Here is a 137,032-nt window from a genome sequence, read left to right as displayed (position 1 = left end):
CACGCAGTTAGCACCCTGCTGTGCCAGCAGTCCCAGGGAGGGTCACCTCCCCTTTCCAGGCTGTGATGTGATTCCGACCCGTGCTATCTTTAACCCGAGGCTGGGACGCTCCGCTCCCCTCCCTGTAAACACTGCTCGGATGACACCCCTGGAATCCTGGGGGGTGGGGGGGCGACGAGTGTGGCCCAAGTGTCTGGGGAGGAGCTGTAGTCCCAGAGGCAAGAGACACCCCTGCGTGAACTCACCTGCTCCCTTGACACGTGGGCGCCGAGGCCACGGCAGTGACCCCACACAGCCACGGGGCTCCGGAAGGTCTGATAGGCGAGCACCGAGCACCGAGCACCCAGCAATGAGCAGAACTGAGGTGCTAAATTCGGCTTCGTGGAGGCAGGCAGTGGCTCCCACTGGTGGGGGCGCCGCATGCTTTCTCGACCTTGGGCTTCAGCCTCAATCCTGAGCTCCCGGACACGGGACTGGATAGCTGCCCCCACCCCCTGCCAGTGACTTAACACTTCCCGCCGGCTGAGCGGCTTCAGGCAGCCTGCTCTCTCTCCCACTTTACACAACCCACCTTCACTCGGCCTACTGGGGACGTGGGCTCCCCCTATAACCTTCACGAGCCGACAGGGGAAGCAGCGATGGGCTCACCTCACCCCTAGGCCCCCCGAGACCGGCCGGAGCCAGGGGAGCTGGGACCCTGGCCTGCACTCCCCCTGCCTGCCACCTGGGGACCCCCTCCCCCCAGCCCCCGGAACCGGAACCGGAACCAGATCGTCTGCAACCTTTTGGAGTTGCAGGGGGATCACCTCTCACCTGACACCCGAGCGAGCGGGGCGGGCCGTTTTTAAGATGGCCTCCGTGGCCTGGGGGCGAAAGTCGCGCTTCTCAGGTCTGAGCTCGGAAAGAAAGTGTTTGGCCCCGATCAGCTTTCCTCTCGGGCGAGTCTTCTCGCCCCAGTGGCCGGTTTCCCCCACTTGCAAAACGGCAACAAGAACACCTACTCCCGGAGGCCTGGGTGGCTCGGTCGGTTGAGCTTCCGGCTTCCGCTCAGGTCACGATCTCGCGGTCCATGGGTTCAAGTCCCGTGTCAGGCTCTGTGCTGTCAGCGCAGAGCCTGGAGCTGCTTAGGATTCTGTGTCTCCCTCTCTCTGCCCCTCCCCTGCTTCTTCTCTCTCTCAAAAATAAATGTAAAAAAGACACACACACAAAAACACACCTACTTTACAGGGCTGCTGTGAGCAGCGATTCAGGTGGCCCATGGAAGCACGTGGAATGGTGCCTGGCATCCAGCAAGGGCCCAATAAATGCTTGGGCCGGTGTTGTGTCCCGAGACTACTCTGGAGCACCTGCTGATTCAACACCCACTCCTCCCAGGCCACCATGTGTTCCCATTACAGCAGGGCGGGTGCTGTTAGTGGTCGGACCCCCGTGAAACCAGGAGCCGGAGAAGCAGCCTGGCCTTCCCCACTGTCGTGCGAGGGGACGACACGGAATAATCAGCCTCGATCCGGCCGGTGCAATCCTGACCCGAGGGGGCCTGCACCGTGCCTGGCGCACAGGGGGCAGCGGCACCTACGCAGCGCGCCAGACCAGGGAGCAGTGCTCTCACTGTGCTACCGTACGGAGAACTGCAACTACACGAGGGAACCGGCAGGAGAAAGAAGAGGGACCAGATTTTCCTCCCCGACCGGAACCACAGAGCTACCGAGTTCGAGTTCGGCCTCTTGGGCGCTCCCCCCCGCTGCCCCAGCCCTCCCTCGCCTTCCGGGAGGGCCAAGCCACCTCTTTGGAGCCTTCCCTACCGCAAAGCTGGGGTTTGGGAGAAGCCAGCGGTTTCCTTCCTTTTCCACGGGCAGAAACACGCCACTTCCCAGGGAAACCCCACACAAGGTCCCAGGACACGGGCAGAAACTGCCCCAGTGGGATGGTGGCCCGGGGGCTGGGCTCTGCGAGCCCCCACACCACGACCTCTGCGCTGGGCGGCACCCTCTCCCCGCCTTCTCCCTGCCCACCCCGGGAGGGAGCCGTCCATCCCCCCACCACCCCCGTCCCCCCACGGCTGCCTTTTAAATGACTCGGGCACCGGCGCGGAGACGCACGATTTAAACTGCCTCATTGCTTTATTCCGTGCTTGGAAGGGACAGGGACATTTTCCCGCCTCGACGGAAGGTAAAACCCGGCCTTGCCAATAAATAACGTCCTAACTAACACTGCAAATGCAAACGGGGCCCAGGGGCCCGCTGTGGCTTCTCGAGGCCTCCGTGCAGCTGCAAGAGGAGGCTGGGGGGGGGGGGGGGGGGGAGGGAAGAGACACCCTCTCCAGGCGGGGCCCCGCCTCCTGAGCCCAGGAGGCCGGCCGCTTCGTCCTCTGCCACCTGCCACGGCTCACCGCCACCGGCCCGCCGCTGCCGGGGGCCTGGGCGGCACCGCTGCGCTTGGCGCATGCGCGCCCTGAGTGGTGGGAAACCGAGATTTCTGATCGCCTCACTGGCAACTTGTGGACATTCGCCGCCTCCTCCAGCTCAGTTAACAGCGAGTGGGGACCTGGCTCAGGAACACCTGCGTTCAGGCTTCCAAGCAGCTAAAAAAAAAAAAAAAAAAAAAAAAGCCTAGAGCCGCGGGGCTGCGCACAGTCACACTGCGCATGCGCGCGGGGCCCGGGAGGCTGAGGCGACCGCACTTCCTGGGACTCAGACACTGAGACCCTGATCCACTCCGACCGTGCGGGTCCTTGCCGGGTCGGGGAGTGACGGCCCCGCCAGCTCCTTCGGCGCCTGGCCCGATCCGTGCTTGGAAGACGCCCCTCTTTGTGATTTGAGTGGAAAGTTGGGGGAGGCCCAAGCAGAAGGCAAACAGGGAAGTTCTAGAAAATGGACAGTCGCCTCGCTTTAGGGACCGCCACCAAACCCTCCACACCACCGAGCTCACCCCTGGCAGACAGCCTCGCCACCTCGGCCACGGCAAAAGCCTCCCTGTGTGACATCAGCTCATGCCGTGTGACCAAAAATTCTCAGGAAAAGAAAAAATACGGCAGCACAACTTCTGGCCTCCCGCGCCACGCCTGTAACCTGCCCGCTCACTAAGAAACGCAACACCACACCAACGCAAGCCATGCGAGGGGCAGGCCGCCCGGGCAGGGAGCCCTGCCCAGGGCCCGTGGTGACGGCAGGGGGCAGGGAGCAGGGCGCAAGCGTGCTGGAGAGCTGAGAGTCGGCCCGCTTCTCCGAACTGCCACCTGGGAGCGCCCCCCTCCCCCCGTCCTCACACCGCACTGGGCCGCAGGGGGGCGAAAAAGCAGGGACCGGACCCTCAGCTTCATCCCGGTTCTCGGAAAAGAAGGCAAAAGCTTCGATCCCTCTGCCTCGAGGCAAGAAGGCGAAACTCCTCCGACCCCCCGGGCAGATGGGATGTGTGGACGCGCGTGCAACTTCCCCCGATCAAAGACAGGCTCGCGGGCTCCCGGAGAGGGCCAGTTCCTCGAGCGCCTGATGCGGAAGGCTTCGAGCACCAACGACTTGCTGATTCCTTTCCCCTCTCCGCGGAGCGGAGGGGACAGGGGCTCTGGAGACTGGAGGGCCCTTCTGTTTCCCGCTGCCTAAGGGCTCGGGGGGAGGGGGGAGGCGGGGAGACGAGCGTGGGCCCCACTCTTCCGGGCTTCTCGGCTCTCAGGACCCCGTCAGTGCAGCTCGATGAAAGCCTCCAGCTCCTCGGGGATGAAGCCCTTGTAGGGGATCTTGTTTTTGTCCAGGGCGCGGGCCGCAAGGCACTGCAGGGTCACATAGTTGAACGGCTGAATGGTGCTCTTGGCCAGCAGCTTTTCATCCAGCAGCTCGTAGGCGGTCTTCTTGAAGGCATTGGTGGCATCCATGTGGGCGCCCGCTTCGATCAGGGCGTTCATGATCCCGGGGCAGTTGTTCTGGGCCGCTATGTGCAGCGGGGTGTTGTTGTCAAAGTCCCGGCTGTCTGGGTCCGCCCCGCAGTCAAGCAGCACCTTGACCACCTGGGGAGAGGGGAACCGGCCCACCGGGTAGCGGCCGACGTTTGTGGTGTCCTTGTCCACAGCCATGTGCAGAGGGGTGAAGCCGTTCTTGCCCCGGGGGGCGCACTTCAGCAGCCGGTACACGGTCTGGTGCTTCAGGTGCTCCTGGTCCGGCGTGCACTCCACCTTCTCCAGCAGATAGAGCAGGTGGAGGATGATGGCCAAGGCCTTGGTGAACTGGGCCGAGTCCCCGGGCTCCTTGGGCAGCTGCAGGGCCCGCTCCACCTCCCGCACTCCTTTGCAGAGCACGCCCATGAGGTCGGCAAAGCCGATCTGCGCGCCCGGGCTGCCCTTGGCCGCCCGGTCCTGGAGCACGTACGAGAAGAGTTCGGCGAAGGAGAGGAAGCTGCTGGCGGTCATGGGGCTCAGGGGCTCCAGGTTGTTTTGCTGCATGTCCAGGGCGTACTTCCACAAGCGGATGCAGCGCTCGAAATTGCCCGAGTCGGCGTACACCGCCCCCCGGTAGCGGATGTAGTAGGACGTGTCCGGGTGGGCCGGCCCCAGGATGCGCTCCCGGACCAACAGGGCCTGCGTGCGCATCTCATCCGGGTCGGTTATGAGCGCTTCCAGCTCCTCGGCGGTGGTCACCTCCCTGGAATAGTCATAGGCCAGGACCAGCTGCGGGGGCTCCGGTTTGGGCAGATACGCGCCGCCCTGGTGACGCAGCTCCATGGCCCGTCTCCAGTGTTTCAGGGCCCCGAGCAGGTCCCGCTTCTTATCCACGTAGGTGGCTCCCAGCAACTCGAGGGCTTCCACGGCGGCCTCCCGGCTCGTGGGGCAGCAGCTCTCGTACGCGTCGCCGAGCGCGTCCTCCGGGGAGGAGCTGCGGCCGCGGGGCCCCGCGGGCGGCACACACCCCGGGCCGGCGGAGGGGCCCCCCTCCCCAGCAGGCTGCTCCTGGATGAGGTACTCCACGATGTTGGTGTGGCCCGTGACGCTGGCCGCCAGCAGCGGGGTCATGCCGTAGCCGTCGCGCTCCATGCGGGCGTGGCAGCCGAGCAGCAGCTGCAGGATCTCCAGGCTGCCGGACTCGGCGCAGTCGTGCAGGGCCGTGTTGCCCTTGGCGCTGCGCCGGTTCACTTGGGCGCCCTGCTCCAGCAGGTAGCGGGCGATCTCGCGGTGGCCCTTGTAACAGGAGATCATGAGGCACGTGTGGCCGTGCCGGTTGGCCACCTCCAGGTCGGCCTGGTGCTCGCCCACCAGGTAGCGCACCACCTCCAGGTGCCCGTCGAAGCAGGCGGCGCGCAGCGGCGTCGAGTTGGTGCGCGTCGTGCGGTTCACCGACGCCCCGCGGCGCAGCAGGCTGCGCACCACGTCCAGGTGGCCGGCGGCCGAGGCGGCCCACAGCGGCGGCGCGCCCTCGATGGTCTCGCCGTCGAAGTGCACCGAGCCGCCCGCCTCCACGCTCGCGCCGCACCGGTCCACCAGGTACTCGACCACGTCCAGGTGGCCGTAGCGGGCGGCGATGAGCAGCGGCGTCCCCCCGCCGGCCACCTCACCCGTCAGCTCGTCCAGCTCCTCCCGGCTCCGGCCGCTGAGCAGCTTCTGAAGCAGCTGCAGCTTGCCGTCGCGGGCGGCGTTGTACACGGCGGTGCGGAGGTCCATGGCGCGGGCTTCCGCCAGGCCATGGGCCGGCCGCCGGGGGACGCGGAGGGCGCGGGCTAACGCCCGGAGGGGCGGGCGGCAACCTTCACCGTCCCCCCCGCCGCCATCTTAGGGGCTTCTCCGGCGGAACAAAATGGCTGCCGCGTCCTGGCGCGCCGCGGGCTCCGGGGGGGCGCGCAGGGAAATGTAGTCCTGGGAGCCGGCCTCCCCCTCAAGACAGACGAGGGACGTAGAGGGTCAAGACTACCGCTCCTAGAAGGACGCGGGCCAGCAGAGGGGACCTGGGAGCGCGGTGCATGGTGGGGATTGTGGTTCCGAGCGCAGAGGGTTGAGGCGGAACCTGGCCGGGCGTGGACTACAATTCCCGTCGCGCAACGCTATCACCATGACTTCTGGGAACCCGGGCAAGTTTGACCACGTACTTCCTGTGGCTCTCTCCGCGCTGCGGCCCACAGGAAACGCGGGCGCGGGCCGAGAGACTACATTGCCCGAGAGGCATCGCGAGCGACTCGGAGCCAATCGGGAGCGAGAACGAGGGCTAAGCCGGCCAAACGGCCCGGTGTGATCTGGATGTGGCGTGGCGGAGCCGCTGGCCGGCAGGGGGCGCCCGGGAGAGGCGGGAAGGCTGGCGGCGCCTAGGACGGTAAGGGACGCGGGAGGTGGGAGGTGGGGGGTGGGGTACGCGTGTGGCCCTAAGGGCGGGTGTCCGCGCTCAGCTCGCTTCTCAGTCATTCGTGTGCACGCATACATTTATTTACTCCCTCATTAATACACGATTGAACACTTAACGTTGCTTCCTCCAACACTCGACACCCCGAATACAAAATCTACACTTGACTTAGACCGCCTAAGCCCTTGGTCGTCGGACCTAGGTCTTAAATATCCTTCTGAGTAATACCTCTGGGGTTGGGGGCTTCGAGAATTTCGGCCACTCGCCCAAGGACACGGGGCAAGTAAATGGCAGGGTCGGGATTTGAACCCGGGGAAAGGAAGCTACGTCATTGGCAGGACCCCGTGCGAAATGAAAATGTGGCCTCCCTGGGCTCAAACTGATTAAGAATTTCCCTCCCGGTGGTGACAGCAGAGCCTCAAACCAAACGTGGGGTCCTTCCGAGCCTGGGGGCCCGGGTGACTGCACACATAGGTCCACACTTGCGAAGCGTGAACCGCACCCCCGAAGCCAGACCCTGACCCCCAACACGCTCCCGCCTGCCCTTTGCTGCCGCCTGCCCCCAGGGTTATTGAGAACGTAGGAAAGATGAAGGATGCGGGCGGACTCGGGAGTGTTCCAGAAACGCAGAGGGTTCTCTCACACCTCCTAACTTGTACAGGTACTGTTCCCTCTTCTTGCAACACTGTTCCACACCTTCACTTGGCCACCTCTTGGACCCTCTTCAGGGGAGACTCCCGAGTCCTCCTGTGTGAGCCCTTGATCCGGTGGCGCTCCCTGGATGCCCTCCCTGGCACCACTGACGTTCTCCGGGAATCTTCGGGAAAGACTCTGAGTCAGCTCGGGCTGCTATAACAAATGCCACAGACGGGGTGGCCGTGTTAGTCAGGGCTCCCAGAGGAAGAGAACCCAAGGCTACACACGGAATTGGCTCACGGAATTACGGAGGCCAGGAAGTCCTCTGATGGGCCATCTGCCACCTGCAGACACAGGAAAGCCAGTGCTGCGATTCAGTCCGAGCCCGAAGGCCCGAGGATCAGAGAGAGCTCCGATTCCAAGACCAGGAGACATGGGCATCCCGGCTCCGGCAGGGAGAGCAAATTCTCCGTCCCTCCACCTTTTTTTTTTTTTTTTAAAGTTTATTTATTTTGAGAGAGAAAGAGAGAGCAAGCACACGTGAGCAGGGGAGATGGGAGAGAGGGAAGAGAGAGTCCCAAGCAGGTTCTGTGCTGTCAGCATGGAACCCGATACAGGGCCTCGAACCACGAACCGCGACATCATGACCTGAGCCCAAGCCAAGAAAGAGTCAGACGCTAACCGACCGAGCCCCCCCCAAGGCACCCATCCACCTTTTTGGTCTATCCAGACCCTCAACGGATTAGATGAGGCCCACCCTCATCAGTGAGGCCATCTTCCTTACTCCATCTACTGATACAAATGCTAGTCTCTTCCAGAGACACCTTCACAGACACTCGAAGAGCAGTGAGTGTATTTATTACCTGCTCTCTCGGCATCTCGTAGCCCCGGCAGGTTGGCACATAAAATAAGCCATCGCGGTGGCTACAAGGACAAAACATTTATTTCCCGCAGTTTGGGAGGCTAGCAGTTGGGAGACCAGGATGCCAGGGCGGCTGGGTTCCGGGAGGGCCCTTTTCCTGGTTTGGAGGTGCCGCCTTCTCGCTGGGTGCCCACGTGGAGGAGGGACGGTTCCGGTCTCTTCGTCCCCTGACAAGGGCGCTAATCCCACCGCGGAGGCCCCACCCTCGTGACCTCAGCTGACTCAAGGCGCCACCGCCCAGAGCCATCCCCCCCCAGGGATGGGGCCTCGCCGTGGGGATTCGGGGGACACGGATGTTCGGTGCATGGCGCGCTCCAAAACGGCTTCCTGAGATTTGGGGCCTGTTAGTGGAATTTCTGCATTGCTGCGCTAAAGGAGGGGGAAAAACGAGAGGCCCGAGGAAGGAGAGGTGAGGACAGAACCCCTCACAGAGGCTGGGTGGGGTTTGTTTCGAACGCGGGGACCAGAGGCAAAGGCAGTTACAAAGGCCCCCCCCGGGCTCACGAGTGGTGGGATGGGGGTTCGAACCCAGGCCCGGTGGCTCCAGACAGGGCCTGGACCTTTAGTCACAGCAACGTAGGGTCCAGCAAATTGTGATATCGTTTGTGTCCTCGGCCGTACGTAGTTTCTACAGTCTTTCCTGTTGCACAAATGTTATACATTCTCTACAGGGTAAAAACTAAAAGTCAGGAAAGCTGAAAACTCCGTACCATATCCCCTCGCCAGAAACAAAACTGCGAGTGACCTACAGACATTCCTTTAAAAAAGGGGGGGTGGGGTGGGGTCGCTGCGTGGCTCAGTTGGTTAAGCGTCCCACTATTGGTATTGGCTCAGGTCATGATCTCGTGGCTCGTGAGATCGAGCCCCGCATCGGGCTCTGCGCTGACATGGTGGTGCCTGCTCGGGATTCTCTCTCTCTCTCTGCCCCTCCCCTGCTCATGTTCTCTCTAAATAAATAAATACACCTGAAAAAAAAAAGAAAAATAAAAAATTTAAAAAAAGATTTGAAATAATTTTCACACCCAACGTAGGGTTCGAACCCACAACCCTGAGATCAAGAGTTACACACGCTCCCAAGCTCTCCCGGCTGAGCCAGCTGGGTGCCCTGACCTACAAACGGGTCTCTTGTATATCGTGTTCTGTGCACATGTCTGAATTTCTTTCATCCTTGAGTGCCGTCAGGTGTTGAGAACAACACCTTTTTTTTTTTTTTTTTGTCCTTAAAGTGGGCTTCATGCCCAGCACGGAGTCCAACATGGGGCTTGAACTCAGGACCCTGAGATCAAGACCTGAGCTGAGGTCCAGAGTTGGACGCTTAACCGACTGAGCCACCCAGGCGTCCCTTCCTTCAATGTAATAACGCTCTCCAGGGGGAAAAAGAAAAAGAAAAACAAACACCCCTCCCCCCCAAAAAAAAACCACCAAAAAAACACCCCCCACCATGCCACACATACTCATGGCTTTAAGTTAGATATAGTTCAGCATTTCTTTGTTTCCTGCGTCGATAAAACATGGAAAAGTGGTCATTTGAGGGACCAAGAAATTACAGGTGTTCCATTACCTCCTCTTGTGCCCTTAGCATTACAGCTTGAATATTTTACCATTCATTCAACAGGTACATTTTCCATGCACAGTCTCCCGCTGGTGGGTATGTATTGGGTGCCCACTAGGTGCCAGGTACCTCTCCGGACATCAGGGGTATGAAAGTGAACAGGACGGACAAAACTCTGCCTCTGGAAGAGCTGACACTCCGATGACAGATGTTCCCAGCAGTATTTTTGGGATAGCGTAATCCCCTGCTATTAACCCCCCCACTAGCTACATATTTGTGGCCAAACATTTCTGCGTTTTCTTTAATTATTATTTTTTTGATTGGGGTAAAATATACATAACATAAAATTAGCCTTTTGACCGTCTCCAAGTGCACAGCTCAGAGGCGTCAGGCACGCTCCTGCTGTCGTGCAGCCGCCCCCGCCCCCCGTCTCCAGAACTTTCCATCTCCCCAAACCGAGACTCTGTCCCCATGAAGCACGGACTCCCCACCCCTGGCTCCCACCATCTGCTCTCTGTGGACGGGACTCCTCTGGGGACCCCCCTGTGCCTGGGGTCACGCAGGGATATGTCCTTCTGTGTCTGGCTCTGTCCCTGCCCACAGTGGCCTCCGGGGCCATCCATGTGGTGGCAGGTGGCAGGAGGTCCTAACCCACTTCCTGTCTATGGATTTGCCTGTTCTGGACATTTTGCATAAATGGAATCACACACCGTGTGGCCTTTTGTGTTTGGTTGTGTCGCCCACGCTGCAGATCCTATCTTCTGGAAGCCACTATAATTCTGGATTTTCTGACCCACAGTGGGGGTGCATCATCCTAACTGGCCCACTCTTAGGGGAGAGCCAGGGACCAGGGGAGGAAGGGCTGAAGTTTGCATGAGATTAGGGGTAACAGATAAGTCAAGACAGCAGAGGAATTGGGGGGGAGGGAGGGGGGGGATCCATAAGTGGCTTGAACTGACCCTGGATGCATCTACCCTCCAGAAGGAAGACCGAGAACAGGATGTAGGCGTGGCCGTGGAGAGATTTCGGGAACCAGGTCTCTTGCCCTAGGGCAGAGTAGGGACACGCCCACAGGACTTTTGAGACTTTTGATTTCCATGGTGTGTGAGGACCTCAGTCTTCTCTCCTGGCTGAGCGGGAGGGACCCTGCCCCCCGGGGGTACTGCCTTCCAAGAGTTGATTGTCAAATTTTCAGCATTTTGACAACTAGATGTTAAACCCGGCCAGTATTGAATTAAATTCTAGGTGCCTAAAAGTTAACAAATCACGAAAAACAACAACAACAACAACAAAAACCAAAGGTGATGAATACAGAACACGCAGCACTTCCTCATTACTCTCCTACTTGCTGCTTTTAGCCGGGCCCTCGGGGTGATTCATGCCTACCGCGTGGGCAGGGTGGAAATCCTCCCCGACCCTGACCGTGACCCGGTGACCCTACCCATTTCTTCCCAATTTCCTGCTCTGCGACTCCACTCCCCCAAGCGGGAAACCATCCTGGTGGGAGTTCCTTCACCGCAGAAACGGACTCATGACTAAAATGAGCCACCCCGCGGGGGCGCCTGGGTGGCTCAGTCGGTTAAGCGCCCAACCTCGGCTCAGGTCCTGTCCTCACAGTTCGTGAGTTCGAGCCCTGCGTCCGGCTCTGTGCCGACAGCTCAAAGGAGCCTGCTTCGGATTCTGTGTCCCCCTCTCTCTTTGCCCCTCCCTCCCCTGCTCGCGCTCCGTCGTCCCTCTGTCGGCCACCCCTCCCCCCAAGGCCCCCTGACTCTGCTCCGTCACATGTCACCTTGCATCCAAATCTACTCTAGAATTTATATATTGGAGCCATTATTCTCGGTCTGCGCTCGCAACGCGGGCTGGGACGAGCCGCGATGTTTGCCTGTGGGTGCTCAGGGCTGTGTGTTTGCTCAACAGGGCCCGGCATACAGCAGGCGCTCCATATGTGATGTCGAGTGGACAAAGGAATCGTTCCAGGCAGCACAGCACCACCCTGCCCGAGAATGGTGGCCGAGATCGACCCCGGTGCCGGCGCCGTCCACCTCCTTCTCTTTGGCTCCGAGTTTTTCCCGCCGCCCTCAGGCTTCGGGGAGGCGGCGCGGGAAGACAGGGTGGGGGTGGGACTGTGGCCCGGGGCCAGGCGACCGCCCCCTCCCCACCCCTCCGCCTCCGGGGAGCCCGCTGTCCCGCTTCCGGTCCGTCCCCGCGCGGGACAAACGTCGGGCCGCACCCGGGGGCGGGGGGGGGGGGGTCGGCCAGGGCCGCCGGGCGGGGCTTCCTAGCGCCCCACGTGGTGGCCACCTGCGCGGCCGCGCTCGGGACGCCCCAGGTTGGCCAAGAGGCCAGGCGGCCGCTAGGGGGCGCCAAACCTCGGCTGGGGGCCGGGGGCCGGGGGGAGGGGGGTGAGAATTGATGGAAGTAACTACCCGGCCTTGCCCGTTACTGGGTTACCGGCTGCACGCCTCCCACCCAGACGCTGAAATCCTAACCCGCAAAAGGCGACGGTTTTAGGAGGTGGGGCCTCCGGGAGGCGGTTAGGTCAGAGGGCGGAGCCCCCCTCGAGAGAGAGAGAGAGAGAGAGAGAGAGAGAGAGAGAGAGAGAGAGGCCCCGAGAGCGAGAGCCAGCGCCCAGTCCCCTTCCTCCGCGTCAGGACGCGGCGAGCAGAGGGCCCGTCCCCCAAGCAAGGGGGCACCCGGGGCCATCGGCGCCCCCAGCCTCCTCGCCCGGAGGAAACAGGAATCTGCCGTTTGGAGGCCCCCAGCTCGTGGCATTTCGCTGCCGCGGCCGGGACAGGCCGAGGCGGGCTGCTACAGCGAAGTGTCCCCGACGGGGCGGCTTAAACAGAGCCGGATCCTCCCACACTTCGGAGTCTGGATGTCACAGGTCACAACGTCAGCAGATGCGGCGCCTGGGTGGTGGTGACCCCGCGGTTTGCGGGATCGGGCCCCGCGTCTGGATCTGCGCTGGCAGCGCGGAGCCTGCTTGGGACCCTCTCTCGCCCTCTCTCTGCTCCTCCCCCACTCACGCTCTGACTCCCCCAAAACAAATAAATAAAGTTAAAAAAAAATGCCAGCAGGACTCCTGGGTCCTGTCTCCCTCCCCCTCCTTCCTCCCCTCCTCCTCCCCTTCCTCCTCCCCCTCCTCCCCTTCTTCCTCCTCCCCCTCCCCCCCTCCTTCTTTGCTGATTTAATAGCTGTTTGTGGCACTTTTATAACATGGCCCCCACATTCTCTGACCCTTCTCCCGTTCTCTGACTATGTCCCCTCCCCTTGAATGTGTGTGGTCACATGTCTGCTTGACCTGTAAAGTGGAAGTCGTTCTGGGATTTCTGAGGCTAGGGCATAGAAGGGCGCAAGACCCCCCCCCCCCCCCGCCCCAGTTCTCTTGAGCTGTCCATCACCATGAAGGAAGTCAACAACCCAGAGATCATGGTACTGGGCAGGCCACTAGCTGACACCCCCCCCCCCCCCCCCCCCCCCCCGTCCACCATCCCAGAAGGGCTCAGCCTTCTGGCCGTCTGCTCCCAGCTGTCCCCTGCAGAGTAAAGGCCTCTTGGACCTTCCAGCCCAGCCATCCGGGAGCTGCCACCACCCACGTGGTAACATAAGCCCCCCTCCCCCCCCAGACACGCCCAACTTCCTCACCTACAGAATCAGTGACATCTGAGACAAGATGATTGTTTCAAGCCTGTGTGCTCTGGGGTGGTCGGGGAGGCAGCAGTGATACTGGGACTCTAATTTGCATGTCTATGATTACTAACCAAGTCACACAGTCGCCCAAGAGGTCGTTTACTGTGTCTGTCTCCTCCCCGGGGAGCTGCCTGCCTGCCCGCTGGGGAAACCCCGCCACGGTTCAGTTCCCAAGAAACGGGCTTGACGTGTCCTTGCGGGGAGTAGACAGATCTGTGCCCAGTGCAGTCTTTTGCTCCATTCACCCCTCCAGCCACAGTTCTTGACGTTCTGGGTACCTACAGTGTGCGGGGTCATGTGCTAGAGTCTGGGGGTACAGCACCGAGCGGCCCAACACCATTCTCAAGGGCCCGGAATCTGGCCGAGGGCGATAACTCAAGTCCGGCTGTGTGGTTAGGGACGCAGGGGCCCGGAGGATGGACAGACAGCCCCTGGCTGGGGAGGGAAGGAGAAAGTAGGGGGCTGTTTGTTTCGCAGACACGCATTTTCCGGGATAGCTGTTACAAAAAGTGGAGTCCCACATCGTTCTAGTTGTGTTTTGGCTTAACAAACTCCCCCAAGCTCCGTGACTTCTGTGGACTGCCTTGCGTCGCCCCAAAACCCGTATGTAGAAGACCTAAGCCCCAGCGCGACCCCATCTGGAGATCATCTGTAGGCGGTATCCCGCAACCCTGGGGGTCACACTCTGGTGTCACCCGGGCCCCGTTCTAATCGGCTGGAAGGCACTCACTAAGTCTGGTCCTCTTCAGAGGGAGGAAACCAGACGTCACCCTCTCCAGGGAAGGAGATTCAATGTGAGAGGGATGGCCTAAAGTTTGTGGATGTTTTTAAACCACACGCTGGAGCAGAGACCAAGAGCCTGGACCACAGGGCAGGCACGACCCAGTCGGTGCCTCCTTGAGTCGCCCCACGCCTACAACTCAGCGTTGTAGCGGAGATCTCCAACGCAGGGGTCCTCCACTGGAGACCGCGGTGCACCATTCTACGTACAGCTTCTGCAAGCAGGGATGATTGACGTCAGTGGCGTCTCATGTATTTCTTTTTTTTTTTTTTTTCTCGTTGAGGGTCTTCAGAAGCGACCCTCCAGCCCTCCTCCAACCTCTAGCAGGAATGTTACTGAGTAGCAGGTGTATACGTTTCCTTAGGAAAACAAACAAGAGAGAAGCGTTGTGTTTGTTATTTTCTTTTAATTGAAATAAATTAACCATGTTCAAGTGTATAAATGAAACATTTAAGGGGAGCCTGGGTGGCTCAGTCCGTTAAGTGTCAGACTTCAGCGCAGGTCATGATCTCACGGTTTGAGGGTTCGAGCCCCACGTGGGGCTCTGTGCTGACAGCTGGGAGCCTGGAGCCTGTTTCGGATTCTGTGTCTCCCTCTCTCTCTGCCCTCCCCCGCTCAGGCTCTGTCTCTCTCTCTCTCTCCCAGAAGTAAATAAACATTTAAAAAGTTAATGAAACATTAAAATAACCACCTTGAAATGTACGATTCGGTGGCATTTAGACCATTCTAAGTGCTGGGCAACCTCGACTCCTGTCTAGTTCCGAAATATTTCCATCGGCCCTAAAGGAAACCCCATCCCCAACGGATGGTCCCACGCAACTTCTTTGGACCCGCTTCTTCTGGACAATTCATGTAACTGGAATCCACGCCCAAGTATCTGGCTTCTCTCCTGAGCGTCACGTTTCCAAGATGTATCTACATTGTATCGTGTGTGAGTGCTTTGTGCATTTTTGTGGCTGAATAATATTCCCGCGTAGGGATGGACCACATTTTGTCTCTCCACTCATCTGCTGATGGACATTTGGGTTGTTTCCACCTTTGGCCTGTGAGGACTGGTGCTGCAGTGATAAGAATTTGTTTGAATCTGTTTCCAATTTTTTTTTGTTTTTTTTTGTTTTTTTGTTTTTTTTGTTTTTAAAGTGGACTCACGCCCAGCATGGAGCCCAACGCAGGGCTTGAACTCAAGACGCTGAGATCAAGATCTGAGCTGAGATCAAGAGTCAGATGCTTAACCAACTGAGCCACCCAGACACCCTCAGTTCTCTTGGGTATAAATCTAGGTGTGGAATTGCCAAATTATATGCTAATTCTACGTTTTAACTCTTTGAGGAACCATCAAGCTGTTTTCGTGTATCTGTGATTTAAAAAAAAAAACAGCTTTATGGAGGCATAATTAGTATATAGTAAATTATGCATATTAAAACTGCACAATCACATCATCCGCGAATAGAGACAGGTGGTTTTTTTTTTTTTCACTTCCTTCCAAAATCGATGCTTTTGATTCCTTTTCTCACTGCTGTAGCTACGACAGACCTGATCTGTTCCCAATCTTGGAGGGAAGCAACCAGTCTTGTATCATGGAGTGTGCCGGTCACGGTGGGTTTCATAGGTGTCCTTTGTTGGGTCAAGAAAGTTCCCTTCTATTACCCTTATCCCCAGACTTAAAAAAAAAAAAAAAAAAAAGGACAGATGTCAGATGTTGTCAAGCGCTCTCTCTGCATTTATTGAGATGATCGTGCAGTTTGCTTTTGGTGACGATACCGCGAATGACGCGGACTGATTTTTCAAAAGTTAAACCACCCCTGCCTGGCTTGTAACTTCTTGTTTTGCTCTAATTTCAAGCTTACAGAAAAGTTGCGAGAAGAGGCCACGTAGCTTTGCTTATCCTTTACCCAGATTCCTCAGTCGTTTGCATGTTATCATGTTTGCTTTATCTATGTGGTCTAATTATGTAGATTATTGTTTAGATAACATTTATTATATAGGAGTATATAATATGATACATAATATTTATGTTATGCTCTATATTTTAAAATGATTTTTAACGTTTATTTATTTATTTATTTTAATTTTTTTTTAATGTTTATTTATTTTTGAGACAGAGAGAGACAGAGCATGAACGGGGGAGGGTCAAAGAGAGAGGGAGACACAGAATCGGAAACAGGCTCCAGGCTCTGAGCTGTCAGCACAGAGCCCGATGTGGGGTTCAAACCCACGAACCGTGAGATCATGACCTGAGCCGGAGTCGGACGCTTAACCGACTGAGCCACCCAGGCGCCCCAATGCTCTATATTTTAAAGTGTATTTATTTATTTTGAGAGAGAGAGAGCGGGGGAGGGGCAGAGAGAGAGAGTCCCAGGCAGGCTCCACTCAGAGCCAACGCGGACCTCGAACCCACAAACCGTGAGATCATGACCTGAGCCGAAACCGAGAATCGGACATTTGACCGCATCACCCAGGTGCCCCTACATTATAATTTATAACAAAATATGGTAAGGTGTTATAAGTAATACATTACATAATTATATAAAACATATAAAATAACGCATGATGTATAAAATATAAATTCAGATGACAGAGAATAAAATGTAATGCATTTGTACACATACATATACACATAATGCATATATGTTTTCTGAACCATTTGAGTCAGTAAGTTGGGGTCTTGACCACCTTTACTCTTTTTTTTTTTCTGGAGAAAGAGAGAGACAGAGAGAGAGAGAGAGCTCACGCATGTGCGGGGAAGGGGCAGAGAAAGAGAGACTCCCAAGCAGGCTCCGTTCAGAGCCCAGCCCCGGGCTCGATCTCACAGCCCTGGAATCATGACCTGAGGTGAAACCAAGATTTGGACGCTCAACCGTCTGAGCCCCCCCCCCCTCCCCACCCAGGTGCCCCATTGACTAACTTTACTCTTCAACACGTTGGTGGGCGTTCCCTTGGAACAAGGACTTCTCCTACAGAGCCACAGTTCAATGATCAAAATTGGGATATTTAACACGGATGAGCCTACGGGCTTTGCCATGCGGATTCCAGTGCTTTCTGCTCCCTTCACAGCTGTGCTCCTGGAAGGTCCGGAGCGTTCGCAAGCCGCTGATGCTTTCCTTCTCTCCACGGCTGGTTTTATCCCTGAGTCCGAGCCAGGCGGGCTGAAACAAGAATGGTTTTGTGTGTGTGTGTGTGTGTGTGTGTGTGTGTGTGTGTGTGTTTCTCCAACTGTTTCCTCCCTGCTGTCTGTAAAATCTCTCTTCTCTGCCCTGAGGAGCAAGTTCTGTGACCTGTCTGGTCACTGTCAGCTAAAAAAGTCTTGGGGCCCTTGGGTGGCTCAGTCGGTTGAGCGTCCAACTTCGGCTCAGGGCATGATCTCACAGTTTTGTGAGTTCGAGCCCCGCGTCGGGCTCTGTGCTGACCGCTCGGAGCCTGGAGATTCTGTGCCTCCCTCTCTCTCTCTCTGCCCCTCCCTGGCTCGTGCTCTGTCTCTCTCTATCTCAAAAATAAATAAAAACAACCACAAAAATCTTGCCCTGTCCAACCCTGTGAACAGTTTCCATCTGAAAACTTTTTCCATCTCCTCCTTGGCTGGCTAAACGTCTCTGGGCTTGGCATGGTGCCCCCCCCCCCCCGGGGACAGGACCCAGTGCCCTGTCCCTCCTGCATCTCTTTGCACCTGTGCCTGGCCATGTGCTGCTTCTGTCCCTCCATCCCTCACCAGGCTGGGGCAGGACCAAGGAGGAGGAGCGAGGAGCAAACCAGCAGGTGTGAGCGCTGACCCCCCCACCCACCCACAGATGCCATCTCTGGTCAGCACTGGGCACAGGCTGGGCTCCTGGGATCCAGAAAGGCAGGTATGGAAGGGGACAGATTCCAGAGCCAGATGTGGGTCAGGGGAGGAAGCTCAGCCATCTCCTTGTGATGCTGCCTGCCTGTCGTCATGGAAACCGAAGCCACTCTCTTTTGAAGGACCCATTAAGGTACTGGATGGGACGTAATCAACTCTCCCCCGGGGTGGCCCCCAGCCACCCTTGGGACCAACGGGAAAGGCAAGTCCTGGAGACCATGCAGCGTCTGAGCTCTGCCCTCGCCATCGTGACTGCTGCCGATGCACTGCGCGACCACAAGTCGGCTTCTGTTTGCATCTCGACATGCAAATGTCGTGGAAATGACAGAGGGACACGTCACAATCGCCACACTGTCTCTGAGTACCAGGCTATGGGAGGAGCATCAGGTAATGGCTTGAAATGCGGACGCTGGCTGCACACTGCCCGCGTTCAAATCCTGGCTCTGTCCCCCACTAGCTGTGCGGGCCCCAGGAGCCTGCTCATCTCTGGCCTGGGACTCTTGTCCTACAAAACGGAGTGTGACAGTCGTAACCACTTCATGCGAGGTAGTGTATCTAAAGCTATGAAAACAGTGTCTGGAGAAAGGAAATGTGGTATGGTCATGCAGTGGAATATTATGTGGCCATAAAAAGGAAAGAAGCACTTTCTGACTCTTGATACAATGTAGATGAATATTGGAAACATTATGCAACATGTCCGACATTATGGAAACATTATTATCCCCGAGAGAAGTCAAACATAACAGCCCACACAGCATAGTATAGTATTTATGTGAAACATTCAGAAGAGGCAAATTAATACAGGTTAGTGGAGCTGGAGGGGCGGGGCATAGAAGGAGCATGGGAAGTGACTGCTTAACGGAATGGGGTTCTTTCTGGGGGTGGTGGAATGTTCTGGAAGTCAGTAGTGGTGATGATTGCAGAACACTGGGAATGTACTGAATGTCACTAAATTGCCACTTTAAAATGGTTAAAATGCAAGTTTTATGTTATGTGCATTTGTTTGATGAGATTGTAATGTTTGTTTTACTTTTGAGAGAGACGGGGGCGCCTGGGTGACGCAGTCGGTTAAGCGTCCGACTTCAGCCAGGTCACGATCTCGCGGTCCGGGAGTTCGAGCCCCGCGTCGGGCTCTGGGCTGATGGCTCAGAGCCTGGATCTTGTTTCCGATTCTGTGTCTCCCTCTCTCTCTGCCCCTTGCCTGTTCATGCTCTGTCTCTCTCTGTCCCAAAAATAAATAAACGTTGAAAAAAAAAAAAAGAGAGAGAGAGACAGAGCGTGAGCAGGGGAGGGGCAGAGAGAGAGGGAGACACAGAATCCGAAGCAGGCTCCAGGCTCCGAGCTGTCAGCACAGAGCCGACTCGGGGCTCGAACCCACAGACCGCAAGATCATGACCTGGGCCAAAGCTGGGTGCTCAACCGACTGAGCCACCCAGGCGCCCCATGTTGTATAAGATTTTCTCTGGTGGCATATCACAGCACAGTGACACTTGCAGAGAAGACGTGCAGAACACTTCGTCACTTGGAGTTCCAAATAAGACAAGGTTACGGGGCGTGCCCTGGGGGGGGGGGGCGGGGGACAGCAAGCTGGAGCTGTAAGCAAGCTGAGTAGGGTTCACTAGGTTTCCAGAACTTCTTGGGATTGGCTAATTTGAATAACTTCCCGGGCTCCTGGACAATGAGGCTGTCCCTAGTTGCCTGGCTCCCAGCCCCGGGGCAATCGAAGCAGGTGCACAGTGTCCCTTGAACATGAGAGCTGATAGGGAAGTGGTCCAGGTGTTGGATTTCATCAGCTGCTCGAGAGGAAGGACCTCGTGGGCCTCTGGCCTGTGGCTCAGAAATGGGTCCCTCTCTTACTCCCTTCTTTCTCCTTTTCCATCTGTCAATCCATTATGTATCCACCTTTATACTTTTCTTCTGACTACCCACTTATTTATCTGTCACTATTGCCAATGTCCTCATTGTAATTTCTTGAGCACTTACTATGTACCAGGCGTGGTGCTATGCATTAACACAATCATCTTGATCTCTGCAACAGTCCGAAGAAATTGCCACAATTGTCACTATTTTTGCAGATAGGGAAGCTGAGCTGGGAGGGAACGCCCTTGCCCAATGTCCCTCAGCATTCTTCACCTTTCTGCCACACTGACCCATGGAGAGGTCTCTAATCCCATCACAGAACTAGAATTTTTGCTCGCACCAAGAGCTGGCTGATTTTAATTTTCAGCCCACATAGTGTTCCAAAGGCAGGGTCCCACACACTTCCCATGAATCTCTGAGGCGTTTCATTCCACATTTCAAACTCTACATTTTCCTACGGCTGCTTTTTGCCTTCGGAACTGTGTTGCATCCGCTGTCGACTGGATCGCGTGTTTTATTTGTTCTGTCCTTGTCTATCTCTCCAGGATATGGGCGTGTCTTTTAGGCAGCTCTACCTTGTGAGCCATTCGTATGCCTTCCCTCTCCAGGAGCTTATAACTCTCTTTTGAAATGTGAGCCTGGAGATAGGCTCACAGGAGGTCCCAGTTGGAAACTGGCTTGGAAAATGTGAACAACACTGGGTGGGCTTCCAACTGTTTGAGATACGTGTAGCAGAGATTGTTGGCTGTTCTCAGCAACCGTTCTCTCTTTCTCTCTCGCAGCACTAGAACCCGCGATTTAAAGCTGAGCACATCTGGCCTCAGAAAATATAAACAATATTCCAATACATGGTGCATCATTTTGGACCACGGGGGGTGAGCGCGATGCACGAAGGGTAGCAGAGCAATGATGCAGAAGGAGCCTGGGCCCTGCCATCATGGGCACTAAACCATCCCTGAAGTGCATACACCCAGTTATGTGACATAAAATGAATGCATTACATGGTTTTTTTTAATAAAAAGAATAAGTTGGATTTTTTTTCACATAGTAAAATGCACAGAACTTAATTAAGTGGGTAGATGTTTGGCAATTGTATATACCCCCATATGGTCACTCCCCTAATCAAGAGAGAGAACTTTTTCAGAACCTCGGACAGCTCCACAGACCCATTTCCAACGGATTCCTACCCACCTGGAGGCACCCAATCCTCCAACAAATATCTCCTTCCTCCTCCTCCTCTTCCTCCTCCTCCTCCCTCTTCCTGTTCCTCCTCCTCTCCCCCTCCTCCCTCTCCCTCTCCTCCTCCTCCTTCTTCTTCTGAGTAATCTCTATGCCCAACGTGGGGCTTGAGCTCATGAGCCTGAGATCAAGAGTTGCACCCTCCTCCGACTAAGCCAGCCAGGCACCAAAGCCCAATGTTCCGATTTCTCTCAATATAGATTAGTTTTGCCCATTGTTCTGTGTCCTATAAATGGAATCATGCATATGTGCTCAAACTTATTTTGTTCAGCATGACTTTCTAGTCCTCTATACTTCCGTGTGTATCATAAGTTTGTTTCTTTCTTTTTGAAGTTTATTTATTTATTTATTTTGAGAGAGGGAGCGAGACAGCACAAGCAGGGGAGGGGCAGAGAGAGAGAGAGAGAGAGAGAGAGAGAGAGAATCCCCAGCAGGCTCTGTGCTCCATGCTGAACCCAATGTGAGGCTCAATCTTTTTTTTTTCTTCAACGTTTATTTATTTTTGGAACAGAGAGAGACAGAGCATGAACGGGGGAGGGGCAGAGAGAGAGGGAGACACAGAATCGGAAACAGGCTCCAGGCTCCGAGCCATCAGCCCAGAGCCTGACGCAGGGCTCGAACTCATGGACCGCGAGATCGTGACCTGGCTGAAGTCGGACAATTAACCGACTGCGCCACCCAGGCACCCCAGTGAGGCTCAATCTTATGACCGTGAGACCATGATCATGAGATCATGACCGTGAGATCATGACCTGAGCCAGAATCGAGATTTAGATGCTTAACCAACTGAGCCACTCGGGGGCCTCTCATTAGTTTGTTTCTCCCCCCTCCCACACACACACACTGAGTAGCCCATGGTGGGATAACCATAATTTGTTTATCCACTCACCAGTTAGTTTTTGGCTATTATGACTATAACTGTTGAGGTTGTTTCTGTAAAATTCATTGTGTGGAAACACATGTTTGTTTCTCTTCTATGTAAATCTAGGCATGGGATTGCTGTGCCAAAGGGGGGAAATTTATTTCCATTTCATTTAAGCACTGCTATTTTGAGTCTATCAGCATAACCGGACCACATTCTTGTAGACTGGCCTTGCTTGCTTCTTTGCCTTATTCTCAGGTCCCTTGACTCCTACTTTCTGGGACCACCTTCCCAAGAAACTACACTTGTCTCGTGGATTCCCAAATGAAGATAAGTGGGCACAGATCAAATACAATAGGATAGCTCAGTGGGTTGTATCTTCAGTTCAGACGCCCACAGCAACTCTGTGTGCTGGTTTATGTTTATAGGTGCACATGGCCTCCGTGATTTTGTGTCTGGTGAAGGTAACAGGGGCTCGGACACCAGCATTTATATCTCAACTGAATACGTAGCATGTCGCTGGCATGAGGGCGTATGAAGGTGAATCTGATGAGATTAGCTGAAGTGTCTCCCCAGAGATCTTTGGGAGAAATAAAAGGTTGGTGGTCTTTTTTAACCAAAAGAAGAATTCCCTAAAAATCAGTGGAGAAACGGATCAAAATGCAGATTTCTGGGTCTCCCTCACCTCTGCTTATTGAAGCTGGGAGGGTCCTGGGAATCTGCATTCTCTATGAGCTTCTCAGGAGAATCATCCTCACGTTAAAGTTGGGGAATCCAAGGAAGAGGTGGTCCTGGGTGGACTAATTGTTGGGTGTCGCTGGCAGGAAAATGACGTGCAATTACTCTCAGCAGGTGCCAGACCAGGTGAGCTATGGGAGGATATTTGAATTTTATCCTGCAGGCAATGGGAGTCTTTGAAGGATTGAAGACAAAAGTGGGACTTGATCAGATTTGCGCTTTAGAAGACCCCTAACGTACCTGGAGAATGAGTTGGCCGTGTGCGTGTTGGGGAAGGAGGGAAGAGACCACAGATGACCAGGCAATGGTGGAGGCAGGGGGCTGGAGGGAGGTGGATTTAGCCAGAATGACTTACCTTGGAGGATACAGGCATGGAGGTTGCTGGATGAGGAGGGGAGGGTCTCTGGGTGTCTGTGTCCCCCTGCCACATTGATGGGGACGTGGAGGGAGGGGCATACTGGTGGCTGGGTGGATTGGGCGTTCAGTTCGGAATGATTAACTCGGAGTGAGTGTGAAGCACTCAGGGGAAGGTATTCACAGAACTGCCAGGGCAAAATCTCTCCTTTCAACCGAGTCCCTAATTGGGGGGACAGTATTCAGGTGTCTTTTCCTATCCAAAAGCTCTCCCGCACCCAGAGGGTGATTCTAAATATACCAGATAATCTCACAATTAGCCTTCACCCAGACATTGAACCCCCTCTCCCCACACCATTCATGAAGCGCCTCTGGCATTTAGGTGTCTTAGTAATCGTGTTTCTCTGCTTGTTAATGGACCCACTGAGGCAGTACTCCTGGGAGAGAGAAAGATTTCATTTGTCTGGGACTGAAGAGGGAGACAGGGGTTGCCGGAGCTAATGAGGAATCAATGCTTCGTAATTGCTAATTAAATGAGCCTGGCTCTCTCCTGGGGCTATTAGTTGGCTGGCTGGCCCTTGAGTGTCCACAAATTTAATTACACTCCCCAATAAACACCTGCAGCAACCATCACCCTATGGTATGTCTCTGGGGGAGACCAAGGAGAAGCAGGATCTTTGTGTATGCGTGCTGAAGCCATCAATTAATTTATTGATTGATGTATTGGTTTATTCTCTGGTGCCTTTATTGATCCAACAAATGTTTATTGAGCACCTGCTGTGTGCCAGGCCCTGAACTGGGTGCTGGGGACACAGCTGTAAAGAGACAAACACAATCTCTGCCTTCATGGGGCTCACAGTGTAATGGGAGACAGTCCTGCAAACAGATAACTGAAGTTATTGGAGACAAGTTCTGGAGAGAAGATATCCCAGGTCTATGAGAATGTGTAATATAGACTTGACATGGGGGGGGGTGGTGAGGCAACCAGGAAAACCTCCCTTGGTGACACGAAGCTTGGCGAAGAGGGGAGAGTGAGCCGTGGGGGCGCTGTAGGGGGCGGAGTTTTCCAAGTTGATGGAATCGCAAAGACAAACGTTCTAAGGCTACCACGAGCTCGCTGTGGTGTCTGTGACTTGATTAGGATGCCATAGAGAATTGGGGGTGAGCCTCATGGAGGCCACAAGTCACCTACCAGGCACAAGTTTACCTTGTCCTGTAAGTGGTCCACGGAACTGATGGCAGGATGGGGGAGGACAAAACCATTCCTCGAAATGTTATTGAGAAGGCGCCAAAGAACTATGGTCTAGGGAGGGCTTCACATGCCATTCCTTCATTGATTTCCATAAGGATAGTGTAATAAGATGGTTAAAGACCCTGGGCTCTGAGTCAGATGTTTTGTAATTCCCGGGCTGTGGGGGTGTACAAGTGACAAGGCCAATACCATCTATGGCACGTCGCTGTATGCTCCGGGGGCGCGTGTCCCTGTTTTATTCCCTCCCTTATCCTTGGTCCTCTCCCTGGATGAGAGTGATCCTCTATGATCCCCTGTCCCCCACACTTGCTCGTCCGTCTCAGGCGGAGGCCGACGGGAGTCCACGCTATGAGGAAGCTGTGACTTGTTGTCATAATACATCAGAACAACAAAATCACTAGTCTTCCACACAGCACTAGACCACAACCGCTCCAGTCTTCTTTGCCACCCTCTGCCCCTCCCCTGGGAGCCCCCACCCAGCTTCTACCCCTCACTTGAGCCAAGCCATAACATCTGGGCTTCCTACTTCTCCAGTGCCTCTTCTGGTCCTCCTGGAGAGAGGCAGGATCTGATTCCCAAGGGCCCAACTCCCACCCAGGCACGTCAGGAACATGAAATTTGGAGTTGGACGGAGGTGGGGTTGACTTACAGCTTCATTCACCCTTGGGCTAGTTACATCCCTGCCAATCTCTGGGTCTCAGTTTCCTCATGTGCCACCTGGGCCCAATAACACCCATGTCCTAGGGATGAAAGATGGCGTGATATAATGTACATAAAACGCTTGGCACAATGCTTCTCACAGAAGTCTGGAAAGAGCACAGCAATGTCATCTTGGCAGGCGCGTGTTCCCCCACGGTCCTACTGACTGGCCATCTCACCTGTTAACAGGGAATTACAGATTTGTGTATGTGGTTTCATTTCACCTGCTGATCTAGAAAAGAATTCGTCGAAACGTCCATTAAATGAGGGGCAGGTCTCCAGAAACGTCAGACCATCCTCTGTTCCCCCATCAGGTTGCAAGGGCGAGCTCCCCCGTTACCAGGGAAGCTGCCCGGTTTCCTGGTGCTGAAATTAAGTCGGCCCCGGAAAGCCTCTGGGAGCTGTCCGGAGTCCTGGTGCTGAAGCAGATCGCGGTTCCCTTCCTGGTCCCCGAGAGGCGCTGTCCGGAGTTTCGGTGCTGAAACAAATAGCAATTTCCTTCCGTGGTGGTCGGTGAGCTATCCAAAGCCTCCGTGCTGAAGAAAACTTGACTTGCTTCCCGCTCTTCCCTTGGCTCCCCCCACTCCCCTGTTATCTGTCCTTCTGACTCTTCCCCTCCCCCAGATTTCTTTACCTTCCTATTTTCTTCCCGGGGAGCTTCAGAATGATGGTAGGGGAGACACGGAGAGGTCGCAACCAGGACTCATACCTGCTCCCCACCTCGTGGCCGTTCCCAGACTTACCTCCCAGGTAGTCAGCCCCGTTGGTCTCCGCTTCCCAGACCGCCAAACTTTGCCGTCTTTGTCACTTTCTTGGAGGATATCCATGCGCTGAGCTGCAAACCAGCCCCATCCCCGGGGTCCCTGGTCCCTCAGACCACCCTCCCCACCACCACCAGGCAGCCTCTGTATGCCTCACCTGCTTCCAATCTCGTGGGCAGATGCAGGTGACCAGTGGCTGCCAAGGCGAGGACGTGCACTTTTATGGGCTTTGGAGAAGGCGGGGCACCGGGAACCCGAGGAGGGGCTTCACCGGCCGGCCAATGGGACTCCGTCTAGAATGCAGCTCCAAAGATTACCTCATAGGCTGTGGTCTCGGTTTCAGAATAAAAGTCTGGCATCTGACCAAAAACTGGGTTGGGGTTTTCTGGAGTTGGGAGGGGGCACTCACTATGGTCCTCAAGGTCTCCCCACTACTCAGCCCAACCCCCTCCTAGGTCTCTCACATCCAGTTTGGCCCAAAAGCCCTGGATGGTACCTACATCTCCCCATCTCCAGCTTGTGCTATTGCTGGATCAGAAGAGAGAAAACTGGTAAACTGAGTTGGGGAAAAAACAGGGCAAGCTCAGAATATTTAAGTTCAGTTCCACATAGGGAAACTGAGGTCTGTGGGAGTGGAGGGCTCAGAAGAGCCTGGGGCAGAAGTGGCTCTCAAGACTAGATCTTTTGATTCCTCAGTTCAAAACCCATCTCATAACTTCGTTTATTGTTTTACTTTCCTGATCAGGCTCTGAGTCAAAAACACAAATCCAGACTTTTCTCCTTCTGGCTGGGACTTTGGGCACAGTCGAACCTCTCTGTGCTTCAGTTTCCTTACCGGTGAAATGGGGATAATGGTAGTACCTTCTCAGAGCATTGTGATGAGGAATTAGTGGTATGGTGTGGATGGATGTTAGAAATAACGCATGTGAGCCAAGACTAGGATAAGCAAGACACCTGCCTCAGGTGCAAATTTAAGAAGGCACACGCACAAACCCCCCCACACACACACCTCAGCAATCAAGGTAAATAATGTTTCAATGCAATGTTCTAAGAAATCAAAATTAATGTATGTAAAAAGTCAACAATGAATAATTTATCAAATTTTTAAAAATTTTAAACATTTATTTATTATTGAGAGACAGAGAGACACAGAGCGTGAGCAGGGGAGGGGTAGAGAGAGGGGGAGACATAGAATCGGAAGCAGGCTCCAGGCTCTGAGCTGTCAGCACGGAGCCCGCACGGAGCCCGACCCGGGGCTCAAGCCCACCAACTGCGAGATCATGACCTGAGCCGAAGGCGGTCGCTTAACCAACTGAGCCCCCCAGGCGCCCCTATCAAATTTTTAAATAAAGATAGGATCCGCATTACTGGATTTTTCCTTTTGCCTCAGGGTCTAATGCGTGGCATGGCACCAGAAATAATGTATAGACATGGTAAGCTTTCCGATAATGTAGCTTAATCACCCACCTTTTTTGTAGTAGGCATGGGGTAGGGGTGCATACATGAATTCAGCAACCAAACTTGTCCTTAGGGAGAGTGACAACCTGAAAGTCTAAGCATACTCAGATGCAGTCTGGTGTCAACAGAGGGATCTGTGTCCCAGCTTGTGCTCTCCCCAGTATGAAAGTCCCCTAAAGGGGCTGCTCATTTTGTGGAATCTGAACTCGCAAGTGAGCTGTCTGCACATCACCTACGGAGCCAGGAGCATCAGATGAGGCACCTAGCATTTGTCAACAAAGATGCCCAAACCCAGAGTTAATTCCACTGATGCACCGGGGAAAAGTTCAGTCAAACCCATGGGAAGCGGCTGCAGAAACTATAATTCTGACACATAGTAGATACTCAACAAGTCCACTGTGAAATGTGGACTCCACTGAGTGCATCTGAAACACTCGAAACTGCTACATCTGTTTCCTTCTCAGAGGTCAGTTCTGGCCTCACAGTTCCTAAGGAGCACCAGGGAGCATGCCGCAGAAGGGACAAGAATAGATGGGAAGGCAGCCTGGAGATGGCTGCCTTTTTTATTTGTTTCTCTCTCTTTTATTTTGGAAAAAAATTTTCTCCAACCCACAGGAAAGTTGCAAGAATCGTGCAATGAACTTCCATGTTATCTTTAAAAAAATTTTTTTTAAGTTTATTTATTTTTGAGAAAGACACAGAAACTGAGGCAGGCTCCAGGCTCTGAACCGTCTGGACAGAGTCCGACACAGGGCTCAAACCCGCACACCTAGAGATCATGACCTGAGCTGGTCGGACGCTTAACCAACTGAGCCCCCCAGGCGCCCCTCCATATCATCTTTAACTAGATTCACCCAGGCATTGGTAACATGTTGCCACATTTGCTTTATCTTTGTTTATTTCTCTACATCTATCTTTGTATCTGTCCCAACCCTATAGGTTTCTTTTTTTTTTTAATTTTTTTTATACGTTTTTATTTATTTTTGAGACAGAGAGAGACAGAGCATGAACGGGGGAGGGTCACAGAGAGAGGGAGACACAGAATCTGAAACAGGCTCCAGGCTCTGAGCGGTCAGCACAGAGCCCGACACGGGGCTCGAACTCACGGACTGTGAGATCATGACCTGAGCCGAAGTCGGACACTCAACCGACAGAGCCACCCAGGCGCCCCACCCTGTAGGTTTCAAACACAACTGCGCCTTCATTCCCAAATACTTCAGCATGCACCCCCCCAAGATCAAAGACAGTCTCCTACGTAACCCGAATGTAATGATCACAACCGAGAAGTTAAAACTGTTACAACGCTACTGTCTAACCCCCGACCCACGTTCCTGCCTCACCGATCTCCTGAGACTGCGTTTTAGGGCATTTCTTCCCAAGCTCGGATCCAAGTCAGGATTGGGCACAGCGTTTCGTCGTCCTGTGTGTCCCATCTCTACCGCAGAGAGGTGGGTCACAAGATGATTCTTAGACCCTAGGATTCGCCTCTCAGTCCTGGGATCAGGCTTCCTCACTGTCCTCCCTGCGGGTGTCCACTCTGCACCGTGTCTGGCCCCCCTTATTTACAACGAGAGTCTGTTTAGAGGACTTCTTAAGTCTCTTTCTCTTCCAACATTCTGGAAAGACATAGCCAGATGTACGCACCCCCAAGCCGACTTTATGAATTCATTCACGCTGCAAAAAAATATTGTTTAAAAATGCCTGCTATGTGCTATGTGGGAATCCAGCAGGGAACCAAGCTGATGTGATTTCTGTCTTCCATTTAGTGCAGAAGACAGATGATAAGCAAAAAAAACAAATAAAGGAACAAAGTGACCTCACACAGCAATGACGGCTAGGAAGCTAATAGATCAGGAAGGTTGGAGCAGGAATTTCTGTTGAGGGCCAGAAAGTAAATATTTTTGGCTTTGTAGGACAGCCAGTCTCTTGCGGCTACCCTACTGTGCTTCGTAGCTCAAAGGCAGCCTTGGAGAAGATGGAAATGAATGGGTGTCACTGTGTGCCAATAAAACTTTATTTATAAAAATGGCAGCGGTGTATTTGAGCCCAGGGCTGCAACTTGCTGGCTCCATGTCAAACCCTCTGCATGCCAGGTATTCCTAAGGCCTTGGGGGCAACCCTATAATGTAGCTACAGTTGTCCCCACTTCACAGATGAGGAAACTGAGACTCAGAGAGACAAGCAGCAAAGCTGGGATTTGAACACAGCCCTGTCTCTTGGCTCTAAAACTCATGCTCTTGACCATTCCCCACCCTATCATTTGGGGTCCTCCTTACGCCTCTAGGAGACGCCTTGACACCTAGGATTCTGAGATTCTCTTGCCAATTCTTCTAGGCTGCAGAGAAGATACGGTAAGCACTGGTTTTACAGACATGGCAGGAAGCTCAGACAGGGAAAGAGACCTGCCCAGAGAACGCAGTGAGACGGGGTTGGAGCTGGGATGCGGACCCTGGTCCACCACCTGCAAGGTCAAAGCTCTCGTCAGTCGTCCATTGTCTTCTCTGCCCCTTTCCAGATCCTTCATCCATAAGGAAGCTCATACATCATTCTCCTCCTGCACACACACACCTTTTTAAAATCTTTTTAAGAGTTCTTTTTATGTTTTTTAAGCCAGGCATATTGAAGTATAACTGATGCATGGTAACATTCATGTGTTCAGATGTCCAGTTCTAGACATTTCGGCAAATGCATAATCATGTCTCCCATGCCACAGTCGAGATACAGAACAGCTTCATCACCCCCAAAAGTTCCCTCATGCCCCCTGTGTAGTCTCTCCTCTCCCCACTCCCCTAATCCCTGGGAACCGTGGATCTGATCTCCATCAGTATAGTTTGTCTTTTCCAGAACGGCGTTTAAATGGAATTACACGGTGTGCAGCTCTCTGTCTCTGGTTTCTTTCACTCAGCATAATGCATTGAACGCTCACCCCTGTTGTTTGTGAGTATCAGGAATTAACTCCTGCCTGTTACCGAGTGGCATTCCATTATGTGAATGGACTTCGGTTTGTTTATCCACTCACCAGTGCAGGGACATTGGGTTCAGGAACATCTCTAGCTTTTGGAGATGATGAATAAAGGGGCTATAAACATTCGTGTACAGGAGTCTGTGTGGACAGTATGTTTTCATTTCTCTAGGGTAAATACTTAGGAGTGGGTTGGCTGGGTCGAACAGTAAGGGTATGTTTGACTTTCTAAGAAACCGCCAAATGTATGTTTCAGAGTGGCCATATAACTTTGCATTTCTGTGAACAGCAGACGAGGTGTCCCAATAGCTCCACGTTTTCATAAGCACTTGGCATGGTCAGCTTTTTAGCCACCTAATGAGTGTTGTGTCTTCTCCCGTTTTGATGCATAAACTAGCATTCTATACACACCTTGTAAAACGTGTTTTCTTTTTTTTTTTTTAAGTTTATTTCTTTTGAGAGAGAGAGAGAGAGAGAGAGAGCAGGGGAGGGCCGGAGAGAGAGGAGAGAGCTAGAATCCCAAGCAGGCTCCATGCTGCTAGCTCAGAACCAGGTGCCCCCAAACCTGTTATCTTTCATTTACTAGTATATGTAGGAGAAAAAAGACATAATCCTCAACAAAAGGTCTAATTGGAGAGGCAGACAGTCCCAGTCTATTACAACTCAGAATGAACAAAGCTGTGATGCAGGAACCCAGCGCAATCACCTGCTCCAATCCAGGTTGAGGAAGGAGGGGGCGGGAATCAAGGAGGGCTTCCTGGAGGCAGCTCCGGGGTCTAAATTGAGACTTAAGGCTGAGGAGGAGTGAGCTGGGCAAAGTTGCAGGAAGCAACTTCCTGACACAAAGAACAGCGTGTGCAAAGGCCAGGAGAAGATTCTGGACTTGGCACGCTTGGACCCAGGACCAATTGGTTGCGGAGTCCCTCCTCCTTCTCCTCCCTTCTGCCTGCCTTCGGGTCCGATGGATCCTTTTAAACAGAGGTGGCGACCTTCCCTTGCGAACACACTGGCACCTTAGGAGGCTCCATTCCGCCTTCCAGAATAATCCGAGCTGGCATTTTTAAATCACTTGCTGTGTCCGCACTAATTTGGGCTCTGCCCTTGCCATCTCGCTGGGAAGCTCAGCTTCATAGAGAGTCGCCTTTGTTCCACTTTCTCCCCTCCGGGTCCCCAGGGTCTGCAGCATTTGCCCATGTCCTAGGAGGAAGGCAGGTGTAGGTAAGCAGAAGTGAATGAATCGCTTTAGCAAATGTTCCCCATGAGACTCCAGTTCGGAACAGTAGCTAATTATCTCCTGGGATAATAAAGCAGCAGCGAGTATTAATTAATAGCTCATCACGGTAGGAAAAAAGGTTTGAGAATAAGGTTTGGGGCTGATCCTTCCTCCCTGTCCTCTGCCTTACACACACACACACACACACACACACAGCCCCTTCCTCAGCCGTTACTATAGAGACCTCTTTCCTGCCACCCTCGTGAGCATTTACAAATCGAGACCTGCACAGATGGTGGCCTCAGCAGGCCTGTTGTTCTCTCTTCTAAGGACAATTTCTGGAGCCCCGAGGATTAAGGAAACAGGGCTACTCTGGACAACATCTGCCTGGGGCCCCGAAACCTGACCCGCAAGCCCTGGCAGGGGGAGATTCATGGAGGCATTTACCCAGAAGGACTGGAACACACAAACAGGACCACACACAGGTTGCCCTCCCCACCTGCGGCCGCCGGGGAATCCCTAATGAAGGTCTCGGTCGGTCTCGGGTCCGGTCGGTCCCCAAGCCCCTGAACAAGAGTCACACTTCAACGCTTCAGCCTCTGCGAAAGGAAAGAATCTCGCAGCGTGTGTCTGGAATTGTTACATAATATAAACTAGTGTTTCCTGAGCATCTGCTTTGGGCCAAACGCCGCACACATTTTATGTGTGACGAGTGTATACTGATGCCCTTTGTGTATAACAATCGTGATGATGTGGGGGCTCTTTTCTTTGTCATCAGCTATCGGCTCAGAGCTTTTTGAATGGATATTTTTAAAATTTATTTATTTCTGAGAGAGAGGGAGAGAGAGCGTGTGCACACACATGTGCGTGGGGGAGGGGCAGGCAGCGAGCGAAAGAGAGAGAATCCCGAGCAGGCTCAGCGCGGTCAGCGCCGAGGCGGACGCGGGGCTCGAGCCCACGAACCGAACCGTGAGATCACGACGGGAGCTAAAATTGAAGAGTCAGGGGCTCCTATGCTAAGGGCTTCATATATCAGGGAAGGGTAAGAATTGTTAGTAATTGAATGAAAGAATGAAGGAATGATCTCATTTGCTCGTCGCACCCACCCTGGACCATATTAACTGCACCCCATTTTGCAGACGTGGAAACTGAGGCTCAGGGAGGTGGAGAGATTCTCACCGAGGACACGCGGCAAATAGGCGGTGGAGGAGGGCTCTGAAAGGAGGTCTCCCTGTTATGGCGCCCCTTACCCCTCGTCTTGACGAGGCCCGGAGAGGAAAGCAACTTTGTCCAGCTCCCAAAGCAGGTCAGGGATCCGGCCAGGACTAGAACCCCTCTCTCCTCTGCATTTCTCTTTGGCTCTCTCTTATTCCCTCGCAGCCTTAGCACCAAGCACAGTGGCCCACAAAAAAAACCAGGTAGATATTTTCAGATGATGCTGTAAGTACCAGGTTCGGGCCTTCCAGAATCTTCTGGACTCTTTCTCAGGCGGTCACGTCCCTCCAGGAGGCCGGGACACGGAGTTTTGTCCCTCTTTGAAACATGCCGGGGAGACAAACACGGGTCGATTGCCGGATTATGGTCACACCCAGAGGGGCAGGCTGGCTGGGCTGGATATTTCCCCCTCCGCCATTCTGCTGTTCCCCGGAACGGTTCCCCTTGACATCTGCCAGTTTCCAAAATCAATTTTCTAGCTTTCCTGTTGGTTCTGTGACCTTCACAACGTCCTTCCAATAACCCCCTTTCCTGTCGAAGTAATAGCTCCGGTTACCCTGTACTGAGCGCCAAGTGTGGGCTCTCTCGACCTATCTCATCCTTACGCTGGCCTCCAAGCTCTGTGCAATTCCCCATTTCCAGAGACAGAAGCAGGCCCAGAGAGGTTGAGACACCTGCCCGAGCTCACAGAGCAAAGAAGTGGGGAGAGCCGCCGCTGGAAAACAGAACCCCCGCTTGCAGTCACATCCCGTGACAGGTGTCTGTGTCCTGAGTGGGAGCAGCCCCCAGCCTCTGAAAGGTGGCTCTCGGGCTGCAGAGTCAAGGAGGAAAGCCAAGTCCCCGCAGGCCTGGGTTCCACTCCATCCCTGACTCCTGGAAGAACCTGGAAAGAATAGCAGGAACAAAGCGTCCTCCCTTCTGGGCTTTCTGAGATGCTTCAGGAACTGGTATGGACAAAATTTCCCCTACAACCCTCCCCCGCAACTGTCCTCCCTCTGACTCTCCCTCCTAGTGGCTGGGGAGGGGACAGAACAGAATTCCGGCAACCGCAGTGCAGTGGCGGAGGGGAGCGTATCCCTAGAGGAGGCAGAGAATAAGATGTGCGAGTGTCAGGGAGGCCCCTTCGAGGAGGTGCCATCTGTGCAGAGAAAGGGAAAGGCGAGAAAGAGCCAATCGGCGGGAAGAGACTTCCAGGCCGAGGGAACAGCAGGTGCAACGGCCCGGAGGTGGGAACGGGCACTGCAGAAACGGAGAGCAGGCCAGGTGCACGGTCTTGTCCACTGAGAGCCTGGGCCACTTCCTGTGGCCAGTGATAAAGCTGGTTCTTGGAGCCTGCGTTCTCCACAATGAGAATGAGGGCTCGGACCCACAGCGGGGCTCAGTCCACAGTAGGTGCTCAATTAATGCACGCTAATGAAAGAAAGAACGAACAGAAGGGACCCAGAAGGGACAGAGGGGATCAGCCAGTCCAGGAATCAAAAACTCACATGCCCGCAGGAGCCTTCCACACAAAGACTCCCAAAATAAAAACACCCTGTGATGAACAGACTCGGTGGCAGCCAATTCAGCGTGAGGCCTCCTGCCCAACCCCTTTATATCTACGAAAGCAAAATAAAACAAAACAAAACTGAATTCAGAGCGTTTAAAGGACACGTGGACGTTCTCACAGCTCATAATTAAGCTGGACCATGATGAAAACTTGTCTACCGAGTGCAAACCATATGCTTCACACACATACTCTCCATAAATACCCAAAACTCTCACGAATAAATACCGCGCCCCCCCCCCCCAATTTGTTATTTTAACTGACAAGAAATCAGAGGCTCAGAGAGGTTAAGGGATTCACCTAGAGTCACACAGTGGTAAGTGGCAGAGACTGGCTTGGAACCCCGTCTGCCCGGCGCTGAGTCTTGTATGGACGCTCCCTTCAAAAGTTAAACTTTCCGTATTTTTGTAGCAAAGGAAACTGAGACTCCAAGGAGTGCAGAGGGTGTGTGTGTGTGTGTGTGTGTGTGTGAGTGTGTGATTTAGTACAGTCAAGAGTTCTGAGACCCCAGGGGCGCCTGGGTGGCGCAGTCGGTTAAGCGTCCGACTTCAGCCAGGTCACGATCTCGCGGTCCGTGAGTTCGAGCCCCGCGTCGGGCTCTGGGCTGATGGCTCAGAGCCTGGAGCCTGTTTCCGATTCTGTGTCTCCCTCTCTCTCTGCCCCTCCCCCGTTCATGCTCTGTCTCTCTCTGTCCCAAAAATAAATAAAAAAACGTTGAAAAAAAATTAAAAAAAAAAAGAGTTCTGAGACCCCCAAATCTTAAGAATCATACCCACCGAGCTGATTCACGCCTCCAAACCCAGCCTGGAGGAGGCTCGGGTTCCCCGCCCCCACTGCAAGCGCTCCGTCCTCCCCCCACCCCCGCCCACACCAGATGTACACAGTAGGCGCTTAATAAGCGCTCCGACGGCGGCCACGGCGGCGGCTTCGAGAAGGCGCGACGGAGAGGGTCCCGCAGGTCCGCCCTCCGCGCCCAGCGACTCGGGGCCCGCCCAGCCCCCCGCCCCGGCCCCCGCGCCCCCGCGCCCCCGACCCCGCGGAGCTCTCCCGCCGCAATTACGGTAATTAGCTCGGCGCTGCTCGGCGCTGCGCGCCCGGGAGGGAGGAGGCGGGGAGGCGGACTTTGGCCCGGGCTGACCTGCTTCCGCGCGGGCCCCCGGATTGGTCGGCGCCGGGCACGTGACGCGCGGCGCGGACTTGTTGCTGGGCATCCCGGCGTTGCCGGGGCAACGCCCGCCGCGCGTCCTCTCCGCCGAGGGCCGCGGAGAAGTGGCTGCGCCGAGGGTCTCCAGACTCGGCGGGAGGCGAGGACGCGGGGCGGGGCGGGGCGATCGGCAGAGCGAGGCTGGCTGCCTCCCTCCCCCCCGCTCTCCCCGGGCCCCAGGCCTCCCCCCTCCCCCCTGCCCAGTCGCCCCAGGCCCCCACGGACGTGACATGCACGTGGGTGGTCACATCCCGAGAGCCAGGGGGCGCACGCGCAGCCACCACGCACGGGCCCCACTCCAGGGGCAGACACAACACAGACGCACAGAGCTTGCATTTAACAAGCAGTACTGACCCCCCCCCCCCCAACCGAGGTGTCACAGCATGTCCGACAGGGGGTGACGCTAGACAAGGCGGCAGGGACACAGTCCCTGTTCCCAATCCTTATCCTCACCCCAGGAGCCCCTGCACCTGACCACCCCCGCGTGCGGGGCCCCAGCTAACCGCTTTACCTGCGTTTCATCCTCATTACTCTCCTATACTGACCCCATTTTACAGATGAGGAAACTGAGGTTAAGACTAGGACCAGCACCTAGCTGGGAGAAGGGGCCTCCACCCGCAGGGATGTCTACGACAGCTCACGTCCTCACTGTATAAGAATTACTCTAATAATAATAATAATAATAAATCTAGCTATTGCCGCCCAATAGATTACCCCAAACCCCAAAACATACTGGCTTGAATTATATTATCTCATGGCTTCTGTGATTCAGAAGTTCAGGTTGGGCTTAGCTGGGTGCTGTGCCTCACAGCCTTTCAGGCTGCACCACGTGAGACCTGAAGGTCTGAGCGGAGAAGGATCCACTTCCAAACTCGGGGGGGGGGGGGGGTTGTTAGCAGGACTCAGGTTTTGGAAGGCTGCTGGCGGGAGCCTGCCCTGAGGTCTTTGCCATGTGGGTGTCCCCAACACGGTGGGTTGCTTCGGTAAATTTTTAAAAACGTTTATTTATTTTCGAGAGCGAGAAAGAGAGCGTGAGCCAGGGAGGGGCAGAGAGAGGGGGGGGGGGGGGGGGGGGAGACACGGAATCCGAAGCAGGCTCCAGGCTCCGAGCTGTCAGCACAGAGCATGACCAGGGGCTCGAACTCACAAACTGTGGATCATGACCTGAGCCGAAGTCAGATGCCCAACGGACTGAGCCCCCCCCCCCCGGGCACCCCGATTGCTTCATTAAACCGTCCAAGGCCAGGAGACAAGAGCCCTCGAGCAAGATAGAAGTCAGTTTCTTTTATAACCTAATCATTGAAATGTCAGCTCATTCCTTTGTGTGGGTTCATGTTGGTTACATGCATACGTGGATAAAGTGGCAAATATATAGAGAGCCACTAAGTTACAGTTTAGTGTACCTTGAAGTACATTCACAATGGAGGGCACCTGGGTGGCTCAGTCGGTTGGGCGTCCGACTCTTGATTTCAGCTCAGGTCATGATCCCAGGGTCGTGGGATCGAGCCCTGCGTCGGGCTCTGTGCTGAGCACGGAACCTGCTGAAGATTCTTTCTGTCTTTCCCTCTGCCCCTCCTGCTCCTTCCCTTTCCAAAGTACACACACACGTACATTCACAACGTTGTGCGGCCATCGCCACTCTTCCCGAGCATTTGCGTCACCGCACACAGAACTCGTCAGGTGCCTCTTCCGCGTGGAATCGCACTGTGTTTGTCCTGTGGCGTCGGGCTCATTCTGCTCAGCATGTTTGCGAGGCTCATCCATGGTGGAGCAGAAGTCAGAGCTTTGACTCCTTTCTAAGGCTGGGTGACGTTCCCTCGCTTGTTCAGCCGTTCCCGGACACTTGGGTTGTTCCTACCTCTGGGGTACTGTGCCGCGTGCTGCTGTGAACCCGGGAGAGCAAGTACCCCAGCACCCCATTGCCTTGACGATGTTTCGTTTATTAGAAGCAAGTCCTTTCTAATGCACAAGACAGAGGCTTAGGGGAGAGGGGCTGCTTTAGGTTCGGGAGTGGTCAAGGGAGGGTTTTCTGAAGAAGGAAGAGACATTTAGGCTGAGATGATGAGCCAGAGATCTGACAACTTGGTGGAAGGATAACCCAGGCGGGGACCCAACTCCTGGAGGCAGGAGGGAGCTTGCGCTTTGGGCCCCGGGAATGCCAAAGCGGCTGCGGGGCAGAAGGAAGCGGGCTGGAGGGCCTGGGGGTTCCCCCGGTGTCACCACGGCGGGTGGAGGCTCCCATCTGTCCAGATGTGTCCACGTTTTTGTGAGAAGTAAGGGAGACGATTCATTTTCAGAAATGCCAAAGAGGCGCTGTGCTGTGTAATTAACAACAGCGTTACAACCTAGTGGAGATGTGGGCGGACCCTCCCCCCAGGGCACGCCCAGACCCTGGAGGGCTGGTTCACTTCCGGGTTCCTCCCTGCCCTCCCTCCGCGCGTCTCGGGCTTGTTTTCACAGGGTTTGCAAGGAGCACGCGCCAAAGAAGCAAGCGGGGACTGAAAGAAAGTCTCTGGGTCAGCTCCGGAATCGTACGTTTGTCCCAGTCGGGCTACTTTTTGCCTTACGTGGACATAGGCGACTTCCGGGTAAGGCTGCACCCTCTGCCGGTATTCAGCCAATGAGGAGCCAGGGGAGGGACCAGTATGCTGGGAGATAAATGGTCTGCTGCACACCTGCTCTTGCAAGAACGTTGGTCAAAACCTCGCCTCGCTGTCCGTGTCCCTCCTTTGATTGGGTCAGGGGGTTGATTTCTCACAGTTTTCCAACTGTTCTGGAAGCTGATACAGGTGCAGAGGAGGGGAGACGCGGATGCACTGTGTCTATTGTGGTGAAAACGGAACACGAAATTTGCCACCTTCATCATTTTAGGCACGTATCTCAGTAACGTTGAGTACGTTCACGCTGTTGTGACCCAGAGCTCCAGAACTTGGTCAACTTGCAGAGCTGGACCTGGGTCCCCATGAAGCAGGGACTCCCCGCCCCCAGCCCCAGCCCTGGCCCCCCCCCCCCCCGTCTGCTCTCTGTCTCTGTGGACCGGGACTCCTCTAGGGACCCCCTGTGAGTGGGATCCTACAGAATTTGTCCTGTTGCGTCTGGCGTCTCTCACCACGCAGCGTGACCTCCGGGTTCATCCGCGCGGTGGCAGGTGTCAGCATTTCCTTCCTTCTCAAAGCCAGACGCTCTCCCACCGTGCGCAGAGACCACGTCTTGTGGGTCTAGTCTCTGATCGGCGCTTTGGTTTGCTCTACCTTTAGGGCCGCTATCCACAAGCCCCCACCTTCGGTTCCTTCCTGTTACACGCCCACAGCTGGAATTGTGGGATCGCGCGATAATTTCATTTTTAACGTCTGAGGAAATGCCAAACGGCTCATACTATTTTCCACGGTGCCGTTTTACATGCCCACCGACAGGGCACAAAGGGCTCCAGTTCCTCCGCATTCACACGCTCTCGTGCCGTTTCCTGCTCTTGTGGTTTATTTGGTTGGTTGTTGTTTTTATTTTTATCCTCATTGGCGTGAGAATCGGCTGCCTTTTGTATCAGAGTCTCGTGTGGTGAGTTTGAAAAGCTTGGAGGACAAGACGCAAATGAATACTGGGGGACAGCTTTGGCCATGGGAGGGGGGTTACAGGCTCACATCACAGGTTCGGGGTCATGGGGAGGGAAGGCCAAGAGGATTATGGGGTAAAAATTCAGAGAGGAAAGCCGGTGGGAGGGCTCCTTGGGGAGGTATGATATTGTGATTTTTTTTTTTTTTTGGTGAGTTTGTTTACTTGTTTTGAGAGAGACAGAGAGAGTGTGAGCAGGGGAGGGGCAGAGAGAGAGGGAGAATCCCAAGCACAGAGCCCGATGTGGGGCTCGAACTCATGTAACCGTGAGATCCTGCCCGGAGCCGAAAGCAAGAGTCAGAGGCTCAACCGCCTGAGCCACCCAGGTGCCCCGGGATATTGTGATTTTCAATGAGATGATCTAGATCTGGGTCTAGAGCGAGGTGCGTTTCGTCTTTCTCCCTGTTCCGGGCACCGAGCTGCTCAAGCCCTTGGAATTTCCCAAATAATAAGAGTAATAAAAGTGAAATGAATGTCTTCACCCAATGACCGATGATTTAATCAATCATGCCTACATAATGACGTCTCCATATAAATTCCCTAAAGTCTGGGGTTTGGAGAGGTGGGTTGGTGAGCGCTCGGGGACACTGGAGGGAGGGCGTGGCAGCTCTGGACCCTTCCCCGTGCCTCGCTCTGTGGGCCTCCTCCATCTGACTGTGGCTGAGTGTATCCTTTTATACGAAGCCAGTAGTCTCAGTAAACGGTTTTTCTTGAACCTTGGGAGGTTTTCTTGAACCAGAGAGCTGGCAAATGATCCAACCCTCGGTGGGAGTCTTTGGAACTCCCGACCTATACACACAAGTGACAACCTGGATTTTTTTTTTTCTTATTTCTTTTTGAGAGAGAGAGAGAGAGCAGGGGAGGGGCAGAGAGAGAGGGAGACACAGAATCGGAAGCACGCTCCAGGTTCTGAGCCGTCAGCCCAGAGCCCGACGTGGGGCTCGAACTCACACACCGTGAGATCATGACCTGAGCCGAAGTCGGATGCTTAACCAACTGAGCTACCCAGGCGCCCCGTATGATACATGATTTTACAGAACGACGGTGATTCAAGCCATCCACAATGAGATAAAACACTCCGCATGGACACAGCTGAGGCCCGAGAGAGGCCAGCGAGTCCGATGTCACTTTCTAAGCATCTTTGAGCCTCGGGTCTCTGCTGGCACGGGGTTGAGATTCCCCAAGCTGTGCTCACACACTCCACTTGCTGCCCAGACAGGCCCCCCGGAGCACCGCCACCCCGCCTCATCTGCGGTGTCCCCGGTGGGTCCGGGAGAAGAGGGGCTCAGGTTTCTGCTCAGGGCAGCTGTCGGGAGGCCCCCGGGCAGGTGAAAAGCTTGGGAGTGAGGCTCCGGCAACGGAGATGGAACCTGATAATCCCGTGTTGCTCTCGTCCCTCGCAGGGTGTCCCAGCTCACCTGTGACAGCCAGCTCGGGGACCCGGGACACAGGGAGCCTGGGCGGGGGGGGGGGTGTCTGGAGACATTTCTGGGCTGCAAGGACCCTGGTCTGTGTCACCGGAAAGGAGTCAGAGCCGGGTCTCCGCACGCGTAACCCACCTTCAGCCCCGGACCGCCACACCCCTCCCCAGCCACGGAATTCATCTCCGTTTCTCCAAAATAACCTGCCGTGTTGTCTTTCCATTATTCAGCGAGCGCATGTTCCCTGCAGATAATTCAAAAGCCGGGGGAAAACAACAAAGAAAATAAAAGTCACCCACGACCACCCCACGGCAGGGAGTTGTTGCCAGAAGTTTCTAACATCCTCCCCCACTCGTCCCTAATATATCTGCTCTCCTTCGTGTGTTTACCAAAAAGGGAATGGTGCAGCACATTGCTTCCTTCGTAGACGGAGAACATCTTCTCCTGCCTCGAAATTCTCTCCTCTGCTAGCTCTCCCGGTTCAGCTCTCCCGCAGCATAAGTGACGTGCACCCCGTCATTGGACATCTAGGTTGTTCGCCGTTGGGGGGGGCGAAGCGACTTGGTAACCAGCTCTTCGGGACCGCGTCTTTGTACAAGTTTGTGGAGGCAGAATTGTCCTGCCTGTAAATGTGCTCATTTAAGGCATTTTAAAAAATTGTTTAAACATTGTTTTTAGCACATTCATTTTTGAGAGAGAGAGGAGAGAGCGAGCAGGGGAGGGGCAGAGAGAGGGGGAGACACAGAATCCGAAGCAGGCTCCAGGCTCCGAGCTGTCAGCACAGAGCCCGACGCGGGGCTCGAACCCACGAACCGAGAGATCATGACCGGAGTCGAAGTCGGACACTCAACAGATCGAGCCACCCGGGTGTCCCTTAAGGGACAGCTTTCTTCCACCCACAGCGGCAGGGCAGTTGATAACTTCATTATTAACTCCAATGCGATTTGTGAATAAAGGCAAAGAGGGCCAGTGAGTTCACGCTTGATATGGAGGAAAGTGTAGTGTGATGTCGGTAAGCACGTAACAGGTGACCAGGGCGGGCTTCCCCGAGGAGGCGATGTCCGAGCTGAGACCGGAGAATGCATTGGCACAGCTAAGAGAAGCAGTCAGGAGAGCATTACTGGAGGGGGGGCACAGCGTGTGCAAAGGCCCTGGGATGCATGCAAGGGAACGTGGCCCAAACTGGCTGCAACCGGGCCTGTGTGGAGCAAAGCGAGTGACAAGGGTCCTGGTTGGAAATGTCACTGGAAGGACCCTGATTCTGATACCAGCTGAGACCAAGCTGGGTGTGGGGGTGGGGGTGGGGGAGTGGGGACCGGGGTTGGAAACAGAGGAGGAGTCAAGGGGGCCTCGCAAGATTCTGGCCTGTGAGGCAGGACAGGTGGTGGTGAGGTTTGATGAGGGCGAGGTTTAGAAGATCTGGAGCACGAGTTCAAGTTTGCATGCACTGAGGTATCTGTTAGCGGGGGGAGAAGGAGGGGGCGCTGAGGAGGGGTCAGAGGTCAGGCGGGAAGTGGCCGAGAGGCTGGGCTAAAGGAGAAACTCGGTCTCACAAGTACCCCAGAGGGACAGGCAGAGTGAGGAACAGGGGGCCTAATGGCCTGAGCACCTGCTTTGGGGTCCGGGAGAGCCACCCCAGGTCCCCCCCACCCCCAGCCGCCAGCGGGATCCCTTCCTCCGACACCCGAACAAGCACAGAGCCTGGAGAGGGGACTGCGAGGGCTCCACTCGCGGGCCTCAGTCCAGCTTTATTTCTCTTCCCTTCCAGAAGTTTGAATACATTTCTCTACCTATTAGATTCAAAGCCAGAAAAACGTCCACCGAGGCGGCAAATGTGTTCTTCAAACACCGAGAGACAGAGAGAGAGAGAGAGAGAGATGGGGAGGGGAGGGGAGGGGAGAGAGGCAGACAGCATCCTCCTGAAACCATGGTGACCAGTATGATTTGGAGGGGGGGGCGCTGATGATATTAATCATAATTCCCTGTGTGGATTTTTCCAGCATGGGTTATTGTATGCGCAAGGCCGCGTGCGTGTGTGCGTGTGCGTGTGTGCGTGTGCATCTGTGTAGGTGTCTGAACGTGTAAGACTGCATGGATTGCAGGCATGTGGCTGCGCGTGCACGAGCGGCACACGGATCTCACTGCTCACGTGTGACTTTTACACGGATGTTCAAAGCTGGGTGTGGACGCAGGAGTCCCGCGCGCGTCTGAGCGGCCCCGCACAAGCATGCGTGTGCTTCGCCGTGTGCCCCTGTGCATCCGGGGGCGTGACGGTGCACGTTTGCGCGTGCACTCGAATCTGCTTGCGCGTGCGTGTGCACGCAGCGCTGTGGGAGCCACCCGCGGGCTTGGGTCACGCCTGAGCAGCCCCAGAAGTGTGTACCCACACATGTCGCTGTGTGTGCTCGAGGGGAGCTGAAAATAAAAACCTGGGAAGCGAAACCCCGTGGTCTGGTTGACAGTCTCCTACCAGAGTCGGTTCCCCGATTTAGAGAATGTGCTAGAGTTTTGCAAGATGTTAGGAGGGGGGAAGCTGGGGGCAGGGAACCAGGGACGGCTGCCCTATTTTTGCTACTTCCTGTGGCGCCTATAATTATTTCCAAAAATCAAAGGTTAAAAGACTGGGGGGGTGAGCAACAGGAATTTCACACGTTTGTGTCTCCTCAAGACAAGCAGGAGGAAAAGGGGGGGGCAATGGTAAGCAGCTAACCTGTGATTTTTTTTAAAAGTAGGATTTTCACCGAGAACACGGTCGGTGCCCCGAGTCTCCCAGGTGGAGGGTGGCCATCCAGGTGCTGTGCGTGTGTGTGTGCGTGCGTGTGTGTGTGTGTGCGTGTGTCGGGGGCCGGAGGTGGGAGGTGTGGCGTGGGAGGCTTAGATCCTGCGACCCAGGCAGGTGCAGTGGCGTTATCAGGCATGTGGCCGTCTGGTGACCCAGGAGGACGTGGCGGGCCTGGGAACGCGTACAGAGTGAATGGTGAGTGCGTGGGACTTCCCAGGCGAAGGGGAGGAAATTTGATCAAGGTGGAGTTAAAAAGGCAGCGGCCTCAAATCCCTTGGGGCGCGGGGAGTGAGGGGCAGAGCAGCTGATCCCCTGGGTGTCAGTTGTCGGACCACCTGCCTCAACGGGGTTCGCCCCCCACCCCAGGGTCCCAAGCTTAAAGGGGGGCAGGGAGAGAGGCAGAGACACGGAGGTGCAGAGGGGAGGGGCAGGGAGGGAGAGAGACAGAGCCCAGGCAGAGCAGAGAGAGACAGAGAGACAGGGACAGAGGGAGAGAGAAAGAGAGACGAGACAGAGAGAAGCGGTCCAAGCATCTTCTTCCTCGACGAAGCCATCGTCTGCTTGCTTCAAAGGACCGATTAGTTAGTCCATTCCAGGGCATTCTCTCGGCAAGCCAGTAATGTATCAGTTACCTGTTGCTGTGTAACAAACCACCCCCAAAGTGCAGAGGCTTAAACGACAACAATTTCTTATTTGTCGTGATTCCGTGGCTTGGCCGGGGGACTCTTGCCTGGGCTCATTCGTGCGGCTGCAGTCAGAGGGCAGCTGAGCTGGGGCGCCTGGGTGGCGCAGTCGGTTAAGCGTCCGACTTCACTCAGGTCACGATCTCGCGGTCCGTGAGTTCGAGCCCCGCGTCAGGCTCTGGGCTGATGGCTCGGAGCCTGGAGCCTGTTTCCAATTCTGTGTCTCCCTCTCTCTCTGCCCCTCCCCCGTTCATGCTCTGTCTCTCTCTCTGTCCCAAAAATAAATAAAAAAGTTGAAAAAAAAATTTATAAAAGGGCAGCTGAGCTGGGCGGGAAGGTCTCAGCTGGTCCCATCCAGTGGTCTGGGGTCTTGTGTGGAGGTGGACGGGCTGGGACCCCTCTCCCTCTTACTTGCCTCGCTGCTGGGGGCCGGAAGCCTAGAAACTACAGTTCCCAGAATCCCCTGCAGCTGAGCTCGGGAGGCCATTAAGTTCTAAGTCAGGGAGCACATAGTCATGCCATGCTCCATGCAGAGGCTGTGTTTCTGTTCTTCTTCTTTTTTTAATGTTTTATTTATTTTTGAGAGAGACAGAGACAGAGTGTGAGCGGGGGAGGGGCCGAGAGAGAGAGAGGGAGACACAGAATCCGAAGCGGGCTCCAGGCTCCGAGCCATCAGCACAGAGCCCGACGCGGGGCTCGAACCCACAAACCGCGAGATCATGACCTGAGCGGAAGTCAGATGCTCAACCCACTGAGCCACCCAGGCGCCCCAACCCAGAGAATCTTAACCGATGTAATAAGGAAGGTGAAATCTGCACGGGTGACTGTTTTACACAGAATAGAGCAGAGAGTCTTGTTTAAAGACCATAATTTCCGTGACATCAGGCTCCCAGCTCAACCAAAGCAAAGGACAGTAACACCGCAGCCACACTGAACGGCAGGGCCAGAATAGCCCTCAAGAAACCACATCTGAACCACCACAAGGTAAACTGAGTCCAGCAGGGACGGGGGCTGGGCCACACAGTGATGCCAGATGAAGCTCTTTTCCTGCCGGTGGCCGTGGAGGGGGGGGGAAGCTGTGGGAGGGAACGGTAGGCAATTTCTCTGAGTGCAGGATCGTTACTAGAATAGGGATAAAAAATGAGTCATTAGCAAGATTGAGAGGCAGAGCTTTAAAATGTCGCCGGTCCGGGAAGAGCCAGCTATGAGAAAGGATGGAGAGATGTACAGACGTCAGGGGAGATCGTGGCACGGACAGTGCTTTTTTCCAAGCCCTCCACCCGGTGTCTGATGTTGCCAAGGTCACAGGCACAAAAATGACTCCTGTTGTCCTAGACGTAGACGTACCAACAGTTACACTACGTCACATTGGACCAGGTCACGCGAGATCTCTGGTTGTGCCTGTGGTGGAGACAAGGAGATGTCAGAAACCGAGGGGTGTATCGGTTAGGGAAGGTTACACGCGGTAACAAACATCCCCCAGATCTCCGTGGCTCAAAAGTGGCCCAAGATGCACCTCCTGCTTGCGTTCACCCCTCTGTCGGGGTTTGGCTGAGGATGTCTTGCGTCCTCCACCGGTCGGTGGAGCCACCGCCCCCTCCGACTTGCCGGTCACTGCAGCTGAAGGAAAGAGGCAATGTGACCAGTGGTACCCTGGCTGTAGAAGTTTCCGTCCGGAGGGGGCACGTGTCACTTCAGCTCCCATCCCCACGGGACTTCGGGGGGAGCAGAGAAGGACAGTTCCGCCTGGGAAAATGACCAGACATCTTTTTTGGGGACAGCGTCAACGGTTAACTGAGGGGATGGGGGAAGGGTGATGTTCGCCAGCAACGAAACTCACACCAGAAAAAAAGTACCCGAACATCGGCCAGGGCCAGCTGCCTCTAATGCTCCTGGATGTCGGCAACCTTCTAGAATCTGATAGGGTTTAATTCGTGTGATCCTCAAAGCAATTCCATTTGACGGACGAGGAAACCGAGCACAGAGAGGTTAGGTATCTTTTCCGAGAACCCACAGCTCTGAAGCAGCAGACGGGGGAAATTTGATCCTAAGCAATGTGGCCCTAAACCGGGTGCATTTAAATGCTATAGCAGAACGCCTCAGACCCAGAGAAGCTTCCGGAAGACAAAAAGGGCCAAGAACTGTCGGCCGTGGTGACTGGTTCAGGGATAGGCCGGTGGTCCCCCCTGAGCCAATCGGATCCTTCACTGGGACTCTGGCCGGATCCGGCAGGGAAGAGTCTCTGTGTCCACCCGGGTTGCTAGGAGAGAAGGGTGTGGGTCTGGGGAGCTGGTGACTGCGTGGAGGGTTGCAAGACGGCGAGGATCATGTTTGAACCCCTGGAGGCAGCCGTGTCTGAAGCCCGCTTAATCCTGGCTTCTCAGTCCACAAGCCAGCACGCCCCCCCCCCCGCCCCTTATTATATCTGTTTTTCAAGGCAGTTTGAGTTGAGTTGCTTTCCCTTGTAAGCAAAAAGATCCCTAAAGAGGGCCAGTGTCCTTGTGCAGATCCCCAGAGAACTGACTCGAGACGAGGAGACCCTGATGCCCTGGAAAATGAGCGTGTCTCTACTATGTGACAGATGCCGGTGAGCCCGTGCCTCAGAGCAGGGAACTCAAGTCCAATTCAGCCTCCAACACGCACCCCCCGACCCCCGCCTCCTGGTGTTTACAGCGGGGTAGGCTTCTCCCTCTCTGTGTCAGGCTGGGTCCCTGTGACCAATAGATGCGGTCACACAGAGGTGATGACTGGCGCTGCTGAGATTAGGTTGTAAAAGACTGTCTTCTACCTCAATTGTTCCGCGCGTGAGCTTCTCTCTCTCTCATCTCCTCCTCCCACTGCCGCCTCCCCCACCTCTCTCTCTTGTCTCCCCCTCCTCCCTTGACCTCTGATCTATCTCCCGTCTCAGTTTCCTCTGTCTCCCTCTGTCTCTCCGTCTCTCGCTCTCTGCATCTCTCTTCCGCCTCGTCTCTGGCTCCCTGCCCCCACCTGACCCTGTGTGCATCTCTGGGGCTCTCCGTCCGGGGTCCCTGCCCCCTCCCCTTGCAGGCAGGCAGCCCAGTGGGCCCGGGACACCCCCTCTGTGGTTGCCAAGCTCTGGGGCTGGGAGGGGCCGAGAGCTCATTACCCTAATGGTGTCTTCAAAGGGTGCCAGCCAGCCCCAGAAGTGGGCCACTTAAGCCCCTTGGAGCTGATGGCAGCCTGAGGCCACTTCTCCCCACTGGGAGCTGGGAGAGGGGAAGGGAGGAGGGAGAAGGAGAGAGGGGAGAGCGGGAGGAGGAGGGAGGGGGTAGGATGGAGGGGGATGTATCTCCATTGTCCTGGGAAAATGCCCTGGGCGGTTGGCAGGGGCGAGGAGGCGGGGCCAGACCCGGGGGGGGGGGGGGGGGGCCCTTGCACCGCCCAGAGCCACACATGCCCACGGTCACAGGCGCCCCTCTGCTGCCCAGGCCGGTCTTGGGACATCCCACCGGGTCCCTGCAGTGGGTCCAGCCCCATCAGCTAATTTCTTTCCAGAGGAGCTGGGGATCTGGATCTTTCTGGGAAGCCATTTATGGTGTTTTTAATGTTTATTTATTTATTTTTGGGAGAGAGAGTGGGAGCAGGGGAGGGGCAGAGAGGGAGAGAGAGAGTCCAAAGCAGGTGCTGAGCCGTCAGCACGGAGCCCCACGTGGGGCTCAAACTCACGGCCGTGAGATTATGACCCCAGCCGACGTTGGACGCTTAACCGACTGAGCCACCCAGGCGCCCCTGGGTGAAACCATTTAAAAGAAAGCGGGGGGCGCCTGGGTGGCCCAGTCGGTTAAACGCCCGACGTCAGCTCAGGTCATGATCTCCTGGTTCCTGGGTTCGAGTCCCCTGTTGGGCTCTGTGCTCACAGTGTGGAGCCTGCTTCAGATTCTGGGTCTCCCTCTCTCTCTGCCCCTCCCTTGCTCTCTCTCTTTCTCTCTCTGTCTCTCGCTCTCAAAAATAAATAAATTAAAAGCAATTAATAGTAAAAAAAAGAAACCAAAAAGGAGGGGTACACTCCCACCCAGCAGAGCTAATGGTCCAGACCCCAGCCTCCGATTGGCAAAGGGACTCCAGTCAGGTCACTAAGAGTTGGGCCGGGCCTCTCCCAGCCTCCACCTTCTCTTCTGGAAAATTCAGTCAAACATCCCTCATCTCAAGGGCCTATTTTGAGGACTGACGCAGGAGGCCAGCTCAGCCAGGGACCGGAGGGAGGGCCCCCCGTCCTCTCCATCTCCCCGCCGCCCCATCCCTGACTCTGCTTCCTTCCTTCTCTGGTGTGGTTTTACCCCATCTCTGCCCCCCCACCTCTCTCTCTCTCACACACACACACACACACACACACCCCCTCTCACACTAGTGCTCTGAAGGCCCTACCAGGAGGAGGCAGGGAGGCCACTTGCCTGACCTAGAATCTCACGGAAGCTTTGATTTAGAAGAATCAGAAGCGGAGTGTGCACGCGGGGGCCTGTGTGTGTGTGTGTGCACGCGCACACGCGTGTGTACCTATGGCCGCGTGCCAGCGTGGCCCGCGAGTTACCCCTGTGGGTGTGTGCGGCTGCATGGGCGGGGGGGGGGGGGGGGGGATGTTGGGGGTGGGGGCAGGGGTGGGGCTCCTCCGGGGAGGGATGTGGCCTTGAGACCAGCCTCTGCCTCCCATTTCCCTCTTCATTTCTCTCCAAGGCCTTGGGGGCCCCTTTTGCACTGAGCTGGAATAGAGGCCCCTCCCTCCCTCCTCTGTGGGTGGGGCACCCACCCAGGAGCGCCTCCCCCCACCCCCTGGTCACCAGGGTCACATCAGCCTGGCCTCCAGTCCTGGCAGTGACTCGCTCTTGGTCTGTGACTCTGGGCAAGGCACTGCCCCTCTCTGAGCCTCAGTTTCCTCATCTGTAAAGTGGGGAGGAGAATGGCTTCTTGCCAGGCAGGGTGACTGGGCACTTAAAAAAAAAAAAGAAAAAAAAAGAAAAAATATGAAAAAAGAAAAGAAAAAAAAAGAAAAAAAAAAGAAAAAAAAAAGAAAAAATATGAAAAAAAAAGAAAAAAAAAAAGAAAAGAAAAGAAAAGAAAAAAAAAGAAAAGAAAAAAAAAAAAGAGGGGCACCTGGGTGGCTCAGTCCGTTAAGCGTCCCACTCTTCATCTCGGCTCAGGTCACGATCTCATGGTTTGTGAGTTCAAGCCCCCCATCGGGCTCCGTGCTGAGCGCTGGAGACGGCTTGGGATTCTCTCTGTCTCCCTCTCTCTCTGCCCCTCCCCCTCAAAAACAAATAGACTTAAAAAAAAAAAAAGATTAATGGAAAAGAACAATTAAAAGAAGAAAGAATTTAAAAAGCAAATGATCCGAATAGGCGTATCTCCAAGAAGACACAAGTCCTGCCAATGAGGCAAAGACGCCCGACAGTCATGGTCAGAGGGAAGATACAAGTTTGAACCACGAGGAGAGACCGCCTCACCCCCACGAGGACAGACAGCGACAACACAAAAAAGCAGACAAGAGCACGGGCCGGCGAGGAGGGGGGGACGTTGGAAGCGTCACACGTGGCTGGTGGGGCAGCAAAGCGGGGCAGTTGCTGCGGAAGAAAACAGTCTGGCGGTTCCTCCCTAAGTCAGACGTAGAATTTCCGGGGGACCCAGCCCTTCAGCAGAACCGGAAACGTACATCCACGTGGAAACCCACACAGGCGAGGTCAGGACCGCATGATCTGAGTGACCCGGGGACACCTGCAGGGGACCCTGTAAACCTCATAAACTTTGCTCGCAGAAGCAGAGCGCGTTCGTTAGCAAAGATCTGGAAGGAATGGAAAAACCACACGCCGTGGAGGGATTAGCCATTAGGTCACCGTGTTCAAGGACTCGTTTAAGGCGCTTTTTAAGGAGCCAGGGTCCCCACCATCCCCGCCGGTAACTTTCTAGGCAGAATGGCCACGAGCGACAGCGTGGGGGACACGTTCCGAGGGAATTCAGGCTGGTTCGCCCATCTCTGTCCATCCCTCCTCCCTGGCCTTCCCTCCTTACTGTCATTTCGTTGAGTTTTCATTGACCTGATCTCCCACATCCTTTCAAATCCCACCACCCTGTTTAAAAAAAAATAGGATCTGGGGCACCTGGGTGGCTCAGTCGGTTAAGCGTCCAACTTCGACTCAGGTCATGATCTCACGGTCTGTGAGTTCGAGCCCCGCGTCGGGCTCTGCGCTGACAGCAGGAAGCCTGCTTGGGATTCTCTCTCTCCCTCAAAATAAACTGAAAAAAATTAAAAAAAAAAAAATTAAAGCAAGCTCTATGCCCAATATGGAGCTTTTGCTCTGTACGTGTGGGTGGGTGTCTGTCTGTGTATTCTGTTACTTTTTTCCCCCCAGTTTTTTAAAAAAATTTTTGATGTTTATTTTTCAGAGAGACAGAGTATGAGGGAGAGAGGGGAGAGAGAGAGAGAGATACAGAATCGGAAGCAGGATCCAGGCTCTGAGCTGTCAGCACAGAGCCCGATGTGGGGCTCGAACCCACGAACCGTGAGATCATGACCTGAGCCGAAGTCGGACCGAGGAACCCAGGCGCCCCTCCCCCAGTTTTACTGAGACATTATTAACTTATAACATTGTGTTAATACACGGCATACAAGGTAATGATTAGACATTCCTATGTATTGCCACAGTGATCACCGTTTAACCAACATCCCTCCCCTCACATCGTTACAAAGTCTCCCCCCCTGTGATGAGACCTTTTCAGGTTTACTCTCTTAGCAAGTTTCAAACATTCGATCCAGTATTGCCATCTCTTTACATAAAGGGAATGACTTAGCCAGTTCCCATTAGGGAACACTCTGATGATGGCTTTTGAAGGATACTAGAATGACATCCTGTGGACCACAGTTGCACACAGGCGTGGGAGAAATTTTGCAGGTGCGTGTGTCTCAAAATACAGTGCATGGGCTGGAGGGAGGGTGGGAACAGACAGCTAGTGTTTCACGGGGACGCCGTTTCCGTTTGGCAGGGTGAAAAGGGTCTGGCGACCGGCGGTGGGAACAGTGGCCTAGCGTTCCTAACGGTTAGCACGAGAAACAGGTTTTACGGGTATTTTACCAAAGTGTGAGAAAAAAAAAAAAATAAGTTGTATTTTTGATTGGAGTTTATTGATTTATTCTGAGAGGGAGAGAGTGCACACAAGCATGAGCAGGGGAGGGACAGACACTGAATCCGAAGCAGGCTCCAGGCCCCAGGCTGTCCGCACAGAGCCCGGCGCGGGGCTCGAACCCACAAACCATGAGATCATGAAATCGAGAGTGGGACGTTTAACCAGCTGAGCCATCCAGGCGCCCCCGAAGTAGATGAGTTTTAAAATATAGTGTATGGGGGCGCCTGGGAGGCTCAGTCGGTTGAGCGTCTGACTTTGGCTCAGGTCATGATCTCGTGGTTTGTGAGTTTCGGGCTGTTTGCTGCTGTGGGCGCAGGGCCTGCTTGGGATCCTCTGTCTCCCTCTCTCTCTGCCCCTCCCCCATTTGTGTTCTCTCTCTATCTCTCTCTCTGTCAAAAATAAACAAACTTAGGGGCGCCTGGGTGGCGCAGTCGGTTGGGCGTCCGACTTCAGCCAGGTCATGATCTCGCGGTCCGTGAGTTTGAGCCCCGCGTCGGGCTCTGGGCTGATGGCTCGGAGCCTGGAGCCTGTTTCCGATTCTGTGTCTCCCTCTCTCTCTGCCCCTCCCCCGTTCATGCTCTGTCTCTCTCTGTCCCAAAAACAAATAAACGTTGAAAAAAAAAATTTTTTTAAATAAAAAAAAAAAATAAATAAAATAAACAAACTTAAAAAAATATGTATATATATATATATATAGTGTATTAAATGTTGAGATTTACCAAGGCCAGCAGATGAAGAGACGATTGCCATTGACAAGAAAGTGTTTTAGTTTCCAGAAGGCGATGGGCTCACCACACCCCACAGGCCCACACGGGGAGGCGGCAGGGGCGGACCGGGCAAGAGACGTGATTGCAGTTTCCATAGAAAGAAGAGGGTAAGGCAGGGGTAGCAGGTTTAGGACTAGCTCGTAGGAATAACTTCAGCGGTCCCTGGGACCTGGGAGCCGTCCCTAGTCCCTGTCCCTAGTCCCCCTGGCACCAGCCCCAGGGGATCAGGGCAGGAGGTAGCGACCCTGAGTGTGAGAACCCCACGGAAGGGGTGTTGGGGGCGGGGGCTCTGGATCGGCTGGTTTGTCTTTGAAAAACCTACCGATGGACAGGTTGTTTACTGTCTCTGGGAATGAGCTGGGAGGGGCCGTCGTCCAGGGTCAGCAAGGCAGAGCATCAGAAGTTAAAAGGCATGGTTACTAGAGTGTTCCCAGGAGGGGACATAAGGGTCCTGGAGACAGCGCCTTTCCGGTCCCCAAGCCACTGTTCCCTTTTGCTGCTCTCAGGCCTGTCTCTGCAGGTAAGGCCTGGGGAACAGGGTTCTTTTGAAGAACTTAACTCTTTCTGGGCAGAATTTAAAACCAGCCGCTGCCGTGACTGCCCAAGTTCAGGGGCCACTAGGGGAGCCCGGGGTTTTGCTGAGAGACGAACAGCCATCCAGATCCTGAAACTTAACCACGAGAAGGCGGCCAATTGCTTTGGTCGCAAAATGCCCGGGGCCTCCTGGCAACCAAGCCGGTCTTTGCCTTGGCGGTTTTTCTGGACAACTTTTGTATTTATTTATTTTTATTTACTTTAGCACTTTTTAATGTTTGTTTTTGAGAGAGAGAGAGGGAGACAGACAGAGTGTGAGCGGGCAAGGAGCAGAGAGAGAGAGGGAGGGAGACACAGAATGGGAAGCAGGCTCCAGGCTCCGAGCTGTCAGCACAGAGTCCGACGCGGGGCTCGAACTCACACACCGCGAGATCGTGACCTGAGCTGAAATCAAGAGTTGGAAGCTTAACCGACTGAGCCCCCCAGGCGCCCCGGAAGCAGATACTCTAAGGCATGGAGCATTCGGGTTGCTGGAAGGCAAACTTGGCCAGCTAAACTGGAAGCCAGGCAGCATGGCTCCAGAGCTCGCCCCCTTCAGCCCTGTGTGCCATCCCGTGGCTCAGGCCCTACTGCTCATTGGGCCTCACCACTCACCGTTCCCATCCCCTGGGTTCTTTATCCACCAACCAGCTTGTTTCTGCCTCAGGGCCTTTGCACCTGCTGTTCTCGCCTCCAGGAATGCCCGGCCTCTAAATGCTCCCAGGGCTGCTTCTTGTTACCCAGGTGTGTGCTCCCAGCCCTTCCCCAAATCTGTCTCTTGTCATCGAGTCTCTGTCTCTGGGTCTCCTTAGCCTCCTTCCTGTGGGCAAAAGCGCACGCGCCCATCCGTGTGTGTGTGTGTGTGTGTGTGTGTGTGTGTGTAGACGGTGGCCCCTGTGAGTGGGCTCACACACGCTCATTCACGAGCCATGCTCCCCGCCTCCATGCACCGAATCCCCAAGTGTACCCCCCACGGCTGACAGCCACAGAGTGGTCTCAAACTGCAGCCCCCGCCCCATGTCACCCCCAAAATATTGACTGTAGACTCACAGCCCCCTGCTCTGCTGCTGAGAACGTGGGGGGGGGGGTTGGAAGGCCCCTCCCCCCATCCCAGAAACCTGGCTGGGCAAGAATCCTGGAGCCCCTCAAGCCAGGCCCAGCTGAGACTTCAAGCCCCAGGTCCCAGGGACAGAGAGCTAAGGGGTCTCCGGAGGAGGAGGAAGGTTTAGAGAGGAGAAGGGCTCAGACAGGGAAAGGGGGCTCAGAGAGTGGGGGGGGGGGGAGTCTGAGTGTGGCTCAGAGAAGGGAAGGAAGTCTCAGAGGTGGGGCTCAGGGAGGGGGAGGAGGTTCCCAGGGGCCTGGGGGGAGGCAGAGAGGGGACAGACAGGAGGGGAGGGCCCCAGAGAAGGGCCTGCAGCATTCCTGGAAGGCTTCCCGCAGGCAAGGCCTTCTTTTCCCTGCCAGGGTCTTGAAGGAGTGGACCCCTTGAGCCGTGGCTGGCCAAGGGGTGGACCAGCTGACCCTTGTTGACCAAGGAAATCCGGCCTCCTGTTCAGCATTCTCCGGGGGGGGGGGGGGGGAGCAAAGGGCAGGGGTGAGGGGGTGCTTCCCAGGCTGTCCCTCCACGTTTTATGCCCCAGGGGCCCTGTCACCCTCCTGGGGCTCAATGGCTTCCGTCTTCCTAATCAGGAGTTTGGTGTGCGCAGCCCGGGGAAGGGAGCGCTTCACCCCTCCTGCGATGCCCCCACGCAGGTCTCTCTCCAAGCCCCCCCCCCCACCACAGCCTGGCTCACGTGGGGGCCCCCTCCCCCCCCTGCCTCCGGGTCTCCCGTTGGGCCCCCTGCAGGCTTTAATTGGCTTTCGTGGAGCTGAATTCATTGGCGCTCAGCCACCCCCCTTCGGCCCCGCCCTCTGCCGCAAGGTGGGCGGGGCCGCAGCTCCCCCAGCCTGGCTGGCTTGGGGGGGCTCCATTGTGGGGGGGGGGGGCGCACCGCCCCTCCCCCAGCCCTGTGCCCGCTCTGGAGACAATGCCAATGCGCGGAGCCCGCTGTCCTTAAGGCCGGGCTGCTGTGGGACAGACCCCCATCCTGCTTTGTCTCGGCCGCCCCCCCCAGTTGCCCCCTCCCCTTCGCCCAGCCCCCCTCTCGGCTCCGGGCCTCCCGTCCCCCCGCCAGCAGAGGGCAGGAAAGGCCTGCCAGTTTTGCTATCTAGGGACAGCTTGCAGCGTTGGACCCCCAGAACTGGTGTCCCCCTGTGTCCCCTCTCAAACGGACCCCCTCCCCAATGTCCTGGAGACACCAACCGGTGCCATCCCTCCTTCTGATCGCCCTGCTTTCCTTTCCCTCTCTCTTTACTGCACCCCGGTTTTTTTGGGGGGGGGGAGTTCCAGGCAGGTCAGGGTCCTGCAGACAGAGCTGGCTGGCTCGGGGAAGGGGGCGGGGAGAGAATTCCATGCAGGGTTCCTCGGTTCACAGAGGCGAGGGCAGGGCCCGGGAGGGAACAAGGGAGCAGACTGGAAAGTTCCAGAGAGAACGTAGGGAGGCCCCACCAGGCATCTGGGCTCGCAGGGCCCAGTCAGGCTGCCCATCAGATCCAAACTAACGCTCGGCAAACCTACTTTTTATGAGGATTAACTCATTAAACCCTTCCTGCCAACCAGGCTTCACAAGTGAGCACCTGAAGCACAGAGAGGGACAGTAGCTTAGCGGCTGTTGCAGAGCAAGTCAGCGGGTGTCGAGGTGGAGGCCGCCTGGCCCCAGGGTGTGTGTGTGTGTGTGTGTGTGTGTAACAACCAGACTGTGGGACCTTGCAGTCGGTATGGAGCCATCGCAATGGGTTCTTGAGCGCGTGGGGCCTTACTTCCTCACGGGAGAGAAATTTCTAGAAGGGAGTCAGATCGTTCGTGGAATTAATGTCTTTGCTGAACACCACGGGGCTGTGCATACCGTGGGCAGAGCAAAGGCTGAGGCACATGGGCCGTGCTGGGGAAGAGTGGACATGGCAAGCGGGGAGAGCGGACAGGGGCCTTGTGTCCCTGCCTGAAGGGGGACAGGCCAGTGGCGGAAGGGGCCGGCTGAAGAAGAGGGAAAGAGAAAGGCCTCAGCCCCACGGGCCTGTTTCAGGCCGGCTGCCCGATGGGGGACGCCCTTCCCAGCATCGCGGCCCCTTTATTTATCTTTTGAAAACTTTTTGAATGTTTATTTATTTTTGAAAGAGAGAGCGGGAGTGGAGGAGGAAGAGAGCGAGGGAGACACAGAATCCGACGCGGGGCTCGAACTCATGAACCGTGCGATCATGACCTGAGCCGGAGTCAGACGCTTAACCGACTGAGCCCCCCAGGCGCCCCTCGCTGCCTATTTATTTAGCGCTCAGGAGGCGGGTGCTGTTGTGACCCCCGTTTTTCAGATGAGCGAACCGAGGTCAGGGCAGGACCCGGCTTGCCCAGTATCACCAGGGGCTGCGGACGAGCCGTACTTGGTTGTTGGAGCCCCTCAGTGCTGTTTATTTGTTACGTGACCCTCTAGCGGTGAGCTGGACCCGGAGACCGCGCAGCGGAGGAACCGGGTAACGGAGCACCTACTCTGTGCCAAGTTCCGTGGCTTGCCCTTGGTTTATGTAATCCGCCCCCCACCATCACCCATTTCACAGACGAGGAGGCTGAGGCTCAGGGAGAGAAAGCCACGCGCCCAGTGCCGCACAGTGAGGCCGAATTTGCCAGGCTACCCACAACCACGAGAGAATGAGCGAGAAACCCAGTCCCGGGGAAATTCCAGCCGCTTCGAGGGGGTGGGGGGTGTGGGGAGACAGACAAGTGTCCCGATCGCTCCCCCTCTGACGTCCATCTCTCCCTACGTTTAGCCTTCAGACTGTGCTGCTTTGATGGTGCAGAGCTAAGAATATCCCCGAACAATGCAGTGGCCTCGAGGTGGAGGGGGTTGAGGGCCCGCGAGGGAAGGGAGGAGGCAGCGGGGACCGGCTCAGCCAGGCGAGTGACCCAGACTCCCCCTTGCCGGCCACTCAGGGCTCCTGCCTCTTTCCTTCCCATTCCTGCAGCCCTAACACGCCTACTTTGCCATCATTTGTGACCGATTTCTCTATTGGCTGGGTTCACTGTGGAGAGGTTTAGAAATGTGAGCTCTGGGGGCACCTGGGTGGAGCGTCCGACTTCGACTCAGAGTCTGTGAGTTCGAGCCCCGCGTCGGGCTCTGTGCTGACCGCCGGGAGCCTGGAGCCTGCTTCCGATTCTGCGTCTCCCTCCCTCTCTCTCTCTCTGCCCCTAAACCCCCTCGCATTCTGTCTCTGTCTCTCTCAAGAATAAATAAATATTTTTAAGAAATTGAGAAATGTGAGTTCTGGAGTCAGAATGCCAGGGTCCAAATCCCCACTCCCCAGCGAGGAAAATTGCAGATGTCAAGTGGGGCGGAAATTTCCAGCTGCCGCAAACCTCCTTGGGGGCTGGAATCCCAGAATTGCCACCACGGTGTTTGAGAATGAAGACGACTGTTGTTCTGACACCACAGAAACCAATAATTTCATTGTCACGTGTCTGGCTATGGCAGAATTTCCTCTTAGGGAAAAGGCCCCGTTGCAGGGGGTTGGTGTGGGGGTGAAGCCCGTGAGATTGTTTGCGGAAATCAACCTCCCTCCAGAACACAGCTCCTTTGGTAACTCAAACCTTTCAGCCTTACTTTCCCCCATCTGTGAAATGGGCATAAAGGCAATCTCGACTCCCAGAGGGTCAGTTAGGAGAAAGAAGCGATGAAAACACCTAGCTCAAGACCTGGCGCCTTAACCATCACTATTTAACTAGTTGGTTGACTAGTAGGGAACTGTCGTTAGTTTCAAGTGGTTTTTCACCGAAAAAGTGCCGGCTCACGGAGATCAGTTCTATCCGAAGGATCTTATTTAGTGTTTTTATTTATTTTTTGAAAGTTTATTTGTTTCTGAGAGAGAGAGTGGGGGGGGGGTGCGGGAGAGAGGGGGGGGAGAGGGAGAATCCCAAGCAGGCTCCACACTGTCAACGCAGAGCCTGACTTGGGGCTCGAACCCACAAACCGTGAGATCATGACCTGAGCCCAAATCAAGAGTCGGATGCTCAACCGACTGAGCCACCCAGGTGCCCTGAGAAATGCCTCAGAGGGGAGGGGGCCTCTGTCTATCAGCACACTCCCCTCGCCCTCTCCATCCACTGCCAAAGTGGGGGTGGGGGGCACATTTGGGTTGTTTCTGTTCTTTTGCCTGAAAACCCATCAGACCACTATGTCTTAATATGCTCATGACCCTGATAAGGTCCAGGGCGGATCTTCTAATGGCTGGTTCAGAGCCAATGGGCTTTTCTTTTCTTTTCTTTTTAGGTACGTTGACTACCTTGAACTTCATCTGTGGAGAAGGCAGCCTAGCTGGTCTTGTGCCGAGGACTTTGGAGCCAGACCACCCGGCTTCAGATCTCCACTCTCGTTACTACACACTGTGCGATCTTGGGCGAGTTACTTAACCCCTCTGTGCCTTGGTTTCCTCACCATTAAAAGGGGGCTGCTGCTGCTGATCGTGCCCATATCATGGGATTATTGGGTAGACCAAGTGAGTTTAAAGTGTGACATTTCCTGGGAATGCAAACTGGTGCAGCCACTCTGGAAAACAGTCTGGAGGGTCCTCAAAAAGTTAGAAACAGAACTACCCTACGACCCAGCCATTGCACTACGAGGCATTTATCCACGGGACACAGGTGTGCTGTTTCGAAGGGACACATGCACCCCCGTGTTGATAGCAGCACTATCGACAAGAGCCAAAGTCTGGAAAGAACCCAAATGTCCATCGACGGATGAATGGATAAAGAAAATGTGGTCTGTATACACAATGGGGTATTACTCGGCAATCAAAAAGAATGAAAGCTTGCCATTTGCAGCTACGTGGATGGAACTGCTAAGTGAAATTAGAGGAAAATGTCACATGACTTCACTCATATGAGGACTTTAAGATACAAAACAGATGAACACCAGGGAAGGGAAACAAAAAATAATATAAAAACAGGGAGGGCGCCAAAACGGAAGAGACTCTTAAATATGGAGAACAAACTGAGGGCTGCTGGAGGGGTCGTGGGCAGGGGGGTGGGCTACATGGACGAGGGGCATGGAGGAGGACACGTGTTGGCATGAGCACTGGGTGTCATATGTAGGGGACGAGTCACTGGGATCTACTCCTGAAATCATTATTGCGCAATATGCTAACTCACTTGGATGTAAATTAAAAAAAAAAGAGTAAAAAAAAAAAAAAAGACCCCCCCCCAAATAAAAATGAACCGGGAAAAGACAGAAACATAAAAAAATGAATAATAAAGAGTGACATTTCCGGGGCACCTGGGTGGCTCAGTCGGTTAAGCGTCCGATCTTGGCTCAGGTCGTGATCTCACGGTTTGTGAGTTCGAGCCCCACGTCAGGCTCTGTGCTGACAGCTCAGAGCCTGGAGCCTGCTTCGGATTCTGTCTCCCTCTCTCTCTGCCCCTCCCCTGCTGGCGCTCTGTCTCTGTCCCAAAAATAAATAATCAAACATTTGTAAAAAGTTTTTTTAAATAAATGAAGTGCGACATCTCCTTAGAATGTTTCCCAGCACGTATTCCGCTACTCGACGCGTGTTATTCTCTGACCCCCCAAGGGATCCGAGGCAGCTAGCCTTTGCAACAGATATTTCCCAGCCTGGAAACACTGAATCCCTGTGCCCTTCCCTTCTTTCTCTCTTTTCTCTTTCCGCTTCCTCCCTCCAACTCCAAGAATGGCTAGCCACCTGCTAGAACAATCCAGGAAGTGGCCACCAATCCCATCAGCTGAGGCGGCCAGCTTGGGGACAGGGACACTCTTGCAAGTGCTGGGGTGTGTATTGGGGGGAGCGGAGTGTCTGACTTTGAGACGCTGAGGTCTGGGGCTCCGAGCGGGGCTGGAAGGGAGGGTGGTGTGGGCAGCGGGAGGGGTGGTGTTGGGAGGCCGGGGACCCTGCAGGATGCCCGGTGGTCGCGCTCCTGCTGACACCTGCTGGAGGGACGGAGGTATCGTCCTTTTCAGCCAAGGCGCCTCTCTCAGATGGTGGACCCCCCCCCCCCAGGATCGCTGGCAGGACCTCACTGGCAAACAAGCGCCCCCAAGTGCGTCTGAACGACCCAAGTAATCCTTTGAAGGGAGTTTTTGTTGTTTTGTTTGGCGGGTGAACGAGCTCTCAGGGCTTGACGGGGTTCACAGGGAGACAACATGTTTTCTGAGCTACTCCCCCTCCGCCAGGAAGCCCACCTGTATTGCTTCGTTCCCGCGCCCAGGCCTTTTCTCCTCCGGTCAACTCTCCGCAATTTCAAGAAACGGTTACTGAAGAAACAGAAGGCAAACAAACAGGCAAACTGTGCACTGGGGGAGGAGGCCGCAGTCTAGGGGAGGAGACAGAAGAGAGACGAGAAAACAAATCCACAAATGGGATCGTTTCGGAGACTGATAAGCCTTTGAAAGAACACGGTGCAACGGTGGAAACTGAATTTGTGGATGCCAAGGCGGGAGGGGCGCAGGGAAGCCTCCTCTGAGAAGGTAACGTTGAAATCAAGAATCGCAGGAGGAGAGATAATGAGCCCGAAAAAATACCTGGGAGAAACCAGAGGTCACAGCCCGTGCAAAGGTCCTGGGGCAGGGCTCTGCCTGGCAGTTGGAGGCGCAAGCAGCGAGGAGGCCTGCTTGGCTGGAGCGGAGTGAGGGAGCGTGAGAAAGGTTAGACATGAGGGCAGGGAGGGGACTGCCACAGGTCAAGCGGGGCCTTGAGGATTATGGGAAGGACTCGGGCTTCTGCCTCTGGGAGGTGGGAGCCCTGGAGGGCTGCCGAGAGAGAGGAGGGTGGGCCCTGACTCGGTGCTTACAGGCACCCTCTGGTGGCCACTGCGGGGAGGACGGACTGGGGGGGGGTGGCGGGGAGAGCAGGAGGCTTGGCAGGGGGCAGAGGGGCACAGGTACAGGACTGTGGCGGTGGGGCGGGCCAACGTGATGGCCGTCCGGTGGGGAAGAAGTGATCAGATTTTGGGCGTGTTTGAAAGCAGCGCTAATCGGACGTGCTGGGTGATTGGACGTGGGTGGGGGAGAAAAGAGCCCAGGGCAGCTCCCAGGTTCCGGGTGAGCATCTGGAAGGAAGGAGCTGCCTCCAGCTCAGTGGAGGAGGCGGTGGACGCAACAATGTCTGAGTCTGGCCAGGCCGCCCACAGACTCTGCCACCGTCCGTGGCACTTTGTCCCAGCAGCAGTAGGAAAGGAGTCTAGGTCTTCATGATACATGGCCGTGACAGTGGTCTGCCGGGCCCCAGGGGGCTCTGGGGGCATAAGGAACGACGTGCGTCCCGTCAACGGGTGTTTCACATGCTGTTCCTTGGTTAATTTTCCCGCAGAAGCAGATGTTGAAAGTATTGATGTGTTTGTTTCCGTTAAGCGCAGGAGAGTAACATTACCATAAAGTTCTTAATGTTTTGGATTGAACTGTCATACACTTTAAGTTTCAATATTTTCTTGAGGATACTCGGGCGGGGGGGGGCGGAGAGCCACTCAAAAATGCACATTCTTGCTCCTGCCTCAGACTCCACTGCGGTTGGGCAGGGCACTGCCGAAACCTGTCTCCACGTACGGTTTTGATACATTGTTCGTTAGGGAATTCTATGGCTAGTAACAGGAGTATTTTGGTATGTTGCCCGAAAATATCCGTTTGTCTTGATTGTGGCGTTTTCTGGCCCCCCCTTCATGTCTGCACCTGAGGCCACTGCCTCGCTCTCCTCGCTCTAATCCTGGTCTGGGGGGGTGGGGAGGGGGAAGCGCGCTCCTCCGAGGCCCCCCCCCCCACCGGTCCCCGCCCCCTCCTCCCTTCAGCGGGGCGCGGGCCGGAAGCGCGGGAATCCCCGCAAAAGCAGGCCGTATAGGCGTCCCAGAAAACCCGCCTCTTGCCAGTTTCCGTAGTGTAGCGGTTATCACGTTCGCCTCACACGCGAAAGGTCCCCGGTTCGATCCCGGGCGGAAACACGCGTTTTCTCAGCGTAGGACGGCAGGTAAGCCCTACTCCAGGGTCATCGGGACGAGGTTTTTAAATTTCTCCCGTCGCTTTTAAAGTCATTGCAAGGTACGAAAAACTTTAATTCGGCATTTTTTTTTTTTAATAAAGGACGTTTCAACAGGCTATGGGGCGGGGGTATGAAAAACAACAGCGTCGCCTGCGTTGGCCGGGAATCGAACCCGGGTCAACTGCTTGGAAGGCAGCTATGCTAACCACTATACCACCAACGCTCCGGCGAACAGCGCTTTCTCTGAGCGCCATTAGTAGAAGCCCCATCGGTCGGGCTGGGCGATACCAAACCGCACGGGGGCGCCTCTCTCCAATGTCCCCTCCGGCTCCCCGCGCCGGAAGATGCTGCCGAGGGAAATTCCAAGCCTCTGGCCGCCAGGGACTGTGCGGGCGCGTCCCCCCCCCCCCCCCCAGGATCGCAGCCACCTTGGTACCGTCCGGGCGGCGGCCAATCGTAGGGCGCCGCCTGGGCCGCTCAACTTCCGGGTCAAAGGGGCCCGAGCCACCGGCTCCCCCGTGTCCGCCGCCGCCGCCGTCCCCCGCGCCCGCCACTTCCGGGGCCGCAGTCCCGGGCATGGAGCCTCTAGCGTGAGGCGCCTCCGGCCCCGGGACGCCCTTCCCAGCCCGGCCGCCGCTCCGCGCCTGCCCCGAGCCCGGTGAGCAGCGCCTGCGCGCCCCGTCCCGCCTCGGCCGCGACCCCGAGCCCGCCATTGACCGGCCCCACCTCAGCCCTGACCCCGGACCCGCCATTGGCCGGCCTCTCGGGCGCCCTCCGCCCCGGCCTCCCCGCGCCCCGGCCCTGCCTTTGGCCACACTCCCGGTCCCAACGGCCCCCGCCTCGGTTTCCCTTCCGCCCCGGGCCCTCCTCGGCCCTTCTTCCCCTTTTGCCTCCTCCGGTGGCCGGGCCACCTCTCGGCCTCGCTCGGCCCAGCCTCCCCTCTCGGCCCGTCGCTGCCCAAGCCACCTGGCTCCGGTCCCTTCCGGGAGCGGCCGCACCCACGACGGCGCTCCTTCCCTGCAGGCCCTGGAGCTCCCCTCCCCGTGCAAACACATGCTCCCCGTCCGAGAGCAGAGGCCGCCTCCCGGACCTGCTTCCTGCCCCCACCCACTCACCCCTCCCCGGGCGCTTGGCTTCCCCTAATCCACACCCCCACAGGTTCCAGCCCCTTCTCAGCCTCCCTTCCGGCCCTGTCCAGCCGCCCACCTGCTTCCCACCGGGCTCTAGACCAGTCTTGACACTTCCCCATCCACGCTGCCGCCGAGCCGTCAGAAGGGCCCCCCGCTCGTTCCGTTTTCCCCCGCCGCCGTCGTTCTCCCCCCCCTCCCCCCCACCGGGAGGAAGTCACTTGCCTCAGTGGCAAGAACCAGCGTGCTTTCCAGGAGCTTGGACTAAAGCCCTGGAGGTGTGCACTGTGGTCGAGTCCCTGGCTGGTTCCCGGGAGGACTGGGCCAGATGGGGGAGGTCTTTCCTCCCCGGTGCAGTTCAGGGCACGCAGGCGGCATTGCAGGGCGGTGAGGTGGCTCTAGGATCTGTCCAGGTAGAGAGAATGGGGCTGGGGGAGGGGGGGGGGGTCAGGACTCTCCAGGGGAAGGAGAGCGGGCTGTTTTGGCCAGGCTCTCCGCTGACCTGCTGCACTAACGGCATGCTTGTTCCATCAGGGTCTGTATCCCACGCCTGCGGCTGGAATGGAGGCTTTCTGGACCCTTTAGAAGGTCAGTGGTGCCGGCCGTGGGGTGACGGTGGCGGCTGGCGTGTGGGCTGGCGGGATTCATTTGCGTGCTCCAGGATATAGACATCTGCAGGAAGTGGTTTTCTGCAACTCCGGGGTCACTGCCCTCGGGCCGCTGGGGGGGGGGGGGGGGGCGTGGCTGCATCCTCCCCACAGGGAGCCCAGCGCCTGGCCCTCAGTCAGCCTTTGGTGGGGATCCTGGCTCTTAGGGGGGCGTCGGTCCAATCCCGCCCGCCGCCGGATGGTCAGTAACTTGTCTAGGTGACAGCATTGGCTGGGACGTAGGTTCCGTCGCATCTGGTGTTTTATTTGAGCACTTAATTGTCACAGCAGCCCTCCACGCAGGTACCGTGGCCTCATCTCACAGCTGCGGAAACTGAAGCACAATGTAACCGAGAGGTTACACTCAACCTAATTTGACTTAGCCGAGAGGTCGAGCGGTTTCTCAAGGTCACAGAGACCAAACGTTGTAGAGTCAGGATTTGAACCCATCTCTCTGACCACAGCGACCCCTCTTTTCACCACAGGACTAAGAGTGAGGCCAGGGCTCGCCCACGGTGTCGGCGCTGTGACCAGGCGCTGCTTTCTTTTTCTCAAATATTTATTTATTTCTGGGAGAATGCAAGCGGGGGAGGGAAGGGCAGGGGGGTGGGGGGGTGTCTCTGCGCTGACAGGCTGGACAGCAGCGAGCCCGACGCAGGGCTCCAACTCTCGAGCTGCCAGATGGTGACCTGAGCCGAAGTGGGACGCTCAACTGACTGAGCCACCCAGGGGCCCCTGCTTCCCTTTTCTTGAAGCCTCTCGGCACCCGCCCAGCCACCTGGGGCCTGGCTCATCACAAGGGTGTTTGGGTGCTGACCAAAGCAGGGCTCCCTTTGACTTCAGACAGCGTTCAAGGGAGGACTGGGACTCATTAACTCTACCGAAAACCCTGTGTGTGCCAGGCATGGAACAGGACGGGTGTAAGCCTGCCCTCCTGGAGTGACAACCCGGGGAAGGGTGTCCCCTCACCCAGAGCAGGGGTTCTCAGCCTCAGCACTGGGGATGTTTGGGGCCACGTCACTCTTCGCAGTGGGGGTGGAGGCGAGCGTCCTGTGCTTTGTGGTTTGATTAGCAGCCTCCGGTCTGCGTGCCGGGGGCCCGTCTCCCAGCCGTGATGACCAAAAATGGCTCGTGGGGGCACAATTGACCCTGGTTGAGACCCGCTGGGTGACGGGATGCAGTTGGCCCCGAAGAGACTCTGTATTCCATAATCATTTGAGCTCCTGAGGTCCTGGGACGTTGCACCATTTCCATTTGTGAACTGAGGGAGAGGGGAGGTCACTCACAGATGCTGGGGTCACCGTGGTTTGTACAGTCTGACCCATCAGGGATTTATTCGAGTGTCTCGTGTGGGCCTGAGGATCTTACTCCACTGCCCCCCCTAAATTAAGAATGCAGAGTTTCTCTGCCTCGGCACACTCAGTGCCAGGAGCACCCCCAGTTGTGACAACCACGGCTGTCCCCGGTCATTCTCTGGGGAGGAGGGGCAGAGTCCTCCCCTTTGAGAGCCACTACCCCAGACTTAGCTCTGTATGGAAGGACAGGATGCTGTGTGGGGGTGACAGAGCGGTGACTTTGGATTGGGGGTCCGGAAAGACCTCTGCAGAGGTGAGACCGGGGCGTGAAGGAGAAGAGGGGCGAGTCCCACAGAAGGCAGGGAAGGGCCCCTGGGCCGTGGGACCGGCAAGCGCAAAGGCCCTGGGGTGGGAAGGAGTCGGTGTGTGTAGGGGAGAGTAAGGCCAGCGTGGTTGGAGATCACGGTCAGGGGCGAGAAGGGGAGGTCAGGAAGGCCATCAGAGTGTGGCCACAATGGGGACCCTGGGACTGTTGGGTTTCTGGTGAGCACCGGGGTTGGCGTCCTTGGCGTCATTTAAGACTGCCGTCTTCTCGGGGACTTCTCGCCTTGGGAGGACCGCACGACAAAAAGGATGCTGGTTTCTGGCAAATGCCGGGCACCCTCTCGAATTTCCGGGCAGAGCCTCTTCAGAACGCCCTTGGCATTGGGTGTCCCCAGAGTAACAGAGGGCTGCCTAGAGCGGTGGGCAGGCGAGCAGGGCCGAGAGCGGGCACGCCCAGACCGCTGGGGGTTGCAGCCCGGGGGTCTCTCTGCCCGCAGGCTCCCCCACCCTCCTGAGGTCAGCCGAGTGGTTAATGCGGAAGGTTAAGAAGCTCCGCCTGGATCACGACCACACAGAAGGTTGGAGAAGGTAAGGGGTGTGGCCGCGGGAGCCCTGACCCGTGGGGGTGTCGTTGAGGTTCCCAAATTTCCGATGATGTCCTAGGTCTGGGAAGACCCCTGCCTCCCCCTGCCACCCCCTACCTTTCTGCGATGCCCCAGGACTGTTCTGGCTGTTCCGCGTGAGGTGGCAATGTAGGCGAGAGCAGGGTTTCTCAGCCTCGGGACTGCTCACGTGGGGCCAAGCTATTCTCTGTGGGGGCGTCCTGGGCGCCGGGGGGGGTGGAGCAGACCCCTGGCCCCCAGCCCCTCGATGCTAGGCGCACCCCTCCGTGACAACCACAGATGTACCCAGACATCACCCGGTGTCCCCTGGGGCAGGATCTGGCCCGGCTGAGAACCGTTGGTCCGGAGGTTAGAATGTGGGTTCGGGGTCCGTCAGACTCGGGTGATATCTGATATCGGGCGGGTCATTTGATCCCTCTGAGCCTGCTTTGCAGCCTCCCAGATGGGGCTGGCCCCAGAACTCACCTGTCAGGGTCACGGTGAGGAGTAATCATAATTGTCCACGTGAGGCCCCGGGGCACTTGGTGAGTCTCACGTCTGGGGCCCGTGTGCGAGGCGGAGGCCACAGGAAGCCCTCCGGCGAGTGGGCTTCTAGCCCCCGTGGCTTCGTTTGCTTTTAGCCGGTGGGAGCGACCGGCAGGAAGGGCACTAAAGAGCTCCTGGAAGACAGGGGTGACGTTGAGCAGTCTGCTTCGCTCCCCGGACGCGGGCTCCGGTGTCCGGTGGGGAAATGCATCAGCAGGTCGGCTGGTGACGGAGACCCGAGTGGCCCTTCTCACGTGCGTTAGGTCCCCGGCGGCCACGGCGTGGGCTGCAAACTGAGTCTGCGCCGGCCGGTCGCGACAGTGGGAGGCCCGCACGGTGCCGGAGGCAGGCCTTGGAGGGCAGGGCACGGCCCGCTGTTTCCCGGGAGCCCCCGCCCCACGGGGCCACGGCGAGTGTCCTGAGGGCCGCTCAGGCATTTCCTCCCCGGAGCACGGCGGGCCCCCGCCCCTCACCTCCCTGGCGCCTGCCTCCCTGCCCGCCTTGTCTCTCTGCGGTTGGCCGAATGCTCCCAGACCTGCGGCCGGCACCGAGAACCCGCGGTTCCTTCTTCCTTCTGCCCGCCGCCCTCGTCACGGGCCCGCTTGGGTCTCTGGCGGATGCCCCGCGGGGCGGCGGTCCTGGCTCTCGGAGCACCAGTTCACAGGCCGCAGACCTCCCGTGGGGCCTTGACGGTGATGGCACCGGAGGGCCCGAGCCGCCTGCCGGTGGCCTCGTGGTCCGCGAGGCGTCCTGCTGACTGGCAGAAGGAAAGCGTAGGTGGACCCGGCCCAAGTGGCTTGGAATCCGCTTCCGTTTCCCCAGCTGTGTAAACCCTTGACTGGAGGAGCTCAGGCTGGCCTAGGGTGGGAAGCGGGGCACTTGGTTCACCTGTTCCTCCCCTTCCCCCGCCTCCTCTGCAGTCTCTCTGCACTTCTGGGGAAGAGAGAGGTGAGTGGAGGACCAAGTCATAGCACCAAGCCTTGGCCTGTCTGGGAGCTCAGACCGCCTGGCCACATCTAGAAGATTCCTAGAAGTTTCTCCCGATGTTTCATTTCATTTCTCATCTCCTGGATCACATTTTTGCTCCTTGGGCTCTCTGCAGTGATCGGAGGCAAGATCATTTTTATTGTTCCTTGCTATGGAAATAAGCCACATGATTCTGTGAGCGTTTCTGCCCGGCTCTCAGCTTATGGGGTCCCCTTCGGGAACCCTGGAGGTTGTGATCGGTTTTGCTGCCGTGAGCAAGGCCTGAACGGTGGCCGCAGTTTCGGGGGGGTGGGGGTGGGGGCTGGGCCGGTCGGAGGAGTCCCCTGGCCTGGTTTTCTGGGCTGGTTGTCAGCAGCGCTCGGGGCCATGTGGGTTCCGGAGCGCTCGGCCCGTCCTGGCCCCAGCCCCTGCCCGACACTGCCCGTGCCCAGCGCCGCCCGTGGAGGTAAACCACAGCTCTGGGGGCGGGGGGGGGGGGGGGGGGGCGGGCCAGAACATGCTGCACGTGACCCTCACTGGGTCTCCCGTCTTTTCTGGCTTGGGTTCATTTGCCCCGAGGGTCCCAAAAGCCCTGATGGCCTGTGATCCGTGTCTTCAAAGCCATCATAGGAAGTTGTGAACTGAGGGCACTCTTTGTGGCTGGGGAGCAGGAACCGCCTGCTTGCCGTGCCCCCCGAGCCCCCCGAGCCCTGGCTGGGTCCAGTAGGACGGGAGTCAGGGAGGCTTTTCTGTCCCTCGTCTGATACAGGGTCAGGGTGGAAAGGGAACTCTGAAAATCGGCCCACGGAGGCCATGCTCAGAAGCGTCTCCTCTTGCCCCTCGAAGCAGGAGACGGGTCCTTTCTCCCGTATGGGGACTCGGGGGGGGTGTCTTGCTGTGAAGGGGCAGGCCCTTCTGGGAATTGGAGGGTACCGTGTGAAGGTGGGCACAGCTCTGCCTGGTGCTTCTCTGAAGCCCTCGGCCCGGGCTGGCCCTATCCCTGTCCCTGTGTAGCAGTAACAACTCCCACTTTTGACCAGTGAAGCCCGGGCTCCGCCTGTAAAGCAAAGCCACTAATCCCGGAGCAAAGCCGCTAATCCCAGAGCACAAGGAGGCCCAGCATTCAGCGAGACCTTAGGCCGTCCGATGCCCACGGAGGAGAGGGAGGCCGCCCCGCGCACCTTGGCGGCCTCACTAGAGAGCCCGGCTCTTCCGGAACCGGGTCACTGTGGCTATGTTTAGATTTCCCTAAAGCAAATATTTGCCTAGCTAGTCCAGTCCGCTCAAGAAATGTGCCCAACAGCCAGGGGGAGAGAAGGGAGGGACGGGGCCTCGGCCACAGCTGCTCAGGGAGCGGGGGAGGGGTGGGGCGGGCTGTCCCGAGGGGCGTCCGTTCTCTCTGCTGGGGTTCTCACACCGTCTGTGCACAGCTGCTTGTCTCTCTGAGCCTGTCCCGTGAGGCACGAGTTTCCCCTGCTGGACCCCAGGCTGGATGGCATGGGGGACGAGCTGTGCCGATTAATTCTTTACGCTCAGTTCTTTGCGTGTGAGCGAGCGTGTCTCCCCGAGGGCTTAATGCAAGATAATCATTCCACACGGCCCTCTGTGGAACGCGTCCTGGGAGCCAGGGGCCTCCTGAGGTTCTGGGGCCACTGCCATGAACGGGACAGGTGATCAACAGACAACCCTTGTGCCAGTGCTCTGAGGGCAGGGGACATTAGTCGCTGACGCGCCTAACGGAGAGACCAGCTTCGGTACAGATGGTCACGCAAGGTTTCTGAGGACCCGACAGATACTTACACTGAGATCTGATTGGACGTTAGTCAAGCGGAGAGAGGGGAAGAGTGTTTCAGGCAGAAGGAAGCACGTGCAAAGGTGGGAAGGAGTCTGGCCTGTTTGAAGAGCCAACGGAAGGCCAGTTTGGCTGGGCAACTGATAAAAGGGGATGAGGTTCGAGGGGCTGGCGGGGGTCAGAGGACAGAGAGCCTTGAAGGCCGTGACAAGGACTGGTTTTTACCCCCAGGACTGTGGAAAAGCAAGGAAGACGTTTAAGCGATGGGGTCAGATCTGCGGTGGATGTGTTGGGTCCGTTAGCGAGATGTTGGGGTCATTCGGCACACGGGTGGCAGCGGCTTGGATCTCGGAAGCATTTGTGGTGTTCGAAAGAAATAGAACGACGCATTTGGGACATGTTTAGGGGGGCTGGGACAGTTGCAGGGGGGCTCGTCGGAGGGGGGTTCAGGAGCGTCTGACGAGGGGGCAGCTTTGTCAGTGACACATGGGCGTCATCCTCCCTTCTCATCGTCTCCCCGCTGTCCCCTCCCCCTTACAGCTTGTCGCTGAATTCTGAGGGGACAGAGAGGATGGCCACTGGGGCGCCAGCGTCTGAGCGGGGTGACGCGGTCGGGACGGAGGACCCGGCCTCCCGCTTCCAGGTGCAGAAACACTCGTGGGACGGGCTCCGGAACATCATCCACGGCAGCCGCAAGAACTCGGGCCTCATCGTCAACAAGGCTCCACACGACTTCCAGTTCGTGCAGAAGACAGACGAGTCGGGCCCCCACTCCCACCGCCTCTACTACCTGGGTGAGCCCTCCAGGCGCCCTGGGGCCCAGCCGGTCCTATCGGTCAGGAGGTCCAAAAACAAGGGCCTGGCCCTGGGCAGATGTCCCATGAGGCCGTGCCACCCACGGTGACTTCCGTTTGCAGTAGCGGTCTGGCGCCAGGGTGCTGCAGGGGGAGGTGGGGGGGCGGCAGGTGTGCAGGTGAGTGGAGCAGAGGGCGGCCCTGCCCCGTTGGGTTGCAGCCGTGCCGTGGCTGGGCCTTGGATGTGGCTCTGAGCCGCCGCGATCGTCTCCAGAACCAGGGCGGCTGGGCCTGCCCCTGCGTCGTTTCCCAGCCCCCCGGGCCGGGCCGGGCCAGGCCAGTGAGCGGCTCCTGGCCGTCGGAGTCACAAGTAACTCCCGTGGGTGCGCGCCGTGGGCCCACGTGTGGGAAGGCTCTTTGAGTGCGCCCGGGGATAAACGACACAAGCGGCTTGTCACACGATCGCGGTCCTCGCCCCAGACGCCTGGATGAGCACGTTACCTGCTCGTCGCTTCCTTCTGCGCCACGTGCCTTGGGGGCAGCGCTGTCTGCATCCCCGGCGGCCGTTCGTGGGTTTGTGTTCCCTGCCGGCCCCGGGAGGGCCTGTGGGGGAACCGGTGGGGCCTCACGCAGGCCTGGCTCCTGGCAGGTGGGCAGCGAGTTTCTACTGAGCAAACGGACGTTGCCTAGCTTTGCCCGAAGGTCTCGCGGGGCCCCTGCGGCAAGAGGGCTGGGCGTGTCCCTGTGGAAGCAGCAACGGCCCACGATTGGTGACCCGGGGCAGGTGTTCAGCCTCGGCCTTCGACTCGACATTCAGGGCCCGACCGTCCTCTAAGGACCCACGGCCCCTCCGGGATGATGCTGGCCCCGGCCGGGCCCTCGGTCAGCGTTGGCGTGAGGGGTGGCACGCACCGGTCAGCGAGGGGCGTCCTCTGCCTGCGGCTGACCCCCGCCGAGGGCCACGGCAGCAACTGGACGCCGGGTGGCTCTGCCCTCCGCAGACTTGGTGCAGCACCCCTTCGTAGAGACAGACGTGCGTGGAAAGCACGTTGGTGGTTTGGTGAGCGCGGGGTTGGAAGAGGAGGGATCGGGAACGGAGCTCAGCAAGCGACCGCCGTCTGTTTTGGAGATCTGGTTCTGCTGGGCCTCAGCCGCCCCCGTTCGTCTCTGTCCCCTCCGCGGCCGCTCCCGAGCGTAGTTGCAGCAGAAGCCGTGTGCCCCCTGCGGCCGCTGAAGATCTGCACCGCGTGGCCCTTTACAGAGAAGGGATGCCAGCTCGGGCCTGGGAGAGACGAGGATTGGGCGTGCTTCGGGCGACGGTCATTCAGGGGGCGTGGCTCTCGGGGTCAGAGGTGGCCGGGACACGTGGACTGTGGCGGCCGCTGCTTCTCTCTTCCCCGTGGTGCCGCGGCCCCCAGCGCGGTTTTCCTCGCCGACTCAAGGTCAGGCTGCCGTCCTGGGCCGGATACGTGTAAGAGTTTCGTGGGGCTCCCGCTGTCGCAAATCACCGCTGACTCGGTGGCTTAAAACAAACAGAAACGTATTCTGTCGCGGTTCTGGAGACCAGAAGTCCGAAATCCGTTTCTCCGGGCCAAAGTCAAGGTGTCTGCAGGCCTCACTACGCTTCCTGCAGAGGCTGTGGGGGAGGACCCGTTCCTTGCCTCTTCCGAGTTCAGGTCTGGCCACCGGGGCACGGGGCCTCCTCCTCTGCCTTGTGTCTGAAGTCTGCCTCGGTCTCCCTTAAGAGGGCACGTGATTCCATTCGGGGCCCACCCGGGTAATCCAGGCTTCTCCCCAACTCCAGACCCTTAACCGAATCCCCTCTGCAGGCTCCCTCTTGCCACAGAAGGTGACGAACTCACAGGGTCTGGGGATCAGGACCTGAGCATTTGGGGGCCACTGTTCAGCCAACCGCAGAGCTGCCGAAAGGGATGGAAACCCCCTGAGCTGGTTTGAACCACCAAGGGCACCTCACAGGAAGGACTCGGGTGTGCCGGGGAGCCCCCACCCCGGGCCTCAGGCCGTGGCCCTGGGAACCAGGAGCTGCGAGGGGCCCAGGCGTCTGCCCCGCACACGCTCTACTCCACACATCTGCCCCCACCGGACACCTGCCTTCCACCGCCACGCGCCCAGGGTGACCCATCTCAGGTTCCAGCCACCCGCACAAATGGACGAGCTCTCGGAATTTCTGGGAGCGGGAACTGGGTCGGTTCGACGTAGGTCAGGTGTCTTGTCTGCGGCCCGTGCATGTGTCTGGGGCTGGGGTGAGTGGGTCCCTGCAGTCCGTAGGACGCCTGCCACCACGGCGGGTAGGGGACAGACGGCCCTAGACAAGGACTGTGGACTTGGCGGAGACCCCAGAACCTTCCCCGGACATCTCCGAGCCATCCTGCTCTTTTAGGGTGACGTAGCTCACCTTTGAGGTCATCCGTCTGCATCACTCAGTACCTTCGGGGTGCCCCGAAGCTCACTTCGTGTCCAGGTTCTTGGGGCACGCCCCCCTGGAGCCCCCGAGTACTTTCATGATAGGTCATTGTGCTGGTCTGGCCCCAAGAACGCTGCAGCCAGCCGTGTTTGCGGATGGAACAGAAGGGGCCTCCGAGGGCCATGCCGGCGTGCTTCCCCTGGGAGCCCCTCCCCCCCCCCCCCCGAGTGCGCGCCGGCCTCACCGTCACCGGGGCCTCAGGGAGGGCTCTGTCGGATGCACACGACGGATGAGTTCCAGCGCGAAGGAAATCAGCAGAGGAGGGAATGTGCCGGCTTCCGTGGCCGACGATGGTGGCGGTCAGGTTCCAGGGCTCGGACCGCAGCTTCTCCGGCTCCGCGTGGGTTGGTCGGCTTGTCCCCCGCAGGTGGGCGTCTCCTGTAGGACAGAGGACGACGCAGGGCCCGTGACCACTCTGGGAGTCCCTCAGCAGGGGGAGGGGGCCTCTTGTGTCCTCGTGACCTAGAGGAGAGCCCGGGCCCAGTGCGGGTCACATGCCCATCACTCTGGCTCCTGAGGCCACAGTGCCCGAAGATGGTGCTTGTGCACATCTGGGCCACCTGCCACCCCGGTGGATTTTGGGGGCTGGGGTGCTTTCCCCAGAGGTGGGGTGGAGCTGGCAAGGGGGGAGGCAGGGGAGGGGCAGGGGCAGCAGAAATCAGACCCCGGGCTTACACGCCCAGCGTGTGACATCACCAGCACAGGTGCCAGGGCGCCGCAGGGAATGTGCTGCTCTGTGCCATTTGGTGCCGTCACTTATTAATGCGCTGGGCGGAGGAGGTGGCTCCGATGTCCTTGGCAAGGCCGTTCTGTTGACTTCCTGTTGGGAGGCCTCTGGCTCTCCCGCTGAGCCCCGAGGACAGGGGGTCCGGAGCTCGGGCTGCCGGCTGCTTCCTCCCAGCCCTCCACGCGGCTCCCGCACGGCTCTTAACGGGGTGTGATCCACAGAGCCTAAAACTCGCCCTTCTAAAGGTGGGCGCCTCTGGCTCTTAGTGCACTCACAGCGTTGTGCAACCCCACCGTCTAATTCCAGAACGTTTCCGTCACCCCAGAAAGAAACTCTGGAGCCATTAGCTCTCGCTCCCCTCCCGCCCCCGGCTCCTGGCCACCATGAGTCCGCTTCCTGTCCCTCTGGGGTTGCCTGTCCTGGACGTTGCACAGAAATGGGGTCATGCACCGTGAGATTCTTGTCCCCACCTGTCTGTCCCCACCTGTCACATGAACTTGAGAAGGAAGGATGCCCCGGGGGGGGGGGGGGGGCGGCGTCACGCCTGTGCCTCGAGCTGGGGATGAGAGGCAGACGGCACAGTGTCCAGGGGCCTTGGCCGTGAAACCGTGGGTGTGGCCCACGCGCACGTCTACATCACCTTTGCGTTTTTCTCAGCGTGAGCTTCCTAAGGTTGCCCTTGAAACCTTTCCTCTTGAGATACGTTCTTCTGTTGCTAACTGAACTTCCTGTGCCACGTTCATCGGAAGTGGAAAGCCCTCGTGGATTGCCACGTGAACCAGCTGTCCGTAAAGAGAGTCGTGACGAGAACAGACATCATCTGTCAGGCTCTGGCCCCAGAGGCGCCGAGCGCGGGGCCTCCCTGTCCCCCGCTCGTAGAGGCGAGAGCGCGTACGAGGAGGTCCCCGAAGAGGCTGCCACCGCCACGTGGAGTCTGCCCCCTGGAGAGCACGGGACCGAGAGGGGCCTGGCATTGTTAGCCCGTTAACAACAGCCCCGCCGTCATGCGTTGACTTGAAGACGCTGCGGGTTGGAAGAGAGGCTGTTGCTTCATTTGCCACTAAGAACACGACCGCCCCTTTGACAGTAAGACACAGCCGAGAGGCAAGAACACGAGAAACAGCGACTTCACTAGCGAAGTAGCCCACGTCCCTCCGAGCGACCCATCGGGGGCACCGCGCGACGCGCCTCCTGCGTCCGGCTTGTTTCGTCCACCCGGAGTCCTCACCAGGCGGCTACTGTCCTCTTGCAGACAGGCTCAGATTAGATCAGTGGGGGCATCTGGGGGCGTCTGTGGCTGTCACCACCCAGGCGCTCCTGGTGTCGAGCGGGTGGGGGCCGGCGGGGCCCAGCGGAGCCGAGGGGAGGGGTGCTGGTGGGGTGCACGTTTCCCAGCTCCCTTCCTACGTTTGCTCTTTCTCTGACCCTGGATTGATCCTTGGCCTCCGCAGAAGACTTTGACGGGAACAGACACCCGAGCCCTGAGCCTCACCTGTTGAGGGCTGGGTTTCCCTGACCCCTTTTGTTCTCTTGCGTGTTAGTCCTTCGGTAACTTAGCACAAGGCGTCTGTCCAAATCTCTCAGGTGTGGAAGATCCCATTACTGTTGCTAATGGGCTTGAACCCGGGGCCGGAGCATCTGTGGGGAGGGCTGCGCAGGGGCAGGCGGGGGGAGGGAGAGGTTGGAGAGGAGCCAGCCGCGGGGAGCCAGCGTCACCCCTGAGGCCAGCCCTTGCCCCAGGCCCTCTCCTCGCCCTGGGCAAGGTCACCCATTCTGGTTTTTCTCTCTTCTCCCCAAGGGATGCCTTATGGCAGCCGCGAGAACTCCCTCCTCTACTCAGAGATCCCCAGGAAGGTCCGGAAGGAGGCTCTGTTGCTCCTGTCCTGGAAGCAGATGCTGGATCACTTCCAGGTGAGCCCGTGCTGCCCTGGCCCCCCCGTCCACCCGCCCCACCCCCGCCCAGGGCGAGGGAGACAGGTGCAGGCCCCCCCTTCCCGCTGTGCTCCAGCCCCAGCGCGGGCTCTGATGAGCGCTCTTACCAGAAGTGTCTTTTCCACGCCTCACAAAGACTTGGAACCAACCTGGTTCCTGCAGGGGAGGCTTGGCTGGTACTTAACCTCATCCAAAGTCGGCTCACCTAGGGAGAAGAGGGCCGGCGAGGGACGGGGGTGCCTTTTGCCGTGGTTTATGTTGATTTCTTTGTGGTCGTGGCAGCAGGAGGTGGTGGGTGGAGGCACACCGTGCATTTCTCCACACCCGTGTGACCGCCCTCACTTCCGCCCCAGGCCCACCAGGCGGGGGGGGGCGGGGGGCGGGGGGGGGGGCGGTCGTTGCACTCCGGGTTCTGCTTTTCAAAAACACGTTTCTTGCCGGGAACGTTGCCTCGTCGCGTTCAGAGTTCTCCTCGGGGCAGCCGCGCGCCCAGACCCCTCCGGGTTGGGTGTTTGGGTGGCCAGGTGGTCCTGAATTTGCCCCGCTCCCCCCGTGCAGAAAGCAGAAGTGTGTGGTGGAGGGAGGGTTCACCCAAAGCTCTGGTTGGATGGGATGGTGCTCAGGGCAGGAGGGAGGGCGTCTGCGGCATTGGCGTTGGGGAGCAGGGGAGAGTACCTTGGGTAGCCGCCCGTGCCGGCGGCTAGGGGAGAGCCCCGTCTGCCTCAGAGAGGATCTCTGGGCAGATGTGGGCCCAGGCGAGCCCAGAGACGGGCCCAGAGGGGAGGAAGCCTCGGGTGAGCCCGGAGCCTGTCAACCAGCCCTGTTGCCGAGCCCGCCTGGGCACCTCACGGCCCCCCGGGCTCGGGCCGCTCTGGCCCCCTGGTTGGGGAGCTCCGCTGGACAGCTCTGCTCAGCAGAAAGTTCTCTCTGGTGTGGAGCCACGGCAGGTGCGCCGAGCCCTCCCAGGAGTGCCCGGGTGCCGGGCTCCTGGCTGCTGACGCGGGCCCATCTGTGTGTGTCCCCCCAGGCCACTCCCCACCACGGAGTCTACTCTCGGGAGGAAGAGCTCCTTCGGGAACGGAAGCGCCTGGGGGTCTTTGGCATCACCTCCTACGACTTCCACAGCGAGAGCGGCCTCTTCCTCTTCCAGGCCAGCAACAGCCTCTTCCACTGTCGGGACGGGGGCAAGAACGGGTTCATGGTGAGCCCTGGTCACTGGCTGGGGGCAGGGCGGGTGGCCGGGCAACCTCCCGTCCCCCTGAGCCAGACCTCTGCGTCCCCAGGTGTCCCCCATGAAGCCCCTGGAAATCAAGACCCAGTGCACCGGGCCCCGCATGGACCCCAAGATCTGCCCTGCCGACCCCGCCTTCTTCTCCTTCATCAACAACAATGACCTGTGGGTGGCCAACATTGAGACAGGCGAGGAGCGGCGGCTGACCTTCTGCCATAGAGGTGAGGCCACGCAGGGGGCCGGCTCCTGTCCCGGGTGGGTGCTCGTGTGGACGGCCGCTCTGGCCCCCAGCGCAGCCCCCAGAAAGGCCCCCGTTCCCACTCCCGTTACCCCGACCACCGGGCGCCTTCTCGGACCCCGCTGTCCCGCTTCCCCCGCCTGTGTGTCCTGCGTGGCTCTGCCCCGGCCTCACGGGGAGTCCAGCTGCCTGGCCCATAGTTTTCTTTGTGTGAGTCGGCCGGGGTGGCCTCTCCCCCCACCAGGTGCTTGTTCTGCCTCCGCTCACGTGAACCCCCCCCCCCCCCCCCCCCCGTTCCCGTCATGTCTCCTCCGGGTCGGGCTCGGGTCTCACGTGCTCCCTGAGTTCTCCCTCACCCCCCTGCTCCCCAGAAGTGACCTCCTTCTCCTGCATGTTGTGTGGAGCTCTGCACCAGTCAGGGGCTCCGGTCACACGGCCCTTCCTGCCCGCAGCCCCAGCGCTCTCTCCCTAAACCTGAAGCTTAGCCCAGGCAGCACGGACGCTGGCCGCGTCCGGAAACACCGTTAGCTGTGGTGGCTGGTTAAGGACGCTCCTGGCATTGAGCGGGCAGGGGCCAGGGCTGCGGGTCAACCCCTCAGCACTCCGGACGCCCTCAGCCGTAGGATGTTTCAGCCTCGAATGTGCGCGGTGCTTGGGGGCGGAGGCCGGCTGTGCACTGCGTTCCTCACCGCATGCGGCTCTCTCCCTGTCCAGGCTCACCCAGTGTCCTCGATGACCCCAGGTCTGCGGGCGTGGCCACCTTCGTCATCCAGGAAGAATTCGACCGCTTCACCGGCTACTGGTGGTGCCCTGCCGCCTCCGGGGAGGGTAGGCGCCCTCGCGTTTGCCAAAGCGCTTCCCGCGTGTTCCTTCTGGTAGTGGAGCCACGGTCTGCCTGCTTTTCTGCTCCCGGCTCTTTTCGCTTAAAACAAACCGCAGAGCCTTTTGTGTCGGTAGTCGTGTCCCAAGCCGCTCAGGCCGCTCTGACAGGACCCCGCAGGCCCGGGGGGCTGGGGAACAACAGACATCTTTTCCTCCGGGTTCTGGAGGCGAGCCGTCCAAGGCCGGGGCGCCAGCGGATACGGCGTCTGTTGAGAACCTGCCTCCTGGCTCACGACCACTGTCCTCTCCCCGCGTGCTCACAGGGCAGGAGGGCAGGGCGCTCGCTGGGCCTCTGTCGTGAGGACACGCTCGTCTCATTCCCGGGGCTCCCGCCCTCCTGACTTAATCCCCCTCCTGGAGGCCCCACCTCCCCCCACCAGCGCCTTCGGGTAGGATTTGACATTTGAATTTGGGGGTACGAACTTTCTGTCCGTTGCAGTCAGGATACAGAGGACTCTGATGACTAACTGTCCCTGGGGTGACGATGGGCCACGGCGTGTTTAACTGGTTCCACGCCTACCGACACTTCGGCTGTTTCCGGTGTTTGGTTTGGGTCTCGCCTTTTGTTATAAACGGTGCTATGGCAAACATTTTTAAAAAAATTTTTTTAATGTTTGCTATTTTTGAGATAGAGACAGAGAGCAAGCAGGGAAGGGGCAGAGACACAGGGAGACACAGACTCTGAAGCAGACTCCAGGTTCTGAGCTGTCAGCACAGAGCCTGACACGGGGCTCGAACCCACGAACCGTGAGATCATGACCTGAGCCGAAGTCGGACGCTTAACCGACTGAGCCACCCAGGCGCCCCTGAACATTTTTATATACATCTTCTGATCTTCTGGGAGTTTCTCAGTGGTTCTTAGCCAGGGACGATTCTGCTCCCAGGAGACCCCAGGTGACATCTGGGGACATCTGTGGTTGTCACGACTGGGTGGCTACTGGTACCAAGCAGGCAGGAGCCATGGGTGCTGCTCTGCGCCCTACAGTGGCCAGGATGGCTCTCTCCCACAAGGAGTGATCCAGCCCCAAATGTCAGCAGGCCCGAGGATCCTGAATCCTGCCACAGAGAAAATTCCAGCTATAAGAGAGCTGAGCGGAGGCTACACACGGCTTCGATCTTGATGGATTTTCTCTTTATGGAAGAAGCCAGATCAGTGGGTCCTTTTGTATCTCTGTGTCTTTGTCCCCGTAGTGCGGGGGTATGTTGTCCCCTCCAGTGTTCGGTCAAGCAAGATCCACCTTCTCTGGGTGGGGGACTTGTTTCTGGAACGTGCCGGTAGCATCAGACCCTCTTGTGCTGCTAATTGATTTCTCCGTGGCCTTCGTACCCCTGTGAGCTTCAGCGGTGCTCACGTCCCGGCCCCGGGCTCTGGCCGTCTGCCGTCAGAGCCCCGTCTCCTGTTCGCTCTAGTTCAACTCACCTTGTCCTTAAATTAACTTGAAAGAAGACCTTATGGTCCTGCCATCAACGGAAGCAAGACACTAAATCCTGTGATACAAAGAAGCCGGCACGATGTGTTTAAGTCGGCTCCCAGGAACAGGAGGGGTCGCCCCATCAGAGGGGCACCTGAGGCCGCCTGCTGCTGCCCGAGACTCAGGCCGGGTCGCAGGTTACAGAGGACAGTGCCGTGACCTCTCCTTCCACCTGGGCCGGGCTCCTCGGCGCGCTGCCGTGCGGCGTGTAGCCCCGGGCCCGTGCCTCTGGAGCTAGGGTCCGGGGTCAGCTCTTTCAGCCTGTGGCTGGTCTGCAGGCCTGAGCGTCCTGGTCGGTAAGATGGGGTCCTTGGCCACGAACTGGATCTCTCCCCCTCGGCACTCTGGACTTCGGGGCTGGCTCATCCTCTGTGCTGGGGGCCATCCTGAGCACTGTGAGGTGTTGAACAGCATCCCTGACCTCTACTTGAGGTGTTCCTCGGGCTCTGACCAGCTCAGGTGACCGACCCCTGGGCACACAGAACGGCCCTTGGTTGGGGTCCGCTGGTCTAGATGATCTCAGAGGTCCTTTCTCTGGCGTGCTGGTACCGGCTCAGAATCCCCGCCCCGCCCCCCCCCCCCCCCCCCCCCCCCGACGCCACAGCCGTCAGCCATCTGGGGTAGCCCCCTCCCAGACCCCACACCCGGGGTCACCTCCTGTGCTGTCTCGCATGAAGGGATGGGGCTTTTCCTCGGCCACGGCAACCCGGGAGTATTCTTCCTGGCTGTCGGAGTCTGGGTCCCAGGAGTCCTTTGTGCGGGGCAGGTGGACGCAGAAGTCCGAGGCAGGGGTTCGGGCTGCGGTGCGGCCAGTCCCACACCGCATGGCCTCAGGCCAGCGGCTCACCCCTCCTGTGCCCCCTCCCCCCCTGCAGCCCGGGTGGGGCTGGGCCGCTGGTTCTGGAGGCACCCCTGCTCCATCTGGGGCGAGTCTCTGGTGGGGCTATAGGACGCTGCAGATGGGGACCCTTTTCGGCAGCCTCAGGAGGAAGCAACAGCCGTGGGCTCCCTCCCCGTGAGGTCAGCACTGCCCGTGTCGCGTTCCTTTCCAAGCGGCCACCGCTCGGGGATTCACGCACTTGTCACGATTCTTATCCCAAGCCTTCTTGAGCTGAGCCCCGCGTGTTACTCCGCTGGGGCTGCCAGAAGCAAGCCCCCCCGACACGGCGGCTCAACAATAAGCATTTACCGTCCTGGTCCTGGAGGTGGGAGGTCGGCCGTCAGGTGTCCCTGGGGCTGCCTCCTCCTGGGGCCGCTCTCCTCGGTGTGCGGACGGCCGTCTTCTCCCCGTGTCCTCACGTGGTCGTCCCTCTGCGTGTCTGTGCCCTCATGTCTTGTTATGAGGACACCAATCAGATTGGATCGGGCCACTCTGACGATCTCCTCTCAAACTCATCATCTAACACCCTGTCCCCAAATAACAGCCCCATTTTGAGGTGCTGGGGGCTCCCAACACGGGATTTCAGTTCAGCCCCGTAATACCACATAGGGCCACCTCTCATGCCATTTCGTGCTAGGAACGGCTCGGTTCTTCCCATCGCGCAGGTGAGAACACTGAGGCCCTGGCGTGAGATGTAACGGTTACAGTAAACAGCGGGGCCAGGCTTCTAGCCTGGGGGCTCAGGCTCTTATCCGGGCCCTGCCGTGGTAGAGCTGGGGGTCCCCTTTATGTGCGGCAGAAGGTGGGGTGACAGCAGGCACGTGTGGCACCCCCAGCAGCTCCCCCTGCCCCTTCCAGGTCCGGAAGGCTGTAAGACGCTGCGGATCCTGTATGAGGAAGTTGACGAGTCTGAGGTGGAAATTATTCATGTGCCCTCTCCCGCACTAGAAGAAAGGAAGACGGACTCCTACCGATACCCCAGGACAGGTGAGGGCACTGGGGAGTGGCCCGGGCTGCCCAGCAGGGCAGGCGTGCACCAACCAGGACCCAGAGAGGCAGGCCGGGCTCGACAACGGCAGCGGGGCCGGTGCCACTATCGGTGACCTCGGGGCCCGGGGAGACGGTGCGAGGGGGGGGCCTGGGGGTGCGGCCCCATCCAAGGGCACGGCAGATACTTGGCACCTCGTGAGAATGCAGGCTCGAGTTTGCCCTGTTTCTCGAGGAGGCCAGAAATCCAGATGGCTCCAAGAAACGGCCTGCCTCTTAAATGCTCCTCGAATTATTTAAAAATGCTTGGCGAGCTAACTGAAAATACGTTGCAGGCCGGGTTCGGCCTGTTTTTGGTCCCCTGGGAAGCATGTGGGAAGCGCCTACTATGTGCTCCACCTGACAGGGCCTTCCAGGGATACTTCCAATCCCTGGTGCAAGTGGGAAGGGTCGGCCCTCCTGCCCCGCTGCACGGGTGGGAAGCTGAGGCTCAGAGGGGCTGCCCGTCCCGGGGCGAGCACCGTGCAGGCCACGGTGGGGACTGATTGTAGGTGGGGCTGGAGCCTGACCCGCACCTGTCTGTGGCGAGTGCCATTTGGCCATCCCAGCCAGTAAGCCACGTGCCTCCCGACAGCTCGGGGCCCTGCTGAGGCACGGGGGACACGTGTCACCTGTCCGCATCGTTGACGGTCTTATTGTGGACGTGTCCTGTCTTTGCGACCAACTCTCAGGCTCTCCAAAGGCAGGGAGGCATGTTCTTTACATTTTGTCCCCCCACGACCCGCCTTCCCACCCAGCACGGGGTCTGGCCTGTGTTCTTAAATGGTAAAGACGGTTGTCACAGAACAAGGTCCAGGGCCAGAGTCAGAAAGGCCTGCCCGAGGGACTTTGTGCCCGGACCAGAGCGTTGACGTGCCCACGGAAAGACCTTTGGATACCTGGTCCTTTCCTGCCCCTCCCTCCCACGCTGGCTTTGTCACCTTCCTAGGGTATCACCCCACAACCTCCACCCCAGACACCTGCTCTCAGCCCTCACGGGCGACACCTGCTGGACTCACCTCCCTTTCATTTCTGCAGGCAGCAAGAATCCCAAGATCGCCCTGAAGCTGGCCGAGTTTCAGACCGATAGTCAGGGCAAGGTGAGCGTGGCCAGGGTGCCCGGGGTGGGGGCTGGGTGAGGAGGGGCGGGGCCGGGGTAGGTGGTGGAGATGGGGGGACAGTTGGGCGACATCAGCAGGCCGCTTGCCCCCTTTCCAGGGGCACGTGAACCCGAAAAGGCACTGCCTCCGTAGCGCCCCGTCACCCTGCCTCGGTCTCGAAAATGAGTTGTGGCCCGGCCTCATCTGCCTCTGGGTGGTCCTGGGGTGTGAGGAGGCGATGCTGAGGAGCGGTCCTTGAGCAGAAGGTCCCACAAGAGCTTCCAGAACAGTCTCCAGAGCAGAAAGCTCCGTTGGGTAGTCGTCCAGGGGACTAGAGCTCCGCCCCGGCCACTCCCCGTCCCTGGCATTTGGGCAGGTCCTCACCTATAACTTCGCCGGGATGGTCAGTGCTCCAGACGCTTCTCTCTGTCACCCCGGGTCAGTATTGACAACAAGTGTCCTTATCACCCCGGGAGCACTTGCTCAGGACCCCGCGGCCGGGAGGGCAGGAGAGGCTATAACCGAGAAGGGCCGAGGGGATGCCAGGTCAGACGGAAACCACCCCTCCCCCCAGGTCAGAGGTCAGAGCACTCAGACAGGCTGAGGAAGCTCTGGGACGTTTGTGCCGGGATGACTTTTTGTGTGAGTTTCCCAAAAGGCGGAAGATAAAATGTGCTTATTTTCACAATCAGGGGTTAGGTTTTGGTTTCGGAATGATCAGACCCTGACCAAAACCTCCTTTCTACACTCCGTACCAGAACGTTCTGGCAGATCTTACACAGACCTGACGTTAGGTGGCTTCACTGAGCCCCTGCCAGCAGCGTGGTTCTCGGTCCATCCTCCGGAACCGCTGAGCGCCGGCCCCGTTAGCCTCCGGGAAGCCGCGGCAGCTGGACGTTGTGTCGCCCAAGGCTGCCTGGCTCTGTGGTGACAGCCCAGGCCAGAGCCCTCGCTTTCCAGCCAACAGGCCGTCCTGACAGAGCCCCACATGCCGGGGGCTCAGACCACAGAAGCATGTTGCCTCCTGGCTCTGGAGCCTAAACGTCTGATAGCAAGGTGTGGGCAGTCCGGCTCCTTCTGCGGCCGTGAGGGGGTCTGTTCCCGGCCCCGCTCCTCGCCTTGTCCTGCCTTTTGTCACAAGGTGACCTCTGCCTGGCAGCTGAGTCCTCACATCCCCCTTACGAAAGGGGGCTACCCTATTCCAGCACCACCTTAACTAATGACACTGTAGCCGCCCTACTTCAAATAAGGCCCTTTCTGAGGCACCGGGAGTCAGGACCCCAAGATAGGGATTTGGGGGACACAGTATCCCCCCCCCCCCAGCAGCGGCCATCTCCTCCCAGGCAACATGTGGTCGGGCCCAAGTGTGACCTGAGTCTGCTCTCCCTTTAGATCGTGGCGACCCAAGAGAAGGAGCTGGCACAACCCTTCAGCACCCTCTTCCCCAGGGTGGAGTACATCGCCAGGGCCGGGTGGACCCGGGACGGCAAATAGTGAGTGTTGCCTTGTCACTCACCTCGTGACCCTGCGGCCACATCAAGGGCAAGTCTCTGGAGCCAGGCCCCGGGCCACCGCACGCAGGCCAGGCAGCCCGATGTCAGTTTCCGTATGGCCCGCGAGCCAAGAGCGGCCTTCATGCTTTCTAAACAGTTAGAAGTCAGAAAATCCAAAGAAGAATACCTCATCACACACGAAAATGATATGAAATCCACATTTCAGCGTCCAGGAATAAAGTTTTATGGTCACGGGGCCACACTTGCTGGTGTACAGATCGTCCGTAGCTGCTTTCGCGCCACGTTGGCGGGGTTGACGGGCTGCTTTTAAAAGGAACCGTGTGGCGCACGAGGCTGGAATATTTACTTGCTGGCCCCTGTATCACAGAGGCAGCCTGGACCGAGGGGCCGGGCCTCTGGCGGGCGGCAGGCTCTGGCTGGAATCTCCTGTCCCTGTGGCATCGCTCTTTGGTTTTAGTCGTTCTCGCTCCGTGTTGAGATTCAGCTTCTCTACTTACGGTACCGGCATCTCCGTTTAAAACACATTGTCCGTTTACAGTCTGGGAAGGTGGAGGGGCACCTGGATGGCTCAGGAGGTTAAGCATCTGACTTCGGCTCAGGTCATGATCTCACAGTTCATGGGTTCAAGCCCCGCGTCAGGCTCTGTGCTGACAGCTCGGAGCCTGGAGCCTGCTTGGGATTCTGTGTCTCCCTGTCTCTGCTCCTCCTCCCCTGCTTGTCTCTGTCTCTCTCTCTCTCTCTCTCTCTCTCTCTCTCTCTCTGTTAAAAATAAACATTAAAAAAGTTTTTTTAAATATAAATAAAATAAAATAAAAATAAAAAAACCAAAAACATAAGGCGCCTAGGTGGCTTAGTCCGTTGAGCACCCGACTTCGGCTCAGGTCATGATCTCGCGGCTTGTGGGTTCAAGCCCTGCGTCGCGCTCTGTGCCACAGCACAGAACCTGGAGCCTGGAGCCTGCTTCGGATTCTGTGTCTCCTCTCTCTGCCCCTCCCCAACTTGTGCTCTGTCTCTCTCAAAAATAAATCAACGTTTAAAAAAAAAGGTACAGAGAACTTTTTCCCCCCCAGTTTTGAGAAGTTTTATTTCAAAACAGTTGTTTGAGGACAGAACATAATGATAGAGTAGCTCCCAAACGTGATTTTTAAGTGATACCTACACCAACGCGGGGCTCGAATTCACGACCCCTCCACCGACTGAGCCAGCCAGTTGTCCCCACCTCCAACGGGATTTTGTCTTTTTTAAGTTGACGTTTGCCTGCCTCTATACCAAGTCCTTAAGGACTCAGGTTGTTTGACAGGATGAACAATTTATTAACACACACACACACAAAAGTACAATGTCCATTCAGAGCAAAACAGGAAATAAAGGATAGTGAACGTGGGCTGAGGATTTGGCAGAAATTGCAGACATCTTCGAAACGCTGCTCTGAGTCCTAATGACACGCGATGTTTCCAGAATGGTTGCGTTAGAGTTCTGTCGCCCCCCCCCCCCCGCCCCCCATCTTCTCCGGAGGGCCTGAGCTATAACGAGAAGCCTTTGTGTGCTACCGGGTTACTCGGTCGAGTGTAGGCAAGGCCGCCAGAGGAAGGGTGGTTGTGACGCCACGCGTTCGGGGAGGGAGGCGTCTGTCACCCGGCTTCCCCCGCTGGGCCCTGAGGCCTCCGGCCGCTCTCTCTTGTCGCCCTCTCAGTGCCTGGGCTATGTTCCTGGACCGGCCCCAGCAGCGGCTCCAGCTTGTCCTCCTCCCCCCGGCCCTGTTCATCCCCGCCACCGAGGATGAGCAGGAACGGGTGGCCTTGGCCAGAGCGGTGCCCAGGAACGTCCAGCCGCACGTGGTGTACGAGGAGGTCACCGACGTGTGGATCAACGTAAGCGTGGGGAGACGCCGGGTGCTGCGCCCCGCCCGGGCCCCCAGATCCCCGGCTGGGCGGGGCGGGGGGCGGGGGCGGGGCGGGGGGCGGGGGCGGGGCAGCGGGCCGAGTTCGCCTTCCACGGACGGACGGACGCACGGACGCACGGACGCCTGGCCACGCGGCGGCGGCGGCGGCGGCGGCCCGCCTTCTGACGCACGTTCCGCCTTCTGCCCCGGCAGGTTCATGACATCTTCTACCCGTTCCCCCAGTCCGAGGGAGACGGCGAGCTCTGCTTCCTCCGTGCCAACGAGTGCAAGACCGGCTTCTGCCACTTGTACAAGGTCACCGCCATCTTAAAGCCCGGCGGCTACGACTGGAGTGAGCCCTTCAGCCCCGGGGAAGGTGAGCAAAGCCCGACTGACCCGCCCCGTGAGCGTGAGCGGTCCGCGAAGGGGCGGGGGTGGGAGGAGTCAGAAAGCCAGCCTCTGTGGAACATCTTTCGAGGCCTGGCAGGGGCGGCCTGGCAGGGGCGGCCGTCTGTTCATCCGGTCGGTAGCGTGTATTCAGCGCCGACCACGTGCCAGGCCCTTCTCACACCAGGGGCGGGCACACCACGGCCACAGATCCAATCCGGCCCACTGCCCGTTTTTGCAAATAAAGTTTTATTGGCACACGGTCGCGCTTACTCATTTGCAGGCTGTCTGTGGCTGATCTCATGCCGCGATGACAGAGTTGAGTAGGGTGGCGGCAGTGTGACATATGTCTTGCATCGCTGAAAACGTGCTGTTTGGCCCCTTATGGGAAAAGCAGCCGACCCCTGCTCTAGGTGCCAGGGGTATGAATCTAAAGAGAGAAAGGAAAGTCCCTGCTCTTGTGGAACTCTCTAGTGGAGGAGGGTGGGCAGTCATCCAAAAACAAGTGAAGACCTTACCTCGGGGTGAGTGTGGGAGCACGTGCAGCGGGACAGGAGGTTAGAGAGTGAGGGGCCTTCTTTCTAGCAGGGGGGTCAGAGGGACGTCTCTGCCGCGCAGAGACCCGGAACAGGTGGCCGAGGCAGCCACACAGATCATTCCAGGTGGAGGGCACAGCCTGTGCAGAGGTCCTGGGGCAGCAGCTGCCTGGCCTGGTGGACACACAGCAAGGAGGCCCGTGTGGCTGGAGAAGAGTGAGCTGGGGGAGGGAGGGAGGAGAAGAGGGAGGAGAGGGACCAGGGCACGGTGCACCGGGCCTTGGGGGCCTCAGGGAGGACTTGGGCTTTTACCACTGACCTCACATCAGTTTAAGCGGTTCCTGGGGTTGCTGTGTGGAGTGCAGCCAGGATGGGTCAGGGCAGCAGGCTGGGCCGACCCAGGCGGATGCGATCCTGGATGCACTCTGACCTCTGAGTCAGCAGTCTGCCGGTGGATTGGATGTAGGGTCTGAGAGAGAAAGCGGAAGGTTTTTGGAGTGTCAGCGTGAGACAGACAGAGTGTGGGAGGGACAGATTTAGGAGAGAAACGTCCAGTTGGGGTTTGGATGTGTTCACGTCAGTGCCCGGGACTGGACATGCTGTGTGGGCAGGTCTGCATGCCTGGAGTCCCAGGGAGCAGAAGGATACCCGCAGCGGGTATGCGGGGGTCCTCACGCAGATGGCATCTCGGCCTCGGGACGGGGTGGGGAGGCAGCGTGGGCTGAGAGCCAGCCAGAGCCCCTCCGGCACCCCACCCCCGGCCACTGCGGACGCTGGGCCGGGTGGTCCTCAGCGGGGACGTCGTAGGCTCTGTTGGGGGCTGAGCGGCATCCCTGACCCCCCCCCCACCCACTCAGTGCCAGGAGCCCCCCTCGTGACGGCCCCAGACGTCCCCGACATCGCCCAGTGTTCCCCAGTGTAGAGTCAGCTCCCGCACAGGGAATGGAGGCCTGAGAGCGTGTGGTGTCCGGGGAGCCACGCCCGAGCGTCAGGAACAGGCGAAGCCTCGAACTGATGGGCCTCGAGTAAGACGGCAACAGAGGAGTGACTGCTGTCTCGGGGACCTGTCACTGCTGTCACTCGGGGTGCAACACAGCACGGGCTGGCTAGGCCATCCCGAAGGCGGGCTTCCTGTGGCTCACTGCTCATGAGCTTTCCCGCCGTGTGTCCCTCTGACTTGGCCGCCACCACCTGATGTGAGCTCGGGAGCCTTCGCTTGGAACAGCCTCATTCCTGCCTGTGGTGGTCGCTGGGTGGAGCTCGTGGCAGGTGCCCCTCAGGGACCTCCTGCCTTTGCAGTGGGCACGCCAGCTCTCCCTCCCACCCCGTGCGGCCCGCCTGGTCCCCAGCTCGCGCTTACCATCGCGTGGCTCGTGCCTGCTAGGCGGCCGTTGGGTAGCCGAGAAGGCGAGACCTCGGTCACCTTGGACCAGAAGGCATGAGTTCTTGAAAGTTGCCATCGGGGCGCCTGGGGAAGAGGAGGGAAGGTCAGGAGCCTGGGGCGCCAGCCAGAAGTGGGATGCCGGCTGGGGCAGTGTGTCCAGGCCGCACGAGGGGCCCTTCGCGGCAGAGGGTCCCGCGAGAGAGGGCCGAGCAGGTGTGGTGGGCGGCCCCTCCACTGAGAAGTGTGGCCTTGAACCCGGAAGGCTGAGAGGATGTGGCAGCCGGGAGGGCGGCACATGGCCAGGCGTCAGCGGGTGCGCCGGGTCCTTCCCCAAGGGGCGGGGCTCCAGCGGCGGCCACGAGAGGTTCCACTACCCGCCCTGCACCCGCTCCCTGCAGGCCCGACGCCGGACGGGCTCCGGTAAGGCTCTGAAGGAGCGAAAAGTCAGCCGTGCCCAGCCTCCGCGAGCGGGGACCGCGGGAGGAGCGTCCCTCCCTCCCAGATCCAGCTGTGACCAATCTCTGGGCCCAGATCTCTGCAGCAGGAGTCGCTGTCTGCCGGGCCTCTGTCAGGCGGGCCCGGCATGAAACCGCCGTCACTCGTAAACCGTCTTAATAAATTTGTAACGCGTGCCCACTAGCATCCGTAGTTATTTACCTGATGGAAATTCAAAAGTGAGATCTACCAAAACAACAAAAACTCCAAAGGTCTGTCATAGGATCTCAGCTGAGCCTTTGCTCAGCCCAAGTGTTCTAATCAAGACCTCGTTCTCCAAAACCTAACACATTCTGAGAGGTCACCGGACGAGAGTCCAGAAGTCGCTGGTTTGGCCCGTGCCGGGTTCTAAAATCGGTGCTTCCGGTAAAAACGCAGAGGTCTGGTTTCCCCCGGGAGGTGCCAGCACCCTGCACTGGCCCCGCACCTTACCGTGTCCCAGGCTTGGCTGGCTCGGCCTCGCCTCCCTCCTCCCTCCTGGCCCCGGCCGCCTGGGCTCCGGTGGAGTTTGGCCTCAGTGCCTTTGCGTCCCCTTCACGGCTTCCTGGGCCCCTTTCACCTCTTCCTCTCCTTACTTGCAGATGAATTTAAGTGCCCCATCAAGGAGGAGATCGCGCTGACTAGCGGCGAGTGGGAGGTTTTGGCAAGGCACGGCTCCAAGGTACCAGAATCTCTTTGCAACCCTCCCCGCCCGTCCTGCACGCACGCTTGTATACACACACGTGCACAGACACACGCGTGCGCACGCTTCAGCTGCCCTGCCGACCCCGTGTGCCTGTGGCTTCTCTCTTCCCTCCTGGCTGCGTCCTCCTCCTGCTCTGCTCCGCCCCGCCTGGCTCCGTCCACGGCCCCGTCCACGGCTCCCGCGGGCCCAGGGCCGCGGGGCTCCGCTTCCGGCCAGCCGGAGACAGCCCCGGTCCGGGAATCGGGGGCTGCTCTGTGCACCTGTTGCATCCCGTTAGCCTTCCCCTGCTCCATGAGGCCACCTCTCCCTGGGAGAGCAGCTTATGGGACACTTGTCCTGCAGCTTCTGGCCATCATAAGGACGTGGCAGGACTTGCCTCTGACCAAATCTTCACCTGGGTCCAGTTCTACAAAATTCCAAATATTATGGAGAAACCTCTTTTTTTTTTAGTGTTTGTTTTAGTGTTTTATCTTATTTTTGGGGGTGAGAGAGAGAGAGAGAGCGTGCGTGAGCACACAGAGGTGGGGGAGGGGCAGAGAGACAGGGAGACGCAGAATCCGAAGCAGGCTCCAGGCCCCGAGCCGTCAGCACAGAGCCCGACGCGGGGCTTGAACTCATGAACCGTGAAATCGTGACCTGAGTCAAAGTCGGACGCTTAACGGACTGGGCCACCTAGGTGCCCCAGCTTTTACGTTTTATTTATTTTTAAGTTTTTTATAAGTTTATTTAGTTTGAGAGTGAGAGAGAGCAAGCAAGAGCGGGTTAGGGGCAGGGAGAGAGAGGGAGAGAATCCAAGGCCGGCTCCATGCCATCAGCGCAGAGCCCGACGCGGGGCTCGAACCCACGAACCGCGAGATCATGACCCGAGCCGAAGTCGGATGCTCAACCGACCGAGCCACCCGGGCCTTTCAGTGGAGAGAGCTCTTAATCAGACTTCCCGTGTCCCTTCTTCACACCAGCATAAGTGCCTCCTGGACCAAAAGCAGACGTGAGAGATGTTAGCACACGTGCGTGCCTCACAGGGCTGTCCGTGCAGCCGCAGTGGTTAGTAAGCACTTGAGTGAGCAAGCGAGGAGTGACGTGGATAGGTCCAGGTCCCTTAGACACGGGCGTTGATGAGAGCATGACCTCCCCCGCCCGCGGACCCCTCCACTGACTTGGAAGGACGCCCCTGTGGATTGTTGAAAGGAAGCCAGTGGGGACGCCACGTGGTACGTGCGGTCCTGATTCTGTCAGATTTCACACCCCGCTCTGACTTGCGAGGCGAGGTCGGAGGGTCGGGTGCCAGGAGGTCGGGTGCCTCGTTGGCTCTGCTACGGTCAATGCACGCGAAGAGGTGCCTCCTGCCTCTCGGCAGCCGGGAGCGAACACTCAGTTCGTCGTCTGTGAAATGGGACCATCAGAGAGCTCTGGTCTGTTCGCGTTTACAGCAGAGTCTCTGCCCCCAGCGGGGCGTCCCGAGCGCCGTGGGGCATCAGCAGCCTCCCCAGCCCCAGCCGCCCCAGGTGTGACAACCACAGAGGTCCCCGGACATCGCCGGATGTCCCCCGAGGGGACTTGAGCCGGAAGCCCCCGGCGCAGCGTCTGGCGGACCCACCAGCCAGGATTCTCCCTTTCCTCTGCCGCTGGGGGCGTTATGGTGTTTGCTCGCCTGGGTTTTTACCCAGAAATTTAAAAAAAAGCAAAAAAAAAAAAAAAAAAAGCCACGGCAACACTTGATGTTGAAGTATGGTTGACGACACAGCAGCGTTTAAGACTTACAAAGGGAAGGGAGGGCCTCTCGCGTCCCTTCCGGAGGGTCTGTGCCGCCCGTGCTGTTTGGGGACCTGGGAGGGTCCCGAGCGCCCCCTTTGTGTGCCTCGTCTCACGTGGTCCTTGTGACAAAACCAGCGAATGACTGCAGGTGCCTGGGGGTTTTCCGACGACGCCCTGTGTTTCTAGAAAACGTGCATTTGTTTTGAAAGGATGCACCAATGGATACGTCGTGTTTGTTGTGCGGACTGAACCGTTCCGAGTGACCCTGCGTTTGCGAATCCCCTCACTTGCCTCACCCCAGACTCCCCGTAACCTCTTCCCCTCGGAGGTGACCGACCACGGTGGAAACCCCGGCAGATCTTTTCTGTTTGCACACGGCTCCACAGGACATCGTTTTAGGGGCTACGCAGGGTGTTTTTTGTTGTTTTTTGTTTGTTTTAGAAAATACGGTTTTACGTGGCCACGGAGCATTGTGCCATAATTTTGAAAGCGATCTGTACTCGGGGATGTTCGAGTCGTTGTCTTTTTTTTAGTATTAAGAACACAGCAAAGCCCTCTGGAACAGTTCCGGGAACATACTTGCTGCATCAGAGGACACACTTTTTTAAGGGTTTTGCCTCCGTGTTACCAGGTCGCGGGGTTGTTTCCTGCTTTCCCCGGAGGCCTCACCATGTCAACGTCACACTGGAGTCTGATGGGCGTTCACCCAGGAAGCAGGCGGGGGGGGGGGGGGGGGGGGTGCCACTTCTTCACCCTGAGCACCTGGGTCCAAAGGGCGGGCTGACCCCTTGGGGGACCAGGCTTGGGGACTGGGGGGCCCTCAGGCAAGGCCAGCCCCTCCCTCAGCCCCTGTCCCAGGCCCTGTGCCCTCTGCTTCTGCGTCTCTGTCTGGGGTTGGCATTCCGACTTCAAGTCCTCCCAGAGGACACCTGGCGAGCTTGGCGAGGTCGCTGTCCGCTCCTGCCCCACCAGGTCCGAGAGGCGCTTCTCTCCTAGAAAGCTCTTCTCCAGCTGGTGGGCTAAAGAAACTGGGGAGAGGGCGAGTCTCCCATCCCCAGAACTCTGGGCCCTCCCTGTGGGGGCAGGGAGAAGAGCGTGGGTCTCTCCGCCGGGCATCGGCCCCCTCCCCCAGCCACTGCGGGAGCAAAGGCCTGGGAAGTTCAGGGTCCGGCCTGGGGCTGCTTCACGAGGAGCCCCTGTGTCCCCACAGATCTGGGTCAACGAGGAGACGAAGCTGGTGTACTTCCAAGGTACGAAGGACACGCCCCTGGAGCACCACCTGTACGTGGTCAGCTATGAGTCGGCGGGCGAGATCGTGCGCCTCACCACACCCGGCTTCTCCCACAGCTGCTCCATGAGCCAGGTGGGCACTCCCCCGACGTGCCTGATGGCACCATTCTTGCCCGCCCCCCCCCCCCCCGCCTTAACCTGTGGGAACGTTCTAGAAAGTCAGCCAGGTGGGCACTCCCCCGACATGCTAGATGGCAGCATTACTGCCCCACCCCCTTAGCCTGTGGGAACGTTCTAGAAAGTCAGGCCGTGAACGTGCACAGGGCTACTTCCAGTCCAGGGCAAGCGTTTGGTAGTTTGCCGGCTGTAGAGCCAGCGACGTGAGCACGCTCTGGCATCGGAAGCATCTGGGTGTGACCCTGGGTCCATCAGTTACCACGGGGGGGGGGGGGGGGGGGGAGGGGGGAGGGTGTGCCCTTGGCCAGAGGACCAATTCCTCTTGGCCTCAGTTTGCTTACCTGTGAAATGGGGATGCCGGTAATAGCACCCCTCTCGCGGGGGCAGAGGAGTTTGAAGCTTAAACAAGTGAGCACCCAGGGCAAAGACAGCAAATAGGTTGGTGGGTGACGGGGGGCGGGGAAGGACGCTGGTGTCGTGCGGTGCTCAGCGCCCCGTCCCGCCTACAGAACTTCGACATGTTCATCAGCCACTACAGCAGCGTGGGCACACCGCCCTGCGTGCACGTCTATAAGCTGAGCGGCCCCGATGACGACCCTCTGCACAAGCAGCCCCGGTTCTGGGCCAGCATGATGGAGGCGGCCAGTGAGTAGCCCCACATCCCCGGGGACCTTGACCGAGGCCCCCACCCCTGCCAGGAGCCTCGGCTTGCCCACCTGTGAAATGGGATGTGACCCTCTCAAGTAACACCGATGAGAGGGGGCCGTCCCGGCAGCCTCGAGGCCACGAGGGGCCCAGGGCCTTGCCTGCTGGCCCCTCCCCGGAGCCCTGAGAGCTCCTCACTGGGCATTACCGGTGGCCCTGACTGTCCCGTGGGGCCTGCCACCTGGACAGCGTCTCATTTCTGTGCTGCAGTTAAGGACGACACAGCACAGGGCGCAGATTCCGCTCACGACCAGCTGCCACACACGGGCAGGCCCTGTGCGGGGCGTCCTCACCCGTGGGCAGCTGTCTCCGAGGGCACCTGCACGGGGCACGTGTCCCGAAGGCTTTGTGTGTGGTGGAGCCGGGGGCGGGGACGCGAGCACGGCCTCGGGGGACATGAGGCATCTTGCCGGTTTGCCCGGGAGCCCGCAGGGTGGCCCCAGAGCCCAATGCTGGCTGTGGAATCCTAGGCAAGGCGGTCAGGCTCCCTCCGATGTGTCCCTTCTCTATGAAATGGCACGATGGCAGGCGGTCCCTAGGAAGAAGGCCTTAATATTCCGTACCTCGCCTGGCACACGGGAATCACTCGCTAAAAAAGACACCCTTGCCTGACCCCAGAGCTGCCGTCTGCTAGATTTCCAGAACATTCTAGGTAATGAGAATCCCTGGTGTTTGTGGGCTGGAAAGCATCTTGTTACCTCGTCACGCTCTGGGACCGGCTCGGTCCGTGACGCGCCCCACATCACCACGGACGTGACGGAGCAGGGACCCTGGTCCCGGTTTCACCGACGGGGACACCCAGGGGAGGATGGGTCCTACCGGGACACACGGCACAGCAGTGGGGACGGCAGTGGCAAGTCAGGTGTCCCGGCCCCGGGCTTGCAGGCGGGTGGACCGAGGCACCATGTCCCGAAACTCCCGGTCTTGCCATGTTTGTAGACCGTCTCTATGAGAAGTCGGCACGCCGTGGCCCGGGAGCCAGGTCTGGCTGCTCCCGGTCACTTAGGTACCACGTTAGGGCCGCAACAGCAAAGCTGTGTAGTTAAGACACGGAGACAAGAATACTTACCATCTGACCCTTCACACGGAGCAGTTGCCAACCCCCAACCTACCTTACAGTTGACTCGGTTTTCTTTTTAAATTGCCTTCCTCTATCTGCCACCTCAATAAACTTGCGAGATAAGCTTAAAAGATTTTGCCTCACTGTCATGATTGGAAAACCAGTGTTGCTTTGCAAAACCAAAGGTGAAAGTCAGAGAAGCAGACGATTAAAACTGGCTGCTACTCAGATCCCAGGGGTGGCGTTGACACCCCCACAGGAGGTCAGATGAGCGGGTGTCAGGGGGCTGTACCCCGGGCACACTCCCAGGACCAGAGTCCCCTCGGGCCCTCGGATTGTCATTTAAACTGTCAGGAAGCACAGAAGGCGCCCTCTGCAGCTGAGGGCCGGCCAGCGGAGCGTGGGTTTCGGCCAGAGTGCTTCGCGGGCGCCCCCGGCCCGAGGAGCCATAGCCGCTGTGTCTCTGCAGGCTGCCCCCCGGATTACGTGCCCCCCGAAATCTTCCATTTCCACACGCGGTCGGACGTGCGGCTCTACGGCATGATCTACAAGCCACACGCCGTGCAGCCAGGAAAGAAGCACCCCACTGTCCTCTTTGTATATGGAGGCCCCCAGGTGGGTGCCAGCCCTGCTCCCCACACCCCCCCTTCCTTCGTGCCGGGACCTGGGCACCAGCCAGGCCAAAGAAGGGTTAGTGCACGGAGGCCCTGTCCCCAGTGGCTACACGGGATCCTTGGGTCTCTGCACACCCCACCCTCCCATGCAGCCCCCCTTCCCCTTCCGCCTGCTGATGTTCCCTTGTCCCTCTGGGAAACCCCGCTAGCACCCGTGTGTCCTTCTGGCCCACCTGCCCAGCAGTGACCCCCTCTCACCCCTGGTCACCAGCTTGGGGACAGAGGTGGCCCTGGGCCCAGTTCTCTAACAAGGGCACAAGACAGGCCCAGGTGGCCGGGTTGGAATTGGGGTCCATCTAAGACAGCAGTTCTCACCCGGGGGTGTTCCGTCCCCCAGGGGATATTTGGCGACGTCTAGGGACATTTGTAGTCATCACAGCTGGGGGTGGGGGCCTGGGTCAGTCAACACCCTGCGGCCCCTGACACGGCCCCCCGTGACGGAGACCGATAAGGCTCCGGACGTCAGCAGGGCCAAAACGAGGAACTGGATGAAGTCAGGTGACTCAGGGAACACGGCTGTCTGGCACGACAGCTCTCGTCTGTTTCCTTAGAGGGAACTGCGGGGTAGAAAGAGGGCAGTCGGTGGCTCAAGAAATCAGGGAGTAATTCCAGGGAAGGCCGGCGGCAGAGGCCCTGGCCGAGGAGGGAGCCTGGGCGGGGCTTTCCCTTCTGTTTTCCTGAGCACGGGCTCGGGGCAGAGTGGGCCCGTCTGACCCGCTCCCCCGTGGCTAGAACCCCTCCAGGGCCGTCCGCAGCCTGGACAGCGAAGTACAGGAGCCTCGATGAGGCTGTGAGACCCCCCCGGCCCCGTCCCACCGGCCTCCGGCCCATCCGGCCCCTCCCGCTTGGTGTCACGCACTGGGTGCCTCTCCGCTCGTCCAAAGCTCCATGGCCCCTCCTCGCCTTCCCCTCACAGGTGCAGCTGGTAAACAACTCCTTCAAAGGCATCAAGTATTTGCGGCTCAACACGCTGGCATCCCTGGGCTATGCCGTGGTCGTGATCGATGGCAGGGGCTCGTGTCAGCGGGGGCTTCGGTTTGAAGGAGCCCTGAAAAACCAAATGGTAACGTCTCTTCGCGGTCTCTCCGGGCCTTTCTGCGTGGTGAGGGGAGCCCTGGGGTGTGGGGGCGGCCCCGGGGCCCCTCCCCGAGGGCGGGCCTGGCTGGGATGCCAGGAATAAGCAGGGCAGCCTTTTGGAGCCTGGGAAGATGTCCACTTTGGTGCTCTCCTTTGAGCGGCACCCCACGGGCACATCCCGCCTGGCGCCCGAGGCCCAGATGAGCCAGACACATCAGCACGGGCCCCATCGGCAGGACGTCCCAAGGGCTGGACCAGCCGGGGGCTGGTGGCTATAGAAGCGGTACTGATGGTGACGGCGGCGGTGGTGACGATGGCGAGAATGATAATGGTGGTGGTGATGATGGTGCTGTTGATGGCAGTGATGATGGTGGTGATGATGGGAACGGCGGTGGTGAAGACAGGAACGATGGCAGTGGTGGTGATGAGGAATGAGAGGATGGGAATGATGGCGGTGGTGGTGGTGACGGAGATGATGAAGGTGATGTTCACCGAGCCCTTAGCAGGTGGCAGCCTCTGAGTGCAGGACACTCAGCGTCCCGTTTCCTCTTTGTGCCCACTGTGAAATGGGCCCTATCACGCCGACATCCTGTTTTAGGGGTTAGGAGACAGAGGCCCAGAGAACGGATGTGACTTTCTCAGAGCCAGCCAGGCAGAGGCAGGGCAGGGCTGGCGCCGGGCCCGTCTGGCCGCCCCCCCAGAGAGCGGGTTCAAACAGGGTCTGGAGAGAGGGGTAGCTTCCAGAGACCCGTCTCTGGTCCACAAGGGACGGAGGCGGGACGGCAGGGCGCACGTGCGGGAGGAGTCCTCTGAGAGGTGCCCGGCCTCATCCCTCAGGGCCAGGTGGAGATCGAGGACCAGGTCGAGGGCTTGCAGTTCGTGGCCGAGAAGTACGGCTTCGTCGACCTGAGCCGGGTTGCCATCCACGGGTGGTCGTACGGAGGCTTCCTCTCGCTCATGGGGCTGATCCATAAGCCCCAAGTGTTCAAGGTGGGTGCCGCACCGTCCCCCCCCCCCCCCGTTTGCTGGCACCCTCCCGTGCCCCTCGGAACCCGCCCCCCCTGGAGAGGCATCTCGGCAGGGGCCTTGCCACGTGGCTGTTTCTCCCCGCAGCAGCCCCGTGGGGCCGAGCCCCCCTCCTCATTGCCCGCCACTGCTGACCCCAGGATGGCATCCGGCTGCACAAAACCCCACCAGCAGCTCTCTGTGGGAGGCTGAGCCCGGGACCCCGGCCTCGGATGGGCAGAGGTGGGGCATGGTGTGAAGAGCGTCGGGGGAGGGGCCCCCAGGCCGGCGGCGCTGACAGGGCACCGCGGGGCGGCGATGAGGAGGAGGAGGAGGCAGGAAGGCGGTGGGACCGGGGAGGGGCCGATCCCGGCCTGAACGTACTCGTTCAGCTCACCCGCCCTCCCTCGACAGCGCTCGATCCACGATCCACGGGGGCGCACGATCTGAGGGCCCCCCCCCCGCCAGTCCCCCCGTGCATGCCCGTTCCTCACGTCCTTCGGGGGAGGCCCCGGGACAGCCGGCAGGCGAGCGAGGGCTCCCGAGACCTGACCTGTGCGTGTGTGTGTCTCCTCTCCTCTCCTCTCTCTCTCTCTCTCTCTCTTCTCTCCCTCCCCCCGCCCCTCTCTGTCTCTCCAACCCCACTCTGTCCACTGTGGCCCTCAGGTGGCCATCGCGGGCGCCCCGGTCACAGTCTGGATGGCCTACGACACCGGCTACACTGAGCGCTACATGGACGTCCCGGAGAACAACCAGCTCGGCTATGAGGCGGGTTCTGTGGCTCTGCACGTGGAGAAGCTGCCCAATGAGTAAGGCCCCGCCCGCTCCAGCCTTCTGGGTCACCAAGGCCCCCCCCCACCCCCCCGCTTTCTCTCCCACCACCCCTCCCCGGCCCCTGCCGTTTCTGTGTCCAGGAGGCCGCCCCAGGCCGGTCCTCCACGAAGCTGGGTGTCCACGGTGCCTCCCGCATTGGCTGCTCCCGCCCCCTTGAGGGCCTCCCTGCTTGCTGCCTACCGAGGCAGGTGGGCACCCAGGTGCTCTTGGAGGGAGGAGGCCTCGGCCCTACCCTCAGAATGGTGGAAAGAAGGCCCTAGAGTCCCACTGCCTTACACACGCGGGCCTCCCTCCCTCCCCAAGCACGTGTCCCGCTGTGGGGCCATCAGTCGGTCTTGAACCTGATCGGTCTCTGTTCTGTGGGACTTGACGTGCGGTGGTTCAGGACACAAGTCCACGTGGTTGTAACATCCGGGTCCGTGGGACCGGCTTAGACGCACCGAGTCACGCTTTGCTAGTGGCCTTTCTCTGAAGGAAGGAACTGTGTCGCCACCTTCTGGTGTGGCTCTGTCTGGTGAACGGCTGCCCTGGGCCCACGCCTTAGTGCCGGGCACTCCAAGCAGGCTGACCCCACCTGGGCCCCCTGTCCTGGTGAGGCTGCTCTCCTCGGTCTGGAGTGTGGTCCGGCTCCCTGGGGACAGCCAAGCTGGAACCCCAGTGCTCTGGGCCTGTGCCGCCCAGTACGGAAGCCGGGAGCCGTATGTGGCCACTGAATCTAAGCTCGCGTTTGTCCACAGCCACCGAACGAATAACTCCATCGAGGCAGATTGGTGGTTGTGGGAGGCCGGGTTGGGGGGGGGGGGGGGGGGGGGGCTTTGCCAGAACTAGATGCAGGTGGCCGTCACACAACGCTGGGAATGCGCCAAATGCCCCTGAATCGTTCAGTTTAAAATGAGGTATTTTTAGGTTACGTGAACTTCACTTCAATAAGTTAGTTTTTAAAATCCACTTAAAAAAAACAAGCCAACAAACTACTGTTCCTTGGCCACTCTTGCCACATTTTAAGTGCTCGGGAGCCACATGTGGTGATGACTGTGATAACCGCATTCGGTAGGGCAGGTCTAGAACATTCCATCGTCCCACAGCACCGTGGGGCAGCACTGCTCTAAAAACTTCCCCGTAGCTCAGGGCATTCCACACGGAGAGCCCACACACCCGCGCCCCTCCTTGCCCGGGAGGAGGCGAGGGAGTCTCCAGACCCACCTGTGCCCCCGGTGCCCTCGCGCTCTCCTGGCCGCCCCTGGGGCCGAGTGTGTGAAGAGGGTCCCACCAGACCCTCACTCAGCCTTGTCTTCCAGGCCCAACCGCCTGCTGATCCTGCACGGCTTCCTGGATGAGAACGTGCACTTTTTCCACACAAACTTCCTCGTCTCCCAGCTGATCCGAGCCGGAAAACCTTACCAGCTCCAGGTGGGTGGCCCCTCCCCCCAGATGGCCTCCTCCAACCTTCCCCAGGCCCCGTGTCCCCCGCGTCCATTCAGCGGTCACTACTGATCACTGATGGTGCCCGGGGCCACGCTGCCCTCAGTGCCGGGCACGCCGAGGGGACAGGCCAGACCCACCCCAGCCCAGCCCGGTGGAGAGAGGCCGGTGTTCTGAAAATCCTCGCTCACACGCCATTTTATCTGGAACCGAGAAACGGTACAGGGTGCTGAAAGCATCTGTGTGTGACTGGGCTCAGAGAAGCGCTCCCCCAGGAGGGGACGTTTGAGGGTGCTAGAGAGTAGGGATGGGATTCAGCCTGGTGGGGCGGTGGGGGCGGTGGGCAGACACCAGGCTCAGGACGCTCGCTGTCAGAGACAGCAGCGCGGGGCGAAAGACCAGGGTGGATGGAGGGAGCAGGAGAGGAGTTGGGGCCAAGGCGGGGCAGAGGGCGGCCCCTCTGGCGAGGGGTGGGGTTTGGGGCAGCAGGCTTCCGCGGCTTATAAGGGGCCAGGGGTGGGGTTGGAGGTGAGGGGCGGGGCTTCAGTGGTGGAGGCGGGGCCTCGGCTGGACTTTGATCAAAGGGTGGGGGGAGGTGTCAGCCAGCTTCCGGAGTGACCAGCCTCTGGCTGCCTTGTGGACAGGGGCTCATGGGAACCAGAGGGACGTGAGCCATAGGCCGTTGTCCCAGCAGGAAAGGGGCCGGCTGAGCGAGTGGGAGGCCTGGTAGACTCAGGAGGAGTTGGGGAGGTGAGAGGGACAGATTTTATCACAGGCTGCCACCCCCAGATGCCTCCACGCGCCCTGTCCTCGGGGAGTGCCCGTGTTGCCAGTTCAACAGATGGGGAAACTGAGGGCCACAGGGCAGTGGGGACGGGCCATAGGGACCTGTGGCTGGGCATGCCTTTCCAGACAGGGCCGGAGGGCAGGCAGAGCTCACTCTTGGGAGGCCCCACCAGCCGCACACACGCCACACAAACAGACCAGAGGCAGCTGCATATCAGGGTGAGGCAGGGCCAGGATGAAACCTCAACTGTCTTTTTTTTTTTTTTTTTTTTTTGAGAGAGAGAGTGCACACACACGTACACACAAGCAGGGAAGGGACGGGGGAGAGAGAGAATCTCAAGCAGGCTTCACCGTCAGCGAGGAACCCGGTGCGGGGCTTGATCTCACGACTGGGAAATCGTGACCCAAGTGGAAATCAAAGGTGGACGCTTAACTGACTGAGCCGCCCAGGTGCCCCCTCACACATCCTTCTTGAGCGTGAGACCCTGAGCCGGGTGGCTGGGATGGCTTCCGTGTGTGGCCATAGGTGAGGCTACGAGGGCCAAATGGCTTCTCTTGGGAGAGCGTTGAGCACACAGGTGGGCCCGTAGTCCTGTACCCCTGCCTCCCCAGGAGAAGCTGGAGGCGAGCTGAGACACTCCACGGGGATGGGAGCCTGGCAGCTTGTGAAGGAGGCGGGACGCACCCCGCTTTTGTTTCACAGTTGGCTGGGAGCCTGGTGGGGCCCTCCGTGTTCACACATCACACTTGTCCCAGGCCAGGCCCGGGGCACAGCGGGGAATGCACAGACCCCTCTCCCTGCCCTCACAGCCAAGGGGAGGAAGAAGTGACCAGGCAGCCAGGACCCAGGCTGGTGTGAAGGGTCTGTCACAGGCAGTGCTGGTGCCCGAAGTGTGGAAGGAGTGAGGCCTGGGAGGATGTGGGGAGGCAGGTCTTGATGTCAGGCTGGCAGGTCCTTGCGGAGCTCTGAGCTGGGGACAGTATGATCAGAGTCGGGCTTCATCCAGGGATGGATTAAAGAAGGCAAGGGAGGAGGAGGGGAGACCCCTGGGCACTTGGACATATTCTAGGGTAGTGAGCTGGGGCAGTGGCCATGGGCCTGGAGAGGAAAGGATAGTTCGGTTCACAAACCTGCCTTGCCGGCAGGAAGACGTGAGGAACAGGCCCCCGGCCCTGACACCAGCCAGCCCTGTCCCACTTGAGACCAGGGTCGGGTACTTTGGGAGAGTCTGGAGCAGGTTTCAAAGCTGTCCCGTGAATCCCCATGGTCTGAGGCCTGTTCGAGTGCCAGGGCCCTCATTTCGTGGTCAGAAGCAAGGCCCGAAGGCCTGTCGCCGTCCACCCTAGGGCCTGGATGTCAGCTCCACCACGTCTCAAGGACCGGGTGATTCCTTAGGTGTGGCCCTTGGCACCGACATGTCACTGCCCCCTGTGGGGATAATGCCCCCTCGGGTGGTAAGACAAGGCCTGGGGCAGGACGCCTGTCCTGGGGGCCTCGGTACTTCCGGTGAAGTCGAAGTGGCCCCAGTGGACAGCAGCAAGTGTCCCTGAGACCTGCTGCAGCGCCCCTCTGTGTCCCCAGGTTTGGGGGGCAGCTCCTAGCTTGGGGGCAGATACTCGGCGGGTGGAGCCTGGAGGTTGGGGAGCCCTGGAAAGGACCTGCGGAGAAAGGCCCGAGTTCTTCTTCCGGTTTATTTTGGGGGTGGGGCTGCCGTCAGGGAGCTCGGCAGGGGCCCAGGGTTGCACAGCACGTGGGTGGCGGAGGGGGATTGGAACCCAGGTCGCGAGCCCAGCGTACCTGCTCTTTCGTCTCCACGACCCCCCAGGAGCCCAGGGCCGGAGCGGGGAACACAGGATGCCCGGGTGGGTCAGCACCTGGGGCAGAGTCCCTCCGTGCCACCAGCCCTGCCTCCTCTGTCCCCCCAGATCTACCCCAACGAGAGACACAGCATCCGCTGCCCCGAGTCCGGCGAGCACTATGAAGTCACGCTGCTGCACTTTCTACAGGAGTACCTCTGAGCCCCGCGCCCCGGGGCCTGCACATTCAGAGCACAAGTGGCTTCGCCGCCGCCGCCGCCGCCGCCGCCGCCGCCACCGCCACCGCAGGGGGAGCTGGCGGGAGGGGCCGAGTGGCCCCCGAAGGCCCCTCCACTCGGCGCCTCCTCCCGCCGCCCCCGCTGGCCAGCCCCGCCCCGGGGCCTCCGCCTTCGCCGCCCCCGCGCCTTTTCTCATTGTTTTAATGCTCCTGGCTGTTTTGCCTGCTGCTTCGCGGTGGCCAGGACGGCGAGATGAGGCCCGCGTCCCAGAGGCGCGTCCTCAAGCCATCCCCTCCTCTCCACGCTGTCCGGGAGCCCCGACTCCGCCGCGCACGGGGCGGGGGGTGTGGAGGGGGGCGAAGACCCTGGGGGGACCGGGCCTCCGTCGCGGGGCCTCCCCACCCGGTCCCCGCCCCGGCCCCGGCCCGCAGCGCGCCGGCCGCCACCGAAGCATGCGACTGCCTTGCCCTCCAGCCCCGCCCACCTCATGTCGCGTTCTGTTGTGTGTGGGGGGGCGCTTCTGACGACTATTTAAGAGACCGAGCAGAGCAGAGGGTGCCTAAACCGGGGATGGGGTCCGCCGCCAGCCCCGGGCGGGCTCCCGTCCTCTCCCGGCCCGGAGCGGGGAGCCTCCTGCCCGGCTCGGAAGCGCGCGCAGACCGGGGGCTCCGGGCTTGGGACGGAGCCGTCCCGCCTCAGGGTTCGCCTTCCCCCACCCCTCCCCGCCAAGACTCCTGCCGGGAGGGGGGGGGGGGGCGGGCGAAAAGGAAAACAAAAGAAGCAAAAAAAAAAAACAAAAAACCAACAAAACAAAAACCACACACACAAACGAAAACCCCCACCGGAAACGAACCACCTCTACATATTATGGAAAGAAAATATTTTTGTCGATTCTTATTCTTTTATAATTATGCGTGTAAGAAGTAGACTCATTAAACAATTCCGGACGGACGCGCTGCCACCTGCCTAAGGTTCCTTCCCAGCCCCGGGGCCGCTGATGGCTGTGCCTCTGCCTGGGCGGGTCCCGGGAGGCGACGGAGCCGCGAGCTGCCCCGGCTGGAGGGTGCCCCGCCCCCATCAGACTGGTCCCGTCGAGGACAGCCGCGGGGTCCTGATGCAGCCACTGCAAGTCGCCTAGGGACCCAGCCCAGGATGTCACGGCCGGCCTGGTCCAGCCCACAGGCTTCCTCAGGGCCACAGCGTAGGCCAAGGTGCAAGTCCTTCTGGTGGTCACTCTGCCCTGGCCGCCTTCACTTCCTTTGGTGCCTGTGTTTGTCCAAGGCTTGACTCCGCGGTTGGGGCATCGGGAAATGCCGACCTAGGAGGGCAGGCCGTTCCCCTCTCACGTCTGACCCAGCAGCCCTGACCCAGGGAGACCGGAGACTGCCTGAGCAGGTGGCACTCTGGTAACATGAGTTCCTAACAGCAGGATGACCTCTCCTTGCGCCTTCACCCTCTCCATACTTTGGGAAGCCCCGCTTTTATTTTTAATGGCTTAAAAAGTATAATAAAACTTGAGTGCAAAAGCATATATAGAGGAAAGATGCCTTCGCTCCAGACAGGGAATCACATCCCAGTCTCCATTTTTTAATACCTGTATTCTATTCCTGCTTATGAATGTGCCATAATTTATTTTGCCAGGCACCTATCAAGGGATAACAGGTTATTCGGGGCTTTCTGAATCCACATAAATCAGGGGTCAACAGACTTCCTCTGTAAAAACCAGAGAGTAAATATTTTCGGCTTTGCAGGCCAGACCGGTACAACTACTCTGCTCTCCTGGCCCTAGAGCAGCCACAGGCAATATGTAAATGTGTGGGTTTGGCTGCCTGCCAATAAAACCTTCTTTACGAAACCAGGCAGCTGACCAGATTTAACCCCCAGGCTGTGGTTGGCCAGCCCCCAGTATAAGTGATAACTGTTAACAGTCTTATACATACTTTGGGCATATGTTTGAGTTTATAGGGGTAACTTCCTAGAACTATCCAAAGGCGTATTCAATTTTAGTTTCGAGTATGCCGAATTGCCTTCCAAAGAGAACACCTCAATGTAAACTTTTCCAATAAGGGTGAAGTACACCCGTGTCTCCATTTCTTCACCAGAACCACCTGTTAGTCAATTATTTTTTTATCTTTGCCCGTGAGGTGTGTTATCTGCGGCCATATTTTCATGTTCTAAGATACCTGTTTACTAGTGACCATTTGCCCACCTTTCTTTTGATCTATTGGCCTCAACGATGTGTGGACACTCTTTTTTTTTTTTTTTTAATTTTGTTTTTCAACATTTATTTATTTTTGGGACAGAGAGAGACAGAGCATTGGCGGGGGAGGGGCAGAGAGAGAGGGAGACACAGAATCGGAAACAGGCTCCAGGCTCTGAGCCGTCAGCCCAGAGCCCGACGCGGGGCTCGAACTCCCGGATCGCGAGATCGCGACCTGGCTGAAGTCGGACGCTTAACCGACTGCGCCACCCAGGTGCCCCTGGACACTCTTTATATATGCAGGAAATCAGTCCCTTGTCATCCATGTTGCAAACTGAACTGTGTTGTCGATCTCCGTGTGTTTTGCAGATAGGAAGCTCAGCCAGTGAATGTTTTAAAAAATCAGTCCTGGGAATAAGTAGTCTTTCACTTAAAGTGAAGGAGGGGACGGGTCACAAGTCATAGAATAACAGAACCGGTGGGAAAGGACACTGGGCGTGCTCCAGGAGCCTTGACAGCTGGAAACCTGCATTTGTCTCAAAGCAGGAACTCTTCGTGGGAAACTTCTACCCCTGCCTCCCACAGTCAGTACTCAAGATTGTCGTGAGACAGCATCCATCGGCCAAACTCCAGTCAGTCACATTCCTACCCTGACAGTGAAGCCCGGAAGTGTCAGTGGGGTGCCAACAGGAAGGAGGGATGGGTGAAGGCCAGCTACAAGAGGACAAGTGTCCGCTGGCCGAAAGTCTCGGTCGCGGAGGTGGCAGGCAGGGGCATCTGTTTCTTCTAGGCTGATACGTGGGCCACTCTTCTCCACCACTGGCGGGGGATCCGTCAGCGGGAGGGTGCCCGGTACTGTCTTGGCTTTCCTGCTGGAAAAGTTCCTGTCTTCCCTAACTGGCAGGAACCCACACGTGATGGACACGAAAGCCTGTGTCCTGCTGGTTGAAGCTCTTTCCCGGTTTGTCATTTGCCTAACAGGTTTGTGGTGTTTCAACACACACAGAAAACAAAAACACACAAAAACTTTAACTCTGGACACACAGGAAGTTGTGAAAATAGTACAGAGAATCCCAGGTACCCTCCATCCAGCTCACATCTTACCTAACCCTGGGCCATTGTCAAAATCAGGAAACTGACACGAGTGCAGTGCAATTAACTAGACTCTATTCCTGATTTGGATTTTATCAGCTTTTACATGTGCTGGCTGGTGAGAGCGTGTGTATGTGTGTGTGTGTGTGTGTGTGTGTGTGTCTTTTCCTTTCTGTCGCCCGCATAGATTCCTGTAACCAACACCCCAATCATAATACAAAACTGTTTGTTCTCCAGAAAGGAGCTCCTCCGTGCATCCCGGTTATATCCACACCCACCCCATTTATGGTGTCCTGAGCAGAGAGAGAGATGTCCACTGACATTTGTGTCATCAAATGGTTTCCTTAAGGACTGCCAGAGTTCATGTCATGATTAAAAAGCAGGATCTCTGGAATCATGTTTATTTTTTCTTTCAATCTCTCCAGTATGTAGGGTTTTTTTTTTTGCTTTTTTTTTTTTTTTTTTTTTTTTTAGGCAAAAAGGAAAACACGCACGCGCCAACCTACCTCTCTTCGGTAGGAGACTCAAACAGCACACAGTTGAAGCATCTTGTTAGCAACGGCACATGGCCGCTAACTGAATCCTTCACAGTGAGGGGCTGAAGGTCAAACACAGCAGGGGAGGTAATGGGGAAGACATCAACGGAACCGGAACATGCTCTGTGAAACACAGCAAGACTGTGATCATCTGGTTTCTGGAGCCGATTTCCTTTCAAAGGGTCCAGAGCAGGCAGCTGCAAGGAGAAAGAGATTTCTTCAAGCAAACAGGTATCCCAAGTCAGGCCAGGCTGCCCATTCCCTGAAAATGGCCTTCACCCTCTCGAGGCCCCGAAAGTTGGCACTCGAGCTCAGCTTAGGGGCAACCTGTGAGATTTTCTTTCTGGATTCTGTTCTCTCAAGTCAGGAAGGACCAGGGAAACGAGAGTTTAATCCTGGACCCTCTGGCCCTCACCATTGTGGTGCTTCCTCGGAAACTCAAGCCATGTATGACCAAAAAAATTGGGGGGGAAAGCTACGATTCAGAGTCCTTGTAAAAAATGTCACCTGCATGTTCTGTTAATTAGCCTGACAACCCCATGAGAGAGGGACTATTTTCTTTTTAGTTTATTCTGAAATAACGTTAGGCTGACAAAAAAGTTGCAGAAATAGTACTGAGTTCCTAGATGCCCTCCACCCAGCTTCCCCTCATGTGAACATCTTAGGTAACCATGGTTCCATCAGGAAATGAGCATCAATACAATCCTGTTACGTAATGTGTAGAGGCCATTTCTCTGGTCCAGGATTGTTATGCACGAACCTGTCCCTCCAAAATTCATATGGTGAAAGCTGATGCCCAGGGTGACGGTGTTAGGAGGTGGGGCCTCCGGGAGGAGGTTAGGTCAAGAGGGTGGAGCCCCCGGGATGGGATGAGCACCCCTACAAGAGACGCCCCAGAGAGCGCCCTGCCCCTTGCGCCGCGCGGGAGGACCGAGGACCCTGAGAATACGAGCACTGAGCTGCCTCCGAACCAGGAGGTGGGCCTCACCTGACGCCAAATCTACCGTTGCCTTGATCTTGAACTTCCGGCCTCCAGAACCCTGAGATAAACATGTGTTTCTTTATAGGCCGCCAGATTGCGGTGTGTTTGTTAGAACAGACTGAACTAAGACAAGGAGCCAATCCAGGAGCCCGCATCGTGTTTTGTTTTCCTGGTCTCCCCATCCTGTGATGGTTCCTCAGCCTTTTTTTTTTTTTTTTTTTAGGAGTACTGCCCAGTTACCTTGTGGAATGGCCCTCAGCTTCGGATTCCGTCTGACATTTGCTTATAATTAGACTGGAGTCATGCATGTGGGGCAGGAAGGCTAGAGGCGCCACTGAAAATGCCCTTCTCGGTGCACCCTGTGAGCGGCTCCACGTTGCGGCCTCACTGGCGCCCTTAACTTAGATCACTGGGCTAAAGACGTGTCTTCGTTGTAAAATTACTACTTTTCCCTTTATAACGAATAACTATCTTGGGGGAAAGTACTTTGAGGCTACAGAAATAACCTGTTTCTCATCTTTTCCCCCACTAATTGTTAGATCTGTTAACCTGAAAAAATAAAACTGACAGTTATTTTACCAGTGAAAACAGGAATGGCAGAGCACTGCAACCTGGGACGGACAGGCAAACTAAGGACGGCAAAACCATTGGGAAGTCTGCAGAACAAGGGAGAGGGATATTATCTTACAGAAGAAAGAGGAACTTGCAAGGGGCTCTTCTAAACAAAAAGTCCGCGGCCCTACCCCGGCGGTGCCAGGTATGGTGGCTTCTCATTGGCTGGGCTGTGGTTGCCTCTCATTGGCTGCGCTGTGGCTGCCTCTCATTGGCTGCGCTGTGGCTGCCTCTCATTGGCTGCGCTGTTGTGGGGCAAGGGAAAAACTTCCTCTTGCGGGGCCTGCGCAGTAGCGGCTAACACACTGTGGACTTGCGAGGCACTGGACTTCCTGTTGGGCCTGCAATTGACCAGAAGTCCTAGGGTGCAGAGCTTTCCCTGCCGGCCTCCCCATTCCATTCTAAATGAGGTTTCCCGTTATTGAACTTCAGATCCACCCAGGGATCTTGGCTGCAACAATTATAAGGTATTTACCCAATGGCCATCGTCCATTTCCCTCATTCCGTCTACATGTACCAACTGGAAGAGCTGTAAGGTCAGTCGCAAGGCTAGGAATGGAGGCAGGAAGGCAGCCTATGGCCACTCCCCCCCGGAGACGCCCCCTGGAAGCCTAAGCCCCGCCCCAGCATGGCGGCCAGAGCCGGGGAAGGGGCGGGGCGCGCCTGGTCACGTGCCCGCGCCGCCGCCGACGTGGCCTCCAGCGGTCGCCCCACGTGTCCCTTGCCGCGTCCCGTCGCCACCCTGCCCTGCGGATCCGATCCCAACATGGCGGCGCCCAGCAAAAGGAGGAACGGCGAAGGCGCGAGCTGGTGGGCTGCGTTGCTCCTGGCGGCTGTGGCGTTGAGGCCGGGGGAGGCGGTGTCCGAGCCCACGACGGTGGCGTTCGACGTGCGACCTGGCGGCGTCGTGCACTCTTTCTCCCAGAACGTGGGCCCGGGGGTACGTATCGCCGCCGCCCCGGGGGCTTGAGCGGTGGCGCCGGTGGGGGCGGGTCCTGAGAAGGGGGCCTGGACCGTCAGGGGCGGGGCCTGGCTTGGGAAGGGACTCTGGGGGTGCGGTCATCTCGGAGATAGGGCTGAATTTACGCGGAGCGGGACTTCCTGGGATCTGGCGACTTGGAGGGGGTGGGTCACTAGCCTCGGTCCCTGTTTCCTCTCGCGTGCCTCGCGTGCGCAAGCAGCCCTAACTCCCAGACCGGGCGAGTCCCCGGCCATTGGAGGGCAGAGCCGGCCCAGAAGTGGGGGGAGAGGAGGCCGGGGGGGTCTTCACCTCCAGGCCCTGCAGAGGGTCAGCCTCGCTGCGGCTCTGACTGCGGAGGAGGTGGACAGACGTTGCCCCTTCTCCGTTGCACAAGGAGAAGGATGCCCTTCAATCCTTTCACCGAGGTGGGAGGCTAGGCCCTCCTTAGCCGTCAGTCAGCAAGGCTGGGGCCAGCCCAGCGCTGCCCCTAGCTCGTTGGAGAAGCCCGTCCCCTCCCATCTTCATTTTCCCTGTCTGTTACAGGTGTCACTAGCTGCGATGTACCACTTCCTCATAGCCAGATGTCGCCCCAAGTGCTTTATTTGCTAGGACCGTTTCACAGATGAGGAAAACAGACTCAGCAAAGTTTTCACTTGTCTGAGGCCCACAGCAGAGCAGAGAAGGGCCTCCTGGTGCCCCTGCTTCCAGAGTCCCCAGATGGGTGGGTGCTTGGAGGGTGGGGGACTTCCCCCTTCCTGTTCTCCATCCCCCAGAAGCCTCGTGGGCTGTTTGTCCTGACTTAGGAGCTCACTAGCAGGGAGACAGGCAGGGGAGTTCTAGGTCTGTAGACACTGGGAGGCCCTGTGGGGCTGGCCTCCAGGCACATCAGCCCAGAATCGGGCTCTACCTCCTGTCCTTAGTGCAGATGTTCAAAAGCCGGATGTTATTTATTTTTTAAATTTTATTTATTAGTATTAGTTTGTTAGTAATTAGTGGTTTTTAGATGTTTATTTACTTTTGAGAGAGCATGAGTTGGGGGGGAGGGGCAGAGAGAGAGAGAGAGAGAGAGAGAGAGAGAGGACAGGGGATCCACAACGGGCTATGCGCTGGCAGGAGCAAGCCCGACGTGGGGCTTGAACTCACAAACTGTGAGATCATGACCCAAGCTAAACTAGGACGCTCAACTGAGCCACCCACGTGCCCCAAAAGCCAGATCCTCTGGATTTTGGATCTCGGAAGGGCATCCGCCGTAAGCACTTCCTAACAAACTTTTTTCCATCTTCAATTTGTCTCCAGGACAAATATACATGCACGTTCACCTACGCTTCTCAAGGAGGGACCAACGAGGTGAGTTGTTCCAAATTCCACGTAGTTTTGTATGGCGGTATCCGTTGTCGTGGAGAAATGCTCTCCAGGGAACAGTAGAGGTGGGTCACACCCACATTAACTCACACTCGTGGAACTGTTCTTGCGTCACCAATGAAAGAGCATCCTCCAGTTCACTAACGATGGCAGGTTTCCCCCTATAATTCCGCACAGTGAACAAAAGTCTGGATGCGAAGAGGCACGTGAGGTGCGGCTCTGTTCCCGGGAGCCTCTGTCAGGGGTATTTTGTTTGCCTTCCGTGATGCATGACAAATCACGATAAATTTAGCAGCTTAAAACAACCCCCATTTACTGTCTCCCGGTTCTGAAGGTTAGAAGCCGTGATCAGCGCGGCCGGGCGCTTCATAAAGCCAAAATCAAGGCGGCAGCCGGCCAGCTCTCATCTCCAGGCTCCTTCGAGTTGTCGGCAGAACTCAGTTCCTCGCCACGTACGACTGAGGTCCCCATTTCGTGGTGGCTGTTTTCTCCGGCGGCCGGTGGCCGAAGAGGAAATAAGATTCGGAACATAAGAAGGATGTGATTCACCCTTGCTGGCTGTGGGGGGGAGCGCGAGGCAAGGAATGCAGATGGCCTCTGGGAGCGGAGGGCAGCTCCTGGCTGGCGGCCGGGCTTCAGTCTTCCAGCCGCAGGAACTGAGCTCTGCCCCAAGCACGTTGGGAAGAGTTGGAAAGGGAGTCCAAGCCTCAGATGGGAGTGCCTTTCGCTGACACCTTGCGTCCGGTCTTGGGAGACGCTGAGTAGGGCCCACCATACCCAGCTTGTGTCGGGGACCGAGAGCTGCTTAGTGGGCAGTGCAGTGAAGCTGCTAAACTTCCGGTCACACAAGGGTGGTGAGTTGAACGGTGCTCCCCCAGAAGCCACGTTTGCTTCCTAATCCCTGGAACCTGTGACTTTGACCTTATTTACGTATTTATTTTCGTTTGTTTTTTAACATGTATTTTACTTTGGAAAGATGGACAGAGACAGGATGTGAGCAGGGGAGGGGCGGAGGGAGAGGGAGGCACAGGATCCAAAGCAGGCTCCAGGCTCCGAGCCGTCAGCACCCAGCCTGACGCGGGGCACGAACCCACGAACGGTGAGATCGTGACCTGAGCCAAAGTCGGACGCTTAACCGACTGAGCCACCCAGGCGCCCCTAAGCTTATTTAGAAGAAAAAAAATATATCTGCAGGCGTGAGTTAAGGACTGTGCAACGGGGAGGTCGTGCTGGGTTATCCCAGTGGACCCTGAATCCAACGACAATAACTCTTACAAGAGATACTCCGGGGAGATTTGATAGAAGAGGAGAAGACACGCAGAGGAAAAGGCCAAGTAAAGACAGAGGCAGAGATGGAGGGACGCGGCCACAAGCCAAGGGACACCTGGAGCCACCAGAAACCAGAAGAGGCAGGAAGGATCCTTCCCTAGAGCCTTTGAACTGTTCTTGCGTCACCCATAAAAGAGCATCCTCCAGTTCACTAACGACGGCAGGTTTCCCCCTATAGGTCCACACAGTGAACAAAAGTCTGGATGCGAAGAGGCCCGGGAGCCTCTGTCAGGGGTATTTTGTTTGCCTTGCGTGGCAGCCTGGCGGTGACACCTTGGTTTGGACCTCTGGCCTCCAGAACCGGGAGGGAATACAGCGTAGCGGCTGTAAGGGAGGAGGTTTGTGATACTTCGTCACGGCAGCCCCGGGAAATAATGCCCGCGGCCACAGACTACAAAACAGCCAGGAACGGACGCACCAGTACAACGAAGAACTCCGAGAATAAGGTACTGGTTTATTCAGGAGGGAGAGCTTCAAGGGTTCGGGAAGAGGCGCAAACAGACTTTCTCAAAATCGTTAGAATTAGAAGAAAAAGGGAAGAATTCATCGTCCCTGTAAAAATCGGTAAACAGCATCTCCCTGTATCCCTGATTGTGCTTTGCTCCCAATCAACCAGACTTTGGGGAAAGCCTGCTCTCCTTCCAGAACAGTCTGTGGCATGGTGTCGCCCTACTGTGGCCGTTTATCGGGTGCCGTGCGCTGTGCTGAGCCGTGCACACGTCTCGTTTCTTCCTCTCCACGGCCCCGGGAGGCCATACTGTTCTGCCACGACCTGGTTTCACACACGAGGACACGGAGGCCCGGGGTCCCCCAGCTGGGAAGTGACCGAGGTCCCCAGGGCATATACACCCCTAACCACTGCTCTGTGCAGGAAACACCAGCAACTTGGAAAAGAGTGCGCACGCGCGCGCGCACACACACACACACACACACACACACACACACACACACACCCGCCACCGACGAAGCTCTCAGAGCTACAGCGTTGGGGGAGGGAGAGCCAAGTTCAGTGGCGCCGGCTGGGGTGACTGTAGGCTGGAGCCTTGTCTTGGAGCAGCCGTTGCGTCACAAACTGGAATTCCAGCACGGGGCTCCTTTCGTTCATCTTGGAGGAGGGGGCTCATCCTGGAGGAAACCACCTAAGAAAAGCAGGTGCGCTGTGGTGCGGGCTCGTTCCAGGAGCACCCGTCTGGAACTGTGACCGAGATCACAGGTAGCCGGCTGCCGGGCGGGTGGCGCTGTGGGAGCCCGATGGGGTGCTCGGTGGCTGCTGAACGTGGCTGGCGCCCAGGACCCGTGGGCTTCCCCCCTCGCAAGCGAACGGCTGGCCGGATTCTCAGCGGATGTGCAGGGATGGTTTGAGATGTTCTGTGGGTTCTCCCTAGCGACATACAGGGCAGCACAGCAGAGGTGGCCCTCGGAGCAGCTGGAACGGCAGTCCGGGGGGCCGTCGCGGCCTCTCTGCAGAGGCGTCACCAGCAGAGAGAAGAGAAGAAACCCCGATTCCTAGCTGGCTCCCAGTGCCCCGCTCTCCAGCAGCTCGGACCCGAGGCGTCTGAGGGAGAACAGCCCGTGCTTGCTCCTTCGACAGTGGTTCTGCAGGGGGTCGCCTGGGAGGCCAGTGCTGTCGGGTGACATTAGATCCAGGGTGACTCCTAATCTCTCAGTGCCCGCCAGGAGGCCCGGCAGCTGGAGCGCTTGGCCGTGGCCGGTGGGGGATGCAGAGTGGCCATTTCTTACCAAGTCAAATGTACACTTGCCCTGTAACCCGGCACTTCCACTGCTAGGGGTCTGCCCGCTGGTAACGTGCACGACCGTCACAGCAGCGGGATTGACAGTGGCCAACGAGGGAAACAGCCTGAGTGTCCGTCGGCAGGTGAGTGGATACACAGAGTGTGTCCACCACGCACGCAGGGCAACATCACTTGGCCACGGACAGCAGCGAGGAGGCGCCCACACCCGCTACCCCGTGAGGGACCCTGAACACATGACGCCCAGGGAAGGAACCAGACACGAGAGGCCCCAGAGTATATGATTCGACTTATGTGAAACGTCCAGAACAGGCTCATCCACCGACAAAGAAATGAGTTCCAGCTGCCAGAGACTGGGGAGACGGGGTGTGTGTGTGTGTGTGTGTGTGTGTGTGTGTGTGTGCGCGTGCGTGTGTGCGGGGGAGGGGTGACTGCCGAGGGAGATGGGGTTCTTTTCCGGGGAGGCGGAATGTTCCGGAACTAGGTCGTGGTGATGGGATGCACACCTGGGAACGTGCTAGAAAACACAGACTTGTTTGCTTTAGAAAAGTGAAAGGTCCGGTACGTAAATATTGCCCAACGAAGCCATTGAACAAGTGACCTGTGGTCGCCCGCAGCAGCGTGGGTGAGCGTCCGGGGCCGCGTGCTGAGTGGAAACATACACGAGACCTGCCTACTGCCGGATTCCTCTCGGAGGACGGTTTTGTAAAGGCCCAGCTCTGAGACGGGAGATGAGGGCCGCGGTTACCAGGATTTCGCGGGGAGGGGTTAAGTGCAGAGGGAAGGGGCCGGGGGATTCGGGGAGACAGAACTGGTCTGTACCTTGATGGGGCGGGGGACACACAACCGGAGTGGGCTCTGTCGTGTCCCATCTGTCGTGTGTGTCCTAATAAAAACTGCCAGCAGCTGCCACTTAGGCGTCCTCTGTCACGCCCAGCCACTTCTGTGCCCGGTTCCCCTAGCTGCACAGACAAGGTCCCGGGGGCTCGGGCTGTCCCAGAGCACACACTCACGGGCGTCTGATGCCAGAGCCGGAGCCTTACCAGCTGCCCACCGTGCCAGCCACGAGACCACAGTCAAGTTCATGTAACCACAAGGTCACTCACAGTTGACCCTGCTGCTTAGAAGCTCTTGGTTTTAAACTGGGTTGGCGTTCATTTTTTCAAACCATGTTTAAATGTTTGCCTCATTTTCAAGAACCTTTTCAGAGCCGTGGCAAACCTCTGTCTCACAGCATAAAACCATTTCCAGGTGCTCAGAGGCCTTGGGGCCATGGACAGGTGCTTTTAAAATTTTTTTTCAGTTCTTAATTAATTTTAGACAGAGTGAGGGCATGATCAGGGGAAGGGCACAGTGGGAGAGGAAGAGAGAGAGAGGGAGAATCTTAAGCAGGCTGCATGTTCAGTGCGGAACCCAGTGCGGGGCTCAATCCCACGACCCTGGGATCTGGACCTGAACCTAAATCAAGAGTCAGGCGCGCAACCGACCGAGCCACCCAGGCGCCCCTGGACAGGTGCTAATTTTAAACAGGGAGGAAAAAGAATGTGAGTCTGCGGGTATGGCCTGCAGCCGTCCCACCAGAATAATAGGTCCCCACCTCCATGCTGCAGGCAAGCGGCATCTAGATGACCATTTACTCCCATTATAATTAACCTAAACACGGCCTTGCTGTCCTTAATGAAGACGCTCTAACGTTAAATCAGGAATGCCAGTACTCGGTGTATATTATTAGTCCCGGGAGGGGACTGCACACTCGCATTTTACTAGCAAAATACACAGATGCCGCAGGCAGCCCAGAACCGGCCGTGGTTGTCTGTTTCCATTCGCCGGGTTTTCAGAGGCCGTGAAAGCTAGAAGAAACTGTTAGCGGTGTATTTGGGAATCACAACGTTTTTGATTAAAAAAAAAATTTTTTTTAGCGTTTATTTATTTTTGAGAGACAGAGACAGAAGAGGGTCAGAGAGAGAGGGAGACACAGAATCCGAAGGAGGCGGCAGGCTCTGTGCTGACAGCGAGGCTCGAACTCACGAACCTCGAGATCGAGACCTGAGCCGAAGTCGGACGCTTAACCGACTGAGCCACCCAGGCGCCCCTTTAATTGGATTTCTAGAAAGCTAACACCTCCACGTCATTGAAAAAGAAAAACACATAAAAAAGCTTTCTGGTGCCTTCCATTGTCCAGGCCCCACCCACGTCCTCCATGTCACCATGAGTATCACAGTCTTGGCGTTTGCGCTGAGGACGTTACGGTCATTCAACGAGCATGAATATACTGTGTTGCCTTTTACTGTTTATTTTCCTTGATAGGCTTTATTTTTCAGGGAAGTTTGAGATTCACAGCCAAAGTGGGCAGAAGTCACAGATTTTGATACCCACCCCCCCCCCCCAGGCCCCCCGTGCACGGCCTCCCCCGTCAATGACGGCCGACACCAGAGGGGACATCTGTTAGAGTCGCCGAACCCGCCCTGCCGCGTCATTGTGAGTCCCAGCCCGTAGCGGACACGGGGGTTCATGCTTGGTCCCGCTCCTGTGGGTTTGGACAAACATGTGAGGGCACGTCCCCACCGTCATGGCCTCACCGCCCCTGAGCCAGGCTCCAGCCGGCTGGCCCAGGGAAGGTTCGCTCACTTTGCAGAACCAGAGCTGAACCTGAAACCCACAGAGTGTGCCGTGAGCAGTGAGGCCGCGGGCCCGGGACCGACCTGTGTCTTTCTCTCCCCAGAAGTGGCAGATGAGTCTGGGGACCAGCAAAGACCACCAGCACTTTACCTGCACCATCTGGAGGTAAGTCAGGGGTCCCGGGGTGGCGCCTCGCTGAGTCTGCTGTGGGTGCTCGCCTGGGGTGCTGGGAAGACAGGGTCCTACACCCCAGAGGGCGCACAGGCAGGGGGCAGACGTCACACAGGTACAGATCGGAGAGGGGGTTTGCCACTGTGCGGGGGGGGGGGGGGGGGTGGGGTGGGGGGGTGGGGGGGTGGGGAGGGCGCCCCAGGCAAGCGCATTAACACTGAGGCCAAGAGGGGAGGGGGGAGGAGGAAAGCAGCCCCGGGGGAGGGGTGGGGCTCCCCGCCATTGTCACCCTCAGTCCCCCGCCCAGGCTTTGCAGTCCCGGAGCGCCACGAGCGAGCCACAGCCCAAGAAGGGACAGGAACGGGGGTGCTCAGCCCAGTGGGGGGGTAGGGCGCTGGGGCTGTGTCGCATCATGTCCCTGCTCCCCTGGGCCCTGTGGCCTGGAACCGACTCCTGAAGCACTGGTTGTGGGTCTGGGACAGTGCAGGCCCTTTGGGGGAGACACGGAAGTCCGGGCCGGGATGCCCCCCTCAGGGGGCTGGGGTGAGCACGGGGAGACAGATCCACAGACAGGAGATACTTGGGTTGTGGCAGCAACAGCCATAAAAAGACACGGGGTGTTTTAATTCGCTCATAGGCGCCACCTCACAGTCCCCTGCCTGGTGCTTTACAGACAGCAGGTGCCTGCCAGCAGCGTCGGGGGATCTCCTCCCCCACGCTCTGCACTGGCCCCTGTTGGCAACAGGCAGAGGCCCCAGGGGCCAGGAGCCCAGCGTCCTAGTCAGGTCCCGCCGAGAGGAGACCCTGTCCGCAGCCCCCTGGCCTCAGAAGCGTCCCCGGGGCGTCCGTCTGTCTGCAGATCACCGCCCGGCACCAGGGCGTGTGAGCACCAGCCCTCTAGGTGCCCAAGGACCTGCTGGCCACAGGGCCACCCGTTCGGCAAGAGGTCATGCCTACCTGGGCTGGCCTCCCGGTTCCGGACACTGACCGATCAGCCCCTGGCAGCCACCAGGGCTTAGAGAATCTGGGAGGCCCCCTGGAGCCCCCCCCACCTGCCCTCCTGGTGCGCCCCCAGGGGGGCTCTTCACACGGCACGCGCTGCCGGCCCCTCTCAGCCCCTCGCTGCTCTGGCCGTGCTGACCTTGTGGTCCTTCGCCTGCCCCCATTTGCACCCTCCCCGGGACCTTTGCCCTCCGCCCAGGGCAGCTGGCTCCCTCCCCTGCCTAGTTAACTCCTGTATTTCTCACCACCGGGGATGTTGCCATTTCTTGGTCCCCAGCACAATGCCTGGAAATGCCTTTGGCCTTCGATGACCAAGCATTCAGTGAATGAACATAAGGCTTCCCATCCTAGAACAGCTGGGGCCCAGACAGGAGAAACAGACCTGTCAGTAAATGAGCCGGACGAATGTTCTAGCAAAGAGGAAAGGCTGACCCTCTTGCCTGCCCCTCTTTCGCAGGCCCCAGGGCAAGTCCTACCTGTACTTCACGCAGTTCAAGGCGGAGGTGCGGGGCGCGGAAATCGAGTACGGCATGGCCTACGTGAGTACAGGCCGCGCGTGCGGGGGTGGCTGCCGTGGTTCGTGCCATCGCAGACTGCTCCTTTCAGACCGCCGGCAGGGGTGGGGAGGCGGGTGAAGTGAGACAGACCTCAAGCCCCCAGGGGGAGATTCTGTAACCCGGGAGGACACGGGACGCCTCGCAGACTCCGGACCCGGACGTGTCAGGGAGACGGCACTGGGCCCGGAGACCCCCAGAGACCCGGTGGGCGGGGCAGGACACCTGGCCTCCCTCTCCTACCACCTGCCAGTCTCTGGCCAGTGCCCCGCTGCTGCCCAGGCCAACAGGAAGCCAGAGGGGAGGGGCCCACTCTCAAAGTCCCGGATGCTCAGCCCTGGGGACACGGGCAGGGACGGCAAGGGCAGCAGCACAGGCGGTGTGCTCACAGGGGTGGGGGAGGGCCCCACGTGCCTCGGCTCCCGTGACCTGTCGTCCATGGCCCGGGCAGCCCCTTCTGCCACGCTCCTGAGCCCCGCTGCCCCCACCAGGGGCCGGCCACACTGCGGAGCCGCTCCCCTGGTCCCCCCTTCTGCATTGGGGTGAGAAACAGTTGGAAAACCACTTTATTGGTCCAGGAAGGGGGACCAGGAGGGACAGGCATGAAGAGGTCTGTTGCCAGGAACCGGCAAGGCCCTTGCAAAGCCTGCGGGCCAGCCCGGCTCGAGGGGGGCGGGGGAGGCGGCTGGCACTGTAGGGACTTCTGCAGGGACCTCGGTCCTGCTCTGAAGGCCCGCCCGGGGTCATTGAGGATAATCTCCTTTTCTTAAAGTCGGCTCCTGATGGACTTTGATCACCCCGACAAAATACCTTCCCACTCTCCAGGGCCTGATTGCAGAACTGGGGCAAACAGACACGCCGCTGATCGAATTGCTCTCTGGGGTCCTGTCTTCCTTTAAAACTCTCGTTTAGCTGACTTGAGACACAAGTCTGACGTTTCAAAATTACAGTCGAGAGGCTGCGGTGTTTGTGTCCTTTCCGTACGTTAACCGAAGGGAAAAAAACGAAGGAAGTAACCTTCCTCCGAGGATTTGCAGCAAAGGCGTGACGTTTTAAGCCGGTTGACAATCTCTTAAGTGGATTAACCACCGGCTCCTCTGGATTTCCTTTCGTGCTTAGAAAAGCGCCAGGCGCCCCTTTGGTGAAAGCAGGTGGCTTTAGCCTGTGCTGCTCTGGGAAGCAGACCGGATCGTGTTCTTTCCTGATTAGAAAAGCTTCCACGGGTTCTTTTTCAGTCCAAAGCTGCGTTTGAAAGAGAAAGCGACGTCCCCCTGAAAAACGAGGAATTTGAAGTGACCAAAACAGCAGGTATGAAAGGATGGATTGTTGGGGGCCCTGGGGGGGGCGCAGTCGGTTAAGCGAGCGGCTCTCGGTTCCGGCCCAGGGCATGGTCTCCCGCTTTGTGGGTGTGAGCCCCGTGGGGAGCTCTGCGTGGACAGCGAGGGGTCTGCTGGGGATTCTCTCTCTCTTTGCCTCTCCCCCACCTGCTCCCTCTTTCTCTCAGAATAAATAAGTTTTTAAAAAACACTTAAATAAGAAAAAACAAACAAGGGATGTTTGGTGCAGATAGGCCCCAGGTACACAGGCAGAGAAGATGGGGGCGCAGGGCGCCCCATTGCAGAGAGGGGAGGCTACCCCTCAGCGCCCCAGCTCATAGCCCAGCGTCTGCGGACTGTTGCCCGAACACTAGTAGTTATTTTCGGCTTCGTGGGGCAGACAGACAGCCTCTGAGAGGGCAAAGGCGATCCGTCAGGCGCCACAGGTCACTGAGTAGGCGTGGCTGCGTTCTAATAAAACTTTATTGTATGAACACGGAAGCGTGAACTGCCTATCCCTAAAATACCATTTTCCTGTCGGTTCTCGTTAAAGTTGTTTAAAACGTAGAAGCCGCCCTGAGCTCATGGCGCAGGCCACGCTTGGCCAGTCCCTGCTAGAGAACGGAGGGCGCGAGAGTCTGCTGCTCGGAGCCCTGTGGCCCTTGGGGACGCTCGGGGTCGCTCCACAGCAAGGGGTCCTGTGACACCCACACAGCCTGGCCGTCCGGGCTCTGTGACGAGGAAGAGTTCCTGTGCTTTTCACGCGGAAGGTGTCCGCGAGGCATCGAGGTTGCTGCCGGCCCCGTGTGTCGCGGGGAGGCGGGGTCACTTCTGAGGTCGGGGAGCCCCTGGTGTCCTGAGCCGTGTTGGGCTCTGCGGGGCGGGTGCTGGGCAGGAGGAGGGGTGGGAAGCTCCACAGCCGGGGCTCCGGGGAGGGCGAGCGGTTAGGACGATGGACACGGGAGTGGGGCCACGTGGTGGGGAGCCCCGAGGGTCCTGAGGGACAGCAAAGATAAGGCGAAGGACCCCTGTGATTGTGGGAGTCACCGGGCCTAGGGATGGAGGAGGGGGGTGCAGTGAGTGGGGGGTTGGGGCATGAGGGGCCTTGGGTCTGGAAGGAGCCCTGTCCTACCTGCAGGTCCTTGGAGGTGGGGGACTGTAGCGGTCAAGGGCAAAGGAGGTGGGGTTGCCAGTGCAAACGGGAGGTGATGCAGCTCGGCCGCCATCCATTCTCGCAGGAGGACCTCGGCTCTTGCCACGCTGAGCTTTCCGGGGGCTTCTGCTGCCCTCAGGACAGCCTCCCCTCCCCTGTGTCCCTCACCCAGTAGACTTCAGGCCTGGGGGCCTTTCCGTGTCGGGTCCACTGTGGGGACGGCGCCCGGGCCTGGCCCGGGGCCCGGAGCGTCTCACCCCAGTGCTTCTTGTCTTGCAGTGTCCCACCGGCCCGGGGCGTTCAAGGCCGAGCTGTCCAAGCTGGTGATTGTGGCCAAGGCATCCCGCAGTGAGCTGTGACCGGGAGCCCCCGGCAAGGGTGGCTCTTCCCCATCCCCGCCGAGGGAGCTGGGCCCTGGGAGAGCTGGCGCGTCACTGGTCTTCTGGGGGGGGGGGGGGGGGGCGACTGTCGGTCGACGTCCTCTAAGCATGGAGCACGGGTCTGGGACCCACTGCCCGTCTCTCTTACCGAAAGAGGCACTGACTGAGGCACTCGGTGGGGGACTCCCAGGGGGACTCCCGGCCTTTCCGAAACCAGTGCGCGCCTCCCTGTGGATCCGGCCAGGCTCCAGGTCACTCCCTGGAAGAGCGATCCTGCCGCCCTGCCTCCAAGCCTGCCGCTTTCTTGCAGTTTCCCGGGGGACCTTCTTCCAGACTACCTGGGAGGAAATGAAGTGTTCTTTCGTATTTAAATAAATAAGACGATTGAAGAGCTACCACCCAGACTTGGCGACGGGCAGTAGGGGCTGCCTGTCTGGGCGCTTGGGGCTGGGGGCCCAGGGACGGGGCAGGGCCCGGGCGCCGGCACGCCCCTGCCTTGCTGGAGACCTGCGTCGGCCCCGGGCACCTGCACTCTCCGCGTTGCCCGCAGAAGCGCCGGGCCCACGGGGGCCGAGCGCTCCAGGGTGGTTGGCTCAGCTAATCTCTTGGATGGCGGCATGGCGACTTAAAACACCAGCGGGGACAAACACCCACAGGCAAACATAAATGAAACCCCCAAGTGTCCCAGCCACTCAGAAGGGCCTTGGTCCTCCCAGCAGTGGGCCTGGGACTGTGACCCCCCAGCTTGCCCGTCAGCCTGCCGTCTCACAGTGTCCTCTCATGAGCACACGAGGGGAAGAGAAACCGCGAAACTCTGGGCTTTGGTCCGCCGGGCTGTGAATTGGATCCTTCCTAATGAGACGCACCTCGTGGGCTGGCCTCCCTCGTGCCGACCTGAGCAACGGGGCGCTGCGGTGACCCCAGTTGCCAGAGAAGAGGCAGGTGTTGGGGCTCCCGCCCAAGAGCGCGCACCTACAGGAGGTGGGGTAGGACCGTGACCCCGTCTACACCCGCGGTGGGCACCCGTGTCAGGAGCAATTTCAGAGCTCGGCGTGGGCGTGTGAACGACGGCTGTTTCCAGAACAAATAACAAAGTGGGACTTCGGGGGGCCCACTTGACCCAAGAATGGATGGACTTTGAGGTCTGGTAAGCACAGGGACCTGTGGGTGTCACAGCGACTCCGGTGAGGGCCGCGAGCCTCTGCCACTCCTGGCTGTGAGGCTCGATGGACTGAAAAACCAAGTGATTCTCAACAGGCCCCCGGAGGTGGATGGCTGTCCGGGGCCTCCTGCAGAAACAAGGCAGCCGGAAACTGGCAGAAGGGACGCGGCCCCCGGGGCCGCTGAGGGTCACGTGGGCTGGACCCCGGCAGGAGGGACAGATGCTTCCACGGTCGGCCCGGAACCACTGAGCACGTCTGAATCCCTGGGCGTCCTCAAGGATGCAGAGCCCCGGGACGCGGCAGGACATCTGGACACAAACTGGCGCCTCCTCGCCCCCCGCCCAGCCACGTGGGGGCATCCCCTTGTAGCTTTCGGGCAAACCCGCAAAGGACGCCACGCTGGCCCCGGGGGCTGTGGTCGTGATGAGGGGCCGAACCCGACCGAGCCATACAGGACGAGCTGTGCGTGCCCGCTGGTCTGTCCCGGCGCCCGCTGGAGCGGAAAGGGAACCCGTCGGCGAGGCCCACGGGCGGGTGACGTTACACGCAAGCTCGACTTGAAAGGCAAAAGCCCCGAGCCCCGGGAGGACAGGAGAAAGCTGTCAGCCCCAGCGATTCAGTCGCCAGTTGCACATAATGCCGACCGAAGATGTGTGCTTTTATTTGGAGAGCCGTGTCGTGCTCTTTGGTTTTTCTAAATTAAATCTCAGATTTATGGAAAGAGTCCAGGCAGGCTGGACAGCCCAGCAGGGCACAAGTACAAAGCGTTATGCACGTTGGTTGATGGAGTCCGCGTGCAAAGCCGAGGACAAAGGTGCTCATGGGGGGCTTCTCGGGTACTCAGAATGCGCGTCCCTTCCTGAATGCGAACGGTCTCCCGACGGAAGATGGGAGGACAGGTTTGCCTTCGAGGGCTGGGGCAGAGGTGGGAGCAGTGGCTCTTGGGCATGAGACCTTGGGCTTTTTCAGGGAAAAACCACAGAAAGGCCACCCTGCATCGGGGGCCGTAATGGCTTGTGGGCTGTTGCAGCAGGCCGGGGTGGGGGGTGGGGTGGGCGAAAGGGCCAGGTGGGGACTGTGGCAGGCCAGGGGGGCCGCGCCCATCCATGCAGCCTCACCAGCAGGCAGTGCAGGCTCAGGCCAAGTTTTCGAGAAAACTCCAAACCTAGATTGGTACGTGTAACTTCCTTGTTTTTAACTAATGCCAAACGTCTCGAACGACGGACGGAGTCAACCAAACCCATCTTCTGGCCTAAAAAGGCCTGCAGGCCTCCCGTGTGAAGGCTTCGCCCAACAGACCTGGCTCTGCCAAAAACGGTCAGGGGACGTCATTTTCCCCGTCCCCGCGGGCGCCCAGAGTCACCTTCCCGGCGCGTCAGGGGACTGGCCTGTAGAGCGTTCTGCGGCCTGTTAAAACGCGTGTCCCCTTCCGACACACAAGTCACAGATTCACTCCCACACCCCACGTGCCCATCTGTGCCCCGAGGTGAGAGTGGCGCGTCTTCCGGGGGTGTCGCCAAAGCCAAAATTGGCCGAGCTTTGCTCTCGGAGGTCTTGGGAAAGACCCTTGAGCCCCAAGCAAGGGGCACACTCCGTCCCCTCCCGCGTGGGAGTCAGGGCAGCGATCCCAACCAAATGGAGGCATCCTCGCCCACAGCCCCCACCCCAGCGCTCTCCTGGCTCCCTGCGCTCGACCCCCAGGGCAAGAGCGGGAATCTGTGCCCTCCTAGCCCTGGAGGCGGAGGCGGGAGTCTGCAGTCAAGGTGTCCCTTGGGCTGGTTCCTTCCGAAGGCCGTTCAGGCGGCTCTCCCAGCTTCTGGAGGCTGCTGGCAGTCCTGGCTGGTAGACACAGCCATCCAGAGTCTGCCCCCACCTTCACACGGCCTTCTCTGTCTGAATGTCCCCTTACGAGGACGCCAGTCATGCTGCACCAGGGGCCCACCCCCACTCCAGCGTGACCTCAACTGATTCCATCGGCGAGGACCCTATTTCCAAACAAGGGTGCATTCAGAGGTTCTGGGGGCTAGAACTTCAACCAAAGAATTTGGGGAGCTGCAGCTCACCCCCACAACACTCCCTTTCTTCCCGTTCACCACGACCCTGTCGGAAGGAACAGGCAACATCGTTAACATGACGAGGTGGCAGGTGCCAGCCTTCAGAAGCATCGAGGGAGTGTAGGGGTGCTGGGGGTCAGGTCAGGCAGGCCTGGGTGGGCAGCAGCCTCGGGGTGCGTGGGGAGGCCGCGCCCCCGCAGGCTGAGCTCTTCTGTTGAGACGGTGCGGGAGGAGAGTCCTTAAAACCGCTGCCTCCAACGGATCAGCATCCTCTCGGGGGGACGGGCGCCCGTCCCGGGGATTTGGCCAGAATCGGGCGGGAGAAAAGAGGTTCTAGAACGACCCCCACCCCCCTCCCCCCTCAGGAAACCCCGGGCCGGAGGTCATATGCTGTCCTCGTCCAGCATCCGGGTGAGGCCCTCGCAGATCCGGCGCAGGTGTGAGCGGTAGGGCTCGGTGGGGCCGTAGAGCGCGGCCAGAAAGTCGCAGTCGGCCAAGTGGCCGAAGACGTGGTTGATGCGGCCGTGGGACTTGGCGGTCAGGTGCGCGCCCACGGCCTGGTGCAGCAGGTCCCGGCACTCGTGCAGGCCGGCGGCCAGCACGCGCCGGTCGAAGGTGAAGTCCACCTGGTGGAAGCTCACGGCCGTCATGGCGAGGCGGCGCGCCCCCTGGCGGAAGCGCTGCAGCAGCGCCAGCTCCTCGCCGCCCAGCTGGCCGCCGCGGAGCAGGACGCCCAGCTTCACGGCCACCTTGACCAGGTTCTTGACCATCCTCTGGGCCTCCTTGCGGCTGCGGGTGAACTCCTTGGTGGCGCGGTACAGCTCGTCCAGCACCTCGCCGCTCGCGTCATCGATGAACACGGCCACCGTGGCCTTGGACGCCATCTTGCCCAGCAGCTTCTTCTGCGCCTGCAGGGCCAGGCTCTTGGTGCTGAACGTGTCCATCCGCCCTGCCAGGGGGAGAGGCAGAGGGTCGTCAGTCCCCGCGGCCCGTCAATTCCGGGGACCTTCCCGGAGGGCCCCTTTGGGGTGCTACCGCGTCATCCCAGTCTGTGAAATGGGCCCGAGCCTGCCCAACCCACGAGCCCAGTGCGAGGCACACGACTGGGTGCAGGGCGGGGCACATCGGCCGCGACCGGGAGCCACGCGATGCCACGGTGTGGGCTCCCCAGAGCTGCCGGGCACAGGCAGGCCTCCCGGAGGAAGCGACAGGTGACAAAGCAGGCGGAGGGGCACTGCCCGGGCCGACAGAGCTTCAGGCCCGGAGGCGGGCTGTTTTCTCTGTTTAAGGAAGCTCTGTGCCCAAGGCGGGGCTTGAGCTCAAGACTCTGATGCCCGGGGCACCTGGGTGGCACGGTCGGTCGAGTGACTTCTTCGTTTGGGCTCAGGTCATGGTCTCCGGGTCGGGGGATCGAGCCCCACCCGAGGCTCCGTGCCGAGCGGAGAAAGATCCTCTCTCTCTCACACCCTTTCCCCACTCTCTAAAAAATAAAAAATAAAAAATAAAAATAAAAATAAAAGGAAGGAGGGTGACATCTGGGCAGGATGTTCTGAAGGCCGCCGCTTGCGGGCCCACCACCAGCCTTGCCGCGGGGTTGAGGAGGACCTCACGGTGCGTTAGGACAGGTGGATTCCAAGCCCCTGAAGTCCCGCCGGGCATTCCCCGCCCCCATCCTGCAGTGCAGTGAGACGGGTCCCAGGCCCCAGCTGTTCAGAGTGGCGGAGCCCAGTTGTTCCCAATCCCGCAGGCTTACTGGCCCTGTGCCTTTACAGCAGACGGCCCGAGGCCCGCCTCCGGCGTGGGCAGCATCCTGGGCTGTGGGGCCTGGGGGGGGTCACGAGTGAGGTTTCTAGAAACATTGCTCCAACGACGCCGCCTGTGATATGGAAGCACTGACCTGTGACAGCTCCCACCCTTCCTGGGCTGGGACAGTGGCAAGGGGCGTGGCAGTCCAGGGACCTGTCTCCGTGTCAGACTACTGGATTCCCCAAGCTCCGGAGCCTCTCTCCAGCCGCCTCCTTCCTATAGTGCCAGAATCTTCCTAAGCTGCACATCTGGGCACGGACCCTTTTCTTCTGAGGACGTGGGTCCCAGGACCAAGCCCCACACCCCATTCAGATCCCGGCATCTTTGCCGGTAAACTCCTATTCATCCCCCAAAGCCCTGGCCCCTGAGCCCCGGCCTCTTCTCGAAGTTTCATCCCTCAGCTCAGCTTCGATACTGTCTCCTCTAGGAAGCCATCCCCGAACAAACCCACGGTGAGGCACGGCCTCTGGGCCACACAGTGCCCCTCCGTCCCCCATCACTGCTCCGCCCCTGCCCCGGGCTTCACTCCCCAACCGTCCTGTGTCACCCCAGCCCACGGGGGAGGGAAGGGGCCTGATTCCTTACCTGCTGTGTCCTTGGAGACTCCAGAAAAATGAATGAGGCGAGCCTGAGAGCCGCCTCCAGCCCTCACCCCTCGCCCCAGGCCCTGGTCGAAGCCACCCCCACCCCAGCCCCAGGCCCGCCGGACCAGGAATGCCCCGTGGGTGCCAACTCAGCCCAGAGCCCCCACAAAGACCATCTTTGTGCGAGCTCACACCCCGGGAGAAGTCCCCTCCGCCTGCGCTGCCCTCAGAGGTCAGGGTGGCCACGGCGAGGACTGGACCACCTTCCCTGCCCCCCACACCAGTCACCAGACCCCGGGGCTACGCGGGCCTGGGCCAGAGCAGGGGTGCTGCTGACTCAGCACCACGGGGCAGGCCCTGAGCCGGCAGCGTGTGACCGTTTCCTCATATCCGCCGGGTATTAATTAGGCTGGCTGCCAGTTTGCTGAAGAAATGACACAGGCTCAGAGAGCCTGAGCCACTGCCCCAGGGCCACACAGCAATACCCTTGACCGCCCGCCTCTGCGTGCCTAACTTCCTCCGCCTTCCCCGCTTGACGCCTGCAGATCACCCGAGTTTCTCGGGCGCCAGGAGCTGTGTCAGCCACAGATCCAGCCCCCTGGGGCCTGACCGCTTAGCCAAGCAACATAACCGCCCCGTGCCTCAGTTTCCCCATCTGTAAAATGGGGAAGATAGAACTAACTCTGTCCTAGGGCAGAAGGTTGTGGCCAATCCAATGCCCCACTCCCACCCACCCCCCCAGGCTGCGAGCTTCCCTTGGGCCAGAAGCTGGATGCCACGGCCTAGAATTCTGCCATTCAAGCTCCCTGAATGCACACACCTACTTCTCTGTCGGACTCTCTGGAAAAAGAGCGGCTTGGCACAAGGGGTGCCCGTGCCTCCCCGATGCCTCCCACCCGTTTCTCTAGAATGTTCTGTCCTGTTCCCTCTACCGGGGCCCCTCCTCTCCCTATTACTCATCCTGTAAACTGCTCATCCAAATCTCAGTGTCACAGTCACCTCCTCCTGGAAGGCTTCCTGGATGTCCCAGGCTGGGCCAGGTGCCTGGCGGCTCCCATGGCACCCTGGCGTGCTCCATTTTGGCCTCGCACGCTTTGGTTTCATTGCTCATCTCCCTGGCCTGACGGTGCAGGCAGGGACTGGGTCTCCCTTGTCCACACCGTGCCTCCAGCAGTCAGCCCGGGGCCTGGTACACAGCGGGCACCCCGCAAGCGTTCGTTGAATGCATGGGGGAAAGGATGTCCACGAACGCAAACGAGAAGAAACCCCAAGGTCCCGAGTCCAGTCTCCCCAGCTTACAGATGAACAAACTGAGGCTCGGAGAGGAAAAGGCCTTTCCCTGGGTCCAGGGATGAGGTCAAGGTACCTGACCCTAAGTGCCCTGGAGCCCTGGTCTTTCGGCCTATCTCAGTCGCTGTGTGACCCTCGGGAGGATTCCATCCGTCTCTGGGCCTTGGCTCTCCAATCTGCCAAGTCCTGAGGTGGGATGTGCCGGGAGGGGAGCTGGGCCCTCAGCAGGACCTCCCTCCTAAGCCCAGAAGGAAAAGGGAGCCTCCCTCTCGGCCTCCACACTCCTAACCCCTCCGGCCAGTCCCCAGACCCACTGACACCTGGGCCAGCCCAGCTGCGTGACCCCCCCATCCCCGACCCATTGTTCTGCCAGGAACCCCCCATCCACGCAGCCAGACAGGGAGATGACTACTGTCCCGGGGGAGCGGGCCACAGACTAAAATAGACCCCGGCCTTCCTTCCTTCCTGTGCACTCACCCAGGTCTGAGGGCGGGCAAGCCAGGAGGCGGCCAGACGGCCACATCAGCCCTTCTGGGGCGGGGCCTTCCCAGGGACTGCCGAGGGGCTCGGGGACCAGACGGTCAAGTGTCCACAGTCCCTGATCACCAAATGCCAGGGCACCCCACTGTCCTCAAAGCTGAAAAAGCCTGCTAAAGGATCAAGGGCATGGCTGGACCATTCACTCGGTCACTGTATGAGCATTTATGGAGCACCAACTGTGTCCCAGGCACTGGGTTTACTGGAATGACCAAAAGAGCTCCCGTCCCTGCCTTCCGGGGGGTTCCAGCCTTCTAGAGCCAAGCCACCTTGTCACTCACAAAATACTTTGGGGGGGGGCACCCAGCTGGCTCAGTCGGGAGAGCGTGCGACTCTTGATCTTGGGGTCGTGAGTTCGAGCCCCACCTTGGGTGTAGAGATTAGTTAAAAACAAAATCTTTTTGACATAAATAAGTCTATGAAACATTGCGATAAAGGTGGCAGGCAGCCTGAGGCAGACGGATCAGGGAAGGGGTGTGGAACATCCCATGTTCTGTACAAAATGTTTGTACAAGTGTAAAAAGCCATCAGGCTTCTGTGGTTGTGCGACTCTGTGATTATGCTGCAACCCGGCAAGCTGCACACTTTGAAAGGGTAAGTTCTATGGTTACGTGAATTAGATCTCGATCACACACACACACACACACACACACACACACCTGTAACCTTTCTCCAAAGAATGATCCATAAATGGCCAGCCAGCAGCTGAAAAGATGCTCAGCATCATTGGCCAGTCGGGAAATCACGATGACTTCACCCACCCCCCACCCCCCACCTCCCCGCCAGGATGGCGGCCGTCGCAGCAACGGACAACGGCAAGCATCAGCAAGGGTGCGGAGACACCACGGCCCTCGGACACGGCTGGTGGGAGTGGGAAACGGGGCAGCTGCTGTGTAAACCGGTTTTCCGGCAGCTCCTCAAACACCCATAGACTTACCCCCAGGACCCAGCAATTCCGCTCCCAGGCATCTGCCCAGAAGACGTGGGAACGGAGAGCCATGCAGACCGCGCACGCGCACGGCAGCGCGGTTCACGTGGCCAAGGAGTGGCGTCAACCCAAGTGGCCGCCAGTGGGTGAAGGGACAAACAGGGCGTGTCCGCAGCATGCTGGAATATTGCCCTGGAACGTCACTCGGCCGCGAGCAGGAGCGAGGCGCCCGCGGACGGACCCGAACACACGCCGCTCAGGGAGGGGACCCGACACGAGAGGCCACACGGGCTGTGAGTCCGCGGGTGTGAAACGCCCAGAACCGGCTTGTCCAGGGATGGGAAGGGGGCTCGTGGTTGCCAGGGGCTGGGGAGGGGGTGATGGCTGATGCGGATGGGGCTTCATTTTGGGGAGAGGGAATATTCTGGAAGTTGAACACTTTAAAGCAGTGAATTTTATATGAGGATTACATCTCCTCAAGCCAAACACTTCCTATATATATATATAAAGTGTATATATTTTACACCTCTGTGCCCCTTCCTGTATACATTTTAGGCCTCACTTTTAAAATGTTAAATAAATTTATCAGGATTTGGCCCACATTGTGGCACAATAAAAGGGTGGCTCGAGTTGAGATCTGTAAATCACTTCCACCTTGCCAGGCACACGGCGGGCACCCGCGGATACGTGGCTGATCGGAAAGGATTCCCTCCTGGCAAGGTCAGGCCCCCGCACTTGAGGACAGGTTGGCATAGGGGGCGTCGCGGTGACCTTGTAGCTACAAATTCCCATCAGAGAGCGCCCCCACCAGGTGCCTGGCTGGCTCAGTCGGTTAAGCATCCAACTCTTGGTTTCGGCCCAGGTCACGGATCTCACGGGTTTGTGACATCGAGCTCCAAGTCAGGCTGCACGATGGCACAGTGGCACCTGCTTGGGATTCTCTCTCTCCTTCTCTCTGCCCCTCCCCCAGTCGTTCTCTCTTCCTCTCTCTCTCTCTCTCTCTCAAAATAAATAAATAAACTTAAAAAAAATTTTTTAAGTTAAAAAATAAAATAAAAGTGTGCAAAACCCCACTCAGTGGTTTAGGTTTTTGGCAGAACGTTAGGAAGTGGGGGCCCAGGGGCTGCTCCAGGCACGTGGCTGGCTGCCTCGTGTCTCTGGTCCCTGTCCACCCCCCCCCCCCAGTGCCAGAACATCCTGTTATCATCACAAGCAAAAAGAAAGCCCTCCAAATCTCCAAAAAGGCCCCCAAGAGGCATCTCCTTTGCCGGAAGGCAGAGACACCAGAACCCAGTGAACACAAAACAAACAGGGTAATTTCAGAGAGGGAGAGGGGCCAAGGGGGTGGTGACAGCCAGGGACAGCAGGTGACCTTGGCCAGGGTAGTCAGGAAAGCCTCTCTAGAGGTGGAGCTGCTGGAACTGGGACCTGGAAGGACAAGGTCTGGGGGGAAGGTGAGCCAGGCAGAGGACATAGCTAGTGCAAAGGCCCTGGGGCAGGACTGTGCCTGGTGTGTTAGAGGAGCAGTGAGGAGAGTGAAGGCCACTGTCCAGGTCCTCCCACAGCCCCGACCCCTCCCCACTGGGACTCCACACAGGCCCCATGCCCTTGGGGGCAGCTTTCCTATCTATGAAATGGGTGTCCAGGTACAGAGTCCTTGGCTCTGTTGCCTCTTGCCCTGCCCCAGCTCTCTAGAGCCCAGTCCTCCTCTGCCAACCCCACTTTGTCTTTTGGACTCCAAGCTTTGCCCTCGTCCCCAGTATGGACACTCCAAACGCCCTGCACACTGGCCACCGACGCTGACCTTGAACCTGCAGACGCAAAGGTCGGAGGCAGGACTGTACCTGAGCCTCCCTGGGCAGGTGCAGGGCACACACCCGTCCCCCGCAGTGGCCCCTGTTCTGTCTGATCCCCTCGGTTCCCAAACTCAGGAGCCGGGCCAACCTCCCCCTCACTCGGGCCACGACCCCGTCCACCAGTCTCCCCGGGGCTCAGTCGGTTCCCGCCTCGCCCATGCCCTGGCCGCCCCTGCGTGTGCGGCGCCTCCGGGTTGGGGGTAGGGGGCCTTCTCAGCTTCGAGAACCCCCCGCTCCGAGAGGCTCTCCCTGACGCGGCAAACCATTCACCCCTGGTCTCCCCCGTCCAACCTGGGCTCGCTACGACCCACCCACACATGCCCAGGGCACAGTCCCACTGCGGGGGGCCCCTCAGCCCCCACACGTTTCTGGTTCGACACCCTGGGCGGGGGGGACGACAGGGATGTGGAGGTGGGGGGCGGGGGACAGGGATGCCCCAGGGCAGGAGATCCAACTTTCCGGCGTCCTCACTGCCCCACAGGTGCCCCGCGAAGGCGACATCCCATTCGCCGCGCGCTGAAAACTTCGTACCCGTTACCAGCTTTCCAGAAGAAACAAACGTGCCCCCGTATGTTTCTCCCCACATGAAGGACGTGCGTCCCACGATTTGCAAACACAGTAAACTATACCGGCTCTGCGGAGCCCATCGAGTCTCACCAAATGCTCCCGATGGGTTTTGCCAAACTGGTTTCGGTAGCGAAACCAGGGGCGTGCTTGGCAAACACGTGCGGGGCCGGCACGGGTGGCCTCTGACGTGTGCCTGCACACGAACGAGCCAGACGAGCGTGAAACAGGAGAACGCGGACTCCACGCATCCATCAGCAGGGAGAGCAAGTTCCGGGCCGAATCCGACGGTCGCTTTCCAACAGGGGGAGGAGACTGCCTCCTCGGGGCTTTGGGGCTACCCACAAGGACACAGCCGCAGATGCGACACTTTCTTAAGTTTAATTTTCCTCATCGACAGTTTGTTCGGCGCCGCTTTCTTGAGTCAGACCGGGAGGTGGCAAACCGAGGCAAACCACCGCCTGTTTGTATCAATAAAGTTTTATTGGCACACGGCCGCAGCCACGGGCTCCCCTGCTCCCTATGGCTGTCTTCACGCTCTAACGGCAGCCGCGAATACATGGGACGCGCCCGAACGGCGTAAGAAGCCGAAAATACTTACTACTGGGCCCTTCGTGGAAAAAGTTGGCCAACCTCGGGTCTAGACGACCAACAGAACAATAAATCCCACCCCGATCTGTGGTGGTTGCCAATTTCCGTGGTGGTTGCCAATTTCCGTGGTGTAAATTTCCCCACCGTGGCCAATTTCAAGCTTCCGCCGCGACCTGGGCGAACTTGGGGGCTCACCGTTTCCCCCAAACACATACGGCAGATAAGCGTGGCTTCAAGAGCGCAGATTATAGTAAGAGACGGGAGAATAATTAGAAAGTTACGATTTATGACTATTTATGACTTTGCTTTTTGTAAGTTTTATCCACATACGATTCACCTACCATAAAATCCGCCCTTTAGTTTTTGAGGTTTATTTATTTTTTTTAGTAATCTCTACGCCCAACGTGGGGCTCAGACTCACGACCCCAAGATCAAGAGTCACACGCTCTGCGGACTGAACCAGCCAGGGGCCCCAAACTTTGCCCTCTTAAAGCGTACAACTGAGGGGCACCTGGGTGGTTCAGTAAGGGAAACTACCACCTCTTGATTTCGGCTCAGGTGGCGATCTCACAGTTCGTGGGATCGAGCCCCACGTCGGGCTCTGCAATGACAGTGTGGAGCCTGCTTGGGATTCTCTGTCTCTCCCCTGGTTGTTTTCTTTTTCATTTTTTTTTAAATTTATTTTTGAGAGAGAGAGAGAGAGAGCCAGTGGGAGAGGGGCAGAGAGGGAGACACAGCATCCGAAGCAGGCTCCAGGCTCTGAGCTGTCAGCACAGAGCCCGACGCGGGGCTTGAACCCACGAACTGTGAGATCGTGACCTGAGCCGAAGTCGGACGCTCAACCGCTGAGCCACCCAGATGCCTCCCCGCCCCACCCCCTGCTTGTTTTCTCTCTCTCTCTCAAAATAAATAAATTAACTTAAAAAAAAAAATAAAGTGTAAAACTCAGCGGCTTTGATACCTTCATAGAGTTGTGGAACCATCACCACGAATTCCAGAACATTCCATCACCCTAAAAAGAAGCCCCATCCCCATCGGCAGTCACCCCCCCCCCCATCCCTGGCCCCCACGAAACCCCTTCCTGTCCGTGGAGGAGCCTGTTCTGGACGTTTCACACATGCGGACTCACGCCCCGCGTGGCCTCTCGTGTCTGCTTCCCTCCCTGAGCGTCGTATGTTTGGGGCCCGTCCGCGGGGCGGCGGGGGTGGGCGCCTCGCTCCTTTTTATGGCCAAATAATATTCTACACCTCCATTAGAATAAACATTATTAAAACATAATGTATTGAACTGTAGGGTCACAGTCTGTCGCTTTTCATAATGGCTGTGTTTAACAACCCGACCGTGAAATTCCTGACCGGGTGGCAAGTGACTCCCGCGGGCTGGGACGAGCCAGCTGCCGCCGGCCCCTGGTCCACGGGCACCCTGTCCCCACCACATGAATTCTTTATGTCCCACACAAAGGGTGTCAATAATTGATGAGCCAGCTCAGCAGGGCCAGGCCGCCACTCCACCCCACGTCTCCGAGCCCCGGCTGCGGTGGCCCACGGTGGCCTCGGGGGCCCCAGGCCTCTGTCCACAGCAGCAAATGCCCCCGCCGTCCCTGTTCCCGCACGATACCCGCTGCCAACACGAGGGCACCCAGTGCGTCGGGCTCTGACCAACCGTCGCTCGGACCTCACACTCTGTGCCCGTTTTAAGTAAGGCAAGAGGAAGAAAGGAATCTCTGGTCTGAGGGGCCTGGGGCACCCACGGTTTTCAAAGCGGGTTCTCCAGAGCCTTCGAGTGGCCTCCCCAAGGACGGGCGGGGTTTGGCCACCTGCTGGCAGCAGCAGGAGCCCGATTTCCGCTGAAGCGGAGCTTGGGGGCCAAGCAAGAGTGTCGGGAGACCACAACCCACCCTCTGCAGGAAAGGCCAGGCCGGGCTGGGGCTCGGGCCAAGCAGGTGTTTAGCAGCAAGTGGAGGAGGTTTCAGGGTCCTGTGGCAGGAATGTGGACGCAGCCCCACCTCCCCTCTTCACAGCCTGAGCTGGGCCCCTGGGCCCAGGGCCCCCCCCCCCCCCCAGGATCCTGCTCTCACAACTCCCCATCAGCATGAGGGTATTTCTGGATGGATGAACACCCATATCCCCCAAGTCCGATCTGAGAGCCAAGCGAGGGAGGGCACCGGCTCGGCCTTGGTCGGTGCTGGGTCCTCGGCGCCCTGCACCAGGCTGTGGCTCCCAGCAGGTGTTCAGAACCTGTCGAATGAATAAATGACCTCCCAGCACCAGGGAGGGATAAAGTCCAAGAGCTCACACGAGGTCCTCACTGTCCAGCCAGGGAAACTAAGGCCCACAGAGAGAGACAGAGGCAGCCCAAGGTCCCATAGCAGTACAGCACGAGCCCCTCTGGAGGGGGGCGCCCCCAGGTAAATGTTCCCCACATTCCACTACCCCACTGGATAGCAGTGGAAATCGAGGCCTGGAGAATGGGGCCTTAGGAGATCCCAAGGGCTCAGCCAGAGGAGCTCCCAGGAAAGCTCAGGCGGGGGATCCCAGGGAGTTATCTCGTGGTGGGGGGCCCAGGGGAGGTGCCCCGGTACCTGGTCCTGGCCTGTCCAACTCTAGGACCCCACCTCTAGGTCTCTAACCCCTGGGGCTGCACCCAGACAACCTCCAGTCATTATTCAGCATCTGCCTCTGGGCGGGGACCTTTCCGCCACCGCAGCTGGAGCTGTACCCCCTCCTGGCCCCATGGGACAGACAGGGGCACTGAAGCCTCTGAAACCCCACCACATGGGATCACCAAGCAACGAAAGGCCCCCCTCCTCCCCAGGCCTCAGATGAGGAAACAGGTTCAGAGGGGCATCTGACCTGCCCAAGGCCACACAGCCAGAGGGGACGTCACGGGGCCTCCAATCTGCACCTGTCTGACTCATCTATTGGCTTAAGGACCTCCCGCCTTCATCAGAGCAGGGTTCAAGCCCCCCCCCCCCCCGCGAGCACTCCCCCCCACCCACCCCAGGGGTCTGGGCACTCACCCACCACCAGCATCCCAGACCACCAGGCCTGTCGAGTGGGAAAAGCACAGCCCAGGTGTTTGTGTGGCTGGGGCTTTGTTCCGGTTTCCATAGGTACAGCGTCCCTGGGCCGGCCCCTCTAGGCTCCTCCCAGCTGCCCAGCCCTTGCCTGGCAGTCCCCTGGCCCAGCCCATCTAGGCAACTTGTTATGTTTTAAAATTGGTGCCCGTGAGGGGCGCCTGGGTGGCGCAGTCGGTTAAACGTCCGACTTCAGCCAGGTCACGATCTCGCGGTCCGTGAGTTCGAGCCCCGCGTCGGGCTCTGGGCTGATGGCTCGGAGCCTGGAGCCTGTTTCCGATTCTGTGTCTCCCTCTCTCTCTGCCCCTCGCCCGTTCATGCTCTGTCTCTCTCTGTCCCAAAAATAAATAAAAAACGTTAAAATTGGTGCCCGTGGACCCGGCATAGCGGTGAAGGAACAGCCCGGGCAGAGACCCCGGGGCAGAGACCCCGGGGCAGGGCCCCGTCTGGAGTGTTGGAGGAACGTGGAGGTTGGTAAGGCTGGAGCAGAGCGAATGAGTGAAGGGGAGAGAGGGAGGGCCAGGAGGAGACACATTCCTGCATTTAATCCTGGAAGCAGCCCTCTCCCCCAGGGAACTGTGGTCCGTCCCACTTTACAGACAGGAAACTGAGGCTCAGAGAACCCAATCACTGGTTTCTGATACCAAGGTGAGTGGCAGATCGAGAACTTCTCCCTCTGATTCCAAGGTCCAGACCCTACGACCACTAGGCTGAACTGCCCTCACCCCACTGTGCCCCCCCTCCCGGGCATTCAGCTCCCCAAGCTGGGCTCAGGTATGCTCAGGAAGCAACCTCGGAGGCCTGTTTACAGCTGCGACTGAACCTCCTCCAGGAGAACGCCCCCAGGATAGAGGAGGCGGTGATGCGTGCGGATATGTGTCAGGTCACTTGCCAATTACCTTGGCAGCCACAGTCCCAATTCACAGCTGACAAAACTGAGGCCAAAGCTTCAGGGCACTGAGGAGCTCCCAGGTGGCCAGTCTGGGTGGGCCTGGCCATGACTCTTTCAGCTGCCTGGACCAGTCAGAAGCCACACGCATGCCCATCGTCACACCTGTGGCCAGGCTGTCCACCACTGGAATGCCCTCCCGACTCTGGAATCTGGCCGTAGCGCCTGGCACCCTGCACTGTGGAAGGGGCAGAGTCCATCAGAGTCCCCATGCGGGTGAGGGGACGCTGGACTCAGAGCACAGCCCCACGGTAGGGAGGGCAGTTCACCCAGTCTGCCTCCCCCTACCCCACACAGTCAGAGTGACAGGGACACCGAAGGAAAGGAAGAAACCGAGGCAGGAATACAGACAGGAGGAGCAGGGGCATGGGGGCGACACAGACAGGGCGTCCAGACGGCCCCCGAGGTGCGGAGCGCCGCGGCATCGCTCGCTCACCTACTCTCCGGGTCCTGTCCGTCGGTCCGACCGTCGAGGCTCCGTAAGGCCGCTCCGGAGGGGCCGTTGCGGCGGCCGCGGGACTCGCGCGGGAGGACTGAGAAGGGACTGGACGGGCGGGGCGGGGCGGGGCGGGAAGCTCGGCCCCGCCCCCACCGCCCCGCCCCCATCGCCCCGCCCCGCGGCTCCGCCCCGCTCCGTCCCCGCCCGCGCGGAAAGGCCCGAAGAGGGGCCGGCGGCGGGGGCGGGCGGAGGACGTAGGCTCAGCCAATGGCAGAGCGGGCGACGTACGAAGAGGCCAATGGGAGAAAGTCGCCGGGAGGGGCGGGGCCTGGGGCGGGGCCAAGCAGCTGCGGGGAGATTCCTCCGGAATCGTGAAATGGGCCGGATGCGGCGTGGGGCGGGGGCGAATGAGGCAAAGAAAGGGGAGGAAGGAGATCCTGAGTCGAAAACAGCGAGAGACCCGGTGGGGAGGGGGCGGGGAGACAGAGACTGAGAGAAGCAAAAAGAAAAACAGGCGAACTCTGGCTCCGGGCAAGCCCCTTACTCCCTTGAGGCTCCCTTTACCCACCTGGGTAATTGGAATTTGGGCGAAGCACGTTTCTTAGAGTACGTCCCCGAGGAACCCTTTCTATCAGAATCACCTGGGTACCCCCAGATGGGCTGAATCTGACCCAAGGTTGGACATAAATCTTCCTGGGCCCAAGTAAATTCTCAGGTGAGGTGTGGGGCAGTGGCTGGGTGGACGGAGCCTGGAAACCCCACCAGGGGCCTCCCAGATCCAGCCTCGATTTCCATGGGAATGAGCCGGCAGAGCACACTGGAGCCTCGTGGCCGCCAGCGGGTAAGGTGGCTGGGCCAGCTGCCCCCCCCCCCCCCCCAGGAGGATGCAGCTGTGAGTCCTGGGCACTGCGGGGGCTGAGCAGCATCCCTGGCCCCCACCCACTGGCCACCAGGAGCCCCCTATCCCCCCTCCAGGCCCTGACAATTAAAAATGCCACCAGCCGTTACCAAGTGTCCCCTAGGGGGCAGAATCACCCCAGCTGAGACCCACTGTGAACACCCCTTCTTTCGATCAGGGTGGCTAATGAGGCCGCAGAGGCCCAGGGAACTGTTCTTAGCGTCTCAGCAAATCGTCCCCGTGAGTCCAGGGTGGGGCATGGGTGGAGTGTGGCCAAGGTGGGCGCGCACCCAGCTCTTTCGTGGTCTGCCCGTGCGTGTTGACCTCTCAGAGCCCTGGTTTTCCGAACCTGTGACGTGGGGGTAAGAAGGGCTACGGGTTCTCAAATGAGGACAAAGGAAAAGTGCCCACACGCATGTGCAGACATCAGATCGTCCGCGCGTTGTGGGTGAGAATGCGAAAAAGGTGCAGGCAGACGCAGTGGAACAGTCTGGTGGGTCCTCGGAAAGCGAAATGACCTATGATCCAGGAGATCCCCTCCTAGGTGTCTCTCTGAAGGCAGGGGCTCGAACAGATGATCCCACGAATGTTCGTAACAGCGGTATTCACAAGAGCCAAAAGGTGGGAACAACCCAAGTGTCCGTCAGCGGATGGACAGGTAAACAAAACATGGGCCAAACTACCCTGGAATACTATTCAGCCACAGAAGGAAGGAAGTTCTGACTCATGCCGCAACACGGATAAAGCTCGAAAACATAAGTTTACGATGCCAGGCATAGGACAAGTATTGTAGGATTCCAATTTCCTTTTTTTTTTTTTACTTAAACATTTTTTTTGGAATTTTTTCAATGTTTATTTATTTTTGAGAGAAACAGAGCGTGAGCAGGGGAGGGGCAGAGAGAGAGGGAGACACAGAATCCAGAGCAGGCTCCAGGCTCTGAGCCATCAGTACAGAGCCCATCGCAGGGCTCGAACCCACGAACTGTGAGATCATAACCTGAGCCAAAGTCGGAGGCTTGACTGATTGAACCGCCCAGGCGCCCCTTTATTCCACTTTCTTGAGGGACCCAGAGTAGGCGAATCCATAGAGATGGAAAGTAGAACAGAGGTGACCAGGAGGCTGGGGAGAAGAGAATGGTTAGTTAGTGTTTAATGCACACAGAATGTGTTGGGGACGATGGATCTATCTGAAGATAGATGGTGAGGTGGTCGAGACGACAGTGTTCGTGGGCTTAATGCCCTGAGTTAGACACGTAAAAATGGTTATAAGCATACACTTTATATTGTATATTTACCGCAATTTTAGAAAACGAATAATGTAATATACCAAAACCACTGACTTGGATGTTTTAAATGGGTGAATTTTATGGTGTATGAATTACATATATTTTTTTAATAAAGCTGTTTTTGGGGCGCCTGGGTGGCGCAGTCGGTTAAGCGTC

The 137,032-nt window shown here is 58.3% G+C and overlaps 4 protein-coding genes, 2 long non-coding RNA genes and 2 other non-coding genes across 25 annotated transcripts; 3 read left to right on the top strand and 5 right to left on the bottom strand.

Annotated features, from left to right (window-relative positions):
- Window positions 1-2,096: 2,096 nt before the first annotated feature.
- Window positions 2,097-5,987, bottom strand: FEM1A (fem-1 homolog A). Its single transcript, XM_047850689.1, has one exon. It carries the CDS (start codon window positions 5,642-5,644, stop codon window positions 3,677-3,679), a length of 1,968 nt encoding a protein of 655 aa, XP_047706645.1. The 5' UTR covers window positions 5,645-5,987; the 3' UTR covers window positions 2,097-3,676.
- A 38,649-nt stretch (window positions 5,988-44,636) lies between these two features.
- Window positions 44,637-45,153, bottom strand: LOC125152505 (uncharacterized). Its single transcript, XR_007147224.1, has 3 exons — window positions 45,105-45,153; window positions 44,936-44,989; window positions 44,637-44,710 (listed from the first exon to the last, which is right to left on the bottom strand). It is a non-coding gene; the product is annotated as an uncharacterized LOC125152505 (long non-coding RNA).
- A 15,861-nt stretch (window positions 45,154-61,014) lies between these two features.
- TRNAV-CAC (transfer RNA valine (anticodon CAC)) lies at window positions 61,015-61,087 on the top strand. The gene has a single exon. It is a non-coding gene; the product is annotated as a tRNA-Val (tRNA).
- On the top strand, window positions 61,049-102,364 carry DPP9 (dipeptidyl peptidase 9). 15 transcript variants are annotated; one of them, XM_047841369.1, is made up of 22 exons: window positions 61,049-61,113; window positions 62,787-62,840; window positions 65,016-65,106; window positions 68,965-69,218; window positions 74,229-74,341; window positions 75,390-75,563; window positions 75,646-75,814; window positions 76,546-76,659; window positions 79,924-80,052; window positions 81,130-81,191; window positions 82,584-82,684; window positions 84,399-84,576; window positions 84,801-84,963; window positions 87,971-88,050; window positions 91,040-91,192; window positions 91,746-91,881; window positions 93,471-93,616; window positions 94,592-94,738; window positions 95,590-95,742; window positions 96,424-96,566; window positions 97,890-98,001; window positions 100,726-102,364. In XM_047841369.1, exons 3-22 carry the CDS (start codon window positions 65,051-65,053, stop codon window positions 100,816-100,818), a joined length of 2,676 nt encoding a protein of 891 aa, XP_047697325.1. In that variant the 5' UTR covers window positions 61,049-61,113; window positions 62,787-62,840; window positions 65,016-65,050; the 3' UTR covers window positions 100,819-102,364. The 15 variants fall into 15 exon arrangements, 12 of the variants coding, with proteins under 12 accessions (XP_047697325.1, XP_047697343.1, XP_047697313.1 ...); XM_047841357.1 differs by lacking the exon at window positions 61,049-61,113 and adding an exon at window positions 61,600-61,783; XM_047841378.1 differs by lacking the exon at window positions 61,049-61,113 and adding an exon at window positions 61,850-62,530.
- TRNAG-UCC (transfer RNA glycine (anticodon UCC)) lies at window positions 61,277-61,348 on the bottom strand. Its single transcript has one exon. It is a non-coding gene; the product is annotated as a tRNA-Gly (tRNA).
- Window positions 71,101-74,604, bottom strand: LOC125155792 (uncharacterized). The gene is made up of 3 exons (XR_007148355.1): window positions 74,470-74,604; window positions 73,923-74,080; window positions 71,101-72,081 (listed from the first exon to the last, which is right to left on the bottom strand). It is a non-coding gene; the product is annotated as an uncharacterized LOC125155792 (long non-coding RNA).
- A 4,402-nt stretch (window positions 102,365-106,766) lies between the features above and the next one.
- MYDGF (myeloid derived growth factor) lies at window positions 106,767-119,250 on the top strand. Of its 2 annotated transcripts, XM_047845089.1 has the most exons (6): window positions 106,955-107,197; window positions 108,515-108,565; window positions 114,383-114,444; window positions 115,910-115,991; window positions 117,242-117,314; window positions 118,755-119,250. In XM_047845089.1, the coding sequence occupies exons 1-6, from the start codon at window positions 107,024-107,026 to the stop codon at window positions 118,832-118,834; spliced, it is 522 nt and encodes a 173-aa protein (XP_047701045.1). In that variant the 5' UTR covers window positions 106,955-107,023; the 3' UTR covers window positions 118,835-119,250. The 2 variants fall into 2 exon arrangements, with proteins under 2 accessions (XP_047701046.1, XP_047701045.1); XM_047845090.1 differs by lacking the exons at window positions 114,383-114,444; window positions 115,910-115,991; window positions 117,242-117,314; window positions 118,755-119,250 and adding an exon at window positions 108,915-109,582 and having other exon boundaries at window positions 106,767-107,197.
- Window positions 119,251-120,655: 1,405 nt separating this feature from the next.
- Window positions 120,656-134,796, bottom strand: TNFAIP8L1 (TNF alpha induced protein 8 like 1). 3 transcript variants are annotated; one of them, XM_047845084.1, is made up of 3 exons: window positions 134,690-134,793; window positions 134,204-134,431; window positions 120,656-123,021 (listed from the first exon to the last, which is right to left on the bottom strand). In XM_047845084.1, exons 2-3 carry the CDS (start codon window positions 134,301-134,303, stop codon window positions 122,456-122,458), a joined length of 666 nt encoding a protein of 221 aa, XP_047701040.1. In that variant the 5' UTR covers window positions 134,304-134,431; window positions 134,690-134,793; the 3' UTR covers window positions 120,656-122,455. The 3 variants fall into 3 exon arrangements, with proteins under 3 accessions (XP_047701040.1, XP_047701043.1, XP_047701041.1); XM_047845087.1 differs by lacking the exon at window positions 134,690-134,793 and adding an exon at window positions 123,970-124,094 and having other exon boundaries at window positions 134,204-134,283; XM_047845085.1 differs by lacking the exon at window positions 134,204-134,431 and having other exon boundaries at window positions 134,690-134,796.
- Window positions 134,797-137,032: the final 2,236 nt, after the last annotated feature.

Source organism: Prionailurus viverrinus, chromosome A2 (assembly GCF_022837055.1).
Source record: "Prionailurus viverrinus isolate Anna chromosome A2, UM_Priviv_1.0, whole genome shotgun sequence".
Taxonomy (NCBI): Eukaryota; Metazoa; Chordata; class Mammalia; order Carnivora; family Felidae; genus Prionailurus; species Prionailurus viverrinus.
This window is presented reverse-complemented; position numbering and strand designations above follow the sequence as displayed.

What these genes read in the sequence shown, in the direction of transcription:
- MYDGF (XM_047845090.1), top strand. Translation starts at nt 106,886, where the DNA reads ATGGCGGCCAGAGCCGGGGAAGGGGCGGGGCGCGCCTGGTCACGTGCC. An exon ending in CCCAGAACGTGGGCCCGGGG is followed by an intron (nt 107,198 to 108,514) that starts GTACGTATCGCC and finishes ATTTGTCTCCAG; the next exon opens with GACAAATATACATGCACGTT. An exon ending in CTCAAGGAGGGACCAACGAG is followed by an intron (nt 108,566 to 108,914) that starts GTGAGTTGTTCC and finishes CCGGTTCTGAAG; the next exon opens with GTTAGAAGCCGTGATCAGCG.
- DPP9 (XM_047841349.1), top strand. Translation starts at nt 66,710, where the DNA reads ATGTTTCATTTCATTTCTCATCTCCTGGATCACATTTTTGCTCCTTGG. An exon ending in AGATGCTGGATCACTTCCAG is followed by an intron (nt 74,342 to 75,389) that starts GTGAGCCCGTGC and finishes GTGTCCCCCCAG; the next exon opens with GCCACTCCCCACCACGGAGT. An exon ending in GAAAACCTTACCAGCTCCAG is followed by an intron (nt 98,002 to 100,725) that starts GTGGGTGGCCCC and finishes CTGTCCCCCCAG; the next exon opens with ATCTACCCCAACGAGAGACA.
- TNFAIP8L1 (XM_047845084.1), bottom strand. Translation starts at nt 134,303, where the DNA reads ATGGCCAGGCCCACCCAGACTGGCCACCTGGGAGCTCCTCAGTGCCCT. An exon ending in TTGGGACTGTGGCTGCCAAG is followed by an intron (nt 123,022 to 134,203) that starts GTAATTGGCAAG and finishes TCCCCCTGGCAG; the next exon opens with GGCGGATGGACACGTTCAGC.
- FEM1A (XM_047850689.1), bottom strand. Translation starts at nt 5,644, where the DNA reads ATGGACCTCCGCACCGCCGTGTACAACGCCGCCCGCGACGGCAAGCTG.